Here is a 125,074-nt window from a genome sequence, read left to right as displayed (position 1 = left end):
GGAAAATAATCTGAAAAAGAGGGAGTTCCCATTGTAGCTCAGTGGTAATGAACCCAACCAGTATCCGTGAGGATGTGGGTTCCATCCTGGGCCTCGTTCAGTGGGTTAAGCATCCAGTGTTGCCATGAGCTGTGGTGTAGGTCACAGACACGGGCTTGGATCCTGCATTGCTGTGACTGTGGCCTACATAGGCCGGCAGCTGCAGACCCTAGCCTGGGAACTTCCATATGCCACACCTGAGGTCCTGAAAGGAAAAAAAAAAAAAAAGAATCACTTTGCTGAATCACTTTGCTGGACCCTGGAAACTAACACAACATTGGAAGTTAACTATATTTCAATGAAAAAATAGACAAAGATTTTTTGCATGTGCAGTGCTATTTGCAAAACAATGTTTTAGGACAATAAATGTTAGAAAGATTGGACTTGGGTTCATCTTAAGGTAAGGCAGTGGGGGGAGTTCCCATTGTGGTTTAAGAACCTGACTAGTATCCTTCGGGATGCAGGTTCAGTCCCTGGCTTTGCTCAGTGGGTTAAGGATCTCACTGTGGGGTTCCCGCTGTGGCACAATGGGATTGGCAGTGTCTCTGCAGTGCCAGGACTCAGGTTCCATCCCCAGCCCTGAACAGTGGCTTAAAAGATCTGGCATTGCTGCAGCTGTGGCAAAGTTTGCAACTGAAGCTGGGATCTGATCCCTGGCCCAGGAACTCCATTGCCATGGGGCAGCCAAAATAGAAAAGGAAAAAAAAGGAAAACTTCCAAGATACCAATCTTAGTCCCACTCAACTTTATTTCCTTGATCTGCTAACTGATGGGTGGCAGGAAATGTGTCTCTATTATATTCATACCATACAAAAATAAATAACATGAAGAAAACCTGTAAAAAAGCGCTCCCCCAGACTTGATTTTTTTTTCTTGCTTTTAGGGCTGCACCTGCGGCATATGGAGATTTAAGATTCCCAGGCTAGGTGTCGAGACCAAGCTGTAGCCATCAGCTTACCCTACCGCCACAGCAATATGAGATCCGAGCTGAGTCTGAGATCTACACCGCAGCTCATGGCAATGCCAGATCCTTAACCCACTGAGCAAGGCCAGGGATCATACCTGCAACCTCATGGTTCCTAGTCGGATTTGCTTTCGCTCTGCCACAACAGGAACTCCAAAAAAATTTTTTTTAACTTTAGAGCACAAATTTCTGAAGACTAAATACTCTGATTGATAATAGAGAGGAAGATTGATTTAGGAGTTCCCATGGTAGCTCAGCAGAAACAAACCTGACTAGTATCCATGAGGATGCAGGTTCTATCCTTGACCCAGCTCACCGGGTTAAGGATGTGGCTGTTGAGGTGAGTTGTGGCATAGGTCACTGATGCAGCTCGGATCCTGTGTTGCTGTGACTGTGGAGTAGGCTAGGCTGGCAGCTTAGCTCTGATTTGACCCCTAGCCTGGGAACTTCATATGCCACAAGTGGGGTCCTAAAAAAAAAACCAAAAAATAAAAAACAAAAACCAAAAATAATGCTCTGTAAAGCGCTGTCTGATTGACTGCATGCTTCTCTCAGAGACACCTCTATATCAATTTTTTTTTCTTTATAGGGCCCCACGCATGGCATATGGCGGTTCCCAGGCTAGGGGTCAAATTGGAGCTAAGCTGCCAGCCTACAGCACAGCCACAGCAACGCCAGATCCAGTTGACAGCTGTGATCTACACCACAGCTCACGGCAACGACCTATCCTTAACCCACTGAGTTGGGCCAGGGATGGAACCCACATCTTCACAGATACTGCTTGGGTTTGTTACTGCTGAGGCATCATATTAGTCTAGAAGTGCCTTTTCAAATGTTCAGAGGCACAGATCCCTCATGCTACAAGAAACAGACAACTTGCTAATTTATTTATTTGTGATAAGAATATAATTGCCAAGAAAATTGCAACAGCTGGAAAATCAAGCGGTAACTAGAGAATTGTTTGGTAAACATGGATTTAGGCCAGGATACTTTGGTCATCCGGTCAGCAAAAGCTTTCTCTCTTCACTCTTATTTTCAGAAAGCTCCTAACTGTGTGGGACAAAGACTGACTGTTTTTTATACTCTTGACTCCTCTTTTTTTTTTTTACACTTAATTCTATTAATATAGTCATTAGAATCAATTGGCTACAACTAAGTAAATCTTAGGACCTAGGTTTTGTTTTTTTGGTTTTTTGGGGGGAATTTTCTTTTTGCTTTTTAGGGCACCCACAGCATAGGAAGATTCCCAGGCTAGGGCTCCAGTAGGAGCTACTGCTGCTGGCCCACATCACAACCACAGCAACACCAGATCGGAGTCACGTCTTCGACCTACACCACGGCTCACGGCAACACCGGATCCCCAACCCCCTGAGCGAGGCCAGGGATCAAACCCGCAACGTCATGATTCCTAGTCGGATTCATTTCCGCTGCGCCACAATGGGAGCTCCAGGACCTAGTTTTTGAACAACTCAAAGAAGTACTTTCAAGCAATCAGCAATAATCAAGAGATCATTCTAATCTTAAGCCTCTTAAAAACCTTTTATTAATGCTACGTTTTTATTTTTTAGTGCTATATATTTTTTGAATTTTGAACACTCAATTTATAAAAATCTCAGAGGTCCACAGAAAAGTTGCAAATACAGTGCAAAAAATTTCTTTTCCTGACTAAACCATTGGGGAATAAGTTGCCAACCTCTTACAAGTACATTCCCCTATGAACCCACACTGCAACCATCAAAACCAGGAATTTTAGCATTGATACTTTATTGCCATCTAATCCTCACACTCTTTCACTTGAGTTTAATCCCTTGTCACAATGATGCCCTTTATAGCAAATGGATCCAGTCCAGAATCATGTTGCACTGAATTGCCTTATCTCCTGATACCTCAATCCATGTCAGATAAAATTTTCTTTCATTTAAAAAAATTTTTTTAAATTTTATTTATTTATTTATCTGCTTTTTAGGGCCACTCCCACGGCATATGGAGGTTCCCAGGCTAGGGGTCCAATCGGAGCTGTAGCCTCTGGCCTATACCACGGCCACAGCAATGCAGGATCCGAGCCACGTCTGCAACCTACACCACAGCTCATGGCAACGCCACATCCTTAACCCACTGATCGAGACCAGGAATCGAACCCTCCACCTCCTGGTTCCTAGTCGGGTTCGTTAACCACTGTGCCACGACGAGAACTCCCTTTTTTTTTTTAAGAAAAATTTTCTTGGATTTCCCTTTGTGGCTCAGTGGGTTAAGACCCCAACATAGTGTCATTGAGGACTCCGGTTTGATCCCTGTTCTTGCTCCCCCATTGCCACAAACTGAAGCATAAGTGGGAAATGTAGCTCAGATCTGGCTGTGGCTGTGGCGTAGGTGTAGCTGCAGCTCTGATTTGACCCTTAACCAGGGGACATCCGTATGCCACAGGTATAGCCATGAAAAGGGAAACAAAACAAAACAAAACAAAAGGTGGTGAGAGAAAATAAATTTTTTTAAAGAAAAAAAAATAAACCTTTCTTAATATTCTCTTCGATTCCATTCTGTTTCCCATTAGTGCTCTTGAGTTTCTCCTGCAAACTCCTGTTCCCTGCTCCGTGTAGCCCTCCCAATACCCAGCTTCCTCTTTCCCACAAGCCTCTTCAATTTCTTCCAATTCTTTATTACAGAAGCTTGGAAGCCAGGTTGAAGACAAGCTGCAGGTAAGGGGGTAAAGGCAAAATTCCCCTTCTTTGGTGGTTTGGGAGCATAAGGTCCAAGGCTGAGAAGATATGCAATATACTTATTTTGTCAGTTTTTCCTGAGTTGACCTCAATGCCTCTTCGAGTACTTTCCAGTTTTGCTGAGATATCATTGACATTCAGCACTGATGAGTTTTCAGATGTACAGCATCATGCTTTGACTTACATAGGATGTGATTACCACAAGTTTAGTGAACATCCATCATCTCAGATACAACATTAAATAGAAAAAAACATTTTTGTCCTTGTGATTAGAATTCTTAAGATTTACCCTTTTAGGGAGTTCCTGTCGTCGCTCAGTGGTTAATGAATCCGACTAGGAACCATGAGGTTGCAGGTTCGATCCCTGGCCTTGCTCAATGGGTTAAGGCTCTAGTGTTGCCGTGAGTTGTGGTGTAGGTTGCAGATGTGGCTCGGATCCCGAGTTGCTGTGGCTCTGGTGTAGGCCTGTGGCTATAGCTCCGATTGGACCCCTAGCCTAGGAACCGCCATATGCCGCAGGAACGGTCCACGAAATGACAAAAAAAAAAAAAAAAACAAGATTTACCCTTTTAACTTTTATCTATAACTTATAGCAGTGTGAATTATATTTATCATGTTAGACATTCCATCCTAGTACTTATTTTTAACTCGAAGTTAAAGGTAACTTGATTTATTCAGGATGTTAAAGATATTATAATATTTTTAATACGCATTTACATTTTTTTTTTTTTTGGCCACACCTGTGGCATGCGTAACTTCCTGGGTGAGGGATTGAACCCATACCATGGCAGTGACAATGATGGATTCTTAACCTATTGAGCCATCAGGAAACTCCAATATCTGTTTACATTTTTTACACAGGTCAATTGCACCTTGAGTCTCCCTTGTTTTCCTGTCATCTGGTATCCTTCAGAATATCTTCAGTGGTAATTTGCAGAACACTCAAACTGCCTTTAATGGTAAAGATCATTCATTGGCTAACAATTGAAATGTCTTTAGGGTTAGTTTGATCTGAAGGTCAGACTTCCCAATCTCTTTGCCATTTATGCCCTTACCTTAGTTTAAGGCTGCTTAACCTTTGAAGGTGTGGAAGGACCCCTCCCTGGGCCTGTCTCAATAGTACCTTTGTGCTTATCTCCTAGAGGCACTCAGAAGATCCACTTGGCCCCAAACAGGTCACATGCTCATCTCTGAACCAGTAATTGTGGCCAGGAGGTGGGATTATGCAGATTACTGTCCAAGGATCCGAAGCCAGAGATGGAATTAGCTTTTCCCCAAGGGCATCAGCCGAGTAGGAGAAGTGTGTATACCAGAATAACAACAGTGATGGTTATCAAGAGAAGGCAAAGTAATATTGAGGAGAAAATGACATCTTCCTAATAATCTATATGGGAAAGAAATCTGAGAAGGAATGAATAGATGTATAACAGAATCACTTTGCTGTACACCTGAAACTAACACAACACTTTAAGTCAATTTTACTCCAAACAAATTTAATTTAAAAAAAAAACCCAGGAGTTCCCGTCGTGGCGCAGTGGTTAACGAATCCGACTAGAAACCATGAGGTTGCGGGTTCGGTCCCTGCCCTTGCTCAGTGGGTTAAGGATCCGGCGTTGCCGTGAGCTGTGGTGTAGGTTGCAGACGCGGCTCGGATCCTGCGTTGCTGTGGCTCTGGCGTAGGCCGGTGGCTACAGCTCCAATTCGACCCCTAGCCCGGGAACCTCCATATGCAGCGGGAGCGGCCCAAGAAATAGCAACAACAACAACAACAACAAAAGACAAAAAAAAAAGGCAAAAAAAAAAAAAACAAAACTCAGCAGGTTACTCTGATTAGACCCCCTAACCTGGGAACATCCATATGCTGCGGGTGGGGCCTTAGAAAAGGCAAAAAGACCAAAAACAAAAACAAACAAACAAAAAAAAACTCAACAGGTTAAGAACCCAACGTAGTGTCCATGACGATGCGGGTTTGATCCCTGGCCTCACTCAGTGGGTTAAGGATCTAGGCGTTGCCACAAGCTGCAGTGTAGGTCATTGAAGTGGCTCAGATCCAGTTGTTGTGGCTGTGGCACAGGCAGCTGCAGCTCCAATTCCACCTCTAGAACTTCCTTATGCCAAGTTTCAGCCCTAAAAACAAAAACAAAAAACAAATCAAACGAACAATACAGTATGTCTTCCGCTTTTTCTCCATGCACTGAGTAAAAAAGCACTTAACTTAGGAGACTTGGCTAAATATTTTAACTTTGGAAACATGTCGAAGCTACGTTTCTATAAGTTGACAATGTAGACACCTTCCTCACAGGACTCATGTGAAGGCTATAAAATACGACCAGGTAAAACACACATTTGTGGGAGTTCTTTGGTTAACAAATCTGACTAGGAACCATGAGGTTTCGGGTTCGATCCCTGCCCTTGCTCAGTGGGTTAAGGATCCGGCGTTGCCGTGAGCTGTGGTGTAGGTTGCAGAGGTGGCTCGGATCCCGCGTTGCTGTGGCTGTGGTGTAGGCCGGCGGCTACAACTCCGATTGGACCCCTAGCCTGGGAACCTCCATATGCTGCGGGAGCGGCCCTAGAAAAGGCGAAAAGACAAAACAAAAATAAAAACAAAAACCAAAAAACACACATTTATTTACAAAATGCTTAAAGAATACAAAGTATGGGTCTGGCTCTGTGCTAGGTGCTGGAATCATAATAAGAATGGGACCTAGGAATTTCCTTCATAGCCCAGTTTGGTGGGGGTGAATACACACCAACCAGCAGGAATTTATATTATAATACATTGAGTGCAATGAGAAGAAGCACAGAGACCTACGACCCAATCCAGCTACAGGTAAAGTGGAAGGAAGAAGCTATCAGGAAACGTTTCTTGAACAAGATGAACCCTGAGCTGGTCTGAAGGGTTTTCTTGGCTGGGCCACAGGCGCTTCTCTCCTTTCCAAAACTCCATCAAAATTACAATTCAGGAGTTTAAAGCTAGATTAGGAACAAGTGCAACGATAGAGACAACAAAATAGAACACTAGAGGAATTCCCTAGTGGCTTAGTGGGTTGAGGATCTGGTGTTGTCACAGCTATGGCTCGGTTACTGCTGTGCACAGGTTCTATCCCTGGCCCGGGAATGTCTATGTGTCATAGCACAGCCAAAAACCAAAACCAAACAAACAAGGAAAGAGCACGAGAGTTCCACAAACTATTGGAAGCTGGAAAGTAGATGGAAGAGTACTAATTGCTTGAGCCAGTTGCAGAGAGTTACATCCTAAACGGAGAGAAGGAACCATTCAGAACTGGCTTGAAGAATCCCAAGAAACTCAGAGAAAGGGAACCCAGTTAAATCCTTTAAAAGAATTTAGTCACTCAAAAAAAAAAACCTTGCAACCCTTGTTCTGACGTTCCTTTCCTTTTCCTATTTCCTGCATTATTTTCTCCGCAGCATTTAGCCCCGCCTTACCACCTACTTTAATTATCCTTTTTTTTTTAATTTTTTTTTTAGGGCTGCACCCATGGCATATGGAGATTCCCAAGCTAGAGGTTGAATTGGAGCTACACCTGCTGGCCTACACCACAGCCGCACCAACACCAGATCCTTAACCCACTGAGTGAGGCCAGGGATCGAACCTGTGTTCTCATGAGTACTAGTCAGATTCGTTTTGGCTGAGCCACGATGGGAACTCCTATCTATCATTTTTATTATTTCTCTTCCGACTAGAATATAAATTCTGAAAGAATGGGGATTTTGTCCGTTTTGCTTACAGCTGCTTTGTTCATAGCTGGCGTGTATCAGGTACTCATTAGTATTTATGGGATGGATGGTTGGATGGACGACCAGCACAGCACTGTGACAGTGGGGTATACTGTTAAAAGGGGACATCTGTTAAGAGTTAGATTATTTTTGGTCCATTGTCCTATTTCATGCATTTACTTAACCCCTCCCTGTTGCTTCCGTGAACCTGGGTGGTCCAGAGAAAAAGACTTCCATCTATTAACATCAGGAAATTCCCCCATGAAAATCTCCTGATCATCCTACAGCAGATCCCACTAATGAGCCCCAATGATGCTAGAAATCATCAAAGATCAGCTGTAACAAATTTTTTTTTTTTTTTGTCTATTTGCCTTTTCTAGGGCCACTCCTGCGGCATATGAAGTTCCCAGGCTAGGGGTTTAATCGGAGCTGTAGCCACCAGCCTATGCCAGAGCCACAGCAATGCGGGATCCAAGCCGTATCTGCAACCTACACGCCAGCTCACCGCAACGCCAGATCCTTAACCCACTGAGCAAGGCCAGGGATCGAACCCGCAACCTCATGGTTCCTAGTTGGATTCATTCACCACTGCACCACGACGGGACCTCTGGCTTTAACAATTTTTTAAACAACTTCATTGAGTAGAACTGATTTGCAATAAACTGCATGTATTAGAGTAGCCAATGTGATGAACTTTTTCATGACCATCGTCATAACCAAGATAGCAAGTATTTCCATCATTGCCCAAAGTTTGCATATAATCCATTGCTTGATAATCCATCTCTTCTTCAACCCCAGAATCCAAACAAGAACCATCTGCTTCCTGTCCTTAGAGATAAATATGCATTATCTCAAATTTTTAAATCAATGGAATCATACAATATGTACTCTTTTTTTTTTTCTTTTTAGGTCTGCACCTTTGGCATATGGACGTTCCCAGACTAGGGGTCCAATTGGAGGTATATTTGCTGGGCTACACTGCAGCCACAGCAACAGCACCTTGGGATCCAAGCCGAGTCTCTGACCTACACCACAGCTCATGGCAATGCCAGATCCCAGACCCACTGAGTGAAGCCAGGGATCGAACCTGCATCCTCATGGATTTGAGTCAGATTCCTTTCTGCTGCGCCACGACGGGATCTCCCTGTACTCTTTTTCCATCTGGCTTCTTTTACTCAGCAGAGGGATTCTGAGGTGCATCCATGTCATTTTGTGTAGTAATACACCATTTTTACTGCTGAGTAGCAGTATTCCATGGTATGGATATAGCACAATGTGTTTATTAATTTATCCCTTGATGGGTTGTTCTTAGTTTTTTACTATTACAAATAAAGCTGCTATGAACATTTGTGTCCGAGTCTTTTTTTTTTTTTTTTTTTTTTTAGGGCTGCACCCTTGGCATATGGATGTTTCCAGGCTAGGGGTTGAATTGGAGCTGTAGCCATAGGCCTACACCACAGCCACAGGAACCCCAGATCTGAGTTGCATCTGAGACCTACGCCACAGCTTGCAGCGACGCTGGGTCCTTCAACCCACTGAGGGAGGCCAGGAATACTAATCGGGTTCTTAACCTGCTGAGCCACAATGGGAACTCCCCTAACACATTTTGCTTTATTTATCACAGCATGAAGTGGCTTGATGTGGGATCTCAGCTCCCAGATCAAGGATGGAACCCAGGTCGCAGGGGTGAAAGCGCCAAATCCTAACCACTAGACCACCAGTGACCCTAACACATTTAAATGCTGTTATTTGGAAGAATGAAAAGCACTAGAGACATACCCTATAATCCAGCAATTACATGTGTTCAAGGAAACAAGAATTTTCATTGACTCATGGATAACAGAAAAGAGAACTTCAATTGTCCTTACTAAGGAAATGGATCTATAAAATGTGCATAGTTGATCCTGCTGAATAGCACTGGGAACTATGTCTGGTCATTTATGGAGCATGATAATGTGAGAAAAAAGAATGTATGCTTGTATGTGTAACTGGGTCACCTTGCTGTACAGTAGAAAATTGACGGAACACTGTAAACCAGCTATAATGGAAAAAATAAAAATCATTATAAAATAAAACGTGCATCATTGGGTCAAATGCTCAGGTATGAAAGGGAATGAATCAGGCCTGCATGTATCATGGATTGACAGCTTTGGAAAACTGAAGAATGAAAAAAAGTAAATTGCTAAGTGATGTTTACATTGTTACTCTTTTTTTTTCCCCCAGTAGTGTGCAGGGACTTGCTGTGGGATCTTAGTTCCCAGACCAGGGATGGAACTAGGGCCAAAGCAGTAAAAGCACCTAATCCCAACCATTAGACCATCAGGAACGCCCCTATATTGCTAACTTTCATGTAAAGGAAGACAAAATGAAAGGCTTTTCTATGGATACATATACGTCCGTAAAAGTATTAATAAAGGCTGCAGTGGTATCCACGGAATGGGTGATATTGGCTACCCTTTAGAGTGAAGAGACTGAGTTTTGGGGTGGAAATCAAGGACACTTTCAGATTTTTTTCTGTAATTTTCTAATTGATTTTTCCTCCTTTTCCTCCTCCCTGCTCTTGCTCCTCCTTTTTCTCATTCTCCTCTCCCTCCTTCTTGAGTGGTTGGTGTTCCCATACCCAGTGGGTTATTAAAAAAACAAACCATAACAACAAAAGAGTTTATATTTAGTGCAATCTCCCTAAAAACCACATCCAAGGCAAATAATTTTCAAAGGAAAAGTAACTACCATTTATTTCATCGGAAAAATTTGTACCCTTCATGTTGTCCAGACATAAACCATACACACAGACAATAATGTGAACAGTTAAAATCAGTTTGCATAACCCGACCTAACAAGGTGGCTTCCCGTTAATATTTGATAGGTACATTTACCTGTTTTGTTTCAGCCCTTACATATCCTGCAGATAAAACTATGGACTCAAAGAAAATAAACATACTCTTGTATATTGCAAGTTTAATGTAAAAAAGCAAAGTAAGGCAAATTCATGAAAACAATGAAAATGACGTATGAGATTATCATCACTACAAACTAGCAAACTACAGGTACCCTGCGACAGCTGGAACACACGCCAGCCAGCTGAGGCCATGAACTTGGGCTCCTGGCTTCTTGCTAGGACGAAATCCATGGGAAAAAATGCCTCCTGAGCTCAATTAGGGGTAAAGGTCAATTCTCGGACCCCTAGTAGGTAGCGAGGTAGGTCGCTTGCCAAAGTAACATTTTAAGTCGTGTGGAAGGAGTGTAATCAACAGCTATTCCCTTTCCTGTATTTTTCGAATTTACACTTAAATGGGACTAGTCTAGGTCGTCAAAAGTCTAGGGTTTTAATTCTGCCACCAACGGACTTTAGTCAAATCACATTCTCATCCGTGAAACTGGGGTGAGGAGTTTGAATCTCCAAAATCTCCGTTACTTTTACTTGTTTTTCAGCCGAACAGGTGGAATATGGACGTTTCGGGGCCAGGGATGGAATCCCAGCCGCAGCTGAGACGTACCCCACATACTCTGTATTTTGCAGCTACGGCCAGGCGAGATCCTTAGCCTATTGCGCCCGACAGGGGGATCGAACCGCTACTCATCAGCGACCAGAGCGGTTGCGGAAAACAACGATCCCAGCTACGTTTAGAGCCAAAGGAACAATCCCGCCTCCGGCAGTTTCGCCTAAGAACCATTTTGGCCTTCTCGGCTCACCGTCCGCGCAGCCTCCGGAAGCGATCTAAGCTCCGCCCCCTGCGCTCCGGACGGCGCGAAAACCCAATTGACAAGAATTCCCTGGGAAGCCCGCGGGTTGGGTCTACGTTTGGCCTGGTTTTCCCTCCGAGGTCCTGGGCCCGACGTCGGAATTGGAGTGTGCTCGTCGGAGGTACCCCCCACCGACCGCGCTACAGGGTCCTCTTCGCGCTTTCTCACCACCTCTTCCCGCGTTCGAGTCAGCTGAGCTCTCGGCCCAGCCTTTGCGACCACCCGGGGCGGTGGACGCGGGGGGTTCCAGGCAGACCCCGCGGCCCAGCTTCTTGCTCCCGTTGGAGCAGGCTGCCTCCATGGCCTCCAGACAGGTCGGACCGGGCTGCGTAAGGTCCTAGGAGCTGGGATTCCGGGAAGCAGGGAGCATGGTGGGGGTCCTGGCCATGGCGGCTGCAGCTGCCACCCCTCCGGTGAGGGATTACGAGATTGAGGTGAGCTTGAGTATCTCTATTTGTTGGAGGTGGGTGAAAGAGGGTTCTGATCTAGCATCTATGAGGGGAAAGAAGGGACCTGGTGAGGCCCCTTTGTTGTGTCTTTGGGTGGAACAGTCGCTGGAGTGTGTCCTAAAGCCGCGGTAGGTACCCATAAACATTAGGATTGAGGATGTTGAGGGGCCTAGTTAAGGACCAGTTTATAGATCCTGAAATGTTCCTGAAACTTGATAATTTGGACTAGTGAAATGTCATGGAGTATTCCAGGGTCAAGTCTGGATAAGGAATCACAGAACTTTAGCGTTGAAAAGAATCTTTTTGTCCACCCACCTGTGCTAGGAATAGCACTTGGTGTGTCACTACAGGAATCAAACAAGATACATAATTTAAAAATCACTTTCTCATTGCTCTAGAACTTAAGATACTGCAGGAAGAAGTCTCAGCTTGGTATGCTGTTTATTCTTATGTGTTCTAGTTTCAGTGAAATGCACTAAAGAGATTCTAATGTCATAAAGTAGTGGAGTATCATCAAGCAGACCATTTTGCTATATTTTCACACCTTTTCATCCCAAGCTAGCCTTGTAACTGACATATGCATACTGGTGTTATTGAAGTGAGCCAAGACATAGGTTCACTCACTGAACTGGGACTCTTTCTTACTTTTTAGTATTGAGTACTTTTGGGAATTCCTATTGTGGCTCAGTGGTAATGAACCTGTCTAGTGTCCATGTGGTTGCAGGTTCAATTCCTGGCCTTGCTCAGTGGGTTAAGGATCTGGCATGGCTGTGGCTGTGGTGTAGGCTGGCAGCTGCAGCTCCAGTTTGACCCCTGGCCCGGGAACTTTCATTTGCTGTAGGTGCGGCCCTAAAAAGCAAAAATAAATAAATAGAATTGAGTACTTTTTGCCTTCTTGTTAATATTTGTTATGCAGATGCTTGTTTGCTGGATCAAGGCAGTTGCTGGGTTTGTCTTGGGTGTGAAGAATTTTTGATAACTTGAATTACGCAATTCTTGCTTTTTGTTTGGTCAGTTTCTGAATCTTTTTGTTACAATTTCTTCTTTTGGTGCCCTGCTTAGAGTACTATTTCAGGGTAATGATACTTATTGTTTAGTATTGTGACAGTAAAGGCCTTATACACATTATTTTACCTAATAGCAATCCTGTGTTGAGGTGTTATTATCTGTATTCTAAAGATGAGAGAAAGTTAAGAATTAAAAGTTGAATTAAGGTAGAAAAATAAATTAGAAAATTAAAAGTAATTTGCTTAGGGTCCCATGCTGGTAGCTTTCAGAGCCAGCACTCAAACTTAGATCTGCTTGACTCCAGAGCCTCTGGTACCATCTCAGGATAATAATAATACTAACAACTCATTAGCATTTCTTCTAATACATTTACCATTTCATTTTAAGATGTAAAGTTTTAATCTGTCTCTCTTTTGCCTCATGTTTATCCAAATGGTTAGAAATTTGCCCCAATGCTATGTATTAACTTCTTTGCCCACTAACTTGAGTGTAACTATTGTTACATTTATATATACCAAAGTCTTAAATATACATGTATCCTTTTCTAGTTTTTGTGTCCATTCTGTTAAGTTGCCTGCCTATTCATGTCACACATTCTTTCTTTTTCTTTTTTTTTTTTTTTTTTTGGTCTTTTTAGGACTACCCACGGGATATGGGGGTTCCCAGGCTAGGGACTGAATCAGAGCTGTAGTCACTGGCCTACACCACAGCCACAGCAATGCCAGATCTGAGCCATATCTGTGATCTACACCACAGCTCACAGCAACACTGGATCCTTAACCCACTGAGCAAGGCCAGGAATTGAACCTGCATCCTCATGGATACTAGTCGGGTTCATTGTCACTGAGCCACAATGGGAACTCCTAAAGCTCTTTTTCCCCCTAGTATATCATGTATATCAACTAAGGGAAGCTTCCTTTTTTTGTCCCATTACATAAAATAATAGATCCATGTTTAACATTTATGTTTTGAACTCCATATGCCACGGGGTGCCTAAAAAAGAAAAAAATACAATAGAATAAAATAAAATTTATGTTTTGTAGTATTTTGCTTGAAATAAGTGCTTTTTCCTTCTTTTAAATTGATAGGCATGCAAGAAGCGAAGGAAAGATGATGACAGAACTTCTTGTAAAACAATTACAAAATATTTATCACCAGTCAGGAAAACTGGAGACAGGGTTTTCTCTCCACCAAAATCCAGTAACATTCTGGATTATTTTAGAAAGACTTCACCCACAAATGAGAAGACCCAGACAGCAAAAAAGTACAAGATAAAGTCATCCACACCATTGCCTGCTGACCGTGGCAAAGCCTGTAAAACACCTTTGGAAATGTCCTCAAATACAGAGTGTAAGAAGAGAGGAAAGAGGCTTAATTTATCTCCTCAACTAAATAGTATGAAACCTGAAAATGAATCTCCAGTTGAAATTAATAGCAATGATAGCAAAGAAGACGCCAGTTTAAATAACGATTTTGTAGAAAGTCGTAGTTCTGCTTTACTCTATAAGAAACATGTAAAGGTACTTGAAGAAAGAATTCAAGATCTCCAAAAACAATCAAGCACTTTTACCTCCAAAAAAAGTTGTAGGAAAGTGAATCCTGAACAAAAGCCCTCAAAAAATGATTGCAGAAAATTGAGAAAAAGGAAGCACAGAGATGTAATCGATCTATACGAAAGTTTACCCTTGGCAGAGGAACGAAATCTCCTTAAAAGCGACGGTAGAGGTAGTAAACAGGTGATGCCTTCTCTAACCAATGAAATCCAAAGTACTGCAAATGATGTGGCCTCCAGAGACAATATAACTAAAACAGCCCAGTTAAATGATAGTATAATAACTGTTTCGTACGAGGAATTTTTAAAAAGTCACGAGGAAAATCAAGTGGAACAGACACCAGACTGTACAGTGTCAATGTGTGTTCCTTCTGAAGCTGCTGAAGGTATCATCACAAGTGGTATGAGTGACACAGAAACCTATGAAATTTCCCAACAGATAGGCTGTAAGACAGTCACTGTTCTTGCGCAAGTCCACCCCATTCCCCCCAAAAAGTCAGGGAAAATACCCTCAATTTTCTTGAAACAAAAGCAGGTGGAAGTGGAAAGTAGTCTGTCTGATCCAGAGAATGAACAGACAATTCAGAAAAGAAAATCGAATGTTGTTATCCATGAGGAAGAATTGGAATTGGCAGTGTTGGAACCTGGAAGTTCTGAGGCCGCGAAACCAAAATGCACTCTAGAAGAAAGACAACAGTTTATGAAAGCATTTAGGCAGCCCGAATCAGATGCACTGAAAAATGGAGTCAAAAAGTCTGATAAGCAGAAAGAAATCAATGAAAAATCCTTAAGTGAGGAAGGAAGAGACAGTAATTCTAGAAAAATCATGGAAAATCCGAATATCCAAATGGTTTCAGATAATGGCAGTTCACACACTGGGAAGGGACGTTCTCCTAAGGAGAAAAGTAAAAAGTCAAAGAAAAAGAATAAAAAAACATTAGCTACCGGCGCTGTTCCAGGTGAAAATAGAGAGGGAAATACTCAACAGAAAGAAACAACTTTTTCCTTTAAAGAGAAGCCAAGTCAAAACAGGCTTAGAATGAGTTTAAGACAGAAGAAAACAGAAGTTTGCAAAAACGGCATATTATTTAACAGTGGAAGCCTTGTTTGTGAAGATGCAGTAAATGATGACCCTTTGAAGATTTCCTCTCCATATGATAGTAAGTCTTCAAAGAAAACCAGCCTGCCAGTTAAGGATAAGGTGATACACTCTAAAGCTGAAACCGAAGATAGCTTGGTAGATGTTTCCACACCCAAATCAACCAGAAGATCTGTAAGAAGTAGCAGCACGCCTCCTACAATAATCATTAGAGGGACTGATTCCAAAGAGTCCCAGGATGATAGTCTAGTAAAAGCTTCTACTCCCAAAGCAGCCAACTTATCAGAAAAGCATAGCTTATATACAGCGGAGTTAATAACAATACCCTCTGATTCAGAGAGCCCTATAAGGTAAAGTTTTGTTTTGTTCTGAAGTTCTAAATATTCTGTGTATATTATTAGATGCAAAGGAAAATGCTTCAAGGGCCAGAGAGTTTTTTGGTTTTTTTTTTTTTTTTCCTGGAAATTTACAAGAGAAAAAGAAAACAGGATTTCAAAAATGCTGCTTTCCATATTTAATACTAAGTCATTCTCGATTTCAGAAGAATGCTGGATGTGTTTTAGATGAGTTTTAAACTCGTATCACGATTGCTAATTTCTGGAGAAATATCCTTCAAATATGAATTCTTTCCATTTAACAAACATTAAAAATAAATCACAGGAGGAGTTCCCAGGGTGGCTCAGTGGTTAATGAACCTGACTAGTATACATGAGGACATGGGTTCAATCCCTGGCCTTGCTCAGTGGGTTAAGGATCTTGCTGAGAGCTGTGGTGTAGGTTGCAGACGTGAATGTGGCATTGCTGTAGCTGTGGCATAGGCCAGCAGCTGCACCGCTGATTCAACCCCTAGCCCAGGAACTTCCGTATGCCACGGATGTGGCCATGTAAAAAAACAAGAAAGAAAGAAAAATAAATCATAGAACTTTATTTAGGTAAACTGAGCCATATTATACTGTGAAGTATTCACTTGCATGCTGGTTCTGGCTAATATAAGAGGGATCTTAGAGGCTAATTTTCTGTAAAGCTTATGGTTTATAAAAGGAAATTTTGCAGAGTTCTCATCGTGGTGGAGTGGAAATGAATCCGACTAGGAACCATGAGGTTGCGGGTTCAATCCCTGGCCTTGCTCTGTGGGTTAAGGATCCGGCGTTGCTGTGAGCTGTGGTGTAGGTTGCAGATGCGGCTCGGATCCCGCGTTGCTGTGGCTCTGGTGTAGGCTGGCAGCTACAGCTCTGATTGGACCCCTAGCCTGGGAACTTCCATATGCCATGGGTACGTCTCTAAAAGGACAAAAGACAAAGAAAAAAAAGGGATATTTTATAGGAGTTCCCCTGGTGATGCAATGGGTTAAGGAACTGGCATTGTCACTGCTGTAGCTCGGGTTGCTGCTGTGACACGGGTTCAATCCCTGGCTCTAGGAACTTCCACATGCTGCTGTTGCCACAAAAAAGAAACAAAAAAGGAAACTATGTTTTCTCTTGAGTTTAGCTTACTTTTGAATCAGTAGTTTGAAACTAATTGGGGCGGGTGTTTTTGGTTTTGTTTTCGATTTCAGAACTGTCTAGAAATTGGAGCCCTGGTTGGTTATTTGCTATAGTTATTTGAAATTCTTCCACATTATAACCATGAAAGTGTTTGAGTATCTTTTTGCTTTTTGTTTTTTGTTTTTTCTTTTTCAGAATGAAATTCACCAGAATTAGTACTCCCAAAAAATCTAAGAAAAAATCTAAGAAAAGATCTAAGAAATCTGAAGCAGCTGATGAAGATTTTATGACTCAGCCTAGAAAGGTAATTGAAATACTAGGAAGTTCTGTAACTGATATTCTTTTTTCTAATACTACTACTATTGGAAGGAAGAGGTCAAAAGAAGATTCACATATTTCATAGGCTGGTTATGTATTGGTTCTCACTGTTATTTCATTCCTCTAGTTGGCTTATTAAGAGATCAGCATATCTTACCGTGAGATGAAAGCAATTGATAGACAGTGTAGGTTACTTAGAAAAAGTTTTCTTTTTCTTTTCTTTTTTTTTTTTTTTTTTGTCTTTTTGCTATTTCTTGGGCCGCTCCCGCCGCATATGGAGGTTCCCAGGCTAGGGGTCCAATCAGAGCTGTAGTTGCCAGCCTACACCAGAGCCACAGCAACGCGGGATCCGAGCCGCACCTGCAACCTACACCACAGCTCACGGCAACGCCAGACCCTTAACCCACTGAGCAAGGCCAGGGATCAAACCCACAACCTCATGGTTCCTAGTCGGATTCGTTAACCACTGCGCCACGACGGGAACTCCCCAGAAAAAGTTTTCTTAGAGATACGGTCCAGTTAGTTTCCTTAAGGCTGCTTATTAAAACAAGCATGATTGAATTTTTGGTTAATTTCTATAGATGAGAGGCTGAAAAATGGGAGTCTTTCCACCTTGGTACTGTTATCATTATAAACTGGTTAATTTTTTTGTTGTGGGGATGGTCTTGTGCATTATAGGATGTTTACCAGTGACTCTGGGTTCTACTCACGAGATACCAGTAGCACTCCAACTCCCCCAGCTATGACAACCCAAAATATCGCCAGACATTGCTAAATATCCCCTGGAGGGAAAAATCACCCTGAGTTGAAAGCTACTATCCTAAGGGAAAAGGTAGGATATATAAGAATAGTTTAGCTGCTTTTGCAGGGTAAGCTGCTTAGACCCTCCTTGAGAAAACTGACTAGATTCTCTCCAGGGCGGGAGTAGGTACAAGTGTATGTGTTTTGAAAACGCCTCCAAGGTGATTCTGATAGAATCCTTGGGTGAAAGCCACTGCCACAAAAAGTTGGTATCTCTTGTTTTTATTTAACAGCTGTCTTTTTTTTTTTTTTTTTGACCACTTACAGCCTTTAGGTACTATGCTTATTACTCTGATGATACAATAATGATATTTGACCTTATTTTGAAGGACATTGTCTCCAAGGGAGGTCAAAACATTTTTAAGCATTGTTGCCATGATATATGGTGGAATTTAAGCTGAGAGTAGGGGGAAGGCTGATAAGTAGGGAGAGAGTAGGGAGCTGTGAGATGGGCGTGCCTGATGGAGTCAGGAGTAACCAAGTAAGACCTGGAAGGGTGGGCAGCTAGTTGAGAAAGGAGGGGGTTGGAAATGACTATTTTTCGAGGTGTTAGGATTATGGTTGATGTTAATTTTCTTGATGTTTCTGTTTTCTGTTTTTCATAAATATGAACTTTAAAAAACTTATCAGAAAAATAACTATTAGGAGTTCCTGTTGTAGCTCAGCGGAAATGAATCTGACTAGCATCCATGAGGATGCGGGTTCCATCCCTGGCCTCACTCAGTGGGTTAAGGATCTGGTGTTGCTGTGAGCTGTGGTATAGGTTGCAGATGTGGCTCCGATTTGGAGTTGCTGTGGCTGTGGTGTAGGCCAGCAGCTACAGCTCTCATTTGACCCCTAGCCTGGGAACCTCCATATGCCATGGGTGCAGCCCTAAAAAGACAGATAAAAAAAAAGAAAAATAACTACTAGCAAAAACTTTTTTTCTTTATTTTAAAATTATAGTTGATTTTCAGTGTTGTGCCAATTTCTGCTGAATGAAAAACAGATTTCAAATAATAGCAGAACTACTTGCCAAAGTGCATGTATTTTTTTTCACACATTCACTAAAATCTATCTCTTTGTTAACTGTTTCAATAACTGAGGTGGCTAATTTAGGTGGATCATTTTGAATACTAATTTATCTTAAAGTTCATCAGCCTGTCAAAAATTTTGCTAGCAAAACAGCAGAATCTGTCACACTGATAGTATAAAGCAAATCTTTAATATTCCTAACCTTCTTTATGTTTTGAATATCTATGCCTATTCTTTTTAATGTTTTTTAAAGACGTCATAAAAGTTTTAAAAAACAGTAAATATTTGTTTCAAGAAAAGAGTTGTTTATAAATTCAAAGGGAAAATTCTTTCATTTTCTTTCTCCTCTCTAGTGGTGACCCACTTTTTTGTCTGTATTTGTTTGTTTATTTTTCTTTTTTCTTTTTTTGGGCTGCACCATGGCACATGGAGCTCCCTGGCCAGGGATCAGATCTGAGCCGCAGCAGTGAACCAAGCTGCAATAGTGCTGGATCCACTGTGCCAGGCCAGGGATTGAACCTGTGTCCTAGCACTACCCAAGTTGCTGTTGATCTTGTTGCACCACAGTGGAAGCTCCTGTTTATTTTTATTTTTAATTTAGTTTTTATTTATTTATTTTTAATTTTTTTTTTTTTGTCTTTTTGTCTTTTGTTGTTGTTGTTGTTGTTGTTGTTGTTGTTGCTATTTCTTGGGCCGCTCCCGCGGCATATGGAGGTTCCCAGGCTAGGGGTTGAATCGGAGCTGTAGCCACCGGCCTACGCCAGAGCCACAGCAACGCAGGATCCGAGCCGCGTCTGCGACCTACACCACAGCTCACGGCAATGCCGGATCGTTAACCCACTGAGCAAGGGCAGGGACCGAACCCGCAACCTCATGGTTCCTAGTCGGATTCGTTAACCACTGCGCCACGATGGGAACTCCTTAATTTAGTTTTTTATGGTGTAGTATAGTTGATTTACAATGTTATTTTCAGATGTGCAGCAAAGTGATTGATTTATACATACATATATATCTGTTTTTTTTCATATTGTTTTCCCTTATAGGTTATTACAAAATATTGAGTAGCATTCCCTATGCTATACAGTAGATCCTTGGTTATGTATTTTATATATAGTAGTGTGTATATGTTAATCTTAAACTCCTAATTTATCCCCCTCCACCACCCTCTTTCCCCCTTGTTAACCAGAAATTTATTTTCTGTATCTGTGGGTCTGCTTATGTTTTGTATGTAAATTTCATCTGTAGCATTTTTTTTTTTTTTTAGATTCCGCAAATAAGTGATATCATGGTATTTGTCTTTCTCTCTCTGAGTTACTTCTCTTAGGATGAAAATCTTTGGGTCTATCTATGTTGCTGCAAATGGCATTATTTCATTCTTTTTATGGCTGAGTATTCCACTCTGTGTGTGTCTATGTATGTGTGTATATATGTGTGTGTGTGTGTGTGTGTGTGTGTACAATCACATCTTTTTCATCTGTTCATCTGTTGATGGACATTTAGTTTGCTTCCATGTCTTGGCAATTGTAAATAGTACTGGTGTGAACATAGGGGTGCATGTTGTCTTTTTTTTTTTGCTTTTTAGGGCCACACTTGTGTCATATGGAAGTTCCCGGGCTGGGAGTCAAATTGGAGCTGCAGCTGCTGGCCATAGCACAGCCACAGCAATGCTGGGTCTGAGCCACTTCTGTGACCTTCGCCACAGCTCATGGCAACAGTGGATCTTTAACCACTGAGTGAGGCCATGGATTGAACCCAGATCCTCATGGATACTGGTTGGATTTGTTTTCCCTGAGCCACAGGGGGAACTCCATGTTGTCCTTTTTTTTTTTTTTTTTTTTTTTTTTTTTTTGTCTTTTTGCTATTTCTTTGGGCCGCTCCTGCGGCATATGGAGGTTCCCAGGCTAGGGGTCCAATCGGAGCTATAGCTGCCAGCCTACACCGGAGCCACAGCAACGTGGGATCCGAGCCGTGTCTGCAACCTACACCACAGCTCACGGCAACGCTGGATCATTAACCCACTGAGCAAGCGCAGGGATTGAACCCGCAACCTCATGGTTCCTAGTCGGATTCGTTAACCACTGCGCCACGACGGGAACTCCCATGTTGTCCTTTTAAATTATGGTTTTCTCTGGATGTGCTCTGTCAGTGGACATTTAGATTATTTCTGGCAATCTTCTTTTTCCCCCTCTTTTTTTTTTTTTTTTTAAACCACATCCTTAGCATATGGAAGTTCCCAGGCCAGGGATTGAATCTGAGCTGCAGGTGTGACCTGAGCCAGATCCTTAACTCACTGCACTATAGACGGAACTCCGCTTGCTTTGTGTTCTTTTTTTTTTTTTTTTTTTTTGTCTTTTGTCTTTTTGTTGTTGTTGTTATTGTTGCTATTTCTTGGGCCGCTCCCGCGGCATATGGAGGTTCCCAGGCTAGGGGTTGAATCGGAGCTATAGCCACCGGCCTATGCCAGAGCCACAGCAACTCGGGATCCGAGCCGCGTCTGCAACCTACACCACAGCTCACGGCAACGCCGGATCGTTAACCCACTGAGCAAGGGCAGGGATCGAACCCGCAACCTCATGGTTCCTAGTCGGATTCGTTAACCACTGCGCCACGACGGGAACTTGCTTTGTGTTCTTAATCCAAATGTAAAAATCTGTAGAACTCAGAATATGCAAAACACATTATCTGGAAGATAATATTTAAATATACAGATCACTTAGTGCATCAATGGCAGTGCTAAACCTGGAGGCCGGACTTCTTTTTGGCTTTTCTTTCTTTTTTTTTTTTTTTGGTCTTTTTGCTATTTCTTGGGCCGCTCTAGCAGCATATGGAGGTTCCCGGGCTAGGGGTCTCATCGGAGCTGTAGCCACTGGCCTACGCCAGAGCCACCGCCACGCAAATCCAAGCCATGTCTGAGACCTACACTACAGCTCACAGCAACACCGGATCCTTACCCTACTGAGCAAGGCTGGGTATTGAACCCAAAACCTCATGGTTCCTAGTCGGATTCATTAACCACTGAGCCACGACAGGAACTCCTTTTTTTTGGCTTGTTGTCTTTTGTTTTTGTTTTTAGGGCCGCACCCATGGCCTATGGAGGTTCCCAGGCTAGGGGTCTAATCTGAGCGGTAGCCGCTGATCTACGCCAGAGCCACAGCAACACCGGATCCGAGCTGTGTCTGCGACCTACACCACAGCTCACAGCAATGCTGGATCCTTAACCCACGGATCAAGGCCAGGGATCAAACCCACAACCTCATGGTTCTTGGATTAATTTCCGCCACGCCATGAGGAGAACTCATGGAGGTCAGAATTTATTGTTATCTAGTGCTCTTTGTGCTACCTTTCAACCTCTCTCCAAAGGATTCAGCCTAAAAGTGAATGAAGTCAAAGAATAGATGCCATGAAAATGATGGGGAAATAACCAGTAATTCTCATGTATGCAGACTTCTACTACAGTCATCTTTCTGAGTGTTTTTCACAAATATAATTCTATTTATCTGAAGAGATTTCAAGTATGAAAGGAAAATCAAGATAACTAGACACATTTTAATTTCATCTCCTTGCCAAGAGCCTTGAATAACCATTTTGGGTGGTCTTTTATTTAGTGTTACCTGTGGCTATATTTTTCTGTTATATTTAATGGACTTTTTTTTCTTCTTCTGACTTTCTGTTTCTTTAGGGCCCCACCCATGGCATATGGAGGTTCCCAAGCTAGGGGTCGAATTGGAGCTATAGCTGCTGGTCACACACAGCCACAGCAGCGCACAATCTGAGCTGCGTCTTCAACCTACACCATAGCTCACAGCAACGCCAGATCCTTAACCCACTGACTGAGGCCAGGGATTGAATCCAAGTCCTCGTGGATGCTAGCTGTGTTTGTTAACCGCTGAGCCACGATGGGAACTCCAGACTTCATTTTTTAGAGCAGTTTTAGGTTCACGACAAAATTGAGCAGAAGGAGTTCCTGTCGTGGCGCAGTGGTTAACAAATCTGACTAGGAACCATGAGGTTGTGGGTTCGATCCCTGGCCTTGCTCAGTGGGTTAAGGATCCGGCATTGCCGTGAGCTGTGGTGTAGGTTGCAGACGCAGCTCGGATCCCATGTGGCTGTGGCTCTGGCTTAGGCTGGTGGCTACAGCTCCTATTAGACCCCTAACCTGGGAACCTCCATATGCTGTGGGAAGCGGCCCTAGAAAAAGCAAAAAAAAACCCCAAAAAAACAAAAAACAAAATTGAGCAGAAGGTAGAGATTTCCCATGTAGCCCCTGCTGACACATAGCATAGGCCCCCCACTATCAATATCAGAATAGTACATTTGTTTTCATTGATAAACTTAAATTAACACATCATTAACACGCAGTGTCCATAGTTTAAATTAAGGTTCACTCTTGGAGTTCTCATTATTGGCTTAGCAGTAATGAACTTGACTAGTAACCATGAGGATGCAAGTTCGATCCCTGGTCTTGCTCAGTGGGTTAAGGGCACCGGGGTTGCTGTGGCTGTGGTGTGGGCCTGCAGCTACAGTTCCAATTCAACCCTAGCCTGGGAACTTCCATATTCTGTGGGTGCAGCCCTAAAAAGACAAAAAAAGAAAAAAATTAAGGTTCACTCTCGGTGTTGTACATTTTGTGGGTTTAGACAAGTGTATGATGACATGTATCCACCATTGTAGTACCATATAGAGTAGTTTCACTGCCTTAAAAATCCTCTGTGCTCTGCTTGTTCATCCCTTCCTTTCCCTTAAATTGTGGCAGCCACTGATCTTTTTACTGTCTTTAAAGTTTTGCCTTTTGTCTTTTTCTGTTATTAAATATAAAATGTTTGCCAGTAACCTTAATTATTATTTCACATTTGTGTTTAGGTAAGCAGTGCTTCAAAAAATGTATCAAAAGCAAAACAATTGATTGAAAAAGCAAAAGCTTTACGCATTAGTAGGTCAAAAGCTACTGAAGAAATGGTGACACCTTTAAGACGTTCATCTAGACATCAGACGCTTCCTGAAAGGTCAGAAACAGAGGTAAGTATTACATATGCTTATTGACATAATTCTGATCTCTTCTGCTGTTTGAAATGGGAGAAGGAAACCATTATCAAATTATAAGGTAGAGGAGTTCCCGTCGTGGCGCAGTGGTTAACGAATCCGACTAGGAACCATGAGGTTGCAGGTTCGGTCCCTGCTCTTGCTCAGTGGGTTAAGGATCCGGCGTTGCCGTGAGCTGTGGTGTAGGTTGCAGACGTGGCTCGGATCCCTCGTTGCTTGTGGCTCTTGGATAGGCTGGTGGCTACAGCTCCGATTCGACCCCTAGCCTGGGAACCTCCATATGCCGAGGGAGTGGCCCAAGAAATAGCAAAAAAAGACCAAAAAAAAAAAAAAAAATTATAAGGTAGAAAGAATGTACTTTTCATGGCCACACTCGCAGCTTATGGAAGTTCCTAGGTTGGGGGTTGAATCAGAGCTGCAGCGGAGGCCTATGCCACAGGCATGGCAACACCGGATCTTAGCTGCATCCGAAAACTGTGCCAATCTTGCAGCAATGCCAGATGCTTATCCCACTGAGCGAGGCCAGGGGTTGAACTGCATCCTCACAGAGACAACATCATGTCCTTAACCTGCTGAGCCACAACAGGAACTCCTAGTTGCTTCTTTAAGAAAGAAAACCCATGGGGAGTTCCTTGGTGGCTCAGTGGATTGAGGATTCGGTATTGTCATTGCTGTGGCACAGGTTTGATCCCTGGCCTGGGAACTTCTACGTGCCACAAGTGCAGCAAAAAAAGAAAGAAAAGAAAAAAAAATCCCATGGTCATCATAAATCCGCTCTTCGAAAATGTGAACTTGTATGATAACAAGCACAGACTACTGCCATTCATATCATACATATATTGTTTTTTAGGGCTGCCCCTGAGGCACATGGAAGTTCCCTGGCTAGGGGTCAAATTGGAGCTAGAGCTGCCGGCCTGTACCACAGCTCATGGCAACGCCATATTCTTAATCCACTGAGTGAGGCCAGGGATTGAACCAGCATCCTCATGGATTCCAGTCAGGCTCCTTACCGCTGAGCCACAATGGGAACTTCCCAGATCATGTATTTTGTATATCAGATAGTTTGTGACAGGGATATATTTATGGAGTTGCTAATGTAATTATCTTCTTGGTAGCTTCTAGCACTGTAATCCTTTTGAAATTTTAGTAACCCTAATTGTATGTTGTTAAAAATTTTTTTTGTTCTTATTCTTAGGACTCTATAATAATAATAGATTCAAGTCCTACTTCTTTAAAGCATCCTGAGAAAAATCAGAAGAAACTTCAGTGTCTGAATGATGTGCTAGGAAAGAAACTTAACAAGACTTCTAAAAAAGTCCCTGGTAATCAGATTTGATAACGTTGTTGATGCACATTAGAATGTTGGGAGGGATTATATTGTTCTGAATTTTAATTTAATATCCTTTTAATTTCATCTCATCTTTAGAAAATATAACCTTTTAATTATATTAAATATTTCTGTTTTAATGAGTAAAGTTATATAATATAGTGAAGAGTTTTACCATGGGTAACTGAGTGTATTTTAAGTTATTGCATTTCTTTGTATCTATTTAGCCTCAGTTAACTTGGTGGGTCCCAAACCTTACTGATCATCCAAGTCATCTGGGTAAATTTAAAAACTTTTTAAATCTTTAGGTTCTTCCCTGGACATACTGACTAAGAATCTCCAGAGGTGGGAATCAATAGTGTAGTTTTTAAAACTCTTCAGGAGATTCTGATACTGATATCGCCAGGTTGAGAGACCAGCTCATTATATGGAAAATTTTTGGAAAAATTTTTAATTAAAATAGTTTCTAAAGAGTTCAGAAAGTAGTTGGAGGTAAGTGGGGATGATAAACCTTGAAACTAACCTAAGTATTTGTTTTTCTAAGGAAAAATGAAAGTCGCACCTTTGTTTCTTACTAGAAAGACTCAAAAAGCAGCTGATCCTGTCCTTGGTTTTGATGAAAGCAGGTCAGTCTGATAAATATTTTAAAATGCCAAAAGTATTTTATGGAATGTATTTTTTACTTATTCATTTACTTTGATGAGAAAGCATGTAAGTTATCACTTGAAGCTTTAATAAATCCATTTTAGAGGTGACAGTATTGACCACATACAGCTGCAGTTTGAAGATCTTGGTCTTTTGCAAATATTTTATGACCATCTCTAGACAAAATGTGAAAAAACAAGCAAATACAAAACACCAAAGAGCTGATTTATGAACTTAGTAAATATTTAAATACCTACTGTGGACCAGGCACTATTTTTGATTCCAGGAATATTGTGGAGAATGACACGTTCCCTGTCCTCATGAGGCTTACACTCTGGAGGAAAGGCAATCTATGATTAAACATTAATTGGGCCAACTAATGAAAAATTGCAGTTGTGTTAAGGAGAGGTACAAAGGTCTAATAAAAGTTGATATTAAGTAGATTTCGTCTGGTCAGGAAAGGATTTGCTGAGGAAATGACATCTGAACAGAAGGATGAGCAGGAGTTCATCATGGGCAGGAGCAGTGTTCCAGCCACAGGGGCCAGTCCACACAGTCCCTATGGCAGGAAGGGGCGTGGTAAATCCAGGATGTTGAGGGAATGCCCCTGTGACCTGAGGATGGAAAGCAGGAGTGAAAGGGATGTGGGATTAAGCTGGAGAGGTGGCTGCCAGCCCACGTAGGTGGGGCCTTCAGCCCGTAAGAATTTTGTTGTTATACCAAGATCAGTGAGAGGCAGTCAGAGGGCTTTAAACCTGAGCATGGACATAAACATTTGGATTTTGAAAGTTCAGTATGACTGCTGGCTTAATTTGGCTATTGTACAAAGGATGGGATGGTGGAGGGATTAGCGTGGACGCAAGAGTCTGGGTGTGAGATGGTGGAGGTGTGGACTCAGGTGTTGGAGACGATGTATGAAAAGATTTTAGGAGATAAATTCCTTTTTTCTTTTTTTAATAATGATTTTTATTTTTTCCATTATAACTGGTTTGCAGTGTTCTGTCAATTTTCTACAGCAAGGTGACCCAGTCACACATACTTGTATACATATTTCTCATATTATCATGCTCTATCGTAAGTGACTAGATGTAGTTCCCAGTGCTATACTGCAGGATCTCATTGCTTATCCACTCCAAAGGCAATGGTTTGCATCTGTTAACCCCAAATTCCTAGTCCATCCCATTCCTTCCTCCTCTCCCTCCCCCTTGGCAACCGCAAGTCTGTTCTCCATGTCCATGATTTTCTTTTCTGTGGAAAGGTTCATTTGTGCCGTATATTAGATTCCAGATGTAGGTGAAATCATATGGTATTTGTCTTTCACTTTGACTTACTTCACATAGCATGAGAGTCTCTAGTTCCATCCATGTTGCTGCAAATGACATTGTTTTTTCTTTTTTATAGCCGAGTAGTATTCCATTGTGTTTGTGTATACACACACACACACACACACACACACCCACTCACCCAATCACATCTTCTTAATCCAGTCATCTGTTGATGGACATTTAGGTTGTTTCCATGTCTTGGCTATTGTGAATGGTGCTGCAATGAACACGTAGGTGCATGTGTCTTTTTTAAGGAAAGTTACCTCCAGACATATGCCCGAGAGTGGGATTGCTGAATCATATGGTAGTTCTAAGTGTAGTTTTCTAAGGTACTTCCATACTGTTCTCCATGATTGTACCAACTTACATTCCCACCAGCAGTGCAGGAGGGCTCCCTTTTCTCCACACCCCCTCCAGCATTTGTTGTTTGTGGACTTATTGATGATGGCCATTCTGACTGGTGTGAGGTGGTACCTCATGGTAGTTTTGATTTGCATTTCTCTAATAATCAGTGCTGTTGAACATTTTCTCATGTGCTTGTCGGCCATCTGTGTATCTTCCTTGGAGAAATGTCTGTTCAGGTCTTTTGCCCATTTTTCAATTGGGTTGTTGGCTTTTTTGCTGTTGAGTTATATACGTTGTTTGTATATTTTAGAGATTAAGCTCTTGTCTGTTGCATTATTTGAAGCTGTTTTCTCCCATTATGTAAGTTGTCTTTTTGGTTTTTTTTTTTTTATGGTTTCCTTTGCTGTGCAAAAGCTTGTCAGTTTGATTAGGCCCCACTGGTTTATTTTTGCTTTTATTTCTGTTCCTTTGGGAGACTGACCTGAGAAAACATTTGTAAGGTTGATGTCAGAGAATGTTGTGCCTGTGTTCTCTTCCAAGAGTTTGATGGTGTCTTGTCTTACATTTAAGTCTTTCAGCCATTTTGAGTTTATTTTTGTGCATGGTGTGAGGGTGTGTTCTAGTTTCATTGCTTTGCATGCAGCTCTCCAGTTTTCCCAGCACCACTTCCTGAAAAGACTGTCTTTTTCCCATTTATATTCTTGCTTCCTTTGTCAAAGATTAATTGACCGTAGGTGTCTGGGTTTATTTCTGGGTTCTCTATTCTGTTCCATTGATCTGTGTATCTATTTTGGTACCAGTACCATGCTGTCTTTGTTACTGTGGCTTTGTGATATTGCCTGAAATCTGGGAGAGTTATGCCTCCTGCTTGCTTCTTGTTCCTCAGGAATGCTTTGGCAATTCTGGGTCTTTTTTGTTTGCATATACATTTTTGGATTGTTTGTCCTAGTTCTTTGAAAAATGTCATGGGTAATTTTGATAGGAATTGCATTGAATCTGTAGATTGCCTTGGGTAGTATGGCTATTTTTATAATATTAATTTTTCCAACCCAGGAGCAGGGAATATCTTTCCATTTCTTTGAATCCTCTTTAATTTCCTTGATGAATGTTTCGTAGTTCTCAGCATATAAGTCTTTCACCTCCTTGGTCAGGTTTATTCCCAGGTATTTGATTTTTTTGGGTTGCAATTTTAAAAGGTATTTTTTTATTCATTTTCTAATATTTCATTGTTAGTGTACAGAAATGTGACTGATTTCTAGATGTTAATCTTACATCCTACTACTTTACTGAATTTGCTCATCAGTTTGAGGAGTTTTTGGGTTGAGTCCTTAGGGTTTTCTATATATAGTATCATGTCATCTGCATACGGTGACAATTTTACCTCTTCCAATTTGGATACCTTTTATTTATTTATTTATTTATTTTTTTGTCTTTTTGCCATTTCTTGGGCCGCTCCCGAGGCATATGGAGGTTCCCAGGCTAGGGGTTGAATCGGAGCTGTAGGCACTGGCCTACACCAGAGCCACAGCAACGTGGGATCTAAGCCGCGTCTGCAACCTACACCACAGCTCATGGCAACGCCGGATCCTTAACCCACTGAGCAAGGGCAGGGACCGAACCCGCAACCTCATGGTTCCTAGTCGGATTCGTTAACCACTGCGCCAGGAAGGGAACTCCCTTTGGATACCTTTTATTTCTTTTGTTTGTCTGATTGCTGTGGCTAGGATTTCCAATACTATGTTGAATAACAGTGCTGAGAGTGGGTATCCTTGTCTTGTTTCAGATTTTAGTGGGAAGGCTTTCAGCTTTTCTCCATTGAGTATTATATTTGCTGTAGGTTTGTCATAAATGGCTTTTATTATGTTAAGATATGTTCCCTCTCTACCCACTTTGTGAGAGTTTTTATCATGAATGGATGTTGAACTTTGTCAAATGCTTTCTCTGCATCTATTGAGATGATCATGTGGTTTTTGACTTGTCTTTTGTTAATGTGGTGTATGACGTTGATTGATTTGTATTATGTTGAACCATCTTTGTGAACCTGGGATGAATCCCACTTGGTCGATGATGTATGAGCTTATTTATGTGTTGTTGGATTCAGTTGGCTAAAATTTTGTTGAGAATTTTTGCATCTATATTCGTCAAAGATATTGACCTATAGTTTTTTTTTGTTTTGTTTTTGTCTTTTTGCCATTTCTTGGGCCTCTCCTGCGGCTTACGGAGATTCCCAGGCTAGGGGTCTAATTGGGGCTGTAGCCACCAGCCTACGCCAGAGCCACAGCAACACGGGATCCAAGCCGCGTCTGCAACCTATACCACAGCTCGTGGCAACGCCGGATCCTTAACCCACTGAGCAAGGCCAGGGATCAAACCCACAACTTCATGGTTCCTAGTCGGATTCGTTAACCACTGGGCCACAACGGGAACTCCTATAGTTTTCTTTTTTGTGCTATTTTTGTCTGGTTTTGGAATTAGGATGTTAGTGGCATCATGGAATGTGTTTGGGAGAGTTCCTTCTTCTTCAACCTTTTGGAAAAGTTTAAGGAGGATGGGTGTAAGTTCCTCTTTACATGTTTGGTAAATTTGCCCGTGAAGCCATCTGGTCCTGGACTTTTATTTGTAGGGAGTGTTTTTATGACATATTCAGTTTCATTTCTAGTGATAGGTCTGTTCAGTTGATCAGTTTCTTCTTGATTCAGTTTTGACAGAGTGTAAGTCTCTAGAAAGTGTCCATTTCTTCTAGGTTGTCAAATCTGTTGGCATACAGTTATTTATAGTATTCTCTCACGGTTGTTTGTATTTCCGCAGTGTCTGTTGTGATTAGGAGATAAATTTAAAAGCCCTGATGATTAATTGGACATGGGGGGTGGGGGCGGAGGGAAGGGGAAGGTGAAAAGGAAGGCACACAGATTCTGGGCTCTGCCAGTGGATGGCACGATGGAGGAAGACCAGGTTTAGGGACATCATGAATTCAGTTTTTATTTATTTATTTTTCCTGTTTCAATTTTATTGAGGTATAATTACATATTATTAAATGCACAAATCTTAAGCATACAGTATTTTATTTTATTTTTTTTATTAGGGCTGCACCTGTGGCATATGGAGGTTCCCAGGCTAGGGGTCAAATCAGAGCTGCACCTGCCGGCCTACACCACAGCCACAGCAATGCGGGATCCAAGCCACATCTTCCACCTGTGCCGCAGCTCGCAGCAACACTGGATCCTTAACCCACTGAGTGAGGACAGGAATTAAACCCACCTCCTCATAGATCCTTGTTGTATTCTTAGCCTCCTGAGCCACAACAGGAGCTCCAAGTATACAGTTTTGATAAACACACTATGTCAAGTTTGTGGCGCAACAGGATCAGTACTTCAGTGGCATGGGTGATGTCTTGGGAGCAGTGGGACCTGGGTTTGATCCCCAGCCTGGCCCAATGGGTTAAGGATCCAGCATTTCTGCAGATGCGGCTTAGGCCTCCACTGTGCCTTGGATCTGATCCCTGGCCTGGAAACTCCATGTGCTGTGAGATGGCCAAAAAAGGAAAAAAAAAAGATACCACATCTTTCTTTTACTCCTAAACAACGGTCACTGACTCTGTATCCCCACCAGCACCACCACAACAAAAGGACACCACTGTTCAGATTTCTCTTACATTGATTAGTTTGATTTCCATTGCCATTGTTAGTCCTGTCTCTTTAGAACTGCCCATAAACTTTCTATGTATATATTTTTGTGTCTAACTGCTTTTGCTTAGTACATAAAAAACATCCATTTAAAATAATTCAGAAAATCAACTTTATTCAGGTATAATATGCAATCAGTTATATTCACCCATATTAAGTAAACAGTTTGAGGTTTAGCAAATGTACACAGCTATGTAATTGTCACCGCAATGAAGATGGAGAACATTTCATCACTCAGAATTTCCCTTGAGCCTCTTTGCAGTTAATCTCTGCCTTCCACTGCCGAAGCTATGCAACGTCCGATCTGCTTTCTGTTCATGGGATTTGCCTTTTCTAGAATTTCATAGCAACAGGAAATCATACAGGAGGTACACTTCTTCCAGTCGAAGAAATATTGCAGTATCAGTAGAAGTCTGTTCTTCTTACTGCCAAATAGTATACCACCATTTGTGTGTTCTTTTATTAATGACCATTTTATGATGGATTGTTTCCAGTATTTGGCTATTGTTAATAAGGCTGCTATGAACATTCCTATACACATGTGTGGACAAGTGTTCTTATTTGTCTTGCGTAGATTCTTAGACGTGGAATTACCCTATCGTAAGGTAGGTGCGTGTTTCACATAAGAAGCTGCCCAGCTGTATTCCCCGGAGGTTGGTCATCTTACATTCCCACCAGCAGTATGTGAAAATGGCAGTTGCCGCACATTCTTGCCAGCACTCGGCGTTACCAGACTTTTTAATTTTAGCCATTCTCCTAGGTTTCTAATGATTGTGGGTTTTTCTTTTTTTAATCAAATTTTATATTTTATCGAGGTTTAATTTATATACAGTCAACTATATTTAAGGCATACAATTTAGGGAGTTTTGTCAGTTGTATACACAGTGAAAATCACCACAACTACCGTAAAGACACTGATTTATTTCTCTTCCCCTCCCACATTCTCCTCATGCTCCTTTGCAGTCCACTCCTCTTTCTAGTCCCAGCTTCAGACAAACACCAGTCTCTTTTCTGTATATTAATTTGTATTTTCCAGAATTCTATGTTAGTGAAATCGTAGATATACACTCTTTTTTCTTTGGCTTCCTTCACTCAGTATGATGGTTTTGAGATTTATTCATGTCAAATATATGTATTTCATTGTTTTATTTTTGCTAAGTAGTATTCTGTTATATGGATATACCACTTTTTACCTGTGGAGTAGATATTTGGTTTGTTGGTTTTAAGCTACTGTGAATAAAGCTGTTATGAACATTCATGTAGAAGTCTGCTGGGATTTTGATGATGGTTTCTTTAAATTTTTAAATTATTCGGAGGTAATTGATACCCTAACCATACTGAGTTGTCTGATCCAAGAACATGGTATATATCTCTAAGTTTTTAATTTCTTTTATTAGCGTTCTTTGGTTTTTCAGTATAAAGTATAGAGATTTTGTACATGTTGTGTTAAATTTATCTCTTAAGTATTTCAGGTATTTAATATTACTGTAATGATATTTTAATTTCCTCTTGTTGATTTCTAGTTTTTAGAAATATGATTTTTTTTTTTAATCTTGCATCCCACAGTCTGCCATTTCACTTAATGCTCTCATCTAATATGCATTTGCTTTACCCAGCAGAATGGTTTTAAGGAATAAAGTTCCAAATTTTGGGTCATTTATACTTAGATTTCTTGGAGTTATTCTTATGTTTCTAAATTTGAGTACCATGAAAGAATTTTAAAAATAATTTATGTTGAAATAATTTTAAGAAAAGTTGCCAGAACATGACAGAGAACCCCCATGTCCCTTTCTTCAAGATTTCCCACATCCCTGACCATTTTTATTAAAGAATGCAGACCTTACATGCTGTAGGATGGATGACCCCCAGCCTGGGTCTGTCTGGTGTTTCCCTGTGATGGGACTTAGGTCATACAGTCTTGTCAGGATCCCACAAAAACAGTGCCCTGCTCTTTGTTGTTATGCTTCATGTAAAGAGGCAAGTATGACCTTGACCCATTTCGCCCCAGAAGATGCCAACCTTGATCACCTGGATGTGTTGGTATCTGCCAACTCTCCACCTTAGATTCACCCTTTCCGTTGGAAATTGATTAATATTTTGTGGGAAGGTATCCTAAGATAACGCCAATATCTTGTTCCTCATCAAACCTCCTGTTATTAGCCTTGACACCGATGCCTTCCACCTGAATTAGCCATGCTACTGTCATTGTCAAATGGTAGTTCTCTCTTGCAGTCATTCTGCCTCTATTTGTGAGCTGACTTCTATCAGGAAGTGCTTTTGTATCTCCTCTCATTTATCTATTTACTCATTTACTCATGGATTCCTATTTTATTCTGAGTTTTAATTCATTAATATTATTTATTTTATTGCTCAAATTGTTTCTCATTTGGCCATTCAGCTTGGTTTCTCTGACCCCTTGATGCATACCCATTTATTGAGCATTTCTTACTTTCTTGAGCAGGAAGATGTTCCAGGCTCATCTTTGATTTTCCTTGCTCCAGGACTGTCATGGGACTTTTAGCCAAGGAGCCCTGGTTCCATTTAGTGGAGGTGCTTATGTTACATTGCTCCTGAGGTATCAGGGCTTCTAGGCTTTCTCTGTAGATAAAGCTAGGAAATACACACATACGCACATCCAAAAGTATATCTACCTGTGTTTACAATATATACTGTGTAACATATATAAAGCATGTATATTTTTTATTCGTACTTTATACCCCCTTCGTAAAGTTTACCTACTTCTGTAGGCACACACTAAGATAGCTACTTCACCCTTCTTTTAGTCCTTCCCTCCAATTAATAGTCAGAAATGGACATCTCTTTTCTGGGATTAATCTCTCAAGTCTGGCTTTTGATCTCATCTTCTTCATTTCCCTCAAACAGAAAAGAGACGTTTTGGTAGCCTATTTTAAATTGCCAACCCAAGTTTCTGCTTGTAGAGAATATTCCAGTTCTCACTCTCTATTTGGCAGGCTAGGGTTTTATAAGCTGTCCTATACCAGCACTAGGCTCTCCCCTCCACCGCGCCATCATCCCCCTTCCACTGAAGTCAAGATTCTTTTGCTTTGCAATGCAAGATAAGCCGAGTAAAACTGAGACATCAATGCTGAGGGCCCTAGGGTTCCTGCTATTATATTGGAAACAATATTACTTTAGAAGTTCTCATGTTAACTTTTAGAAATATGGCACTGATTTTGTTTTCTGATTGTATTATAAATGTATGTTTTAAAACAAAAAAGGAAAAAAACCCGCACTCAAAGACAGCCTCTGTTAACATTTTGGTGGATGTCCTTCAAGTCATTTTTTCCTGTGTATACTTATTTTTATTTAATTTTTTAAGATCGATAGACTTTTTATTAAGTATTTATAACCTTACCTCTCCTTTTCTTCACATCATTTTCTTAAAAGTCAAGATGTGTCTGAAAAGTCTCAGGCCTGCGATGTGCAGTTTAAAGCAAAGCGTGACTTTCTCATGAGCGGTTTGCCAGATTTGTTGAAACGACAAATTGCAAAGAAAGCTGCTGCATTAGGTGTGTACAATGCAGTGAGTACCAGTTTCCAGAGAGTCATTCATGTTCAGCAAAAAGATGATGGTGAGTTTATTACTATCGAATACTGTTAAATGCTAGAAGTAACATGAAATTATGTAAGTTGGTTTAAGGTGAGGCAAAGGTTTAAGCTTAATTCTTCTGGGGATGCTAGTGGGAATTTAAAGCAGTGATTCATCCTCTCCAGCCTTGGACTGAGGAAGGAGGTGGGTCAGGAAAGCTGAAGGCATCCTGAGCCTTCACCCCTGATGCCAGGTGAGGTCAGGCTCGTGTGTGGGACCTCAAGTGAACAATGTTGTCCAGACAGACGCTGTGCCCTAAGTCACAGTCTGTGTGTGGAGAGATCATCTTTAAGACTTTTCTCAGAGGAGCTCCAGCCCTGTCTTTGGCCACTCCTGTTTTTGTTTGTTTTTTGCTTTTTAGGGCTGCACCCGTCGCATATGGAAGTTCCCAGGCTAGGGGCTGAATCGGATCTACAGCTGCCAGCCTACACCACAGCCACAGCAGTGCGGGATCTGATCCACCTCTGCGGTCCACACCACAGCTCATGGCAATGCCAGATCCTTTAACCCACTGAGCGAGGCCAGGAATTGAACCCGCATCCTCATGGATATTAGTTGGATTCATAACCCGTGAACCACGACAGGAACTCCCATGTCCACTCTGCTTTTGAATATTTGAAGGAAGTCTGTTTGCTTTTGCTGTTTAGTACCACAGAAGTATCTTCTGGAATATCTCCTGGGATGGGTAACAAGGAGCAGTGCCTCATTCCTCTGGTTCACTCTCCTCAGGTGCCTCGTGCACGGGAGCGCGCTGTTTGCATAAACCTCATAGGGTGTACCAGCTTGATCCTAATCTAATTCTCTTTGGAGTCAAGTGCTGTGGCAACCACAGTCTTTCTTTACTTATATAGTTTTTAATTACTGATAATGTACAAAGCCTTATAGTTTTGCTTTGTCATGGTTCCTACCTAGAGGGGTTTTTTTGTGTGCGTGTGTGTTTTTTTTCCTGTCAACACAAAAAGTTATAGTCTTCTTAGCTGTGTTTGTGGTTTGGTTTGGTGCACTCCCTTCACTCATGAATTGTTCACTTTGTTCTGTTTCTTTTCTTGTGTTTCTAACCTTGATAGCTTGTGAGTTTTATTTAGTGCCCTGTGGGCTCTTTTGTATGGGGGACTTCCCAGTCAGTCTTTCTAATAATATTCCATTTTTACATTTTCCCAGTTCTGCTACTGGCCATTCAGTTGATGAAGGCTCTCTTGTTACTTTTACTAGTTCAGTTTTATATAGCATTTTCTTACAGTTTAGTTAGTTATGATTTTGATGAATACATTTTCACAGGAGAACTACTGTAAAGCCCAGCAAATCTGTTTGTAGATGGGCAGACAAGGCAAGCACAGAGGACTTCTCTCTTAGAACCTTAAAAATTGTTGAACATCGATTATTGTTTGGCTTTTTTTTTTTTTTTTTATACTTTTTAGGGCCGTACCTATGGCATATGGAGCTTCCCAGGCTAGGGGTCGAATCGGAGCTATAGCTGCCGGCCTACACCACAGCCATGGCAATGCGGGATCTGAGCTGCATCTGTGACCTACACCACAGCTCACGGCAACGCCAGATCCTTAACCCACTGGGTGAGGCCAGGGATTGAACACACAACCTCATGGTTCCAAGTTGGATTCATTTGCGCTGCACCACCAGGGGAACTCCTTGTTTGGCATTCTTATGAGCACTTCATGTGCATATTTAGTTTAATCCCCATAACATTTCTAGGAAGTTGAGTATTTTGCTTGTCACCCCCCAGTTTACAGGTGAAGAAACTAAGGTTTAGGATCATGCTGATGCTCGCCTAGCTAGTAAGTGACAGAGTCTGGATTTCATGATGCTAACCACCCCTGAAAACTTTTTTTTTTTTTTTTTTTTTTTTGTCTTTTTTGTTGTTATTGTTGTTGTTGTTGTTGCTATTTCTTGGGCCACTCCCGCGGCATATGGAGGTTCCCAGGCTAGGGGTCGAATCAGAGCTGTAGCCACTGGCCTACGCCAGAGCCACAGCAACGCGGGATCCGAGCCGCGTCTGCAACCTACACCACAGCTCACGGCAACGCCGGATCGTTAACCCACTGAGCAAGGGCAGGGACCGAACCCGCAACCTCATGGTTCCTAGTCGGATTCGTTAACCACTGTGCCACAACGGGAACTCCAACCCCTGAAAACTTTTAACCGGAGTAGCAAGATTGATTTCAGAGGAAAAGAGAATGTGCTAATATTTGCTTATTTTTAATAATTGGAAGGGAAGACCAGGTAATTTTTATTAATTGTAGTTGTTGGAGGTGAGGATTTTGTTTCCCGTGTACTCATTTGAGTTTGGTATTTTTTGGTTAACTAGGTAGTTGTCTAGTCTTTTCATGTTTATTTACTTGGCATTTGATAAATGGATAAGGATGTGAATGAAGGTAATTAACATCCTTTTTCTGGTTTTCTTTAGGGTGCCATTTGTGGCATTTGAAACCACCCACTTGTCCTCTCTTAACTAAACTTAAGGACCTGAATACTCAAGTAATAGATCTCTCAAGATGTGCTATGGCTCTTGGTGAATTTTCAACATTGAACTCAAATTCAAAAAGTAATAATTCTGCTGTTATGGTACGTTTTAGAGGGGTCATCCATTATAGGTTGTTTCCTTCACGTATTTCAGAGGGAAAAAAGTTTTGGATATCTGTTGTAGCCTAAAGTTCATCTTTTCCTAGAATCCAGTTTATGAAGGTAAATCCCAATTGAAGTACACATCTCTTTAAAATACTCCTAGCATTTTAAAAGCATATTAGGAATTAATGATGGCCAGTTTCAAAAGAATATTAGATTATATAGCACATTTGGATACTTTGTAAGTCAGCATTATAATCTAATATATATATATAAAATACAACTAGTTGAAAAGAACGAACAATAAAAATATGAACTAAGCCCTTCTAAAGCTATGCAAATGCTGCTTTGCCATTGACATTGTTTTTAGGGGCTAAAGCTAATCCTACATTGACATAGACTTACTATAGACAAAAAATAGTTGGTGGTGTTGTGATTAATAGGTGATGCAGGTCTAATTGAGCATTTTATTTTTTATTACAGTTTATGGGGAGAAGGAAAGATTTGACTGAAGAAGTAAGAAATCTTTTGCTGGAGGAAATTAGGTGGTCAAATCCCGAATTTTCTTTGAGGAAATACTTCCCTTTACTTCTAAAAAAACGAACTGAGCACCAGGTACTTTCTGAGTGTCATCCTAAACAAGGTTAGTGATAATTATCATTTCCATGAACACTTTCGTGTTGAAAACATGGAGCTTAGCCATTGATTCTTGTAAGTGTTCACCATGGAGAGAAGGTTGCTTTTGATTGACAGAGAGAGTTATTAAACTGAAGTAAAGCATCTTGTGCGATGCACTGTTAGCCTCTGACAGCTTCTAGAGTTGCCAACCCAAAGACAGCTTTAATTATGTTAAAATTTTAATAATTTATTTAAGGAAAACCTTAGATGAGCCAGTTTATATAGCTGGTACAAAAGGCAGTCTAAATAACAAGATATCCAGCTTGCTTTCAGTGTATCACATTTGATTCTTACCTTTTCATTTTGTAGTAATAAGACTATTGGATATTTCGAAGTGGTACTAAGATTATTGGGTATTAAAATTTGTTTTGTGTTGATTAGTAAGCACATGCATTTCTATAATTCCCCAAATAGAAAGCCCACAACTAGAGCTCAGTGCCAGTCGAAAAGAAACCAAAAGGAAACGAGTGGAAACGGAAAATCATAAATCCAAAAGAAAGAAACCAAATGAGTATTCAGGAAGTCCATTAAAGACAATTGGGGAACCAGAAGAGCTTGGCAAAAGAAACAACTCCAGTGGGATAAAGCTAGATTCTTCCAAAGGTTTATTTTCTAAAACATCCAGGAAGAAACAAACTGCTTTGAGTACAAGGTGTAAAGTGGAAGCAGAAGCAGTAGAAGATTCTGATATTTTGATAATAGATGATGGCAAAGAGTCTGCCTCAGAAGTGTCTTCTATTCCAGGTAAGTTAGATTTTCTCTCCTTGGTCCTAGAATTCTTAAAAAAAAAAATTTTTTTTTTAAACTCTCTTTTCTCCCCTCTCTCTTAGTGTGCCTGTTGCATCATTCAAACAATATAAAATGATCAATGGAAGCCTCACTGATCAGAGTCTTAGAGATACCCACATTTAACAGATGGGTACTTGGTCTTTGACTTTTCTGTGCTTCCTTAAATACACATGCTTTTTCAGAAACCTGGGATCATACTATACCTATTACTTTACACCTGTTTCACATTAATCTGACATATTCTCATTTGGTTATCTGTCTTTTCCAAAGTAGTCTATTGAGTTAAGTCATCCTTTATGTAACTTTAGAATATGGGTTTTTTCTGTTTTGTTTTTTTTTTCTCATTTTTGGCCACTCTGCAACATAGGGAGTTTCCTAAGCGAGGGATCAGATCCAAGCCGTAGGTGCAGCTGCGACAACACCATTTCCTTTAACCCACTGGGCCGGGAATTGGACTTTTGTCCTGGCGCTGCAGAGACGCCGCCAAGTCCATTGTGCCTCAGTGGGAGCTCCTTGGATTATGTTTCATTTGTGCCACAAATCTTTTTTTTTTTTTTTTTTTTTTTGTCTTTTTGCCATTTCTTGGGCTGCTCCTGCAGCGTATGGAGATTCATATGGAGATTCCCAGTCTAGGGGTCGAATGGGAGCTGTAGCTGCCGGCCTACGCCAGAGCCACAGCAACTCGGGATCCAAGCCTTGTCTGCAACCTATGCCACGGCTCACAGCAACGCGGGATCGTTAACCCACTGAGCAAGGGCAGGGACCGAACCCGCAACCTCATGGTTCCTAGTCGGATTCGTTAACCACTGTGCCACGACGGGAACTCCCGGTTATTAAAATTTTTAATTTATACTTTTAAATCTTAATATCATGAGACTTTAGCTTTTTTTTTTTTTGTCTTTTGTCTTTTTTGTTGTTGTTTTGTTGTTGTTGTTGTTGCTATTTCTTGGGCTGCTCCCACGGCATATGGAGGTTCCCAGGCTAGGGGTTGAATTGGAGCTGTAGCTACCGGCCTGCGCCAGAACCACAGCAACGCGGGATCCAAGCCACATCTGCAACCTACACCACAGCTCACGGCAACGCCGGATCATTAACCCACTGAGCAAGGGCAGGGACCGAACCCGCAACCTCATGGTTCCTAGTCGGATTCGTTAACCACTGCGCCACGATGGGAACTCCGAGACTTTAGCTTTTAAGGGGGAAAGTTTTTTGCTTTGTTTTGTTTTATTTGGCCACACTCGTGACATGTGTAAGTTCCTGGGCTGGAGGTTGAATCTTCATCACAACAGTGACACAAACCCCAGCAGTGATATCACCTGGTCCTTAACCCACTGAGGCACCAGGGACCTCCCAAGGAGGAAGGGTTTTGATGTGAAGAATCTTCAGTGTAATGTTAAGTTTTGAAAATGCCTTTTTAGCAATTTGTAAATGTAAATATTTGTACAGATACTTACTGTTCCATGAAACACTCGTGTAAATGCCTGAGAATATAAGTTTATGTCAAGGAATAAAATACTTTAATACTTATTTTTTGCTTTAGATTCTGGAACCGAAGACATGCTTTGGACAGAAAAGTATCAACCTCAGAACTCCAGTGAACTCATAGGCAATGAACTAGCTATAAAAAAGCTACATAGGTTGGTAACATTTGTAAATGAATTGAGAAATAGTTTGTGAATCTGGTTTTACTATTTCATTTATTTTATCTGTACCAAAATCTAGAAATTATAAAGTAATATGTCACCTGGTAAAATATTTATTTAAAAAAAAAAAAAGAATTTTGAGCGGAAAGTAAAACGTGCCTCTTTTCTCCTCCCTGGACGTCCATGACTTTCAAAGTTTTCTTGTAAAACCTTCCAGAAAAATTTTTATGCTTGTATTAATTCCTTCCTTCTAACAAAATGAATCATTTTAGTGCTAATTCAGATCATAATCCTTGCTCTACAATTCCCACCTCCAAAAAGTTCTGGAAAGTTAAAAGCTTATTACATTGAACATTGAAAGTTTATTGTCGTCTCTATCAATCCCACTTAGTAGGAGTTCATATATTTTTAACGAGGAATATTAAATGATTACAGATGTACTGCCACTGACCCACTAGAGGTCTTATGTTATATGTGGCGAATGTGCTAAATGAATAGCCTAAAAATCCTGACTTCTAAAACTCACCTGGCCCAAAGGATTTCATACAAGGAATTGGGTCCCGTAATAATAAACACTTTGAGATGGGCGCTGTTCGAAATACTTGACAGTTCTTGGCTCATTGAATCCTTAGAACAATTCTGTGAGGGTAAATTCCATTGCTCATGAGGAATGAGGCCGAGAGATGTTGAGTTATTTGTCCAAGGTCACACATCTCGAAAGTAAGGGAGCTGGAATTTCCCCTTAGCCAGTTGAGCTCCAGACCAGAACGTAATCGCTCTCCGTGTACGTGGCAGCATTGCATCTTAGATGTCTTTCATGCCATCACACAGTCTGCCTCAGTTCTTCACAGTTTCTCTGTGCTGGTTTCTTAGGGGAGCCCACCATAAGGTATCTTTCCCCTACTGATGTACTTTTAGGTTTTTCTTTTGGAGGCTAATGAAAACAGTGTTGCAGTGAAGATCCTTGTGCATATCGTCTGGTATATTTAGGCAAAATTTACTTCATTTTAAAATATTCACACCCATGTAAAATTATTTTACTTCAGGTGACTCTGAAGCACTATGGCGTTGTTAAAAACTAACAGTATACCCTAACCTCCACCAACAGTCAGTTCAACCTGTTGTCTAAGAGAGATCTATGTTCTGTGAATTATTTTTATTAACATACATTTTCTTATGGTAGTTGGTTGAAGGACTGGAAAAGAAGAGCTGAATTGGAAGAAAGACAAAATTTGAAGGGGAAAAGAGATGAGAAACAGGAAGGTATTTTGAGTCTTTTTTTTTTTTTCCCATCACACTGAACATTTTTTGGAGTTAGATTAGCTAAATTTTTTATAAAGCTTCTTAACTAGTTTCTTTTTCTTTTTTTTTTAGGGCCACATCTGTGGCATATGGTAGTTCCCAGGCTAGGGGTCATAGCAGAACTGTAGCTGCCAGCCTATGCCACAGCTACAGCAACAGGGGATCCGAGCCACGTCTGCAACCTACACCACAGCTCATGGCAACACTGGATTCTTAGATTCTTAACCCACTGCAGCTCATGGCAACACCGGATCCTTAACCCACTGATCGAGGCCAGAGATCAAACCCGCATCCTCATGGATACTAGTTGGGTGCTTAACCCACTGAGCCATAATGGACTCCCTTTCATTTGTATTTTATATTTAGTTTTGTAGTTTTTACACATTAAATTTCCAACATTGATTGGCAAGAAGTTGTGGGATTGGGTCACTGGGTTTGGTGAAGTCAAATTGCTGCCTAAGCAATTATTTTATGTGCGTTTGTATGATTTTTCAGATCCATTGGATAGCATAGATTTCAAAGGCAGTTCTGATGATGAGGAAGAGACTCGCCTTTGCAATACTGTTCTTATAACAGGGCCAACAGGAATGGGGAAAACTGCTGCAGTGTATGCGTGCGCTCAGGAGCTGGGATTTAAGGTTGGTAATGACTGTGGCACACGGATGTTAATGTAGTAATTACTCTTGAAACAAGAAACATAAACCATTCTGCTTTTTTTTTTTTTCATGTGGTGTCCTTTTAGATATTTGAAGTGAATGCCTCTTCTCAGCGCAGTGGGAGACAAATTCTGTCTCAACTGAAGGAAGCTACTCAGTCCCATCAAGTAGACAAACAAGGTGTAAACTCACAAAAACCTTGTTTTTTTAATAGTTACAACATAGGCAAGTCACCAAGTAAGTAAATTGTTTTTAAGTCATAACCTTTAAAAAAATTAAAACCTAAGAAAATAATTTTCACAATTAGCATTTTGCCATTCCTTTTTAAAATCTTTTCCTACATATTCACATGCCTTTTTTTCTTAGACTTTATGTTTTAAAACAAGTCTAAAGACAATCACTTAATTTTACCCATGTGTATGTACTTCAATACGTAGCTTAAGTGCTAGACTTTTTAAAAAGCTTAAGCGCCCCAAAGAAAGAGCAGGGGGGAGGTCCCCATTGTGGCTCAGTGGAAGTGAATCTGACTAGTGACAATGAGCTTGTGGGTTTAGTCCCTGGCCTTGCTTGGTGGGTTGGGGATCCTGCGTTGCTGTGGCTGTGGTGTAGGCCGACAGTTGTAGCTCTGATTCGACCCCTAGCCTGGGAACCTCCATGTGCCACAAGTGCAGCCCTAAGGAAAAAAATTGCCTAACCACAATATTGTAGTCAGACCTAGCAAAAATTAACTACAAAAGTTAACTAATTTCAGTATTCTCTTGTTGTAAATGGTTTGTTCAAATCGGAATTCAGGGTCACGTCTTACAGTTGATTAATGTCTCAAGTTTCTTTTAATCTAACAACTCCCTCCCCCTTTCTTTTCATGTCATTGGTTGAATAACGTGGGTCATTTGTCTTAAAATTTCCCGCATTCTGGATATGGCTGATTATATCTTCATGGCATCAGTTCACGTACTCCTCTCCTTGTAATTTATAAACTGGCAGTTAGATCTGTGGGCTTGATTAGACTCATTTACATGTTTTTTTTGTTTGTTTGTTTTTGGTCTTTTTGCCTTTTCTAGGGCTGCACCCTCAGCATATGGAGTTTCCCAGGCTAGGGGTCAAATTGGAGCTGTGGCCGCAGGCCTACATCAGAGCCACAGCAACACCGGATCTGAGCCATGTCTGCAACCCACGCCACAGCTCACAGCAATGCTGGATCCTTAACCCACTGAGCAAGGCCAGGGATCAAACCTGCAACCTCATGGTTCCTAGTCGGATTCATTAACCACTGAGCCATGACAGGAGCTCCAAGATTTATTTACATTTTGAAGCCAGAATACATGCAGGGGCTTGGCTGTGTGCTTCCTGTGGTATCAGCAAAAGATACATAAAAACTTGTTATCCTACTTTTTTTTTTTTTTTTTGTCTTTTTAGGACCACACCCACAGCGTATGGAGGTTCCCAGGCTAGGGGTCGAATCAGCTGCAGCTGCTGGCCTACAGCACAGCCACAGCAATGCCGGATCTGAGCCACATCTGTGACCTACACCACAGCTCGTGGCAATGCCAGATCCTTAACCCACTGAGCAAGGCCAGGGATTGAACCTGCATCCTCATGGATGCTAGTCAGATTCTTTTCCAGTGATCCACGATGGGAATTCCCCTCCTACTTTTAATGATCTTAAATTTTTTTTTTTTTGTCTTTTGTCTTTTTGGGACCACACCTGCAGCATATGGATGTTCCCAGGCTAGGGGTCTAATTGGAGCTCTTGCTGCTGGCCTATGTACGCCACGTCTGCAACCTACACCTCAGCTCATGGCAACGCCGGATTCTTAACCCACTGAGCAAGGTCAGGGACCAAACCTGAAACCTCATGGTTCCTAGTCAGATTCGTTTCTGCTGCGCCACAAGAGGAACTCCTATTTTAAGATTATACCTTTCTCCTGGTGGTAAAATCCCTTATTTATTTATTTATTTATTTTTGGCCACACTCACAGCATATGGAATTTCTTGGGCCAAGGATCAAATCCACACCACCACAGCCACCCAAGCTGCCGCAGTGATGATTCTGGATGCTTAACCTATTGTGCCACAAGAGAACTCCAAAATGCCTTATTTTAATGACATGATAGTGATGTCTATGTAGTTTTTTCAAGCTCAAAATTTTCGCAAATTTTTTGAACACCTCTGATGTGCTAAGATATGTGGTAAAGCCTCTGGAGATGAGGGTAAAGAAAAAGAATGGGGAGTTCCCGTCGTGGCACAGTGGTTAACGAATCCGACTAGGAACCATGAGGTTGCTGGTTCGGTCCCTGCCCTTGCTCAGTGGGTTAACGGTCCGGTGTTGCCGTGAGCTGTGGTGTAGGTTGCAGACAAGGCTCGGATCCCGCGTTGCTGTGGCTCTGGCGTAGGCCGGTGGCTACAGCTCCGATTCAACCCCTAGCCTGGGAACCTCCATATGCTGCGGGAGCGGCCCAAGAAATAGCAACAACAACAACAACAACAAAAGAGAGACAAAAGACAAAAAGACAAAAAAAAAAAAAAAAAAAGAAAAAGAATGGGACACGGTCATGAGTTTGTGTGCTTTTGGTGTACATAGAGAAGATCCCACTATGAGTCTGTATGATAACTAGGACGTTAAACACTAAGTAAGGGGGAGTTCCCGTCGTGGCTCAGTGGTTAACGAATCCGACTAGGAACCATGAGTTTGGGGGTTCCATCCCTGGCCTCGCTCAGTGGGTTAAGGATCCAGTGTTGCCGTGAGCTGTGGTGTAGCTTACAGTCGCAGCTTGGATCCCGAGTTGCTGTGGCTTTGGCGTAAGCCGGCGGCTGCAGCTCCAATTAGACCCCTAATATGCTGCGGGAGTGGCCCTAGAAATGGTGAAAAGTCAAAAAAAAAGACTAAGTAAGGGTACTTTGAGGGAAGCAAGGGGAGTGCTCTGGGGTAAATTCCAGGCTGCTATGGAGCTTCTGAAGAGTAGACCTTGGCCATGTTTTGTTTTGTTTCCTTTTTATGGCTGCATGTGTAGCATACGGAAGTTCCCAGGCTAGGGGTTGAATTGGAGCTGCCACTGTAGGCCTACACCACAGCCAGAGCAATGCCAGATCCAAAGGGCACCTGTAACCTGTGCCACAGCTTGCGGCAACACTGGATCCTTAACCCAGTGAGCGAGGCCGGGGATCGAACCCACATCCTCAGAGACACTGTGTTGAGTTCTTAACTCGCTGAGCCACAGTGGGAACTCCCGGCCATTTATTTTTAACTTTGTCTCCATCTTTCACAGCATATCTAGAAAAAGATTATCAGTTGCTTGCAGTATCAATGTACTGCAGGCTAAAGTGAAGTTGGCTGAGAAGATGCGTAATGTGCTCAGCATGCACTGTTATCGCTTTTCCTCCAGCCTCTTCTGACCTCAAGCAGATGTAGACAGAGTGAATGGGAGGATTATGAACAGTATTTGCTTCAAGAATGTATGTTTCTTTAGAAAAGACTCTCTTTTCCAAATGACTGGTTTTACCTTCTCTACTGGTAGAATAACAATACAATGACTTTTGAGTGTACAGAGTATTTCAATGTAAGAATGAAAAAATTTTCATATCTTTGATTTTAACTGGCAAGAGTAGAAATATAGACTGTGGATAACTCAATCTTGCCATCTGTTTAATTTTTAGAATATTTGTCTTTAAGTACAATTTGTTTTTGGCAGAAAAATTAAGCTCCCCCAGGAAGGTTGTTGTTACATCACCAAGAAAGCTTCCTCCACCATCACCACAAAGTAGTGGACCAAAGCGAGCACTTCCTCCTAGAACTTTAGCAAATTATTTTAAAGTGTCTTCTAAGCCAAAAAATAATGAGGAAATAGGAGCATTTCTGGAAAACAATAAAGGTAAGACATTAAATTGACCAAGACCCTGCTAGATAAAAATATGATCATATTTCATGACTTCCTATTGCTGTTTATTAAACCTCAGCTATGCTGAAGTTCCTGTCTATGGCAGTCTTGATATTTTGTTTCAGTTTTGATAGTAGATTTCAGTTTGCGCTTATTCTGTGGAAATATCCAATGTTCTCTTTTAAGTTGATTTTTTGTAAAATGTTAATATTTTATTTATGCAGGAATCAAAAATTCTTTTGAACAGAAACAAATCATTCCGACTAAATCTACAAACACAGGAACTTCAAATGTCAAAGAGTTTGGGGCTGAGGAACCCAACAGGAAAAATGCAACATCTCTTATTCTTTTTGAGGAGGTAGGCTAATGGCGTTATACCTTTGGGATAAACTCCTGGTAAAAACCTAATTACTCTATGTTTTACCATAAAGGACTGTACAGTTGCCTAGGAAGGAGTAATTGTATCTGTCTGAAATTAAAGTGAATGAAACTGTCAACAATAGAAGAATTTTTCAGGAATACGGTTAATGTAATTCAATACTTTAGGTGTTTATAGAAATCATTCTAACCCATACTTATTTAGTTATAGGTGACTGCATTTCTTTGATTTTTAGTGTTTGATTTTTTTTCTTTTTAACTCCTATAATAACACATTTTGGTTTTCCACAGGGTTGAATTCACACTGGTTCACAAATTCATAAACATGGTCTCTAATAGACATAGTGTATCTACTGTGTATCCATAACTGATATCCAATAAGTATTATTACTCAGTACATTAATATTCTAATAAATGGTTCTTAGGTTGATGTCATTTTTGAAGAAGATGCTGGATTTTTGAATGCAGTCAAAACGTTTATGGCAACAACGAAAAGACCTGTAATCCTTACTACAAGTGGTAAGAAACCAGTGATTTTACAATTAATTACTTTCGGTTAAGATATTCTGGGATAGCTTCTTAAAATTTTAGTTAGACACATGTTCCTTCATAAATCTGCTGGTAAATTCTTTTTTTCTTAAAGTGAGAAGGATTCTAGATCATTTTCAAACTGAGAATTATTGCAATCAATTTGCAGCTTTGAGGATTTTTTTTTTCCTTTTTTTCCTTTTTGTCTTTTTCGGGCTGTACCCACGGCATGTTAAGTTCCCAGGCTAGGAGCTGAATCAGAGCTGCAGCTGCAGCCTATGCCACAGCTACAGCAATGAGGAATCCAAGCCATGTCTTCAACCTACACCACTTACAGCAATGCCAGATCCTTAACCTACTGAGCAAGGCCAGGGATTGAACCCACATCCTCATGGATGTTAGTAGGGTTCAGTAACCACGTAGCCACAACGGAACTCCCCCCTCTTTTCTGAGTAATTATAAAATGAATATATTAACTTGCAGGTAAGCAATGACTTTATTTTTGCTTTTTAGGGCCACACCTGCGGCATATGGAAGTTCCCAGGCTAGGGGTGGGTCGAATCAGAGCTGCAGCTGCTGGCCTATGTCACAGCCACAGCAACTCCAGATCTGAGCTGCATCTGCCACCTACACCATAGCTCACAGCAACGCCAGATCCTTAACCCACTGAGTAAGGCCAGGGATTAAACCTGTGACCTCATTGTCACGAGTTGGATTCGTTTCCACTGTGCCACAACGGGAGCTCCAGAAACTCCTCCTTAATGATTTATAATTGACATGGTATTTTGTTTTCATTACTGATGAAATATAGATACTTTATAGAAAAAAATATGACTAGAAAAGTGGACTTAATGTTTACAGATGTATTTTTTGCCTATAGATCCAACATTTAGTTTAATGTTTGATGGCTGCTTTGAAGAAATTAATTTTAATACTCCTTCACTGGTAAGTTTTTAATTTTGATAATCAAAAATTATATATCACAATTACATGAAAAGTGGTTTGTTATAATATTTAGTTATAACTTTAAAATGTGGTGACTAAGGGATATGTTAAATTTTGGAGTTTTAGGAGACTTTTTTTTTTTTCTTTTTATCTTTTTAGGGCCACATGCGCATCATATGGAGGTTCCCAGGCTAGGGATCTAGTCGGAGCTGTTGCTGCCAGCCTACACCACAGCCACAGCCACGCCAGATCCAAGCTGTGTTTTCGACCTATACCACAGCTCATGGCAACGCCAGATCTTTAACCCACTGAGCGAGGCCAGGGGTCGAACCTGCAACCTCATGGTTCCTAATCAGATTCATTTCCACTGCGCCATGACAGGGACTCCTAGGAGACTTCGGATTATCATTTTTTTTACTTTAAATATTGTCAAAATTCAAATATTCAGATTTTTTACTAGGCTCCAAATTCATTAGGTCATTAGTAAATAGAGCTTTATTGAGGGCAAATTCACATACTTAAGTATACAACTTGAGAAGTATGAACAGAGTAAACATCCCTGTAACCATCACCCAGATCAAAATACAGAACTTTTCCAGCACCTCCCAAAGTTCCCTTGGGCTCTTTTTATCAGTACTGCCCTCCACACCAGAGATAACTATTCTAATGTTTTTGAGATTTGTTTTTATCTATTCTGAAATTTTAAAAATAATAGGAAATATTGTGTCCTGAATCTGGTTTCATTCACTTCACATTATGTTTTTTTAGATTTTTCCATGTTAAATCTATCAGTAGAATTGTTGAATCAAATGCTTTTTGTTATTTATTATTTATTTAGCTTTTTAAGAATCTGCCAATAGATTTCTGCTGTATGAGAATTCCGGCAACTATTGTCAGTCTTTTTAATTTTGGGCATGGTAGTCGTATCTGTTGTGTATGTGTGTGTTTGTTTGTGGGGTTTTTTTTTTTTTTTGGCCTTGGCATGTGGAAGTCCCCAGGCCATGGGTCGAATTCTTGCTATAGCTGTGACCTGAGACACAGCAGTGACTATGCCGGCTCCCCAACCTACTGAGCCACCAGGGAACTCCTGTGTGTGTTTGCCTTTTGTTAATTAACTTTTTTTTTTTTTTTTTGGCTGCACTCACGGCATATGGAAGTTCCCAGGCTAGGGGTTGAATCAGAGCTACCGCTGCCAGCCTACACCGCAGCCACAGCAGCACTAGATCTGAGCTGCATCTGTGACCTACACCACAGCTCGTGGCAATGCCAGATCCTTAACCCACTGAGTGAGGCCAGGGATTGAATCCTCCTCGTCATGGATATTAGTCAGGTTCATTTCTTCTGCACCACAATGGGAACTCCTCCTTTCCAGTTTTTTCTGTTTGTACTTCTGATCCGGTCATTTATATTGATTTGTCTTCAAGTTTATTGAGGTTTTTTCCTGCTACCTCCTGTTTACCTCCAAGTTTATTAAGGTTTTTTCCTGCTACCTCCTGTCTTCCCTGAGGCCCACCTGCTGTAGTATCCTAATACTACAGTTTCTAGTTTTCAATTTCTATTTGCTTCTTTTTTATAGTTTCTATTTTTCTGCTGAGATTGACTATCGGTTTGTTCATTATGAATATGTTTCCCTTAGGCATGGTTTTACTGACTGTTTTTAAACCCTCTTTTGCTAACTCCAACTCTATAAAAAATGCTAGAGGTCTTATAAAGTCTGTGAAATGTAAATACAGTAGCACTGTGAGTTTCTACCCGAGCTTTAGCCACCATTGCTTTAGCCTGAACTTAGTCAAAAATTAATTTTAAAAGGTGTAGTAGAGATTCATCCAGGGCAGTTTCATTTGTCCGAGTGTTAATTTCCCTTCTGTTTTTTTCTGCCTTGGGTTACTCTCTTGTCCATTTAGGTAATTGGCTTTTTATTTTTATTTCTTGTAGTCGATTATAGAATTTATAGTTATTGTCGATAGCAAGGTTGGTCTGATAGCAGGTAGTTCTTTGTTATTGAAAACAGAATTCCCAGTCTTTGGGAAGCCTAAGTCCCAGATGCATGCAAGAATAATGTGTGTGTGTAGAATAAAATCAAAGATATAGGGAAACCATGTTTTTAATTGTCTTGTTTACTATAAGAAATGCTAGAGGTCTTATAAAATCTGTGAAATGTGAATACAGTTTTTCACATTTTATCTTTTCAAGGTAAGAAGTTTTTGATAAACAGAAATGGGAAGAGAATTGTACATATTTTGTGGTTTTACAAAAAATAGAGCAATATTAGAGTTCCCACTGTGGCATAGTGGATTAATGACCTCTCTTGTCTCTGGAGGTGCCAGTTTGATCCCAGCCTGGTGTAGTGGCTTAAGTCAGGACCTGCTGTTGCTACAGCCTGTGGTGTAGGTTGCAGCTCCGGCTCAGATTCAACCCCAGGCCCAAGAAATTTATGCCGCGGGTATAGCTGGAAAAAAAAAAAAAAAAAAGGAGCAATATTAATTGAACACTAAATGAAATGAAAAAATGTACTTGGCTCATTTACCCCCATGGTTTACATTTTTTCCTTGTATTTCTTTTTTTTTTTTTTTTTGTCTTTTGTCTTTTTGTCTTTTTTTTGTTGTTGTTGCTATTTTTTGGGCCGCTCCCGCGGCATATGGAGGTTCCCAGGCTAGGGGTCAAATCGGAGCTGTAGCCACCAGCCTACGCCAGAGCCACAGCAACGCGGGATCCGAGCCGCGTCTGCAACCTACACCACAGCTCAGGGCAACGCCGGATCCGTAACCCACTGAGCAAGGGCAGGGATCAAACCCGCAACCTCATGGTTCCTAGTCGGATTCGTTAACCACTGCGCCACGACAGGAACTCCTTGTATTTCTTATTTACATACATTTATTATTTTATAATTACATTGATATAATTTTCTAACAATGGTTTTTAAAAGTTATGTAATAAGTATTTTTATTTTTCAATACTACTGTAGTATTCACATTTATAATTTTAATGGCTGTAATATATTCCACCAAGTTGTATCATTATTTAATACTAAGGAACTTTCTTAAGGCTTAATAAAATTGCTTCCAGGGTTCAGGTTGGAAAATCTTCTATAAAATTTTCCCTGGTGCCTCAGACTGTATAAATTAATAAAAGAAGTATGTGTGAATGCTTTTAATTTGGTAGCATATTCCTTTACATTTTTCTAGTACAGTCATTCTCAATAAGAGCTTAAGCTGTTATGAATTTTAGCAAAATTGACTTTTTGATATCTCTGATTGATGTGTTTCTGTTAAGTCTGCAATTGACCATGTTTCTTTCTTTCTCTTCCTCCCTCCCTCTCTCCCTACCCTCTCTCTCTCTCAGCTAAATGTTGCCAGCTATCTACAGACAATCTGCTTGACTGAGAATTTTAGAACTGATATAAAAGATTTTGTAACATTGTTAACTGCAAATACTTGTGATGTCAGAAAAAGTATCCTTTACTTACAATTCTGGATTAGAAGTGGAGGTGGATTTTTAGAAGAAAGGCCATTATCCTTTTGTCGTAAGTTGATTTGTTATGGAGATTTCTGTAAGGGGATGCTTATTAAAATATATGCTGTACTGAAATATTTGAGAGATTATAAAAAGTTTGAGTATTGAGGTATCATGTTAATTTTAAAATAAGGATACATACATCACCTATGTTGATGGAGACTTTCGTAAGTGTTAATAAATGTGGGTAAAACCAAACTGAACCTGAAACAAACTGTTACTTATACATTTATAAACAAATAGAATTATATTATTTAGCAACTTTTTGATGTATTAAAAAATCATATTGGTGATTTTTCCATATGTAAATTATTTTTATATGACTGCATTGTCACTTCCCCTTAGCTCCTTTAATAGTCTGTAATTCTGTCTTTCCTGAGAACTTCATTTCAGAAATGCTTCATTTAATTTCTTATCAGTCTTCCATCATCGTTACCTAATTCAAGTCACAGACATTGACTGAGGACTTTCTCCATGCCAGGTCCTGTGTTTGTAGGAATAAGACATGCTTCCTTCCCTGAAGAAGTTCATAGTTTGTGGTTTCCATGCTCCATAGTCACAGATCTGTAGTTACAGATCCTGCTCTGGGAAATGTACAAATATGTAAATGTTAAAAAGGTGAAGTTCTGTAATATTAATCCCTTCTCGGTTTCTTGATTAGTTCGAATTTTAATATTTTATTCTTTTTCAAAGTATTTAATTCAGTCTAAGCTGGTAGTTAAGCTTTAACTGTTTCTTAGAAGTAAAAATGATTAAGACATGGAAAATGCCCTGTTATAAATAAATTAGTTAATAATTGTCACCTTATTACTGGTTATAAAATGCTCTACCAAGAACTTTAGAAAACAAAAACTTAGTATAGCATTATCTCTTTTCTTGAAGATCTTTTTTTTTTTTTTTTTTTTTTTTTTTTTCTTTGTCTTTTTGCTATTTCTTTGGTCCGCTCCCGCAGCATATGGAGGTTCCCAGGCTAGGGGTCTAATCGGAGCTGCAGCCACCAGCCTACACCAGAGCCATAGCAATGTGGGATCCGAGCCGCATCTGCAACCTACACCACGGCTCATGGCAACGCCGGATCGTTAACCCACTGAGCAAGGGCAGGGACCGAACCCGCAACCTCATGGTTCCTAGTCGGATTCGTTAACCGCTGCGCCACGACGGGAACTCCTCTTGAAGATCTTAAAAGCATTTCATTCCTGTATTTAAAAAGAAAAATACATAAACAGGAGTTTTTGTTGTGGCTTGGCAGGTTAAGGATCCAGGGTTGCTGAAAGCTGCAGCATAGGTCACAGATGCAAGCTTGGATCTGGTGTTGCTTTGGCTGTGGTGTAGGCCGGAAGCTTCAGCTCAGACTCAGACTCAGACTCGCTGAAAATTAAAATAGTACGGAAGTATGTAATGTAAAACGTAAAAGAGCTTCCCCACTTTTTAAAGGATAGCTACTGTTAAAATTTTATCTATGCACATATACAAATATTGCTACCTACTTATTTAGCAAAATTAACTAATACTATATATATAGTTAAATAATTTGTTTTTTTTTACCTGACAATTTATTGTCTGTACCTTTGGTTCTGGTCCCCTTTTTCATAGCTGTGTGCTATTCCATAACATAAAGTGGACATAGCATAATTTAACCATTACCTGTGGGACATTTAAATCATCTTTAGTTTGTCATTAAATTATGCACCAAATGTCTTTTATGTATGTAATCTTGAGCATGTCTGTGAGTACTTTATCGGAGGATTCTAGAAGTATGATTGCTAAGCCAAAGGCTTTATACGTTTTATATTTTGATAGGTGTTACCAGATTGCCCTCCAAAGATAATTGTACACATTTATGCTTCCTTGAATATATAATGCTCTTTTATATGTACCTCTGACAAGGCTACGTTATCACTTATTTTAATTTTGCCAATTTAAAACTGAAGGGAATCTTATTTTCATTTCCATTTCCATGATCACTGGTGAAATTGCACATCTTTTTATGAGTTTGTTAGATTTTGTATTTCTTCTGTGCCTTGCCTGTTCAGTCCTTGCACTTTTTTCTGTTGGGTTGTTTTATAAGTCCGTCTCCACTTAACCTACTAGAAATAATGTTTGCATCATACTCCTTATGAGTTAGATACGTATGTGGAGAATAACAAAAGGAGAGTTAGGCGCAGAAGATCTTAGGTTTTAAATAATTGTTTGCTATCATTTGTTAAAAAATATGGATAGCTAAGATTTTCTATTACTAATTTTATAGGAGGAAATAGCAGAAATGTACAACTTGTTTGCTCTGAAGATGACCCTGATTCCAAAAATAACCCTAAAAATACTAAAAGGAATCCACCAGACCTTCCCAAATGTGACACTGGCTGTGCTGAGACCTTGTTTGGCCTTAAGAACATTTTCTCCCCATCTGAAGACTTATTTTCATTTTTGAAGGTATTTTCAACATCTAGTTTGGAATGTCAAATTTAAGTTTTCATCTTCCCAACATGTACTTCTTAAGGTTAACTTAAATTTACCAATAATTTTTATAGACTTCAGATTTCTGATTTTAACACATAGTAGCACTTTGACAAATGATGCATTTAGAGCATTGCTCTAAATGTATATTGTTTACATTTAGGATTTAGAATAGAATTGAGAAATATTTCAAATTAAAAACAATTTCAGAAATTAGTTTTTAAGCATGAGCTTCTAATTATCGAAGTGAGGTGTATAGTAAATATTAGAAAATTTAATTCTTCAAATTACTTTTCTAAATGTATTTTTTAGGCTCATTATACTATTTAAATGTTCTAAGGAAGTATAGTTAATAAAATTATTAACTTTGAAGATATATAGGAATGACACTGTATCCAGACTATATCCTGTTGTAACATTTCTTTACTCAAAATTGTTTTTCAGCACAAAATCAGAACAAAGGAAGCATGGCATAAGCTCATCCAGCTTCTTACAGAATTCCAAATGCGGAATATAGATTTCTTATATAGTAATCTTGAGTTCATTCTCCCATTACCTGTTGATATCATTCCCGAAACAGAAAACTTTGGTGGTCCATCTGTAAGTGTGGACACCAGTGAAGCAACACAAAATATGAAATGTCTTGCTAGGAAACATTCTGAAGGAGAGAAGCCATTGAAAAAGTCCCAAAAAAAGAAACATAAGAAAAAGATGGTAATTCTAGATGATAGTGACTTATTTGACACCGAACTCATCTTTTCGGATGAATTTATTAACCTTTCCCCTGCATCTTCTTCAAATCCAGAAGAAAGCAAAGCCAGAGATAAAGAAAGCAACCCAGAGACAAAGAAACTAAACAACTGTCTAGAGTCAAATGCTGAGTCTATTCCTCGCCCTAAAACACCCGCGGAAAAGGAATGTTCTGCCCTTGTTTCTCACTGTCTCAGTTCTCTCACGGAGTTCGTGGACAACATGTCCTTCTTAGATGCCCTTGTAACTGGCGTAAAGGACCAAAAGGAACGTGGTGAAAGTGATTTTGGTTGGACAAGTGGAAAGCTCAAGAGTGGACTTTGCGATGAGTTTAGTCTTGAGAGTAGAGATGGATGGACTCCTCAGAGCTCTGGAGAATTAAAGGCAGCTGTAGAAGCCCTCAGCTTCACCAAGTGTTCTTCTACTATTTCAAAAGCATTGGAAACCTCCCTGAATTCTTGTAGGAAATTAGGAAGCGATCCTACAAAAGAGCTTACTTTTTATGTTTCACAAAAGCGCGGTAACGAACGCTTTAGTCAGTCAGCAGTTAATTTAGAGTAAGTTTTACCTCCTTTTATTTTTCAATAGTAAGTGGTAAAGGGGGAATTATTAGTTTCTTTCTTCTTACTAATTTTGAAATTCTGGGCTTTTGTTGATGGTAGGCCCTTAAAGTTAATTAATAATGTGGCTTCTTTTTTTTGTCTTTGGTCTTTTCAGGGCCGCACCCGTGGCATATGGAGGTTCCCAGGCTAGGGGTCGAATTGGAGCTATAGCCGCCAGCCTATGCCAGAACCACAGCAACGCTAGATCCAAGCCTCGTCTTCGACCTACACCACAGCTCAAGGCAACACCAGATCCTTAATCCACTGAGGGAGGCCAGGGATCGAACCCGCAACCTCATGGTTCCTAGTCAGATTCGTTTCCGCTGCACCACGACGGGAACTCCAATAATGTAGTTTCTAATGAGACAGTTAAGGAGACCAGCCTGATTGTTGGGAAGAGAAATAATGAGAAATTGGGGCAGGGGTGGGGAGTGTTGGTTAGATTTGGGATACTCGGATAACAGGGAAAGGGGTTTGGATTTGCTGTGCAGACAGCAGGTAGCCATTAGTCTTTTCAGTATGGAAGTGATGTGTTGAAAATGATACAGGAAGTTAATCTGAATTACAGTTAGTCTAGTCTAGCCCAGAAGCAGGGAGAAAGAGACCAGAAGCTGGTTGTGTTTGGGATTGTTGCATTTTTATTGGGCATTAAAAATAAAAAGTAATGATTATTTTTAAATTACAGCAGTGCTTGGAAGAGGATGGCAGTCATCAAAAGTGTATTTTCTAGCCGATCTCTCCTGAACTTGGGTAATAGACAAGCTGGTATAACCGAATATTTGCCAACTCTTCGAAACATCTGTAGGACTGAGAAGCTAAAAGAACAAGGGAAAAGCAAAAGAAGGTAAAGGTTCTGTAAAAAGAACATTTTAATAGCTACTTCAAGATTGCCAGATACTCTCATCTGATATGGATGATTAATATTAAATTTATTTCCTTGTAATTTTGACAGATTCCTGCACTACCTTGAAGGAATTCATCTTAACATTTCAAAAGAGACTATGAACACTTTGGCAGCTGGCTTCCCTTAATATTCTGCACTAACCATGCCTTGTACAGATTCCTATGTGTGGCCCTTAGGATACATTTTTATATTGAGTTTCATGGGAGAGTTTATTTCTCTTAATGTACATTTTAAAAAGACTGTATATTTTTTATTGGTATGTAAATATTTAAAATGGAAAAAATCGTGTGACACATTGTATTTATGATAATTGTGGTAGTTACTTCTTTTCTGAACTTTTTGTATTATTGGATTTAGCTTTGTTGGACTCTTTATATGTATGTGAGCTGTTTCTAGAAGATAGAGTTCACTAAATATTTCTAAAGATGTTTCAAGGCTAAACTTAGCCATAATTTTTCCCTTTCCTGTTACCCTTCATCCAGCTCTTTGAAATAAGTTGACACAACACAAAATACAAAATAGCAAATATAATCCATAAGAAAACTTCCTAGAAAAGAAATTATTCATCATTTTTCAAAAAGTAAGAGCTTCCTGACAAATTTATTTTTAGTATACTCATCCAGCATATTTTACCATGTGAATCACTGAACACTGACAAGGTGAAATCAAGATTATGAATTGTAGTTTCCATAAATCTTTTTTAGCAGCCATACAGATGTGATAACTTGTATATTTTGACAACTCCAATCATTTGTCTTGTACATTTTCCTTGTATTTTTATATCACTGATGTTTTATTTCATAAAGATATTAATGATGTTAATATAAGTATTTTGGACAAAACTGCTTTTCATTAAAACTGTAACAAAGAAGGATTCTACGATGGGATTTCTACATGAGAGCCCTTTCCACTTAAAGGTATATTTTTGGTGAAAGTATACTTTTTAATTATAGGATTAAAAAATACATTTCAGAGTTCCTGTTGTGGCTTAGTGGGTTAAGAATCCGACTAGTATCCATGAGGATGCAGGTTCGATCCCTTGCCTTGCTTGGTGAGTTAAGGATCTGGCATTGCTGTGGCATAGGTTGCAGATGCTGCTCAAATCCCTTGTGGCTGTGGTGTAGGCTGGCAGCTGCAGCTCCGATTAGACTGTTAGCCTGGGAACTTCCATATGCCATACCTGCAGCCCTACAAAAGACCACAAAAACATATTTCACTTAAAATCATTTTTGCAAAAAGGTAATCAGATGTATGTATCTGAAAAGTTCCTATTTCAAGTGTTTATAGTCTATATTAGCTTACTATTCAGTTGTATTATCTGGTGAATTATATTTTCACCTTAAGAGGTAAGTATCCTAATGTACAACTGAAAAATGTAGATGCGTGTGTGTTTACAATATTTAAATGGGAGTTCCAAATGTAATCATCTAGGAAAATATGGATATTGTAGGCTTGAACATAGGCTATATCTTCTAGATTCTGTCCCTATACAGAAGAGAGAACAAGATCTAAGGCTTTTGTTTTTTAAGTTATGTGGATTTATTTATTTATTTTACTGAATGCAAGAGTTCACAAGCTATGGAACTTTTACCTGTTGATTTGGTCTTATTAATTGAGGAACCAAAGTAAAATAACCCCCTGGAATTGTATTCAAATGGTCAAAAATCAAGAAATAATGGGAATAGGAGTTCCTGTCATGGTGTATCTTTTTTCAAAAGATAGTTTTGTTTGTTTTTTACCTTTTAAAGCCGCACCCTCGGCATATGGAGGTTCCCAGGCTAAGGGTCGAATCAGCGCTATAGCTGCCAGCCTGCACCACAACCATAGTGACACCAGATCCGAGCTGAATCTTCGACTCACAGCAACACCGGATCCTTAACCCTCTGAGCAAGGCCAGGGATCAAACCTGTGTCCTCGTGAATACCAGTCAGATTAGTTTCCGCTGAGCCACAACTTGAACTTGGAAAACTGCCTTTTGGAGGCAGTGCATCAAACCACATTATACTCAGAGATGATGATTCCACAACTGTGTTAAAACAGTAATACTTAGTTTTATTCCCATAATGAGCACCATCCAGAAAATCCATTATTCCCTGTTTTAACAACATGATTATAATGCAGTTCTTCTAGTATAGATGGCATTTGCTTTTCAAGGAAGGTAACTGTTTGTTTCGGAGATTTAGGGGGCATCTTTTTTTTTTTTCTTTTTTGCCTTTTCTAGGGCTGCTCCTGTGGCATATGGAGGGTCCCAGGCTAGGGGTCTAATCGGAGCTGTAGCCGCCAGCCTATGCCACAGCCACAGCAACATGGGATCCGAGCCACGTCTGCGACCTACACCACAGCTCACGGCAACGCCGGATCCTTAACCCACTGAGCAAGGCCAGGGATCAAACCCACAACCTCATGGTTCCTAATTGAATTCGTTAACCACTGTGCCACAACGGGAACTCCGCATCTTATTTTTTAACACTTAAACCTAAAAGGCACAGAATCTCATTGATTGATTTAGCCTTGGTTTATTATTATGTAAACCATTCAAAAGCCGAAAGTCTGACTTTCAACACTAAATACACAAACTTAAGTTTTCTTCTCCATTCACATGGATGTTCAAACAGTTGGCTTTACAACTGCGGAGCTAATAAATATATTTGAAAATGTAACATACAAACCTCAGAATTTTAAGATTCAGTTTTAAAAACTGCTAATTCATAGAAGGCTATCGCTTGTAGTAATGAATCATACAACTCTTCTACTCTCTTTTGCTCAGTAGATGAAAAGAGCTGTCTGTAGCGGACGATCTTGTCCGGTGGGAAGAACACCCGAGGCTCTTCTTTCAGCACCGACTCTGAGAGGAGCTGCTTCACTACCTCTTTCCCACTAGTCCGTGTATCACCAATCATCAGTTCAAAGTGCTTCCCCACTGCATTTCGATTCATGCTCAGCACCTGGTGATGGCCATCCTGGGCAAACGTTTTATTCAGTAAGGCAAACAGCATGGCTTCCATGATATGAAAATGTAACAGGATAGGAAACAGAGATGAGTTCTGAAATGACGGTCCTGTTTTTTCCAGAACATAGAGGTCAGCTTTAGGCATCTTTGAAATGACAGAAGAAATCTTTGAGGAGGAAAAAAATGAGCAGAAATAATTCATTAAGTTTTATTGTTTGAGCCCTCCTCTACCTCAGTTTTTTTTTTTTTTTTTTTTTTTTTTTTTGCTTTTTAGGGCCACACCCACGGCATGCGGAAGTTCCCAGGCTAGGGGTCAAATTGGAACTACAGCTGCCAGCCTACACCACAGCCACAGCAATGCAGGACCCTTAACCCACTGAGTAAGGCTGGGATCAGACACACATCCTCCTGGATACTAGTTGGATTTGTTTCCGCTGCACCACAATGGGAACTCCTCTCTGTTCCACTTCTGTTTTTAAAGTATAATTATATAACTTAAGTTATATTGCTGTGGACAAGTAATTGAAAAAGCATTTTATGGAGGAGTCAGGACAGCCAAGTTCTGGTCATGGTTTTAACAGGAACAAGCTAAGCTAAAAGAAGTCAGTGTTTACCTCCTAATTACCAGATTCTTCTCTGTACAATGAGCTTCATAATTTCTAAAATCTTCATTGGCTTTAAAACTAGACAAAACTGTTTTATTTACCTTTTAGAAAATTCTAGCATCGGAGTTCTCGTCGTGGCTCAGTGGTTAACAAATCCAACTCGGAACCATGAGGTTGCTGGTTCGATCCCTGGCCTTGCTCAGTGGGTTAAGGATCTGGTGTTGCCATGAGCTGTGGTGTAGGTCACAGATGCAGCTCAGATACTGTGTGGCTGTGGCTGTGGCCGTGGCCGGCAGCTGTAGCTCCGATTAGACCCCTAGCCTGGGAAGCTCCATATGCCGCGCGCGGGTGCAGCCCTAAGAAGCAAAATAAATAAATAAAATTAAAAAAAAAAAGAAAATTCTAGGATGGAGCATAGGGTTGGAATAACTAGCCTAGAATCAATCTCCTCTGCAACTGACTAATCACAACACAGATGCTTGATGTAACCAGTTTTCATAGGTAGAATCATAATCAGGATTATCATTACTGCCCATCTCACAAGGTTTTGAAGACTCAAATGAGGCAGTTTGAAGAATAAGTTTTATAAATACAGTGATAAAAATTCTTAACATTTAGGAGTTCCCGTCGTGGTGCAGTGGTTAACGAATCCGACTAGGAACCATGAGGTTGCGGGTTCGATCCCTGCCCTTGTTCAGTGAGTTAACGATCCGGTGTTGCCGTGAGCTGTGGTGTAGGTTGCAGACGTGACTCGGATCCCGCGTTGCTGTGGCTCTGGCGTAGGCTGGTGGCTATAGCTCCGCTTTGACCCCTAGCCTGGGAACCTCCATATGCCGTGAGAGCGGCCCAAGAAGAAATGGCTAAAAAAAGACAAAAAAAAAAAAAAAAAAAAACACTTAACATTTAGATGCAAACTATAGCCTTCGGAATGGATAAGCAATGAGATCCTGCTGTATAGCACTGGGAACTATATCTAGTCACTTATCATGGAGCATGATCATATGTATGTGTGACTAGGTCACCTATATAGTAGAAAGTTGACAGAACACTATAAATCAGCTATAATGGAGATAAATAAATAAATATGAAATTCTAAAAAAAACCATTTAGAACAATATGCTTGACAACTGATTTTCTCAGTATCTGCCTTTGATTGATTGACTGATTTTGCTCTTTAGGGCCACACCCGCGGCATATGGAGGTTCCCAGGCTAAAGGTCTAATCAGAGCTAGAGCTACTGGCCACAGCCACAGCTACACCAGATCCGAGCTGCATCTGCAATCTACACCACAGCTCATGGCAATGCCAGATTCTTAACCAATCGACCGAGTGAGGCCCAGGATCAAACCTGCAACCCCACGGTTCTTAACTGGATTGTTTCTGCTGCGCCACAGGGGAACTCCTATGAGGCATTTCTTGAAATAAATGATTCAATTTTAAAAAATCATGAAGTGATGGGAAACATAACAGGAACTGGTGAGTAATAAATACTGAAAGAAAATCCTTCCTTACTATTGCGTTACATTCCTTTTAGACCTAGAAGATGACCCAGGAGCTCTAGCAGGGTAGGAATTTGGAGGTGCAATGGCCTTACCTCTTCTAAATAAACAGATGATAGGTACGTTCCTTTCACCAATCGGCAACATTCACTTTGCTGCCAGTCCAGCACTGCCAGTTTACGATCCAGGTGAGCCCATGCAATTCTTCGAGTACCAGAAACAATGGATACGATACTCTTAACTGCCTAAAACAAAAAAGGGCTGGTTTAGTTACAAGTGTGAACTTTTTGTTGTTTTTTGACCACTGCAGCTTACGGAGTTCCCAGGCCAGGGGGTAGATCCAAGCCCCAGTGGAAGCCTGAGCCACAGCTGAGGCAAAGCCAGTTCCTCTGACACCAGGCTGGGGGTCAAACCCCCATCCCAGTGCTCCCAAGACGCTGCTGATCCCGGTGCACCATAGTGGGAGCTCCTGGTTCTTTTCCTTAGCTCAATGATTCTCAAGTTTTAGTGTGCCTAAGAATTGCTGAACCAGACTGCACGCAGTACTTCATGGGCAAGATTTTTTCCAAGGACTTTACTGCACAGATTTCTACATACGAACTGACTTTAGAACCTAGCCCTCTAAATAAGATACAACTCCAAAATAACCTGATTACAGTTTTAGCCATATATTTGAGTGAAAATCCAAACTCTGAAAAAATGGTTCATACATGCTCCAGACATATTTATATGTGTGACTGATTCATTTTCTGTACACTTGAAACTAATGCAACGCTGCAGGAGTTCCTGTCATGGCTCAGCAGTAATGAACCCGACTAGTATTCATGAGGATGTGGGTTTGATCCCTGACCCTTCTCAGTGGGTTAAGGATCAGCCGTTGCTGTAAGCTGTGGTGAAGGTCAAGGATAAGGCTTGGATCTGGCGTTGCTGTGGCTGTGGTGTAGTCTGGCAGCTACAGCTCCGATTCAACCCCTAGCCTGGGAACCTCCACATGCTGCAAGTGCTGCCCTAAAAAGCAAATAAAATAAAATAAAATAAAAAAATAGGGAGTTCCCGTCGTGGCGCAGTGGTTAACGAATCCGACTAGGAACCATGAGGTTGCGGGTTCGGTCCCTGCCCTTGCTCAGTGGGTTAATGATCCGGCGTTGCCGTGAGCTGTGGAGTAGGTTGCAGACGCGGCTCGGATCCCGTGTTGCTGTGGCTCTGGTGTAGGCCAGTGGCTACAGCTCCGATTAGACCCCTAGCCTGGGAACCTCCATATGCCGTGGGAGCGGCCCAAAGAAATAGCAAAAAGACAAAAAAAATAAATAAATAAAATAAATAAAATAAAAAAATAAAAACTATGTTCCAGATCAACAACAGCAGGAGTCTATGAGTAAACTTAACAAAATCTGCAAGTCCTCTGAAAATATATATAATATCCTCTGTATATGTATTATTTATTTTTTCTGAAAAGAGGGTCTATTGCTTTTATCAGATTTTCAAAAAGTTTCTGTAATCCCCCCAAAACGGAAAATTACTGGTCAAAAAAAAGGTAATTATTATGGGATAAGAGAACATCAAGTAATGTTTCATAGGACCTAAGTTCCATTTCTCCAAGGTTTAATGTTTGAAATGCCAAGTAGTTTTATTTTTATTTTTATTTTTTGTCTTTTTGCCATTTCTTGGGCTGCTCCTGCGGCATATGGAGGTTCCCAGGCTAAGGGTCCAATCGGCGCTGTAGCCGCCAGCCTACGCCAGAGCCACAGCAATGCGGGATCTGAGCCGCGTCTGCGACCTACACCATAGCTCACGGCAACGCTGGATCATTCACCCACTGAGCAAGGGCAGGGACCAAACCCGCAACCTCATGGTTCCTAGTCGGATTCGTTAACCACTGCGCCACAACGGGAACTCCATGCCAAGTAATTTTAATATTTACTTTTTAAGATAAACTGAAAAAGGCTTGCTTTTAGAATGCTTTTTAAAAGAGCGATGGGGAGACAGAAAATAACTTTAAATCCTGATAAAGACTGCTATAATGTTCTAGTTGTTCCTCGGCTGCAACTCATCTTTTTTTTTTTTTTTGTCTTTTTGCCATTTCTTGGGCCGTTCCCGCAGCATATGAAGGTTCCCAGGCTAGGGGTCCAATCGGAGCTGTAGCCACCAGCCTACACCACAGCTCACGGCAATGCCAGATCCTTAACCCACTGAGCAAGGCCAGGGATCAAACCTGCAACCTCATGGTTCCTAGTCGGATTCGTTAACCACTGCGCCACGATGGAACTCCTACAACTCATCTTTGAATCTTCATTTCTCACTACTCCCAACATAGCCCTCAGACCAGGCAGATATCTCCTCCACATTCCTCTTCAACAAGTCCTGCACAGACCTATTTCTCTACATTAACTGTTCTTTCTTTCTAGAATGCCTTCCTCTTCCTGCTAGCCTACTTCTCTCTCCGTGGTCGAGGATGAGTTCTTCTAGTAAATGTTCCCCCGAAGTCACAACCCACAATTCTCTCCTCTAAATTGCTCATTTGCTACCTGTGCATCTCATTCTTTGAGAATAACCATATAACAAATTACCTGTTTACATGTGTTATCACTGGGCCCACCAACTAAACTATAGTCTGCCTGAAGAACCGTGTCTTAGTGCCCAGAATCGTGTTTTGCAAAGCAGGTTCTCAAATATTAAGGCCCAGAATCGTGTTTTGCAAAGCAGGTTCTCAAATATTAAGGCAGTATAAGAAAAAGGGTATACCTGAAGTCTCTCTCTTCCTATTTCTGGTTTGATGAGCTTTCTCAAGAGCCGGTTTTCCTGTGACTTTTTCTTCCCTCCAGTCTGTGGATTAAGAATGGAGTTACAAACTTGAACGGTGGTTTTATACTGGAACAAGGGCACATGCATTAAACTCTCCAAGTTCTGAAATGGCCCAAACTTTTCTCTGTGCTCTACAATATTGATGGATTTTCTTCCACGAAGCAATCTGAAAGCTTCAAGTTCTTTATTAGATGCTGTGTTCAACACGTGCAAGATGGAAGCCTGCTGTTCTGAAGAGAAGAGTTTGTCAAGTGCCTTTTCAGATTCCTTTGTATTTTCATCAAAAAAATCGACATAGGGAATAATTTTCTTTGGTGCAGTGGATTTTTTCCGACAGCAAGAATTATGTAGGGCCTGGAAAAAGAATGACCCTAATGGAACTGGACAACATCTCCACCTCCCTAAAAGGAAAATTGAGCAAAATGTAAGTTGAGACATCTTACTTACTTTTAAGTAAGTTGTAGCCTAACCAGAGCCTTTGCAAAGCGACACTGACTTTCCCATAATTTAAAAACTAATGGAGAGAATTCCCATTATGTCTTGTCATGGCTCAGTGGTAATGAACTCGACTAGTATCCATGAGGACATAGGTTCCATCCCTGGCCCCTCTCAGTGGGTTAAGGATCTGGCATTGCTGTGGCTGTGGTGTAGGCTGGCAGCTACAGCTGATTTGACTCCTCGTCTGGGAACTACCATATGCCATGGGAACAGCCCTAAAAAGAAAAAAGGAAAAAGTACTAGTGGAAAATCTCTTGTGGCACGCAGCTGGTTAAGGATCCTGGGTTGTCACTGCTGTGGCATGGGTTGGACACCCGGTCAGAGAACTTCCACATGCCCATAGTGCAGCCAAAAAAAAAAAAAAGGGGGAACTATTAGATCTTATTCAAAAGAAATATATTCTATTTTTGTGGATAACACCTAAGTTTTACTACCTAGAAATCTTACTTTATGTCCACATGAAGAATGTATTTATTTATGGGTTTTATTTGTTTTTTTGGGTTTTGTCTTTTTAGGGCCGCACCCATGGCATACGGTGATTCCCAGGCTAGGGATTGAATCGGAGCTACAGCTGCCCACCTAAGCCACAACCACAGCAACACAAGATCCAAGCCACCTCTGCAACCTACACCACAGTTCACGGCAATGCCAGATCCTTAATCCACCAAGGCAGGCCAGGGATGGAACCCACAATCTCATCGTTCCTAGTCAGATTCTTTTCCACTGCACCACGACAGGAACTCCTCATGTAGGTATTTTTAAGTGCTTTCATTTTTGGCCACCTTGCGGCATATTCCTGGCCAGGGACAGATCTAAGCCATATTTTCGGCAACTGCCGGATCCTTAACTCACCGTGCAGGCCTGGGGATTAAACCCGCCTCCCAGGGTTCCCAAGAGGCCACCACTCATGGCCATCCCTGTGCGCCACAGCGGGAGCTCAAAGAAGCATGTTTTTAAAACAATGACTTGGGAAGTTCCCCTCCTGGCTCAACCAAACGAATAGGCTAGTATCCATGAGGATGCGGGTTGAATCGCTGGCCCGGCTCAATGAGTTAAGGATCCAGCTTTGCCTTGAGCTGTGGTGTAGGTCGCAGACAAGGCTGGGATCCCATGTGACTGTGGTCGGCAGCTGTAGCTCCGATTGGACCCCTAGCCTGGGAACTTCCATATGACGTGGGTGCCGCCCTAAAAAGCAAAATAAAATAAAACAATGACTTCAACTGTTTAACATTTTTTGAAATTTTAACCTTCAAGAAATCTTTTTAACAATATTTATCTTCACTAGTTTCTCATCCAGTGGAACCAAATGAAACTGAATTTCATAGGTTTATAAGAAATATTTTAGCTGTTAAATTTACAGACGGTTTTTATTTTCTTCTGTAACACGTTTTAACATTTCTACTATGTCTCTATTTCCACAAAGAAAAACCTTATAAGAAGCAACTTTGTAAAACTAACGTAAAGTTTTACATTATGGCCACAGAAAAATAAGGCAGCCAGAAGAAAACAAGCAGCCTTTAGAATCTGACCCCTCTGCCCTTGGCCCAGTCCGAGGAGTCCCTCGAGGACCCCCTACCCCACAATCGCTCCGAGGATCGGCGAAAAGAACAGCCCTGTCAACACAGCAGGAACTCCAACAGTGAGTCCTGGACACATAATCTGAGGAGGGCAAAAAGCTTCAAGACCAGAGGCTAAGGGCAGACGGGAAATTCACCCAGTATTCCAAGCACCCTACCTCCCGCCAAGAGGAGACTAGGGACGTTCATCTTCCACGTTACAGCAGTAGGTTCCCACGCTCGCGTCTTCCGCCACTGACTTCCGGTTACTGCGTGCTTCGCCCAAAAGGGCCCGGCCTTTCAGCGGAAAGGTTCCGGCAGGAGCGACGTTCCGCCCGGGCCGAGGTACTTCCGGGTGGGCTGTGGGTTGCAGCTCCGCTGCGCCTCCTGGCAGACGCTGTCAGGGCCTGTGCCGGGATCCCAGACCCTGGGTGCGCCGTAGGCACCATTCCACTGAGTCCGGGAAACAGTCTCGCCCCCACCTGCCCCTAAGGGCAGCTGTGCCGAATCTCTGGGAAGAGAACGGGGAGGCGGGGTAGCCCGTGTTTGGCTAAAACGCTACGTGGGGGAGACTCCCTAGAGAGTACATCTAGGCATATAGATTGATGAGCTTCTAGTGGGGTCCTGCCTGGGGCGGGAGGAAGAGAGTCTGGCGGGGGAGTGTAGGAAGGAGCATACGTAACCATATCACCCAAATGGAAAAACTGGGACAGATACCAGTTTCAGAAGCTCAAGGAAACTGCCGTGAAGACAGGCCGTCAGAGAAGTATCCTATTTGGAAGGGATGGAAGGAGATGAGGCCAGCACTAAATTTGGTTGGGCCCCAAATGCAGAATGGAGTAGCTGAATAGTTCCACCACGTAACTGGAAGTCAGAGGACTTTGTAGAGTCTGACTTGAGATGTGTTTCTCAAAAATTGGCCTTACCACGTCAAAGTGTGAGGCTGGATTAAGATGAAGAGCCTGGAGGCAAACAGCCTGGCAGCAAAGAGACGAATCTGGAAGCTGTCGTATCTGCTCAAGGGACAGGCAACTGTAAGGAATTAAACCTGGGAAGTTCTATGATCAGGCTGCACAAGATGGCTGTTCTCTTTCTTGTTGGCCAGGGGTGGGGTAGGGGTGGGATGCACCCAGAAGTTTGTGGGCCAGGGATCGACCTGAGTCATAGCAGCAGCTCCAGCCGCTGCATCCTTAACCTGCTGCTCTACAAGGGAACGCCAAGATGGCTATTCTCTTACTGTCTGTAGGTGTGCTGCTCTACCAGTCTCTGCTTGCCGACACCCTGCTCAAGTGGCCGACCTTCCTCCTAATCATAGAGCCTAATCAGTAAAAGTAAGTGCCTGCATGCTTTTCCCCTTCCTCAGCTAGTGATTGTTTTAATCTATAGATAAGGGCAGTGAGGGGCAAGGCGAGCTCCTCTGCTGGTTTCTCTGGTAACCTCTGAGCCACCTGAAGTTATTTTCTTTTGTAAGTGGTAACTTGTCCCTGCCACACACCCAGTGAAGACTGCTGCCATGTCCTGCCCTCCTTGGTGGGGTGCTGTTCCAGAACCTTATGCTTCAGATGTGTAAGACACCTTGTCCATTAAACCCACTGATGTCTCTGTTGCCGACCCTGGGCTCTTTCGTGAAAGGTGGAGTGATTTTAGCTAATTTTGTGAAAAACAGGGAAGCCAGGAGGGAGGTGGATTTTGGAGGGAAAGGTAGTGGGTTTGCCTTTTTATGAGGCAGCAGTGTCTTTGAGGACACTAAATATTTCTAAACTCCAGGGCTTATTCTGCTTAATCAGGTGTTAATGAGTTGAAGGTTATCCCTCAAAAAAGATAGTTAAAGTCTTACTCTCAGTACAACAGAATGTGACCTATTTGGAAAGAGGGTCATTGCAAACTGAGTTAAAATTAAGATGAGGTTACACGAAGTTCATTTTGTGGCTTAGCAGGTTAAGAACCAGGCTAATATCCATGAGAATGTGGGTTCCATCCCTGACCTCACTCAGTGGGTTAAGGATCCAGCGTTGCGCTGAGCTGTGGTGTAGGTTGCAGATGCAGCTTGGATCCCATGTTGCTGTGGCTGTGCCGTAGGCCGGAGGCTACAGCTCCGATTCGACCCCTAGCCTGGGAACCTCCATATGCTGCAGACATGGCCCTCAAAAGCAAATAAATAAAGAAAGAAATAAAATTACACTACGGTGGGTGGAGGGCAGCTAACTCAGTATGACTGGTGTCCTTATAAGAAGACAACCCTGTGAATGCATGTGAAAATGGAGGCCGAGAATGGAATAATGCGTCTCAAGTCAAGGCCCAGGATCACCAGCAGGTCACACACACCGCAACCTGGGAGACAGCCATGGAACAGATTTCCCTGCAGAATGAACCAAGCCTGCTTGCACCTTGATTTCAGGCTTCTAGCCTCCTCACTGTGAGAGTGATACTGGAATCCAGGTTCTCGTTCACGGCCGTCGAAGAATGAGCTCCGCGAACACACATGCAGCAAGCAAGCAAATCTTTATTAAAGGAAAGCAAATAGCTCCCAGGGCTGCAGGAGGGGGGAGAAGAGCCCCCTTTCTCTACTGTCCTATAAGGGTTCTTATTCCTTAAAGATGGGGGCGGGGTACCAACATGGGATCCAGAAAGATGTGGTTTTCTCCCATTGGCCTTGTTTAATTACTTCTATCAGTCCTTATCAGTAGGGTCTTAGGGGTGGAAATGTCCTGTAAGTCTCATAGTTTCTTTGCCCTTTTCTTCCCATAGACTGGGTCTCAGGGGATTAGGGATTAAAGTCCATCTGGGCGTAGGTACACTCCCTGTAGTCAACAGGGCCTGTGGAGTTGTTACTCCCTGGAGCTCTTACACCACAAATGTTAATCAATGGCCAGATCAAAGAATGCATCGGAGCCCACGCTCCTACACTGACTACCTGAGTTACTTATTATTCTTCCTCAAGAGGATAAACTTCTATGTTTTCAGCCACCCAATTTGTGGTGCTTTGTAACAGCAGCCCTCGAAAAACCCTGGTGATCGATGCTTTCAGAGACGACGTGGTTCACGGGTAATGTGCAGCAAATAAATGACTTGCTACCCGCACAGCCTTAAGACAGTTTCTCATCCTCTCTCAACCTCAGCTTCCTCCCTTGTGAAATGGAGATAATGGTACCGGCTTCACACTGCTTAAGAAATCCCGCTTAGAGGATTTCTCCATAGAAACTGGATGCAGAGAACTAGGCATGTTACTTCCCCTGTTACCTCTTTGGAGCTAATTATTACTGACCTTGAGGGTAAACGCCCTCATTCCTCACAGCAGTCACTCAGAATTACTTTGACAGGAGTCTGGAAGTCGGAAGAGGCAACCGCTAGGCACGACTTACTGTCAATCACAGCGTCAGTGGGTTCAAAATGAAAGTCGTCGCCTTCCCCAGAAACCGGCTCCTCACTTCCCTGTTCTGTGGCCCAGATGCAGACGCCCCCGGCTCCTCCCACTCCAATGTCTAGCCCATTATCTAGTTTCTGTGTTTTGACCATGACCCAGGACACATTGATGTGCGTGTGAAACAAAACCTTTCTTTAAAATTACTTGTATTTTGGAGTTCCCATCGTGGCTCAGTGGTTAATGAATCCGACTAGGAACCATGAGGTTGCGGGTTCAATCCCTGGCCTTGCTAAGTGGGTTAACGATCTGGCGTGGCTGTGAGCTGTGGTGTAGGCTGCAGATGCGGCTCAGATCCTGCGTTGCTGTGGCTCTGGTGTAGACTGGTGGCTACAGCTCCGATTCGACCCCTAGCCTGGGAGCCTCCAATATGCCGCAGGATGGCCCTAGAAATGGCAAAAAGACAAAAAATAAATAAGTAAAAATAAAACCTTTATTTCAAGTTTTTTTGAGGGGGCTACATACAGAGTTTCCTAGCCGCAGCTGAGATGCTGCCAATCCCATTGTGCCCCAGTGGGAACTCATATTTCAAGGTTTTTAAAAAGTTGATCTGCTTTTAAACCTGCAGGACATTGGCAGAGATGTCTAGTGGATGGTTAGATGTGAAAGGGAGAGGACTGTGCCATGCCATAAACAGATGGCTCTTTATCCCGTGAGAAGGCATGGGCTGGGCCAAGGGGAGGGGCAGCGAGAAGAAAGCTCAAGAGTCCTGGAGAGGACCCTGGGAGCACCAGCATTGGGGATGAGGAGAGGATTCAGATTCCCCATAAGATGGAGAAGCAATGTTCAGAGATTTAAAAGGAAACAGGACGAAGTCAAGTTAAAAAAAAGGCAAAGGGGAGTTCCCATCGTGGCTCAGCAATAACGAACCCAACTAGTATCCAGGTGGATGCAGGTTCAATCCCTGGCCTCACTCAGTGGGTTAAGGATCTGGTGTGGCTGTGAGCAGTGGCCTAGGTCGCAGATGCAGCTCGGATGCAGTGTTGCTGTGGCTGTGGCGTAGGCTGGCGGCTATAGCTCCGATTCAACCCCTAGCCTGGGAACTTCCATATGCCTTGAGTGCATCTCTAAAAATACAAGAAAGGAAGGAAGGAAAGAAAGAAAAGACAAAGGAGATATAATTTTGAGAAGGGAAATCGTCTTTTTTAAAAAACAAGGTTAGGAATTCCTGCTGTGGCGCAACAGGATCAGTGGCATCTCTCAAGTGCAGGGACTCAGGTTTGATTCTCAGCTAGCACAGTGGGTTAAGGATCCAGCATTGCTGAATCTGTGGCATAGGTTGCAACTGCGTTTCAGATGCCATCCCTGGCACAGGGGCTCTGTATGTCACAGGATGGCAAAAAGGTGGGGGGTGTTAATTGAACCACTAAATTGATACTAATCTCATGATTCACTCCGTGTGGTATCTTGCAGTTTAAAACACATGAAATTCTTGGAGTCCCTGTGTGGCTCAGCGAACACGACTAGTATCCATGAGGATTCAGGTTCAATCCCTCCCCTCCCACAGTGGGTTAAGGATCTGGCAGTGCTATGAGCTGTGATGTAGGTGGAAGACGCAGCTTGGATCCAGCGTTGCCGTGGCTGTGGTGCAGGCCAGCAGCTGTAGCTCTGATTGACCCCTAACCCGGAAACCTCCACATGCTGCAGGTTTGGCCTTAAAAAGCAAAACAAAAATAAAACAAAACAAACCACATGAAGTTCTGGACTTCTCTTGTGACCCAGCAGTTCAAGTATCCAGTGTTGTCACTACAGTGGCTTGGGTCACTGCTGTGACACAGGTTCCATCCCTGGCCCGGGAACTTCTACATCCCGTGGGCACAAAAAACCCCTTCAAAACCAACAACAACAAAAAAACCCAAACCCAAAAAAAAGACATGAAATTCTATCAGCCTTACCTGCAAAATGTCTTTTTTTCCCCTCTTCCTTGCTATGGCCACTCAGGCTATCAGAGCCTCTTTGTCTCCACCTGGGCTCTTGCAATCACTTAATTTCCCCCCCCCATCTAATTTCCCAGCTTTCTGTCAGCCTAATCGCCTCCCTGTCCTTCAGACACCCCCTCCCCATCCTGGCTCCCTTGCTGACTAAGCCTCCATCTCCCACCCTGTGGAGGGACCCCACCCTCCTCTCCCAGCTCTTCCTCTCTGCTCACCGCCAGGCACTTTAGTGGCACTGACACCCACATGCTGCCTCTTCTCCTTCCTGATAGATGCTGGTTGGGCAGCTGGCGGTGTCCAGGGAAGGTGAACCAGCTCTGCTGATCCCATTTCCCTGTGCTAGCAATTAAGATAACAGTGGGGCTGCTTCCGCTTGAGGCCTCAGAGGGGAAGATTTTAAACCCTGATAAAGGGTGGGAGTGTCTGCGGGAGGGGAGGGAAGCAGCCACCTCCCCTTTCTTGTGACTCTGATGGTGGGAGGATGAGCTCAGAGGAAAGGCCGTCTCTCCACGGACCAGCAAGAAGTACAGACCCTGACAAAATTGTTTAGCTGCCAGACCAACTCTGAACCCACCTGCCTGCAGACTTGGGTTCAGGGAGGGAATAACTGACATTGTTTAAGCCATTCCTAGAACAGTATTCTGTTATTGGGAGCTCATAAACTTCCTGGTACTCTCACCTCTGCCTGTGGGTCCCTGTCCCTAGGATGCTCGCTCCCCAAATTCTGCTCATCTGTTTAAGGGCCAACGAGGGTGCCGGGAGCCTCCCCATCTCTGGAGCCAGACTTATGACTTCTCTCTCCCTCACAGTACTTACAGACCTGTTTTTTTTTTTTTTTTTTTTTTTTTTTGTCTTATTGCTATTTCTTGGGCTGCTCCCGTGGCATATGGAGATTTCCCAGGCTAGGGGTCTAATCGGAGCTGTAGCCACCAGCCTACGCCAGAGCAACAGCAACGCAGGATCCGAGCCGCATCTGTGACCTACACCACAGCTCACGGCAACGCCGGATCGTTAACCCACTGAGCAAGGACAGGGACCGAACCCGCAACCGCATGGTTCCTAGTCAGATTCGTTAACCACTGCGCCATGACGGGAACTCCTGACCGTGTGTTTTGGTCTCATTTTTCCCCCCATTTTTTAAAGCTGTACTGAAGTCAAGTTGATTTACAAGGTCGTGATCATTTCTGCTGCACAACGTGACGCAGGTATCCATGGACACACATCCATTCGCTCTCAGATTCTTTGCCCACATAGATTATTGAAGAACATCGGGTAGAGGAGTTCCCTTCATGGCTCAGCGGTTAACAAGCTCATCTAGGATGCATGAGGCTGCAGGTTCCAGCCCTAGCCTTGCTCAGTGGGTTTACTATCTGGCGTTGTCATGACCTGTGGTGTAGGTCGCAGATGCAGCTCCATTTCGACCCCTAGCCTGGGACTCTCCTTGTGCCATGGGTGTGGTCCTGAAATGCAAAAAAACCAAAAAAATGTATCGGGTAGAATTTTGTGCTATCCAGCAGGTCCCTGTTGGCCAATCACTGCACATACCTGAGTGCGCATGTGCCAATCCCAAACCCCGAGTCCATCCCTCCCCACCACCTGTCCCTTGTCTCCTTATTTGCTTCTGTGTTTTTCTAAGGTGATCTGGAAGCTCCCAACTAGAAGACATCAACAATCCATTCGTAGTGGCTCAACATCCCTCCCGGAGACAGGGGGACTTAATGATTAGGCTCAAACTCGGAATCAGCCAGTCCTATTTTTTAACCCGGGAAACCAGCAGTGTGAACTAGGGCAAGTGACGTCACCTCTCTGAGCCTCCTCGGATCCCTCAGGAGTGTGTGATTCCAGCCATAATTATATCCCTTCTAATGCCCAGCATGTTGCCTGGCACATATGGGGATTCATTGACTTTAAAAAGTTAATGAAGAGTTCTCATCGTGGCTCAGTGGTTAACCAACCCAGCTTGCATCCATGAGGACTCAGGTTTGATCCCTGGCCTTGCTCAGTGGGTTAAGGATCTGGCGTTGCTGTGAGCTGTGGTGTAGGTCGAAGACCCGGCTCGGATCCCACCTTGCTGTGGCTGTGGCTTAGGCTGGCGGCTACAACTGCAATTTGACCCCTACCCTGGGAAACTCCATGTTTAGCCCAGCAGCTGCATCTCTCATTGGACTCCTAGCCTGGGAACTTCCATGTGCCTCAGGTGCAGCCCTAGAAAGCAAAATAAATAAATAAAAAGAATGAAATAATGCCATTTGTAGCAACATTGAAGGACCTAGAGATTATCATATTCTAGGTATGATAATAAGCCAGAGAAAGACAAATATCATCTGATATCACCCACATGTGGAATCTCTTTTTTCTTTTCTTTTTTTTTTTTTTTTTTTTTTTTTTGTCTTTTTGCCATTTCTAGGGCTGCTTCTGTGGCATATGGAGGTTCCCAGCTAGGGGTCTAATCGGAGCTGTAGCTGCTGGCCTACGCCACAGCCACAGCAACTCAGGATCCAAGCCGAGTCTGCAACCTACACCACAGCTCACGGCAATGCCAGATCCTTAACCCACTGAGCAAGGCCAGGGATTGAACCTGCATCCTCACAGTTCCTAGTCAGATTCGTTAACCACTGAGCTATGACGGGAACTCCAACTTGTGGAATCTTAAAAAAGGAGGGGGGGGATACAAATGAACTTACGAAACAGAACAGGAGTTCCCGTTGTGGCTCAGTGGTTAATGAATCCTGCTAGGAACCATGAGGTTGCGGGTTCCATCCTTGGCCTTGCTCAGTGGGTTAAGGATCCGGCGTTGCTGTGAGCTGTGGTGTAGGTTGAAGACTCAGCTCACATCCCACATTGCTGTGGCTGTGGCGTAGGCCAGCAGCTACACCTCCAATTCAACCCCTAGCCTGGGAACCTCCACATGCCATGGGTGTGGCCCAAAAAAGCAAAGATAAAAAGAAAAAACAGAATAGACCCACAGACATAGAAAACTCATGAAGGAATTCCCTTGTGGCACAGTGGGTTGAGGATCCAGTCTGTTGTCCCTGCAGGGGCTCGGGTTGCTGCTGTGGTGCAGGTTCGATCCCTGGCTCAGGAACTTGTGCATGCCAAGGGAGCAGCCAAAAAAGAAAAAAAGAAGTAAACTGAGATATGTATATATAATATGTTTCAGTGTTGGAGCAGGAGTCCATGTATTCTGATTATAGGTTTCAGTTTGTAATATTTTAATCATTTGCCTAATTTAATTGTGTGTAATATTGGAAAAAAAAGTTACATAAAAAAAAAAAATCCAGGGAGTTTCAGTTGTATCCCAGTGGAAACGAATCCAACTAATATCCATGAGAGTGTGGGTTCAATTCCTGGCCTTGATCAGTAGGTTAAGGATCTGGCATTGCCATGAGCTGTGGTGTAGGTTGTAGATGTGGCTAGGATCTGGCCTTCATGTGGCTGTGGGTTAGGCCAGTGGCTATAGCCCTGATTGGACCCATAGCCTGGGAACCTCCATATGATGAGGGTGTGGCCCTGAGAAGACAAAAAAAAAGTACAATTTAGTGACATTTAGAACATTTAAAAAGTTGTGCAACCATCAGCACTATCTGGTTCCAGAACATTTCCAACACCCTAAAAAATAAAAATAAAAAAATAAAAAACCTTGGAGTTCCTGTCGTGGTGCAGTGGTTAACAAATCCGACTAGGAACCATGAGGTTGCGGGTTCGGTCCCTGCCCTTGCTCAGTAGGTTAAGGATCCGGCGTTGCCGTGAGCCGTGGTGTAGGTTGCAGACGCAGCTCGGATCCCTCGTTGCTGTGGCTCTGGCGTAGGCCGGTGGCTACAGCTCCAATTCGACCCCTAGCCTGGGAACCTCCATATGCGGAGGGAAGCAGCTCAAGAAATGGCAAAAAGACAAAATAAAAAAAAAACCTTATATCCTTTTTAACAGTCACTCTTAGTACTCCCTCCCCCAGCCCCTGGCAACCACGAGTCTGCTTCCTGTCTGTACGGATTCGCCTGTCTTGCACATTTCACATAAAAGAATCAACCACCATTTTTCAGGCTCAGCACTTGCGACATGCCAAGGGTACAATGATGAAGATGACAATCTGCTCTTAAGGGATAACTTCCTCATGGGATTAAACAGCAAGAAATCATAGTTTTTTGGTTTTGTTTTTTTTTTTTTTTTTTTGTCCTTTTAGGGCCACACCTGGGGCACATGGAGCTTCCCAGGCTAGGGGTCAAATTGGAGTTGTAGCCGCCAGCCTACACCACAGCCACAGCCACAGCAATGCCAGATCCGAGGAGCATCTGTGACCTACACCACAGCTCATGGCAATGCTGGATCCTTAACCCACTGATCGAGGCCAGGGATTGAACATGTGTCCTCATGGATACTAGCTAAGATTTGTTTCTGCTGAGCCACAAGAAGAAGGCCAAGAAGTCATAGTTTATCAAATAGTGATGTGACGATTACTGTAATAAAAATGTGAACACTGAGAGAAAACTGATGCGGGAGAGAAGGGGTGCTGCAAGAAGTAAGGTGGAATTTGAGCATGGAGGCAGGAGCTTCGTGGACAATGAGGGCCAGAGTAAGACATGGAGAGTGTGAGCAAGGCACATCAGCAGACTTAGACAAAGCACATCCCAAGCATGTTACCACCCCAGGGCCTTTGCACTTGGTGTTAACCCCTGAGCCACGATGGGAACTCCTCAGATCTTTATTTTTTAACTTTCAAATCTTTGCTTCAATGTCACCTCCTCAGAGAGGGCATCCTTGACTTCCTTATCAAAATAGCATCTTCCAGGAGTTCCTATCGTGGCTTCTTGGAAACGAATCCAACTAGGAACCAATGAGGTTGCAGGTTGGATCCCTGGCCTTGCCCAATGGGTTAAGGAGCCAGTGTTGCTGTGAACTGTGGTGTAGGTCGCAGATGTGGCCCAGATGTGGTTTGCCCTGTTACGTTGCTGTGGCTGTGGCATAGGCTGGCAGCTGTAGCTCTGATTTGACCCCTAGCCTGGGAACTTCCATATGCCGTGGGTGCAGCCCTGAAAAAGACAAAAGACAATAAATAAATAAATAGCATCTTCCATTCCTCTCAATCCCCTTACTCTGGTTATTTTCCTTGATAGCATTTTCTGTGTCCTCCACTTGATGGGAAGCTGCCCCAAGGCAGAACCCTTTGCTTTGTTTATAGCTATATCCTCAGTACCCATAACGGAACCTGGCATGCAGTCTGTGCCCCATCAATATTTAATGAATACATGAGCAAATGCTTTGGCAGTGTGGCAGTGGGGAATCCCTCCGGGCTTTGAGTTGCTTCCTGGTGAAGACAAAGTGATATTGAATAGACAAATAAATGGGTTAAATCCATCAGCTGCTTCTGCACGACTCTTTGGCTTGCCCTGTTACATATGCCTGCCTGTCATTTCTTTCCTTCAGAAAGGAAAATGATTTTGTCATCTCAATTTCTCTCACTTTATTGCTTATTATTTTTTAGCCATACTCATTTCTTCATTTATTTCACAAGTATTTCTTGAATCCCTGTTCTGTGGCAGGCAGGTGCCAAGGATGCAACAGAGGACACACTGACCTGACTCTGTCTTTGTTGTTGTTGTTTGCTTGTTTGTTTTTTAGAATTTCTGACCTGACGCTGTTTTCACAAAGCTTCGATAAGTGAGTGAGACCAGTGAGCAACTACAGTTAGAATGTGCTCCTTGAAAATGTAGTGTTGGAGTTCCCGCTGTGGTGCAGTAGGCTAAGAATCTGACTGCAGTAGCTTAGATTGCTCTGGAGTCCCAGTTTTGAGCCCCAGCTGGGTGCAGTGGGTTAAAGGATCTGGTGTTGCCACAGCTGCAGGCTCGGTCACAGCTGTGGCTCAGATTCAGTCCCTAGCCTGGGAACTTCCATATGCCACAAGTGCAGTCCTAAAACAAAACAAAGCAAAACAAAGTGAAGTTCCTGTGGTGGCTCAGCAGTAATGAACCCAACAAAGTATCCATGAGGAAGCAGGTTCAATCTCTGGCCCTGCTCAGTGGTATAAGGACCCAGAGTTTCTGTGAGCTGTGGTGTGGGTCGCAGACATGGCTTGGATCTGGCGTTGCAGTGGCTGTGGTGTAGGCTAGCAGCTGCAGCTCCAATTTGACCCCTAGCCTAGGAACTTCCATATGCTGCCAGTGCGACCCTAAAAATCAAAAAAAGAAAAAAAAAAAAAAGTCTGTAAACTCTGTACCAGAGTTCCTTCTGTGGCGCAACAGGATCTGTGGTGTCTCGGTGCTGCAGGTTTGATCCCTAGCCTGGCACAGTGGGTTCAAGGATCTGGGGTTGCCACAGGTAGCAACTGCTGCTTGATCCAATCCCTGGCCTGGGAATTTCATATGCTGTGGAGTAGCAAAAAAAAAAAAAAAAAAAAAAGTCTGTACCTCAGGGTTGTACTGAAGCCTAAGTAAAATAATGCCTGTAAGTGGTCTGACAGTACAGAAATCAGCGAATAAATGGTGGCCATAATTTAGGTGGTATTTTCTTTCTTCTTTCTTGTATTTTTCAAGTTTCCTATCACTATCATTTTGAAAAATCTGTAACTAATAAGCATAAGTCTTTAACATTTCCAAGGGGCTGTGGTCTCTTTTGAGGGGAACTTGAGTCCGTTTCCGGGCTGGGGTTGTGGTTGCAGGCTTTCTTCCAGCCACGCTGCGGTTGGGTTCAGCTGGACAGACAGTGATCCTGGGAGCAGGGCTGATGTTTGCGCTCTGCGGGACTCTGCAAGCTTTATTTACAGAAGACACTCTATCCAGCAGCTGCTGTACTCACTGAGCCCAGGAGGGAGGCGGCTTGCCCCTGATCCCAGTACTTTGGCGCCTGTTGGTCACGACAGCCTTTGGCACAGAGTTTTCTTTAGGAGCAGCTTCTGGTTCCCCAGCCCAGAGCGGAGCCCGACTTTGATCATGTCTAGTTCCCACGGGGAGCAATGCTGTCTCTTCTAGTGGTGGAAAGGTTTGGAAATCCCGGTGACAATTGCACAACACTGTGACTGTAATGAATGCCGTTGATTTGGACTCTTTATAAAATGATTTCAATGGCCAATTTTATGGATATTTTGCCACATTTTTTTTCCTTTTTTTGGCCACTCTGCAGCATGTGGGGTTCCCAGGCCAGGGGTCAGTCAGCCCTGGCCAGGGTTCAGACCCAAGCTGCAGGTGCATGCACTTGCTGCAATGCCTGGTCAGTCACCCACTGTGCCAGGCAGGAGGTGGAACCTGCATCCCAGCACTACACAGGCAGCAGTAGATCCCCTTGTGCCGCAGCGGCAACTCCTGCCACCATTTTTTCGAAAGTGAAAACAAACAAACAAACAAATCCAAGGAGGCTAAAGGGAGACCAGGCATGCCCTGCGGGGTTTCCTGAAATAACATGGGACTGGCAGACCTTGCAGTTGACCCCTGGTCCCACCCTTGCTTGGCTGTACGACCTTGGGTACCTAAACCTCTCATCCTGAATGAGGATAACATGCCGCCCTCAGGGGACTGTCACGGAGCTTAAATGTGATCCAATGGTGCGGACACTCCCTGCAAACCACTCGATACTTGTTCGTCAGCACCATCCTGCTCTCCCTCCCCTCTCCGCAAAGAAAGAAGGCAAGACCTCCATCAGCAACAAAATATAACAGTACTTTTTTCTTCTTGCCTTGAGGCTTACAATTCTGTTAAATGGAAACCTCCGGCAGTTAGGACGGGAAGAGAGGAAATGAAAGGACCCTCTCAGTCTCTGGCTTCTTGCTGTGAAGGAGATGCTGTTTATTCTCTTGGGTTGGCTTTTGTGGGACCTCCAGGGAGGGGATGCTGAGACTCAAGATGGCAAAGGAGAGCCGCTTGGTGGGACAAAGGCGCCCAAGAACCATCCCAGCATCACAGGGCTCCTGGCATGGGCAGCGGAGAAACAATGTCCCTGGCCCGTCCCTTCTTCTCCGCTCTAGGCCCCCTCGCCTTGCCTTCATACCTTAGGTTGCCTTTCCCATCTTTCTCCTGGGAGATTTATTTCTGTCCCTTTTTTTCATCTGAAGCAGCGGAAATGAATCATCTTTCGGTCTGTTTTGGTAAACAGCCCCACGGCCTCTGACCCCTCTCTGGGCTCTCTCACTGGTTCTTCTGAAGATGTTCCTAGGCTAGGCCTCACCTCCCACAGTCAAGACCCTCCTGGCTGATTATTCTTGGTAATGTCCCCCTCCCCTGGGACCTGGAGGCTTGACCCCCTCCACCCAGGGGAAGATGGGAGGTGACACACAGCATTCCAAGGGATGATCCCATGAGCTGACCAGAGGCGCAGGAGAAGCAAGGGAGCCAGTGTGTTTTGAGGGCTTTGTGTGACATGTACTGGCTCATCTTAATGACCTGATTAGGTGATCGCTCCACCTTCATTCTACAGAAGAGTCCAAGGCTCGGGGAAGTGAAGGAACTTGCCCAAGGCCACACAGCTGGGAAGTACGGAGCCAAGTTTCAAAGTCTGGATCCCTGGACTTACGCTATCATACCATGCTGCCAGATGTGTTCACATGTGTGTATGCCTGTGTGTTGAACTGGAGATGCTGGCAGGTCAGTTAGAAGATCGGCAGCCCATCAGGATGGAAACTCAAGATCCGTGTGCATTAAGCCTTAGGCAAATGACAGATGGGTGCTTGCCTGCAGAGGGTCTGGCAAGTGTGCACAGTGCGTGTCTTACCAGGAGCCTGTGGGTCACTGACGATGATGTCAAAGAGGGACAGGGATGGGGACCAGGATGGGGATTCATGAAATGCCCAGATTCAAGACCACCTAAGCCCTGCCCCCACCTCCTACTGATGGAATTTCACAGATAAAAGTGCCCAGTGGTGTCCCTGTTGGTGAAACCATTCTTCCTGGGGAACACAGTCATGCACTTATTTATTGGACTTCTAAAAATGTGCAGGTGCTGTTTCTAGGAGCTTTGTGAGATACGGAAATAAAGCTTCTGACATCAAACTAGTGTGTGTGTGTGTGTGTGTGTGTGTGTGTGTTGGGGGGTGGGGGAGGGATTAACATAAATATATAAGTAACTGTGATGCAACGTAGTAGGTAGAAAGTGCTCAGAGCCAAAGGGGTAAATGGATCATATATCAGTCGATATCCTAGCAGGACTGGAAGCTGGGAAGATTACTCCAGGCTAGGTATCAAGGAGGGCTTCCTGAGGAGGTGGCATTTGAATGTCTCTGAGTAGATGTAGGATCTATATCAGGAGAACGCTTGGACAGAAGTTAGATCCTGATTCATTTTCCAAGAACATATGCCCTATGCTCCTTTTATAGAGGTGGAAACTGAGGCCCAGAGAGGTTGGCCGGGTTGTCCATAGTCACGAAACTAGCCAGTGGTGGACCAGAATTTGATCTCGGGCTAGGGCGAGCGACTCCGAGCGCCGCGCGCGCGCTGGGGTGGCTCCCGGCCGGGTGTTTGCCTTAGGCAGGAGCGCAGTCCCCGCTAAGCAGCACGCGCCAGGGGCGGGGCGGTAAGTCCAGGAGGGGCGGGGCTTAAAGTCCGGGGGGGCGGAGCTGACGGCGCCGGCGGGCTGGCGGCACTCGGACTGCGTCCAGCTCCACCTGCGGGCCGGCGCGCAGGCCATGGGCCGCCTCAGGCCGAGGGACCAGCGGGCTGAGCCCTGCTGAGCCCGCCGGGCCGGCCATGGGCGACCGCGAGCGCAACAAGAAGCGGCTACTGGAGCTGCTGCAGGCGGCAGGCACCGGCAACGCGCACTGCGCGGACTGCGGGGCGGCGGGTAAGGGCGCGACGGCGCGTGCAGACCGGAACTCTGAGCCGAACCCCAGCCCGCCCGCCCCCTCCCCTCCCTCCAGACCCGGGTCGGTCCCCGACCCCCGCTTGCCTCGCGCGCATCATCCTTATGACACCTTCGTATCCAAGCCCGCGACCGCTCTTTCCTTGTCCCATGCGGCGCCCACTTGAACCCAGGCCCCCTGACCTCCCCACTCTGGACCTCGACACTCGATCTGACCATTCTGCTCACCTCCCCCACCAGACCCCTTGCCCACCCGGACCTCGGTGCTTGACATCTCTTTTCCGGACCCAGCCACTTCTCACACTCTAGGACCCACACATCCCACACTCCGGGGGTCCCAGACTCCGGGTCCTCTCCCCCGCCCCGGACGCTCCCGGCGTCCTCCCGCGTTCCTGCTCCACGGCGCCCCGACCGTTTGGGCGCGGAGGCACCCTGACTCGAACCTCCTCACCTGCAGTTCCCCAGCCAGGCGCCTCGGTGCGGGTCCCTCCCTCCACGCTCTCCTCTCGGTTCCTCAGAGTCTTGTCACTTCCACATCGCGCCCACCTCAGCCGCTCGCCCCCATCCCCGGGACTCTCCAAGATCTTCATCCTGGCCGCCGTCGCGCCAGGGCCAGTGGGCTGTTGCCAGAGGGTTTCATGCTGGTATCTTAGTTCACCTACGTCAGGGAGACCAGGAGAGAAAGCATGCAGTGAGCTGGACGCCACCCCGGGCTAACCGCCAAGCCCTGCCCCTCCCAGCTCCCCCGGGCCCAGCGCTGGTTTCCTCACCCAGCTCTCCATCCAGCTCCCCTCCTGCCCTATCGCCCCGCAGATCCCGACTGGGCCTCTTACAAGCTGGGCATCTTCATCTGTCTGAACTGCTCCGGAGTCCACCGCAACTTCCCAGACATCAGCAAAGTGAAATCCGTGAGACTTGACTTCTGGGACGACAGTATTGTGGAGGTAGCAAGGGGCGCTCGTGGAGAGCCTTGGAACAGCAGATCTGGGGTGAAGGTGGTGGGCAGGGCACTTCCATTCTGTGGGGAAGGAAACTGAAGCTTGGAGAGGGGCAATAGGAAGTCAATTAGAGTTGCCTTAAACACAGGCCCTGAGTTCAAACGCTAGCTCCATTGCTTGTTTGCTTACAAGCTGTGAGGCCGGGAGCCTGCTGCTTAATGTTAGTTGTGGACCCTCGGTTTCCACATCTGTGCTGGAAAGATAGCACTTCACCTTCACAGGGCCGCCGTAAGAATTAAATGTAGGCTCAATGCAGGTGCAGAGTCAGTAGTCAGTGAACACCTGCCTTTCTCATTGGCTGAAGTCCTGGACTGGAACAGAAGTGACCTGATTCGTGGTCCATAGTCTCCCTCCAGTCCCCCTGGCCACGGAGGGGACCACTTTGCTTTCCTGACCCACAGAGATGGCAAACATCTGCAGGCTAGATGATGGTTTCATTCCGGCCAGAAGACTTTCAGAGAACAGGCAGCTCTAAACAGTGCTGGCTTGCTGAGGGTTTCGAGGACTCTTAAGGAAGCAGACTCATGTTTACTGAGTGCCCATGTGTGCCAGGCACTGTGCCAGACCACTGGGCTAGATGCCTTACTCAGTGCCTTCAAGACGTTTACTACTGTAAGCCTAGCCTACCTCTGCGGGGCCTTAGGAGAGAGCAGTGAACAAGATAAAGTCTCTGCCCACATGAAGCGTACCTTCTAGTACAGGAGAAAGACAGGAAACCAGCACATACACCTGAAGGTCATTTCTTTGCGCCTCACTCCCCCCGCCGCCCACATCGTTTTCATTGGCAGGTGACATTCCTGAAGCTCGGGGGCGGGGGGGGGGTTAGGTATTGCCCATGGGTCACTCAGTGAATAAATGGCACAGTTGGAACGTGAACCCTGTTCTGTTGGGATCCAAAGACCATGCAAGTCCTGCACCACAGACCAGCAGCCCCTGGAGAAGGGGAGGATTGAGCTCATTTTATCCAAAGGACATAGATTAAAACCTAATTTTTTTTCCCCACACGTGTCCTCACCCCAGATATGCCACTGCTATTACTGAGTGCTCACTGTTGGTCAGGGCTGCTCCTGGCACATCTGCCTCTGGGTCTCTCGGGTGCCAAAAGGCCCTATGATCTTCCTCACCTGTGTACTCTATGGGGTGAGCACTGAACCTCTTCCATCCTCCAGCTCCATCTGTCTCTTGAGGACTTTCAGGGACTCTACTGCCCATGGGCCCGGCCACCTGTGGAGGGGGTGGGAGAAAGAACATGAGCTTTGGAGTTAGGTCTGGGTTCAAATCCCAGCTCTCCACTTACTAGCTGTGTCATCTGAGGTAAGTCACCCAACCTCTCTGAGCCTCAGTGTCCTCGCCTTTAGTTATTTTCTTGTTTTATTTTGTTTTTTAATAATTAAAAAATATTTTATTATAGTCAATTTTCAATGTTCTGTCAGTTTCCACTGCACAGCAAAGTGACCCAGCTGTACATCCATATACATTCTTTTTTTTCTGCATTCTCCTCCGTCGCAAGTGGTCAGATGTAGGAGTTCCCATCGTGGCTCAGCATAAACGAATCTGACTAGGAACCATGAGGTTTCAGGTTCAATCCCTGGCCCCGCTCAGTGGGTTCAAGATCCAGCGTTGCCATGAGCCATGGTGTAGGTTGCAGATGTGGCTCAGATCTGGCATTGCTGTGGCTGTGGCGTAGGCTGGCAGCTGTAGCTTCAATTAGACCCCTAGCCTGGGAACCTCCACATGCCATGGGTGCAGCCCTAAAAAGCAAACAAAACAAAACAAGTGATGCGATATAGTTCCCTGTGCTATACAGTGGAATCTAGCGTCCTTGCCTGTAAATTGGGGACAGCATCACCTTAGTTAGGAGGAGCAAATGAACAAAGGGTTGAGAGCTGTAAAGTACTCTGCCTGCATGGGGCATGGTTGTTACAGCACCTCGTTGTGCCAAGCTGGGGCTTCCCAGCCTCTCGGGGGGGTGGGGGGAACATGTCAGACTCCAGAGGGAGTGTCTCCTGACTCAGCCTCAGAGCCATTGAGAACAATAGCCTTCTGGTTAGACCATGGTTTCATTTCACCATTTTTCAAGTTCTAACGTTACCCCAAATTGCTGTTGTCTTGCAGTTTATGACTCGCAATGGGAACCTCCGAGTGAAGGCCAAGTATGAAGCCAGAGTCCCTGCTTTCTACTATGTCCCCCAGGCCAACGACTGCTTGTGAGTGCGTGATTTCCTGGCCTCTCACCCTCCCCCCCTCTCCCCCTTCTCAGGCGCCTTTGCCTGTCTCTCCCAAGGACCTGCCCAGCAGGTGGAGCCAGGAAAGCCTTGGTTCTGTCCTGGAGGACACACCCAGACCCGGCGTAAGCCCCTCTCTGTCTTCACAGCTAGGGTTGTCATGTCCCCTCTCGGACTCAGTTTCCACAGCTGTGAAATGGGATATTTTCTTTAGGATCTGTCCCTTGGCCTTGATGTTCTCATAGCCTACAGGTGATGACTAACTTAACTGAGAAGAGGAAAGCTGGTATTTTAGCTGAACAAAGGTGTTCTAGCTTCTTTCTACGGTGTCTCGTGCCTAGGCTGTCCCGCCTGAGCTGCTCCAAGGCAGCTTCTTAGGCTCCACATCCCAAAACACTGAACATAAAAATAATAGTAGCTACTAGTATTTATTGAGCTTTGCCTACGTCCCAGGCCCTGTGCTAAATGCTTGTGTGCGTTAATTTTGCTCTCAACAACCTTATGAGATAAATACTGCCATTACACCCCTGGTGTAGGTGAAAATCCTGAGGCTTGTAGAGGCAGAGCTGGGACTAGGCCATCTGACACCAGGGCCTGCGTGGCTGCACCACAGCACCGGGAAAATCCAACATGCTGGGAGTGCAGGCCATGGACCTGCAGGAGGGTTCAGATCCCTAGGCAGTGAGGGGTCAAGGTGACACTGGTATCTAGTGAGCCCAGACCTCTGCAAGACTGACTGCCTGAGTCTGAGCCTCCCTCCTGGGGACTCAGCCTCACTGCCAAGGCTACGAGAGACAGAGCCTTGTATGAATGGGGAGAAGGTCACCCTCTGGGCAGACACACCCTCCTGGGGGCGTGGCTTGTGGGAAGCTGGCTGCATTTCTAGCCTCAGCAGGATGCTTTGGGGGCAGTGCACAAACTATACCAGCATACCTGGTGTCCTGCAATTTCCCAGTATTTAAACCACCCAGGGGCCACTGATGCAGCATGGAGTGGCAGGGCAGGCACAGCTTGCAAATCAGGAGACCCCAGTGTGGCTTCCCGACTCTACCACTCTCAAGCTGTGAAAAGGTAGACAAGTGAGCACATCTTTCTGCATTGCGGCATCTTCATCTTTGAACTGCAGATAGTGAGTGATGCCTATAGCGTAGCACGGTGGTGGAGATTAAGTGAGATAACTTACGTGTAAAACCTCTCACAGGACACCCCTCAAGCCAGTTTTAATCCATTTCTGTGTCTGCTTTGGGATACCGGCTGGTCCCAGTTGAAGGATGTACCAGGCTTCATTTGAGATGGCCTGGCTCCTTTTGCCTCACCGCTGTCACTCAGCCCTTTGCTCTGAGGGGAAAGGGACAGGCAGGTGGTGAGCCCCCACTAAGCTCTAGGCCCTCTGCCCGCGCTACATAGACCCTCCTTGTCCTGACTCCAACAGCCGTGTACTTTAACCCCTTTTGGCTGAGCACTACTGGCCTCCATCCCCAATTCTAAAAGTCCCCTGAATTCTCCACTTCCAGGACCTCTGCCTCCAGTCCCTCTCTCAGCTCTGATCCTGTGGCTCAGGGTTCCCTGGTGTCCCGGGGGCGAGAGTCGTGCATTCGGAAAGGCTCTTGACTGTACACAACAGAAACCTCGTTTAAACGCGCTTAGGCAAAAGGAGATGTTTCTGGGGTCTGGGGATCAGACCACAGGAAGGGCAGAGGTAGAGCCATGCTCGGGAAGGTCAGGGCCGGGGCTCCCGCACTGTCAAGTCTCTCCGGCTCCCATTCCTGCCTCTTTCAGCCAGGCTGCCTTCGTGGAGCTGGGAGCAAGGTCACGTCCAAGTTCCCAGCTCCAGCTCCCAGCTCGACTCCAAAGAGGGCTTCCAATCCATCTCTTTTAGTTTTGCTCTTTTTGTTTCTCACAGCCCAGGGCAGACTCTGATTGATGGGTCTGGGCCAGGTCTTCCATTCTAGGTCATTCCCTGTGGCTGTGGGATGAAGTCAAATAAACCTTAGAACATTTGCCTGGAAAAGGCAACTGGGAACCAGACAATTGAAATGGAGTCCACTCTGGGCTGCATGGGTTTTCTGTGGGGGGTCGTGAATGACAATATCTGGTTGGGCTAAGATCAAACACCTACTGTGTGTTCAGCATGGTTCTAGGCCCTTCGTATTCATTTAAACCTCTCAACAACCTCAAGGGGTAGGTAGGTAAAATATTTGGCGTAATCCCCGAGATCAGAGGAGTTAAGTAACTGGCTCTTGATCACACAGTGGATAAATGGTAGCATGCGGCTGGGTCCCAGGTGGTCAGACCCAAGACCACTGCTCTGTCCAGTGTAGCATGCCCAGATCTCACGGGTGGGCTACAGGAGGAGGCTCAGGTACTCTCCTGGCTTAAGCTCATGAAAATGCAGGAGGGTGTGGCAGAGCAGATGGCAAGGGAGCTGGTATCAGTCTCATTGCCCTAGAGGCTGAGGCCGAGGTTGGAATAGCACAGTGGTTTGCCTATTGCCCGCTGGGGGAGATAGTTGCCCCTGGAGAGACCATGTCTGAAGACATTTGTGGTTGGCACAACTTGGGAGGGGAGAGATGCATCTGGGGCAGAGACCAGAGCTACTGCTAAAATCCTACACAGCACAGGACAGCCCCCCAACACAAAGAATTACCCGGTCCAAAATGTTAATGGTACCCAAGCAGAGAAACCCTGGCCAGCCTGAGCAGGCAGAGAGGCAGCCGCCACGAGGCTCCCATCCTCAGCTGCCGGTTCTCAGAAAGTTGCGGTGGGAAGACAATGCATCAGACCCAGCCGACTAATGATGCTTTCTTTTTAGGGTCTTAAAGGAACAATGGATTCGAGCTAAGTATGAGAGACAGGAATTTATGGCTGATGGGAAAATCATCTCGCCCCCAGGTAAAGTTATTTTCATCGTCTTTTGAGGTCTAGTTTTGATGAGATCTAGAAAACAAAGTGCCTGAGTATCAGGAACAAGCTCAGCAGAGAGATACCTACCACCCTTGCTCTGGCCACAGAGGCCAAGATGTGGGTTCTTCTCCCTCTGAAATAGCAACATGTCAGCTGGTGGGGTTTTATGGTCTGAGTGGCCGAGAAGTGTATTTGTCTCAGGTCCTTGCAGGGCCATAGGGTGTATAGAGTCTGAGTAGAAATTTCAAAAAGACACCCACTGGGCAGGCTAGGTAGCAATAGACACCCCACTTCTGGCTAATGCAGCCCCTGCTGTGGCACAAGTCTTGGAAAGGTACATGGGCTGGATTTTGCCTCCCTTCCCACCTTGGGACAGGGCGCAACATCATCAGTGGCCCTGGACCTGTGGTAGTTTCTGGCTGCTTCTCTGAATCCAAGTTGGCACTGACCTTGAGAACAAAGTGTACAAAGCTGCTCTTTGAGGACCAGAGGCAGCCAGTGCTTAACTCTTTTATTTTTTGGCTGTTCCCAGGGCATTTGGAAGTTGCTAGGCCAGGGGTCGCACTCGCACCACAGCAGTGACCCAAGCCACAGTGGTGATAAAGCTGGATCCTTTACCCCTGGACGCCAGGGAACTCCAGTGGTTAACCTTTTATCTGCCAGGAGCACAGAGTATTCCTGTATCAGCAGAAGCCTGGAGCTTGTTCATTATTCCCACAGTCTGCAGAGTTTTGCCTCTTTCAGGACCAGTCCAGTTTCTCAGTACTTAGCCTCGTTAAGGGTCTCCTATGTCTTCTTAGGAAACAGCCAAGAAAGAAAGTTGGGGGGAGCCCACCTGAAATTGTGCAGCATTTCAGATTCAGCCCCTGATGGGATCCCCGTGTCCTGCAGCTGAAATAGCTAAGTTAGAGTTGAGACGTTTCAGACGCAGGTGGAAGTTTCATTCCACCCCTGAGGTGCAGGGCTCGTGAGTTGCTTATCCGTCTTAAAGCCTTGGATGTTCACTCTTTCTCACCTTTGGTGGAAGGTAACCGAGAAGGGTTCCTGTGGAAGCGGGGCAGGGACAACGCACAGTTCCTGCGAAGGAGGTTTGTCCTCCTGGCAAGAGAAGGCCTCCTGAAGTACTATACTAAAGAAGAGGTAAGAGGCCCAGTCGTGAGGGGTCCCCTCCCCAAGCGCTGGCTGTCACCCCACTGAGCTCTACATAGTGATCCAAGGTGCCTGGACTGTGGATGTTCTCAGCCACTGAGACTTGGGTACCACACTCGGCTACTTTTCCTTATTACACAGTCCATCCAGTCCACTAAAAACCACATGTCCTCTTCACCTAGATGGGTTCACACTGGTCCATGATTAAGCCTATGGCAATCACTTGATTTTACTCCCTTTTTCCCCCCCTTTTTGGTCTTTTTAGGGTCACACCCATGGTATATGGAATTTCCCAGAGCAGGAGTCAAATTGGAGCTGTAGCCGCTGGCCTATACCATAGCACAGCAATGCCAGATCCAAGCCACGACGGCGACCTATGCTGAGGCTTGCAGCAATGCCAGATCCTTAACCCACTGATGGGGCCAGGGATCGAACCTGCACCCTCATGGGTACTCAGTGGGTTCTTAATGCACTGAGCCACAACGGGAACTCAGATTTTAGTCCATTTATTCATGCACTCAAGAAATATGTATTAATAGAGTTCCTGATGGCTCACTGGGTTAAGGATCCTGATGTTGTGACTGCTTGGTGTGGGTTCTATCCCTAGCCCTGGAATGCCTGCATGCTGAGGGCACAGCAAAAAAAAAGTTTGTTGAGCACCTACTATGCTAGACCTTATTCCAGGCATTGGACACAGCAGTGAACTAAGCTCCTGTTCTCATGGAGCATCCATTCTAGTGGATAAAGAGTGGTGGTGACCAAAACATCCATCCATCCATAGTCTATCCAGTGGCAATAAGTTCTATGAAATAAAATATAAGAAAAAAAAAATGGAGTTCCTAGCCTCGCTCAGTGGGTTAAGGATCCAGCATTGCCATGAGCTGTGTTGTAAGTTGCAGATGAGGCTTCAATCCTGTGTGGCTGTGGCTGTGGTGTAGGCCAGCAGCTATAGCTCCGATTAGACCCCTAGCCTGGGAACCTCCATATGTCACGGTGTAGCCCTAAAAAAGCAAATACATAAATAAATAAAAGAGGGTGAAGGGTTTGAACATGATGGGAGCCTGGGGGTGGGGAGGCGCTACCTCAAGTGGTCAGGGGAGGCCTCTCTGATGACATTTGAGCAGAGGACTAGGTGAATGTGAGTGAGTTATGTGGCTACACGGGGGAGGGGTCAAAGAAGCAGAGGGAACGGTATGTGCAGAAGCCCTGAGCAGGTCATGGGTGCTGATTAGAAAAGACAACCCGGAGTTTCTGTCATGGCTCAGCAGGTAGAGAGCTTGACACAGCATCCACGAGGATGTGGGTGTGACCCCCGGCTTTGCTCAGTGGGTTAAGGATCTGGCATTACCGAAAGCGGCTGCCTAGGTCACAGATGTGCAGATGTGGCTCAGGTCTTTCATTGCTGTGGCTGCGATGTAGGCTGGCAACTGCAGCTCCAATTCAGCCCTTCCATATGCCGCAGGTTCGGCCCTAAAAAGAAGGAAAAAAAAAAAAAAATAGAAGATAACCCTTCCAAGAAGGTACACTCCTGGTCCCTATCTAGGCAAGCAGAAGAAGCCTGTGAAACTGTACTCCCTCTCAGGAGGGATTCGAACCCAGCCAACACTCAGATCGGGACTCACACCCGCAGTCTGGGACTTGAACCCACCTGCACCTCAGACTGGGACTTGAACTCACACCTGACTAAGGAGGGGACTTGAACACACTGTCTTCTACTTAAAACCACTCGCCTGGTGTCAGAACTTAGAGGTACACGCTGTCAGGACTCAGGTTCTTTTGCCTTGTGGCGGAAAGAATTCAGCGGGAGGCAAAGTGACAGGCAAAGGGCGAGCTGATTCATGTAGGACACGTGTGAGAAACACAAGCAGGCTGGCACAGGAAGGCGGCAGCGCTGAGAACAGAGGGCCACATTTTTATCATCAGAGAAGAAGGGGGCAGGGAGAAGACCACCCTCTTCCTCATTTTTGGGTGGACGTCAAGGTCCGCATCAGTAGTTCCTCTTTGATCCTACGCAGTTTAACCAGGACCGTCGTGTCGCTATTTATGTCGGAGGTGTATTAGCAGAAGGGCAGTGACATACACTCAAATACGGTCATTCATCTCAGTTTTAGTATAATGTCCCCTTTTACCTCGTTTTTCTCCATTCCACCTGTATTTCTGTCTTGCTACATGCAGCAATTCTACTCTTCAAGGACTGTTAACTCCCTGACTTCATGAAATAAGATTCAGACCCTGTATCTATTGTCTTGTGGGTTTTTTGTTTTTTGTGGTTTTCTTTTTTTTTTTTTTTTTTTTTTTGGTCTTTTTAAGGCTGGATCTTTAACTCGCTGAGCGAAGCCAGGGATCGAACCCGCAACCTCATGGTTTCTGGTTGGATTTGTTAACCACCGCACCATGATGGGAACTCCGAGAACATTTTCAATACCCCTCAGAAACGCCCCCACACGTGTCGGCACTAATCCTCCGGTCCACTCCCCTCCCCTCCCCCAGCCCTGGGCAACCATTCATCTCCTTCTGTCTATAGGTTCGCCTATTCTGGGCATTTCATCTAAATGGAAACGTGCACTACTTGGCCTTTTGTAACAGGCTCCCATTAGTTAGCATTATGCTCTTAAGGTCTGTTCAGTGGCAGCATGTCTAAGTGTTTCATTTCTTTTCATTTCCAAGTAATAGTCCGCTGAACAGATGTGCCACATTCAATGTATTCATTCATCAGTTGATGGGCAGTTGGGTTGCTTCCACTTTTTGGCTCGTGTGAATAATGCGACTGTGACCATTCATGTACAAGTTTTCGTGGGAATCGATGTTTCCCTTTTGCTTAGGCAATGCCACCTACGAGTGGAATTGCTGAATCATATGGGAACCCTAGGTTCAGTCTTTGACGAATTTTCCAAAGGGGCTGCACCCTTCTGCAATCTCCCCACGAACAATGAGGGTTCCAATTTCTCCACATCCTCACCAACATTTGCAATCTGCCTTTTCGTTTATAGCCATCTTAGTGGGTCTGAGGTGATATCTCATTGTGATTTCCCTTGGTATTTGCTCCGTGGCTAGTGATGCTGCAGGTCTTCTCAGGTACTTACTGGCCATTTGTACATCGTCTTTATGGAAACGTCTATTCGCATCCCCTCCCCGTATTTTAATTAGGTTATTTGTCTATTATTGAGGTGTCATAGTTCTTTATATAGTCTATATATAATTTCCTTACTGGATATGTTATTTACAAAAAATTTAGGCATTTGGATTTTACTCTGCTCTTGGAAAGCCACAGGAGGGTTTTAAGCAGAGAAGTGGTTATGCTTTGACTACAACTTTTTAAGAAGGGCACTCTGGCTGCTGCGGGGTTGAGGGTAGGGCAGGGAGGAGGCAAGAGTGGAAGCGGAGAAGCCAGTTAGGGAGCTACTGGGAGTTCCTGTTGTGGCTCAGTGGGTTAAGAACCTGGCTAGTATCCATGAGGATTCAGGTTTGATCCCTGACTTCTCTCAGTGGGTTAAGAATCCAGCATTGGAGTTCCCGTTGTGGCTCAGTGGTTAACAAACCCAACTAGCATCCATGAGGACAAGGGTTCATTCCTTGGCCTTGCTCGGGAGGTTAAGGATCCGGTGTTGCCGTGAGCTGTGGTGTGGGTAACAGATGCGGCTCGGATCTGGCATTGCTGTGGCTGTGGTGTAGGCCAGCAGCTACAGCTCTGATTCAACCCCTAGCCTGGGAAACTCCATATGTCTTGGGTGCAGCCCTTAAAAGACAAAAGGCAAAAAAAGAAAAGAAAAGAATCCACCACTGCCTCAAGCTGTGGCCTAGGTGGCAGATGAGGCCCAGATCTGGTCTTGCTGTAGCTGTGGCATAGGCTGTCAATGCAGCTCTGATTAGATCCCTAGCCCAGGAACTTCCGTATGCCGTGGGTGTGGCCCCCAAAATAAAGTTAAATAAATAAATACATAAATAAATAGGAAGCTGCTGCAATAATCCAGGCGAGGAGCAATGGGTTAGACCAGGATAATGGCGAAGGAGGTCAACTTAGAAGTGGTCAGATTTTGCATGTATTTTGGAAGGAGAGCCAAGGCGATCTACCAAGGGATTGGTCATGGGGTGTGAAAGAGAAATCAAGAATGGTTCCCAGGAGTTCCCGTTGTGGTGCAGCGGCAACAAATCCAACTAGGATCCATGAGGATGCAGGTTTGATCCCTGGCCTCGCTCAGTAGGTTAAGGATCCAGTGTTGCCATGAGCTGTGGTGTAGGTCACACACTTGCCTTGGATCTGGTGTGGCTGTGGCTGTGGTGTAGGCTGGCAGCTGCAGCTCTGTTGCTACCCCTAGCCTGGGAACTTCCATATGCTATGGGTGTGGCCCTAAGAAGGAAAAAAAAAAAAAAACCAGTTCCCAGATTTTTGGGTTTCACAACTGCTGGAAGGGTGGATTTGTCATTTGCTGAGATGGCAAAGTCTCAGCTCCCTAAGGGGATGATCAAGAGTCCTTTTTCATTTGAGATGCTCATTAGTCATCCAAGTAGAGACTGAGAAGGAAGTTGGATGTATGAGTCTAGGGGTCTGGGGCGAGTTTGGAGCTGGAGTCATCAGCATGTAGACTGGTTTAGCAACAGGACCGGCTGGAATCACATAGGCAGGGAGTGAGGGTGGATGAAAAAAGATGTCCCAGCACTGAGTATTGCAGTTTTCTGTTGCCAAATGACCCGCCACCCTAAAACGTAGTGGCTTAAAATGTCAGTTTCTCCTTTCTTACAATCCACGGGCCAGGAATTTGGGCAGGCCGTGGCTGCTCCAGTGTACTCCACGAGGCATCAGCTGGGCCACTCCCTCTGCCCCATTTTCCTGGCGGTCGGGCTGGGCTAGAGGGCCGGGGACGCCCTCACTCACACGTCTGGTGCGTTGACATCCTCCCTGTGGTGTCTCTCTCTCCACGCGGCTGTTGCACATTCAGGCGTCCAGCTCAAGCTTTCTTACCACATGGCGGCCGGCTTGCCCCCAGGCAAATGAGGATGCTGCCAGGGCTCTTCAAGGTGAGGCCAGGAACTGCCTTCTGTTGTCAAAGCAAGTCACACAGCCAGCCCCAGTTCAAGGGGAAGGGAAAATAGATGCCACCTCTTTGTGGGTAGACTGCCCTGTGCATACTAGGAGGGGAGGAACTGGAGAGAGCCACCTTTGGAGATTATCTACCACACTGAGCCCCGGGATATTCCAATATTTAGAAAACCGAGGAGTTTCTGTGGTGGCGAAGTGGTTAATGAATCCGACTAGGAACCATGAGGTTCCGGGTTCAATCCCTGCCCTTGTTCAGTGGGTTAAGGACCCGGTGTTGCTATGAGCTGTGGTGTAGGTCACAGATGTGGCTCGGATCCTGTGCTGCTGTGGCTCTGGCGTAGGGCAGCAGCTATAGCTGAGATTCGACCCCTAGCCTGGGAACCTCCATATGCCGAGGGAGTGGCCCAAGAAATGGCAAAAAGACAAAAAAAAAAAAAAAAGAAAAGAAAACCGATAGATGAGAAGTTTCCAGTAAAGAGAATATGAAGGAGCAGCCAGGAAGGACAAGCTCTGAGCACTCTAGCCTTCATCTCACTCCATTTCCTACATGTAGAAATTGCCATTTATTTCCCCTCTTGCTTTCCTGGATGGATCAGAGCCATCCCAGAAGATCCGTTCAGTGTGGCCACAGTCTGGGGCCAGGTGAAAATGATAGGGGGGTGTCCCCACTGTGGCTCACAGATGTATACCAGGGACACAGGCTGACTGCAGCAAAAAAAAAAAAAAAAAAAAAAAAAAATCAGAAATGACCTCAACATCTGTCCATAGGAAAATAGATTGATAACTTTTGGTGTAGTTATCAACAAGAGCCAAGTAGATTGGTCTATCTTGAAATGGATAGAACTAAAAAAACATAAGGTTGAGTGACCAAATCAAGATGTAGAGTGATCCCTATAATATGATACCCAACACCATTTACATATATAAATTAAAGCACATGAAACAATAGTGTGTATTGTTCATGGGTATGTGTATGTGTCTTTACTTTTTATTTTTTATTTTTGTCTTTTTGCCACTGCTTGGGCCGCTTTCGTGGCATATGGAGGTTCCCAGGCTAGGGATCCAATCGGAGCTGTAGCCACCGGCCTACGCCGGAGCCACAGCAACGCAGGATCCGAGCCGAGTCTGCGACCTACACCACAGCTCAGGGCAACGCCGGATCCTTAACCCACTGAGCAAGGCCAGGGATCGAACCCGCAACCTCATGGTTCCTAGTCGGATTCGTTAACCACTGTGCCATGACGGGAACTCCTCAGTTACTATTTTAAAAGGAGGTTCTTGGACTTCCCTAAGGGCTTAGTGGGTTAAGGATCTGATGTTGTCACAGCACCATCTTGGGTTGCTGCTACGGCACCAGTTTGATCCCTGGCCTAGTAACTTTCACACGCCTCAAGTGCAGCCAAAAAGAAAAAAAAGTGCTGGTGTAAATCTGTCCATACTTCCTATGTATGTTCAAATACACAACTCTCTACCTACCTACCGATCTATATACTCGCATAGTGTATGTACATTATACACGCTATATGCATATGTATGTGCATGTACCTTTTGCATTAATAGGCTCCTATTATACATCCTGTTCTGGGACTGGGTGTTCCTCGTACATGGGTATCGTGGACATTTTTTCACATTGGTAATATTTTGGTCTAAATTTTCCTATAAAAAATTTTTGGCAAATGACAAGGTCCTCCTGTATAGAACAGGAACTATATTCAATATCCTGTGACAAACCATAATGGAAAAGAAATGGCAAAGAATATAGGTATATGTCTACCTGAGCCACTTTTCTGTACAGCAGAAATTAACACAACCTTGTAAACCAACTACACTTCAATAAAATTTAGAAAAATTCTGTGGTATGATAGTGTGTGGATATGCCCTGATTTATCATTGATAGACAGTTACATAATTCCTCTTTTTTTTTTTTTTTTTTTTTTTTTTGTCTTTTTGCTATTTCTTTGGACCGCTCCCACGGCATATGGAGGTTCCCAGGCTAGGGGTCGAATCGGAGAAGTAGCCACCAGCCTACACCACAGCCACAGCAACGCAGGATCCGAGTCGCGTCTGCAACCTACACCCCAGCTCATGGCAACGCCAGATCGTTAACCCACTGAGCAAGGGCAGGGATCGAACCCGCAACCTCATGGTTCCTAGTCGGATTCGTTAACCACTGCACCACGATGGGAACTCCTTTTTTTTTTACTATTATAAGAAGCATGGCAGTAAATTTTTTTTTTTTTTTTTTTGTCTTTTTGCCTTTTCTAGGGCCGCTTCCTGCGGCATGTGGAGGTTCCCAGGCGAGGGGTCCAATCAGAGCTGTAGCCACCGCCTATGCCAGAGCCACAGCAACGCCAGATCCGAGCTGAGTCTGCGACTTACACCACAGCTCACGGCAAGGCCAGATCCTTAACCCACTGATCAAGGCCAGGGATCGAACACGCAACTTCATGGCTCCTAGTCGGATCGTTAAACACTGTGCCACGACGGGAACTCCCATATTTTTTGACATACTTGTTTGCATAATAATACAATTACTTTCTTGGACAGATTCTTAGATATCAAATTCTGGGTCAAAACAAAACATTCAACATTTGAAATATGACCAAGTTTCCCTTTAGAGAAGACTGTCCACTAGAACTTTCTTTTCTCTTTTTGCTTTTTAGGGCCTTACCCGAAGCATATGGAAGTTCCCAGACTAGGGTTCTAATAGGAGCTGCAGCTGCTGGCCTACACCACAGCCACAGCGCCACACAGGAATGCCTCCCTTTTCCTTCTTAGCATCAGTTGGTACTCAGAACATATCAGAACCCTGAGAACAGAGTGGAGTGGGGGAGGGAGTGCTTCAAGCCCAACACCTGTTTTTTTTTTTTTTTTTTTTGTCTTTTACCATTTCTTGGGCCGCTCCCACAGCATATGGAAGTTCCCAGGCTAGGGGTCAAATCAGAGCTGTAGCTGCTGGCCACACCAGAGCCACAGCAGTGCGGGATCCAAGCCGCGTCTGCGACCCCACACCACAACTCAGGGCAACGCCGGATCGTTAACCCACTGAGCAAGGGCAGGGATAGAACCTGCAACCTCATGGTTCCTAGTCGGATTTGTTAACCATTGAGCCACGACAGGAACTCCCCAACACCTGTTTTTAATCTGTTTGTTTTATCTGTTTTATTTGTTTGGCTTCCATGGACAATTTGCCTCAGAAAAAGTTCTACAGCTGGGAATTCCTGTCATGGCTCAGTGGAAATGAATCTAACTAGCATCCATGAGGATGTAGTTTCCATCCCTGCCCTCTCTCAGTGTGTTAAGGATCCGGTGTTGCTGTGAGCTCTGGTGTAGGTCCCACACGAAGCTTGGATCCTAAGTCTCTGCGGCTGTGGTGTAGGCTGGCAGCTACAGCTCCGACTGGACCCCTAGCCTGGGAACCTCCATGTGCTACAAGTGCAGCCCCAAAAAAGACAAAAAACAGAAAGAAAGGAAGGAAGAAAGGAAGGATGGAAGGAAGGAAGGAAGGAAGGAAGGAAGGAAGGAAGGAAGGAAGGAAGGAAAGAAAAGAAAAGGAAAAGAGAAAGAAAGAAAGAAAGAAAGGAAGGAAGGAAGAGTTCTACAGCTAAAAAGTTTGAGAATTTTTAAGTTGGGGTCTTTCCAAGCCCCTTTCCAGCTTTGAGAGGCCAATTTGATCAAGCAGGAGTGAATGGTGGGATGGCTGAATACATTAGAGCAGTAGAGCATCGGTGTATCTTTTTGGGGGGTGGGGGCAGTGCCCTTGGCATATGGAGGTTCCTGGGAAGGGGATCTGATCTGAGCTGCAATTTCGACCCAAGATGGTACAGTCTGATCCTTAACCCACTGTGCCACAGTGGGGAACTCCTATCTGTGCATCTTGATATTAGAGCGAGAACATTGAAAACTCATGCAGAATTCCACATTGGTAATTTGTTTGCATGAAGGCATTAAGATGCACTGGCAGAGGGGATGAGAAGCCACTCTGCTGACAGTCAGCATCTTGAGCATCTGCTTCCTCTTTTTCAGGGTAAAGACCCCAAAGCTGTCATCAGCATCAAGGACTTGAATGCCACCTTTCAGACGGAGAAGATAGGGAACCCCCACGGGCTGCAGATCACCTACCGGCGAGAAGGCCACGTCAGGAACCTGTTTGTGTATCACGAAAGTGGGAAGGTGAGAGGACAGTGTCACCATGCCAGCCTCCAGCTCAGCACCCCAGGACCCGGCAGGCCCTGCTCACTGACTCCCTTGCACAGCAGCCTCTTGAGATTTGCTGCTGCTGTTCGCTTTCACCTGTTGTCGCTTTCTGGTTGGAGATGGAGGTGTGGGTAAGGCAGAGCGAGAGCAGGAAGAGGAACCTGGCGGGTGCTATGGGTGTGTCTAGACAGTGCACAGCCATCAAGGAGCGTCCTGTTAGCAGAGGAGACAATGCCTGGGGCTGGCAAATCAGGTGGGGCTGCAATGCACTGAGGCTTTGCTCCTCAACATGTGGTTCAGCACCAACAGCCTTAGCATCACCTGTGAGCTTGTTAGAACTAGAGTCTCAGGCCCATCCTGGACCTACTGAATAAGCAACTGCTTTTTTGGAGTCCCCGTCATGGCGCAGCAGAAACGAATCCGACTAGGAACCATGAGGTTGCAGGTTCGATCCCTGGCCTTGCTCAGTGGGTTAAGGATCTGGCATTGGCGTGAGCTGTGGTGTAGGTCGCAGACCTGGCTCGGATCTGGTGTTGCTGTGGCTCTCGTGGAGGCTGGCAGCTGTAGCTCCGAGTAGACCCCTAGCCTGGGAACCTCCATAAGCCGTGGGTTAAGGATCTGGCATTGGCATGAGCTGTGGTGTAGGTCGCAGACCTGGCTCGGATCTGGTGTTGCTGTGGCTCTCGTGGAGGCTGGCAGCTGTAGCTCCGAGTAGACCCCTAGCCTGGGAACCTCCATATGCCGTGGGTGCAGACCTGAAAAGGGAAAAAAAACAAAAACTGAAGTTTGGAGTCAGAAGGTGGAGCCCTGGTGCTGCCATTCCTTCCCCGCAATTTACTTGTTTATGTTTGATAACACCCACCTTGCGGATTTGAAGGTCCGGTGACCATGAATGTGAAAGCATCTCATCATGGTGAAGTGCGCTGTAAACATTAGTTGCTACTGTTACTATTTGTTCAGGAGTGTGGCAGCTGCAGTAGACAAACCCTTGTGAGCAGTGTTACATCTGTATCACTTATGCATTCATGAATTCACTCTTTCACCAAATCCTTATAGCGCTCTTGCCTGCAGTGTGCACAGCACTGGAGTGTGTAGTGAAGGGGGCAGAGCCAGGAGTGGGCTTCTAAGATCTCACAGTCTCAGGAGGAAGACAGATGGGGAAATAGGCACTGACGATGCTGTGTGATGGGATGGAGGCCATGCTGGGGACAAACAGGAGACCCATGAGTGGGACAAACAGGAGACCCATGAGTTGCCTAGTCTACGGGGTGAGGGTGGAAGAGGGAAGTCAAAAAGGCTTTCCATGGGAGTTCCCATCATGGTTAGGCAGTAAGGAACCCGACTAGGATCCATGAGGACGCAGGTTCGATCCCTGGCCTCACTCAGTGGGTTAAGGATCTGGTGTTGCTGTGAGCTGTGGTGTGGGTCACAGATGCGGCTTGGATCTGGTGTGGCTGTGGCTGTAGTGGAGGCTGGTAGCTACAGCTCTGATTAGACCCCTAGCCTGGGAACTTCCATGTGCCACAGGAGCAGCCCTAAAAAGCAAAAAAAAAAAAAAAACAAACAAACAAAAAAAGGCTTTCCAGAGGAAGGATCTTCTATTTTAAGATTGTGTGAATATGCTCAAAAGGAGAACACTCAAACCAGCTTAAAGGGGACATGAATGGGAAAGATACAGGGCTATTTATTTCAAAGGCGAGAAGTATGGCTGGGCCTCCTGAGGGATTAGAATCGGGAACTGTGGTGTGGGGGCGGGGCGGGGAGAGAGGGAGAGGGAGAGAGACTATAAAATCAGAAGTGCAAGGGATGTCTCACTTTTTGGTTTCTCTAAATTTAAGAATCTCATTCCCCAAATTGCCACAAAATCTAGTATCAGCCATCTTTCTCCGCTCCCTCCCTTGGCTTTACCAGACTCTTGGGACTTGTGCAGTCCAGGAGACATGGAGACAATCCTTGGTTCTGTGGTGGGCTCACTGCTGGAGCCTAGGTCTAGTCTGGCTGGGTACCAGTGGTTGCCCCTCCATGCCCATCACTGCTCCAAGGACTTTTGCTGAGGTGCCCAAGTTTGGTCACTTATGATACCCGGCTCCCTCCTACTGACCCGGTTGTAGAGCATCTGACAATCTGGTTCTGGCCATTCTCTTTCCCTCAGTGCCCCAACATCAAGATGGGCATAAATGGGTATGTGTGTGTGTGTGTGTCTGTGTGTGTCTGTGTGTGTGTGTTGCAAACTCATTCCTGCATCAGCCAAGTAGGCAACTTAAAAGTGAAGTGAGCAGGAGTTCCTGTTGTGGTGCAGTGGAAACGAATCCCACCAGTATCCATGAGGATGCAGTTTCAGTCCCTGGCCTTGCTCAGTGGGTTAAGGATCTGACATTGCCGTGAGCTGCGGAGCTGTGGTGTAGGGTCACAGACACAGCTCTGATTTGAACCTTAGCCTGGGAACTTCCACATGCTGCAGGTAGTACCCTAAAAAGAAAAAAAAAAAAAAAAAGAGAGAGAAAAAAAAAAAAAAGAAGTAAAATGGGCAGCCTTAAGGCTGTGGCAAACAGGAAAACCTTTATAGAGGACTAAAACCAGCAAACCAAACTTCAGGAGCCAAATAAACATGAATACAGGTTGGATTTGGCCCCAGAGCCACCAATTTGTGACTGAATAGCCCTTCCAAAGTGAAGGCCTAGATGGGTCTTTCATGGGATGGTCCCATTCCCTAAAAGGTCCATGATGCCCACAAGAGAGCTCAGAACTCAGGCATCCTGGGTCAGCAAGCTTGACCTGAAGAGAGAGAGAGAGGGTAATGATGGTTTCATTCCTTTGAAACCAAATTCGAATGAATTTCTCAATCACCGTATTACATCTAAATGCAGCCCAGCACCTATTTTAACAAGTCTTTCAGTTTCCCGATTCCAAATTCCTGGGAGAAAGAATCTGATAAGCCCTGTCTGGCCTTAGTATTGGTCCAGCCCTGGTCCAGGTTTCTTTCTTTCTTTTTTTTTTTTTTTGCTGTGGCCAAGAGGGACTGAGATCAGAGCAGCAATTGTGGCTGCAACTGTGGGGGTGGTGGGTGGGGGAGACAGGGCGAGGCAGTTCTCATAGAATCAGGGCTTGGGTGGCGCAAAAATCTATTACGACATCTACAGTCAACCTTAGGAGAATGTTCTAGGTAAAAGCTATGTCGGAGGTGGAGGCAGAGAGGTGGGTGAGGCAGAATGTTCCTGCTTGCATTGAGGGAACAGCCTGCATTGAAGGAGTCTGCAAATGGTTTTGTATGGCAAGATCTCAGAGGGCAAAGAACTTAGACTGAGAGTTCCCTGGTGCCTCAGTGGGTTAAGGATCCGGCATTGTCACTGTCTTGGCACAGGTTTCATCCCTGGCCTGGGAACTTCTGCATGCCATGGGTGAAGCCACAACAAAATAAAATAAAACAAACAAAGCAAAAACTTAGACTCTTTTCCTGAGGGTAGTGGAAAAGACTCTAAGCTAGACTCCATTAGATTTGCAATTTAAAAATCACTCTGGGGAGTTCCCTGGTGGTCTAGTGGTTCATTGCTGTAGCCTGAGTTCAATCCCAGGTCTGGGAACTGAGATCACATATCAAGCCTCACCAAAAAAAATATGGTTTTTTTTTTGTCTTTTTCTGGGCTGCACCTGCGGCCTATGGAGGTTTCCAGGCTAGGAGTGGAATCAGAGCTGTAGCCGCTGGCCTGTGCCACAGCCACAGCAGCACAGGATCTGAACTTCATCTGTGACCTACACCACAGTTCACGGCAATGCCGGATCCTTCACCCACTGAGCGAGGCCAGAGGTTGAACCTAGTCCTCATGGATACTAGTCAGATTTGTTTCCACTTGTTCCATGGGAGCTCCCCCCCAAAATTTTTAAATGGCAGGGGGAGAAAGAAAAAAAATCACTCTGGCTGGTCATGGTGAGGACCAAGAGGAGAACAGCAGAGCAGAGGCAGAGCCAGCTAGATAAGCGGCTCAGCAGGCGAGGGACGCCGGCACACACTGCCCAGGGAGGCGTTCTCCCAGAGGGACGCACAAGGTCCCCGCCGGCTTCAGCCTAAGTTGCACCCCCACCATGAGCATCCCCACTGGAGGAGCATCCCGGGCTCTTCTGCCCCCACCTGAAAGCTGGTCTTTGATATCTGAGGACCGCTGCTCCTCAAGCTGTGTCCCACTGCCCAGCATCATGTCACCTGAGAGCTCCTCAGGAATGCACATCTCAGACCCCACCCCAAACCCACGGAATCCAAATCTGCATTTTTTTTTTTTTCTTTTTAGGGCCTCACTTGTGGCACATGGAAGTTCCCAGGCGAAGGGTCGAATTGGAGCTGCAGCTGCTGACCTACACCACAGCCACAGCAATGCCGACTCTTTAACCCACCGAGCGAGGCCAAGGGATCAAACCTGAATTCTCACCTCTATCTGGTTCTTAACCCAAATTTTTGGCATCCCTGTATGGGCTCCAACATATCTGCCTTTTAAGGAGATGCTGAGGTTATTCACACACACACACACACACACACACACACACACACACACACTGGCCCCTCCCATGTGCTTCCCCTGGGTCTGTTCCCATGGTTCTGGGGAGGTCCCTGTCCATGGCTTCCCACTCACTCAGGTGTCCAGGCTCTGGCATTGTCCTCCCAGATGCCCGCGATCAGCCCGCAGCCCCTGAATGGACTAAGGGTGTGCGCACGTGCCCAGACTTGGAGAGCCACTGGCTTCCTGCCACCAGCCTCAGTGCCCCCCACGCCCTCCTTTGTTGCCTTCACTGCCCATCTGTCCTTTGCATTTTTCTCTGCAGGAGATAGTGGACTGGTTCAATGCCCTCCGTGCAGCCCGTCTTCAGTACCTAAAAATGGCCTTTCCTGAGCTCCCAGAGTCTGAGGTGAGCTAAATGGGGGCTCCCGACTTGCACGTCGCCTCTCTGCCGTCTCCTCCGCTCCTTGGCTGCTGTTCTCAGAGACACTCAGGGGCTCCTTGAGACTTGGGGTTTGGGGTCTCAGAGGAAGCCACAAGCTTTCTCCTGGGGAGGCTGGGGGTTATGGGCTCACGTGTGGCCAGGGGGCCTCCAAAAAGCAGGGCAGGCTCTTCCCCATTGGGCTGCATGACCACCACCCAGTGTCAAGGGGCTAGGATTTGAGCATCTCTTTCTGACTCCTTCTCCCTCTAAAATGTATGAATGGCTCCCCACTTACTTCTTACAAAGTACTTTTGAGCCCTTTCATCTAGTAATCCCTTGTAGCCAGCGGTTGTAGTCCCATCTCACTGATGAAAAACTGAGTCCTGGAGTCCTGGGAAGGTCAGGGAAATGACCGGAGGTGCTCTTCCCGCTCGAACATGCCCCTTTGCCCTCTCCCATGCTGGTCTTGGGGAGGCTGTGGGGTCTTTCCCACTATACACCTGCCAGGAGCAAACAGTCTGCCTTTTGTGGACAAGGTGATGGTGAGCCTGAGAACTTCATTTTGATTGTCCTCAGACATCTGGGGCCTCCATCTCTGTCTCTCAGGCTGGGTTGGAGGAGCTGTAGAGTGTGGTCCAGAAGATGCTGTCCTGAGCCAGGAGGCCTGGGCTCTCCTGGATGCTCGGCTGCTAACTTGCTGTGTGACCACTTCCAGTTGAGTCACCTCTCTGAGCATCTGTTTCCACAGCCGTGAGATGGTACTTGGTCTGGGTCTTCTTTAGGATCCCCTACCCCCTGAGGTGCTGTGCTCTGGCCCCTGTTTTCGGTCTAAGAGGAGTTTGTAAGGGATGGGGGTAGAGAGACCTTGTTAATCCTGGGACTTTCATTTTTTTCTTTACTTTTTAGGGCCGCTTCTGCGGCATATGGAAGTTCCCAGGCAAGGGGTCAAATCAGAGCTGCAGCTGGAGCCTCCACCACAGCCACAGCAGCTCGAGTCTGTGACCTACACCACAGCTCACGGCGATGCCGGATTCCTAACCCATTGAGCGAGGCCAGGGATTCAACCCGAATCCTTATGGATACTAGTTGGGTTTGTCACCACTGAGCCACAACAGGAACTCCCCTGGGACTTTCTTATTCCCAACTATTAGACTGTCCTTGGAAGCCTAAATGCTCCCTAATTCCCAGGTTTGCAGGGAGCAAAGCGCCTGGAACAGGGGTCTGCTTTAGCCCCAGTGATGCACCGAGATGGCAGTTCTGTAGGATCTGTTCTGCCCAGGCCTGGCACAGGGCCTGCTCAGCCTGCAGAGTCAGCCCCCGGAGCTGGTGAGGGCCAGTTCCCATGGGCAGGGCACTGGGAAGCTGCCTGCTGCCTGGAGAGGATGGAGGGGAGGACGGCCTGACGCTCTGTCTGGCTTGACGCTCCAACCGTGCTGAGCCCTGCAGAAGAAACGGGCCTCGGGCCAACATCCTCCATGTCCTCTTGGCTCCCTCATTCCCCCGTGTTACCCTTCATCCACTGCCAGTTTCCTCTCCCCCCATCTTTCCTCCTCATGTCCATCCATGTGTGGTGTGAGCTTCTGGGCAGTCAGTGAAGCCCGGCTCAAGCTCAGGACCCAGAGGCCAGAAACCCAAGGAGCCCCACTGGGGCTAAGGTCCTGTAATAATAAAACACATGGACCTGAAGTCAGAGAAGCTGATGTGTTATACAGGGCAAGTCGCCTCACCTCTCTGAGCCCCAGTTTACTGATTTGTCACCGTGGGGACAGGACCTGCCTCTCAGGGCTGCGGTGGGTCCGGTGGGCCAAGGTGTCTAAGTTTCCATGAGTGGAACCCATCCACGCGGGATCCCTTCTTCTTCCTATCACTTCCTGAGGCCTGGACTCCCCCCTGCTCTGGCTCCAGTTCAGGCATGGAGCTGTTAGGACTCCAACTTCTCGCCAAATGAAGGAATGAACGCCTGCAGAATGCATTTTAAGCGAAGGGGAGTGGTGTCTTTTTTTTTTTTTTTTTTTTTTTCTTTTTTAGGGCAGCACCCTCGGCATGTGGAGGTTCCCAGGCTAGGGATCTAATCGGAGTTGCCGGCCTATGCCACAGCCACAGCAACGCCGGATCCTTAACCTGACAAGCGAGGCCAGGGATCGAACCTGCATCCTCATGGATACTAGTCAGGTTCATTACCGCTGAGCCATGATGGGAACTCCAGGGGAATGATGTCCTTTATGTTTTCCTTTCTGGCTCACAACTTTCCCCCTTTCAGATCTTCCATGCCTATTCCCAGACTCGCATCCCCTTTGCCCCTGCCCTGAGTCCTGGCTCTGGAGAACCCCTCTGTGGCCCCAAGCCCAGGCTGTTTCACTTGAAGCTCTTCACTTGCCAGTTAGACCCCCCTGGAGCACAGAAGGCCAGCATCAACCCCTGGAAGCATCTCTGAGCATAAGGTTGGAAGGGGTCCTGAAGGTCACATAATCCAGTGTTCTTATTACACGGAGGGACACTGGCCCAGAGAGGCATAAGATCTTACGAAGGTAACACAGCTGGTTGAGGTCAGACCTGGAGCTAGAACTCTGATCTCCTGACTCCTAGTCCAGAGCTTTCTCTACTTGGCCACTCTGCCATCACGTTAGGGCCCTGAGTCAGACTGCCCACCCATGACCAGGTCTTGGCAAGGGACCTGATCAGAGGGCATGTTGAGACTTTAGCATCATATGGTAGTGGCAGGGGTACCACCTGTGTCTGTCCAGCTCTCAGTGTGAAAGCTCTTCATCCTACCGGTGCCAGGACTTTGGGAAAATCCCCAACCACTTCTCGGAGGCCTGGTTTCTTCATATCCACGAGGATGATAATATCCACCCCCAAGGGTGGTTGAGAGGTACACGCAGAGCCCGACACAGGGCAGAGCCTCAGAATATGCCCCCCTGTCAGCAGGAGGTCGCCTCAGAGCCTTGCCTGTGTCCTCCTCCTGGGGTTGCTGAAGGAATCCTTCAACTAGTCTTTAAACCAAGACTCGGCCGTGCTGGGAAGTGCTGCAAACATCTGGGGTGCTGCTGTCTGGCTCTGTTGAAATAATAACATTGCATCCATACCATGTTCCAAATATAACCCCGTGAACTTTGTTCACACATCCTTCCCCATTCCCAACTTCCCCTTTGACGGGGGGCCGAGTTCGGTGGGGAACCTCGGGCTCCTGGGGGGTGAGGCAGGGGGTCAGTGGGTGTCTCTCTTCCCCCAGCTCGTGCCCCTCATCACCAGGAACTACCTCAAACAAGGCTTCATGGAAAAGACGGGTCCAAAGGTATGTCCTATGCACCCCCACCCCTGGGCAAGGGGGCTTGCACAGCCCTTGTCCCAGTGGACAGCAGAGCTGATTTGGGAGGCGGGAAAATGGGGAAGCAGGGGGGAGGGAGGAGGGAAGAAGGGGAAGGAAATAGATGTTGTGAGTTCTGGGGGGAAGGGCCGAGTGGAGACGGGTGGCTGGAGTGTGGTCCAGCACTGCCGCAGGTGCTTCTCCCTCTAACCGGGCATCCTCCTCTTTATCGACATCTGGCCTCTTTTTTTTTTTTTTTTTTTTTTTAAGTTTTATTGAGGTGTAATTAATTTGGTTGTGAACATTTCTGCTGTACAACAAAGCAACCCATTCATACATATACACATATCCATTCTCTCTCAGATTCTTTCCCACATAGCTTATCACACAATACTGGGTAGAATTCTCTGTGCTATAGAGCCGGTCCCCATTGGACAATCATTCCGTATACCTCAGTGTTCAGCTTCTATCTTTTTTTTTTTTTTTTTTTTTTTGGTTTTTAGGGCTGTACCCGCGGCATATAGGTTCCCAGGCTAGGGGTCTAATCGGAGCCGTAGCTGCTGGCCTACACCACAGCTCACGGCAACGCTGGATCCTTAGCCCACTGAGCAAGGCCAGGGATCGAAGCTGGGACCTCATGTATACTAGTCAGATTTATTCACCACTGAGCCATGATGGCAACTCCAGCTTCTATCTTCTTGCCACCATCTAACTGACCCTCCAGGTGGGAAAACATAACTGAAAAGGGACTCCAGGGGGACAGCTTTTGGCTTTCCAGAACCCTGGTGTGCTCCATGCTGGGGCCCTACAAAGACAATCCAAGTGAGACGGCATCTCAGAAAATGCACCTACATACCTGTGCTTGGTGCTAGTGAGGCTCCCATGGGCAGGCCCATCCCTCAGACTCAGCCTCTGCCCTCCTTTGCTAAACATGCCCCCACCCCCACCCCGTGGCTGCTCACTCCCACTCATCTGTGAAGGAATGGAAACCTGGCTGCTCTGCGTCTCCGGTAGGTGGGGCGGGGGGGGAGTGTCCAGAGGGGCCAGGCTCCCTCGGTCTCAGGACATCTCAGACCCAGCCTGGATGCTGGTGGGGCAAGGCTCAGTCAGAAATCTGACTGGAGGAGTTCCCATTGGGCTCAGCAAGTTAAGAATCCAACTAGTATCTATGAGGATGCGGGTTCGATCCCTGGCTTCGCTCAGTGGGTTAAGGATCTGGTGTTGCCACAGGCTGCAGATGCAGCTCAGATCTCACGTGGCTGTGGCTGTGGGGTAGGCCAGCAGCTGCAGCTTGGATTCAGCCCCTAACCTGGGAGCTTCCATGTGCTGCAGGCGTGGCCCTTAAAAAGGGAAAAAAATAAAGAAAAGAAAGAAATCTGTCTGGAGATGGTCAGGGGTTGTGAGGGGCAAAAGCAGAGGAGCTCCTCCCCCCAAAAAAAGGCCCCAAACAACAGCATATTGATGCTTTTTTTTTTTTTTTTTGAAGGTGTAAGGTGCTGACAGGATGGTTGTTAAGCTGACGGTGAAAGGTGTTAGGCAGTCAGTGTAAAGAAAGCCTCGGGCAGCTGGAAAACTAGTAAAAGGCTTGCTGGTTTCCTTTCTTCCCCAGCTGGTGGCACCGCCCTCTGCATGGTTCTTGTGGGGCTTTCCTTCCTCTGACCCAGGTTAGGATTTGGCCAAGGCCAGCCTTTCAGCAGCGCTCAGCAGTAGCCACTTCTGATTTCCCAGCTTCCTTTTTCTGAGACTTCTTGTCCACAGCTTGAGAAAAAGGAAAATGCCTCTTCCAGCCCACCCAGGCAGCACCTGGAGGCCACAGGTCATAGAGGCCGGTGGAGGGGTGGGGTGAGAATGGGGTCCTCCAGGCCTGGAGAGGAGTGCTGGGGTGTCTGATGTGGAGCTGGGACCAGCCAGCTCCCTCCGCCTGGCCCAGGCTGGCCCTCAGGCCTCTGTGCCTCTGCCTTGGCTGAGCCTGGTACGAGGTTCCCTCTTTTGCAGCAGAGAGAACCTTTCAAGAAAAGGTGGTTTGCCCTGGACCCCCAGGAGCGGAGGCTGCTCTATTACAAGAACCCACTGGTAAGAGCCACTGTCCGCCACTCTGCTCCCGCAGCCCCAGATGTTGCTCGGGACCATGGGGAAACCATGGTCTTGACAGAGAGACCCAGCAAGGGACACACCTCCACCTTCGCTGTCTCAAAGTCATTCTTGGGCCCGAAGCTAGGCTCTCCCTCGCCTTCAGGAAGTCCTTTCTGTGTGTCCCAGCTGCTGCAAATGTAGCCAAATAGGTGTTTCAGGTTTTCTGGTCTCCAGGGCTCCCTCCTAACCAGGAGGCTGTGGAGCCTAGAGGTTGGAAGGGAGGCTCTAGAACTCGGCTGTCTGGGCTCTGGCTCCAGCCCTGCTGCCTTTAGGGGTGTGCCCTGGGCAGAGCACTTAGCTCTCAGAGCCCCGGTTTTCTCCTCCGCAAATAGGCTTAATAATAAATAGCACTGCCTTCCTCCGAGGCTGCCTCGAGGATTATTCTATGCGCTCCTACACGTAAAGCACGTGGACTTCCTGGGGGCAGAATTGGCTCTCCGTGAACACTAAGCATCCTTTCCACAGATGCGTTGCGCGATTTCTTTTAAGGTTTGAGCTTTTTCAATGCTGGGCCCACTTAGCCGCATCCTCCAGCAGAGCGCATCCCCGCCCCGCCCACGCCCTTTCCGAAAACCGAGCCGAGGGCTCCCGGGCTCCCAGGAGGCCCTCCGCCCCACGTGTGGCCTCTGATGCCCCGTGCCCTGTATTTGCAGGACGCCTTTGAGCAGGGCCAGGTATTTCTCGGGAGCAGCGAGCAGGGGTACCAGGTGTACGAAGACCTGCCCAAGGGCGTCCGGGGCAATCGCTGGAAAGCCGGCCTCACCATGGTCACCCCCCAGCGAAGGTTCGTCTTCACCTGCCCCAGCGAGAAGGAGCAGCGCGAATGGCTGGAGAGTTTTCGGGACGTCCTCTCCCGGCCCCTGACGCCCCTCAACCTCCTCCGTAAGAGGCCGGACCTGGGGGTTGTCCTTCTGGCCGAGGGTGGTGGGCGGAAAGGGGCTTCCGCACCTGGGTTCAGCCGGGAGCCCTGAAACCGGGCTCATGGCTCCGGACTGCCCTCTTTCCCTTTTCTTCTCTTCCTGCCAAAGAAAAGTTCAGACGGCGCACGTTACTGCCAGAAAACCCTCTCTGTCCCCGCCAGGTCCCTCGGCCTTTCCCCGTTAGCAGCTGGAGGAGTTTGGCCCCGGCGGCACGGGCGGTTAGCGCCCCTTTCCCACCCTGCTCCGTGCAGGAGCCGGCAGCCTCTCTGTGCCGCCGCCCCCTGTCCCTGAGTCCCTGTTCTCGTGAGAAAACCCTGGCCTGTTGTTAAGGTCACCCCCGCTGGGCAGCTCCTGGGATTTCGGATTCCTCCCCACGGAGGGAAGGCTATTTTTAGGGCCCTTTTTTCTCTGGGTCTCCCCTCCCCCACCCTGCTCCTCCCTTCACCCCAGCTGTGTCACGAGCAGGCTTCCCCATCTGCAGACGCCCCACGAAAGGAGGGGGGATGTTCGGAGCCAGAGCAGGAAGCTTCTGGCCTGGGTCTGGCTTCTGGGACGCTCGGAAGAAGTTCTGTGTCTGGAAAAGTACAGCCTGAGCAGGTGGCCCCACACGGCTCCTTGGGAGAAACCCTTGTGCCCTCTGAGTCTGACCTGTATAAACACAAACTGGCTTCATTTTCCAAAATCCCAAAGCCCAGGAGCCTCAGCAATGGCCTCGTGGTTGGTGGTGAGGCATGTCAGCTGGCGTTTTCTTTTCCCTGGGGGCCTGTGCGGCTGCATCTCTTGTCTGTTTTTCTCTGTTTGCTGCATCTCTTTGCTTTTCTCTCCTTCTCTAGTGTGTGTCCCCTCTATTACCTTTCCAGTCCGGTTTTTATTTTGTCATTGTTCCCTTGTCCCCCGCTGTCCCTTCCCTCCAGTGGGACTTCGTTGGCAGGGCCACACCTCAATCCTCTTCTTGTTCCCCTTGCAGCTGCATCAACAGAGAGTGGCTGCAGCAGGTGACCCACTGGCCACCCGGTGTACCCGGTGGGAAGGAGTTCTCCCCTCGGCTCTGGGTGCCCAGTAGGAGCGCCCCACAGTTGGCAGCTGTCATGGGCAGTGAACTCTACCAAGACCAGAGCTTTGGCCTTTATCTGCCAGCTCCTTGGGCCTCCCCACTGCCCGGCTCTGGGAACCTGGTAAATGTCCTCAAGGCCCAGGACATCTCAAATGAAGGCATTGCCATAGAAAGAACCACAGCATCAGACAAGTGGCATTCTTGCTGGAAAAAAAACAGCAAAAAAAGTTTACTATGAATCTAACCATGAACAGAGTTCCTGTTATGGCTCAGTGGTTAAGAACCTGACGTAGTGTCTGTGAGGATGTGGATTCGATCCCTGGCCTCGCTCAGTGTGTTAAGCATCCAGTGTTGCCACACCCAGCAGTGTAGGTTGCAGCTGCAGCTTGCATCCAGTGTTTTGACTATGGTGTGGGACTTGGCTGCAGCTCCAATTCACCCCCTAGCCCTGGAACTTCCATATGTCGCAGGTGTGACTGTAAAAAGAAAAGGGGAAGAAAAAAAAAAAAAGAATTTAACCATGAGGAAAGAATCAGACAAATCCACAGTAGAGAAATTCTGCAGAACAGCCGGCTGAACTCTTCAAGAATGTCAGTATCTCGAAAGATCAAGTACTCTGGAAACTGCTCTAGGTTAGGGGAGACTAAAGAGACATGGCAACAAAATGCAATTCATTGTTCTTGATTGGATCCTGGATTGAAAAAGAAACAGTTTTAGGAGTTCTCATGTGGCTCAGAAGGTTAAGGACCTGGTGGTGTCACTGCAGTGCCTTTGTCTACTGCCGTGGCATGGGTTCAGTCCTTGGCCCAGGGAACTTTTGTATGCTCTGGACGCAACCAAAAACAAACCAACCAACCAACAAACAAAAAAACAATTTGAGGGATGTGATTGAGAAAACTGGGGAAATTTAAAGAAGGATGTATATTAAGCAGTAGTTGTGAGATTGTGATGATGATGCCGTGTTTGTGTAGGAGAGTGCTCTTGTTCGTAGGGGATCCATGCTAGAGTGTTCAGGGGTAAAATGTACTCTTGTCTACAACTGACTCTTAAATGGTTCAGCAAAAGATAAGTCTTTGTATGGATGTGTGTAGAGAGTATATAGATACATAGATAGTGTGTGCGTCTATGTATGTGTGGAAGACAGGAAGCCTATGTTTACACACCGCACACACACACACACACACACGGGAGAAAGAAACTGTGCAAAATGTTAGCAACTGATGAATCTAGATGAAGTATAGCTGGATATTTACTGTCCAATTCATGCAAATTTTCTATAGGTTTTTTTTTTTGCCTCTTCTAGGGCTGCTCCCATAGCATATGGAGGTTCCCAGGCTAGGGGTCGAATTGGAGCTGTAGACGCTGGCCTACACCACAGCCACAGCAATGCAGGATCCGAGCCGCCTCTGCGACCTACACCACAGCTCATGGCAACGCCGGATCATTAACCCACTGAGCAAGGCCAGGGATCGAACCTGCAACGTCATGGTTCCTAGTCGGATTTGTTAACCACTGAGCCACGATGGGAACTCCCCTCTATAGGTTTTATAGTTTTCAAATTTAAAAGTCAGAGGGAAAAGTTCTTTTTTTAATCTTTTATTTTTTTTCATTAATCAATTAATTTATTACATCTGTAGTTGTATAATGATCATCACAATCCAGTTTCACAGGATTTCCATCCCACAACCCAAGCACATCAGAGGGAAAATTTCTTTAAAAATCTGCTTTTCATTCTTCAAAAGTTGTAGGTTTTCTACATGAATCAAAAATGTTCCTGGGAGGTGTTCCCATTATGGCTCAGCGATAATGAACCTGACTAGTATCCATGAGGACAAAGGTTCGATCCCTGGCCTCACTCAGTGGGTTAAGGATCCAGCATTGTCGTGAGCTGTGGTGTAGGTCACAGACGTGGCTTGGATCCCACAGCGTTGCTGTGGCTGCGGTGTAGGCCAACAACTGCAGCCCTGATTTGACCCCTAGCCTGGGAACTTCCAGATGCCATGGGTGCAGCCCTAAAAAGAAAAAAAAAGAAAAGAAAAGGTTCCTGAGAAAGTTCTACTACTTTTGTGCACATTTTAGAAAAATTCAAAGCCTAGGCAGTACCAACAAAACAGTGTCCTCATGGATCAGCCACTATCCCTAGAAAGAAAGAAGGAAGCTGAGAAGACAACTCAGCTGGACCCCAGGGTGGACAGCCCTCCAGCCCCGCTGCCAGGTCGGGCCTCACCACTAACGAAACTGCTGGAAAACTCACTTCTCCATCTCTGTGCCTTGGTTTTTCTCCTTCATATGAGGAAGTTGTGTATTAATTACTGAAATTCAATGGAAGCAACCAGTATTTTTGAGCACCTCCCAGGTACCAGGCTCTGGGAGCAGGCAGGAACCAGGTGATGCAGTCCCTGCCATCACAGATTTCAGAGGCTGGGAGGCAGGAGTGTTCAGAAAGAGGAGGTGCTGGCGGCTCTGATGCGGAGCACTAGGGTTCATCAGAGCTGAGGGAAGAGGGGCGCCTTCTTCCCCTCCAGGAAGTGACGAAGTGACATTGAACGGCTTAGAGGTTAGTCAAGGGAAGGGGGCCCGGAAAACACTGTCGGCTGAGGCAAGAAAACATTCAGAGGCTCCCAAATGGCAAAGAGGAGCGGGAAGATATCTCCTGTCTCAAGTGCCTGAAATGTCAGAGAAAGAGATCGCCCAGGTCTCTGCTCTGTGATCCTTTGTCTCTTCAAGGGACATGGAGAAAGACATTGACTGCTTTCATTTTATTGGAGCCCCTGAGGGGTGGGGTGTCTTTAAGAGAGTCTTTGCTTTTTAAGGGATTTTCTTTTGGATTCCCCAGTCACAGGACAAGCAACAGCATCTGGGTGTCTTGCCTGCAGCTTCCTGACTGCCCACATGGAGATGTGGGTGCTTCCTCTTCTGGCTCCTGAAGCACCTTGAAAATGTCTGTTTCACCACCTCCTGGGTTGTATATTAAGGCTCAATTTTACTCGATTCTCTTAATGCCTTCCCCCCCCCCTTTTTTTTAAATACCACCTGTGAACTCTCTTGGCTGTACTCTGCTAAGTTCTGAGGATGAGAAAACCAATAAAGGCACAGATACACCTTCAAGAACTTATGGTCCAGAGGGGACGAGAGAGAAGCAAACGGCGGTAACAGAGCTCCTTGGGGAGGGAAACTGGGATTCTGGGAGCCCCTTGGAGGACAGACATGAGAAATGACGTGCCAGTGAAATGGTTTCTGAGGCTGGCGGGATGGCTGTCTTTGAGTTCCCCAAGGACACCTCGGTACTCATATTAAATCCTCTTCTCCCTTTGACTTGTAAGTACAAGCAAATTTCTGTTGCTTGCATCAATCGGTCCTGATTGGAGTTTTCGTGGCTCAGTGGTGAACGAGCCTGACTAGGATCCATGAGGATGTGGGTTCAATCCCTGGCCTCACTCAGTGGATTAAGGATCTGCATTGCTATGAGCTGTGGCTTAGGCTGGCAGCTGCAACTCCAATTTGACCCCTAGCTTGGGAACATCCATATGCTGCAGTGTGGTCTTAAAATGCAAAACAAACAAACAAAAACATCCTGACTAACGAAGTTCTCCCCAGAAAGGTGATCTCTATGCTGAGTCCTGTAAAATGACTAGAAAATCCTTAGGATGGGGTTGGGAGGGAGGAAGAGAGTGTGTACAAAGGCCCGTAGACAAGAGAGCACATGGCCTGTTCTGGAAATTTCAAATAATTCAGTGTGTCTAGTGTAGAGATGGGTGGTGGTGGTGGGGAGATAAGAACAGCTTAGATTGGAGGGAAGGGTCTGCTTCCAAATTGGAGTAGCTCCAATCAGAACAGCCATTTCATACATAAGTATTAGAAACTCTGTACAGATTGTAATAAGTATAATCTGAAGACCTTGGGAAATAACCCAAAGCAGGCAGAAACCAGAGGGGAGAAGGCACTAGGAAGCAAGGAAGGCAGGGATGTATTTCTCACTTTTTAGCTTTTCACCTGCTGGTAGGCCCTGTGTCAATGCCTCAGGGGGGCTCTAAAATTCTGATGGAAACCTGCAGTCTTATTGATTAAAAAATAGAGGACCAAGGAGTTCCCATCGTGGTGCAGCAGAAATGAATCTGACTGGGAACCATGAGGTTGAGGGTTCAATCCCTGGCCTTGCTCAGTGGGTTAAGGAGCTGGTGTTGCTATGAGCTGTGGTGTAAGTCGCAGACTGGGCTTGGTCTGGCATTGCTGTGGCTGTGGTTTAGGCCAGCACGATTGGACCCTGAGACTGGGAACCTCCATATGCTGCGGATGTGGCCCTAAAAAGACAAAAGACCAAAAAAAGAAAAAAAAATAAAAGAAAGAAAAATAGAGGACTGAGTTTAAGGCTACCATCGTAGCTTAAAACTGAGAGAGGGAAGCCTGGGAGGAGACGTCTACAGAAGGGGAGCCCCGAATTTTATGTATTATCCGCCTGCTCTCTGGAGGAACAAAACAAAACCTAGAGGTTTGACAATGTGTCATTCATAATATCAGGATATAACCCTAAACTGGTAGACATGATGAAATAAAATATGAATTATACTCAGAAAAATCAATGGAGAATTAAAAAAGAAAAAAAGGCAAAATATTTCTGTATTGTCCACTTAAAAATGATTAAAATGGTAAACTTCTGTTTATATTTTACCACCATAAAAAATGGAAAAAGGCAGATTTTTGAAAAAAGACATACAAAAAACCATTTCCAGATTAAACAAATTATATGTTTCCAGCAGAACTGCCACATAAGGAATGCTAAAGAAAGTTCTTTGGGGTAAAAGGAAATGATACCAAACAGAAACTCGGATCTTTAGGAAGCAATAAAGTATAACAGAAATGGTAAAAGTGGAGTTCCCCTCATGGCGCAGGGGAAATAAATCTGACTAATATCCATGAGGACACAGGTTCGAACCCTGGGTGCACTAGAAAGCCAAAAAAAAAAAAAAAAAAAAAAAAGGTAAAGATTTAAGTGAATATGACTGCCTATTTAGAGCAGGAACTACGTGTTGAATTGTTTATAGCTTCTGTAGAGATGATGCTTATGACAACAAGAAGGCCTGGAGGAGGGAGTAAATGGAACTCTACACTTTCAAGCTTCTTATACTTGAAGTGGTACAAAACCAAGTACATTGTGAAAAGTCAAGGATGTATACTGTCATCCTTAAGGCAACCACTAAACAGAGAATGCAAAGAAGTATAATTACAAAACTAACAAAGAGAGTTCCCACTGTGGCTCAGGGGGTTAAGAACCCAATTAGTATCCATGAGGATGCATGTTCAATCCCTGGCCTCACTCTTAGTGAGTGAAATGATCCAGCATTTGCCGCAAGCTGTGGTGTAGGTCACAGACATGGCTCAGATCTGGCATTGCTGTGGCTATGGCTGGTGCAGGCCAGCAGCTGCAGCTCCAACTCAACAGCCAGCCCAGGCTGTTGTGGCCCTTAAAAAGAAGACAAAAAAAAAAAAAAAAAAAAAAAAGCTAACAAAGAAATTAAAATTGAATTTTATTTATTTAAAAAAAATTTTTTTGGTCTTTTTTAGGGGTGTACCCATGGCATATGGAAGTTCCCAGGCTAGAGGTTGAATCAGAGCTACAGTTGCCGGCCTACACCATAGCCATAGCAATGTGGGATTAGAGCCGCATCTGTGACCTACACCACAGCTCATGGCAATGCCAGATCCTTAACCCACTGAGCAAGGCTGGGATCAAACCCGTGTCCTCATGGATCCTGGTTGGGTTTGTTACCACTGAGCCATGATGAGAACTCCTAAAATGGAATTTTGTGGGGTTTTTTTTGTCTTTTGTCTTTTTAGGGCCACACCCATGGCATATGGAAGTTCCCAGGCTAGGGGTCTAATCGTAGCTGTAGCTGCCAGCCTACACCACAGCCATAGCCACAGCCACCCCAGATCTGAGCCAGGTCTATGACCTACACCACGGTTCATGGTAATGCCAGATCCTTAACCCACTGAACAAGGCCAGGGATCAAACCCGCAACCTCATGGTTCCTAGTTGGATTTGTTTCTCCTGCGCCATGACGGGAACTCCCTAAAATGGAATTTTAAAAAGCATTTGATTAACCCAGAAGAAGGCAGGAAAGGAAGGATAAAATGAGTAAGAAGTAGATAGGAAAGGCTGAAAATAAAGAGCAAAAGGGAGACCTCACCCTGTCTATAATTACATTATATATTAGTGTATTAAACATTGAAATTAAAATGCAAGATTGTCAGAATGGATAAGGAAGCATGACCCATTAATTGCATGCTGTTAAAAAGATTTTAAATTGGAGTTCCTGTTGTGGTTCAGTGGGTTAAAGATCCAGCATTGCCGTGAGCTGTGGTGTAGGTTGCAGATGTGGCTTGGATCCCACATTGCTGTGGCTGTGGTGTGAGCCAGCAGGTACAGCTCTGATTCGACCCCTAGCCTGGGAACTTCCGTATACCTTGGGTGTGGCCCTAAAAAGAAAATAAAGGGAAAAAAAAGATTTTAAATTTAAAAACAATTTGAAGTTATAAATATGGAAAAACATATATACCATGCAGACAGTAACCATAAGAATGCTGGACAAGCTATACCGAGATCTGATAAAGTATTTTTTTTTCAAGGCAAGGAATACCACCAGAGGTAAAGAGTGGTGTTTCATAACAATAAAAGGTGTAATTCATCAAAAGACATAACAGTCGTAGATGTGTATGTGCCTAATAATATAGCTCCAAAGTACATGAAGTAAAAAGGACAAAATTTAAGGGAGAAATAGACAACCATGCAGTTCCCTGGTGGCGCAGTGGGTTAAGAGTCTGGTATTGTCACTGCTGTGGCTTGGATCACTGCGGTGGCATGGGTTCAATCCCTGGCCTGGGAACTTGCACATGCCAAAAGCTCGGCCAAATAAATAAATAGAAATTAAAAAAAAAAAAGAAAGAAATAGACAACCATGCATTCAACAACAACAACAAAAAATCACATGGGAAATTAGAAAGATTTATAACAACAGAACTTGATGAAACATTGTAAATCAACTATACTTTTTAATAATGCTAAGAAGAAAGATTGTAACTGAATGGTTATAAATGTACAACATCAAAATTGAAATGATACAGATAAAGCATAATTAAAGGGAAAGGGATAAGGATCAATGAACTATGGTAACAATAGCCATATTGTCGCCATTGAGCACTGAAATGTGATTAATGCAACTGAGGAAATGGAATTCTAATTTCACTTCATTTTATCTAATTAAAAAAAAAATTTTTTTTTTGGTCTTTTTAGGGCCACATCTGTGGCATATGGAGGTTCCCAGGCTAGAGGTCGAATCAGAGCTACAGCTGCCAGCCTACACCACAGCTACAGCAAAGCAGGGTCTGAGCCTTGTCTGTGACCTACACTGCAGCTCACAGCAACACCAGATCCTAAACCCACTGAGGGAGGCCAGGGATCGAAACTGCATCCTCATGGATGCTAGTCAGATTCATTTCTGCTGAGCCTCAATGGGACTTCTTAATTTTAAATAATTTAAATTTAAAATTAACTGGAGCAGTGTAAAATATTTCTTCTTCAAGCGCAGCTGTTTTGGCAATGTTTATATTTTAACGGTTGCATCACATAAGATATTTATTTTATTAGCTGTGGGGAAAAAATTTTAATGATGAGGAAAAACTAAAAACTAAATTTTGTTAAAAATGAAGTATCTTTAGTTTAGCTGCCAATTACCTGTAGAATAAGAGATTTTAAAATAATGCCCAAATCAACCAATTCAAAGTTTGAAAAAAAATTCAAATGCTTTGAGTTGTGTGGTACAAAACTAACACTGAATTATTTGGGTAAATTTTGTTTCAAGGAACTTTTATGAGGAAATGTCAGTCCACTGCATATAAAATCAAACTCATAGTGTCGATATTTTTGAATCCTTTACATCTGCTAGAGAAGAATTGCAGGTAGGTATGAAAAACCCAATTTTTATTATAACAGATTGTTCTTTGGCTATGTTAGGTCAAAGACTGAAATTCTAAAATAAGATTGTATTGGAGTTCCCACTGTGGTGCCGTGGGTTAAGGATCTGGCATTGCTGAATTTATGGCATAGGTTGCATCTGCAACTTGAATTTGATCCTGGCTGGGAAACTTCCATATGCTGTGGGTGTGGCTACCCCCCCAAAAAAGTAAATATTTTTATGTTCAGTTTTCTGAAACAGACTATAAAAACTGTCATAGATACAACTGTTATAATTGTTCAGCTTGTATACGAAAATGCTATGAATTACTGCCAGTTTATAACTGTTGAAACATATGAAAGACCATTCAGTAATCTCATATTCTTTGCTAATGTTTTTGGTTGAGTTTTGGACAAGTATTTTGTTTTAACTCAAGATTTTCTTAAAACCAAAGTAGTACTTGCGAAATAGTCAGTAATCAAAGACATAAGGCAGTGTGATTCTGTTTTCTCACTGATATCACACTGCATATAAATGAGCTAATTTTGAAGCTCTGAGGAAAGGAAATGCTAATTTGTGACTTAGCTAAGCAGGTATAAGAATTCATGTTGAAATGAAAAATTCTATCATACAAATCACTAATAACAATTTTATACATTTTCTAACATGAATCAATATGCAGAAAATTTTAATTATATTCAGTAGTAATATGTAAATTGGCCACAAAAAGCTATTAGAAAAATCTGGGAGTTCCCGTCGTGGCGCAGTGGTTAACGAATCCGACTAGGAACCATGAGGTTGCGGGTTCGGTCCCTGCCCTTGCTCAGTGGGTTAACGATCCGGCGTTGCCGTGAGCTGTGGTGTAGGTTGCAGACGCGGCTCGGATCCTGCATTGCTGTGCCTCTGGCGTAGGCTGGTGGCTACAGCTCCAATTCAACCCCTAGCCTGGGAACCTCCATATGCCACGGGAGCGGCCCAAGAAATAGCAATAACAACAACAACAAAAGACAAAAAGACAAAAGACAAAAAAAAAAAAAAAGAAAAATCTGAAGGACACTTTATTAATATTGAAGTACTCTTAAATTTATGGACTATCCCTTTGAAATAATACTGAGTTCACACTAGAGTTCATGAATTTATTCAACCTGGAGAGAAGTTTTCAAACTAATATGGTTTTGCTTTAAAGTTAAATCAATTTTCCCCCAAAGATGAAACAGTTTTTAATTTTTTTTTTTTTTTTTTTTGCTTTTTAGGGCCATGCTTGTGGTATATGGAAGTTCCCAGGTTTGGGGTCAAACTGGAGCTATAGCTGTTGTCCTATACCACAGCCACAGCAACGCATAATCCAAGCCATGTCTTCAACCTACACCACAGCTCATGGCAATGCCAGATCCTTAACCCACTGAGCAAGGTCAGGGATCGAACCTGCAACCTCATGGTTCCTAGTCAGATTCATTTCCACTGCGCCATGACGGGAACTCCTGTTTTGTTTTTTAGTGTTGAGTTTTGAGGGTTCATATGCATTCTGGATACTAGACTTTGACAGATAAAAAATCTGCAAATATTTCCCTCTAATCTGTAGCTTTTCATTCTTTTTTTTTTTTTTTAAACTTTTTTTTTTTTTTTTTTTGTATTTTTGTCCTTTGTTGTTGTTGTTGTTGTTGCTATTTCTTGGGCCGCTCCCGCGGCATATGGAGGTTCCCAGGCTAGGGGTTGAATTGGAGCTATAGCCACCGGCCTACGCCAGAGGCACAGCAACGCAGGATCCGAGCCGCGTCTGCAAACTACACCACAGCTCACGGCAACGCCGGATCGTGAACCCACTGAGCAAGGGCAGGGACCGAACCCGCAATCTCATGGTTCCTAGTCGGATTCGTTAACCACTGCGACACGACGGGAACTCCTTTTTTTTTTTTTTTTTTTTTTTTTTTTTGTCTTTTTGTCTTTTTGCCATTTCTTGGGCCACTCCCATGGCATATGGAGGTTCCCAGGCTAGGGGTTTAATCAGAGCTCTAAGCTGCCAGCCTATGCCAGAGCCACAGCAACGCGAGATCCAAGCCATGTCGGCAACCTACACCACAGCTCAAGGCAATGCCGGATCCTTAACCCACTGAGCAAGGCCAGGATCGAACCTGTAACCTCATGGTTCCTAGTCGGATTCGTTAACCACTGAGCCACAACGGGAACTCCTAGCTTTTCATTCTTTTAACAGTGCCAGTGAAGCCTTTTAAAAATCAAGGCATTGAGATCATAATTTGTGACTTCATTTAATGCATATTTTTGTTGGTGAGAAAGTTTGGCATTAAAAATGGGGGTAGTTTGAAGACCACTGATTAACCCACTCTTTCAAAAAATGTGCATGTGTAATGGAGAAGAGAAGGAGGGGTGGCTAGAAAGAGGCTTATATCAAAGGAAATTTTATTTGTTAAAATGGATGATTGTTTATTTTTCAGAAAACACAGGCACAGAGAAGCTATGAGTTTACTGCAGATGAAGAGTTTCTAGAACAAAATCCAGGTAATCAGTCAGTCAGGATAGGCTAGGTTATGCTGCAGCAACAAGCACCCACTAAATCTCAGTAACCTTAACAATATCTCAGGTTTATTTCTGTCCTTTACTGCAGGTCCTAGTGTGGGCTGGCAGGGCCACCAGATTACAGCTTCATCTCCATAGTTAGGACAGCTAGCAGGAAGAGATGCAATGACTTACTAGCTTTTTAAGCAGATGGGAAGTTTAGGGTATTCCTTTTGTGTGTTTCAAGAGTGTCAAAGATGGAATTCTCATCGAGGCTTAGTGGAAACAAATCCGACTAGCATCCATGAGGACACAGGTTCGATCCCTGGTCCTCAGCGGGCTAAGGATCTAGTATGGCTGTGGCGTAGGCTGGCAAGCTATTGACTCCTAGCCTGGGAACCTCCATATGCCATGGGTGCGGCCCTTAAAAAGACAACAAAAACAAAAACACAACAAAAGAGTGTCAAAGAAGTGTAATCCTACCAAGTTAGAAAGAGAAAGAAAAGGAGTTCCCTTGGTGGCGCAGTGGTTAACGAATCTGACTAGGAACCATGAGCTTGCGGGTTCGATCCCTGGCCTTGCTCAGTGGGTTAAGGATCTGGCGTGGCTGTGAGCTGTGGTGTAGGTTGCAGACGCAGTGCAGATCCTGCATTGCTGTGGCTCTGGCGTAGGCCGGTGGCTACAGCTCCGATTGGACCCCTAGCCTGGGAACCTCCATATGCCGCAGGTGCAACCTTAAAAAGAAAAGGGGGGTGGGGTGGGGAGAAGAGCTGGAAAATTTGATTATCAGTGCTAAGGGCGACTTCCTGTCACTTCCAGAATTGAAAATAGACACAGATATGTATCATCTGGTACCTACTTTGAGACCAGGCAATATGGGGTAGAGTAAAATGTGTCATTTTTAGTTTATTTCAACAGACCAAGGAGAAACAGGCCTAGTCTCTGCCCTTCGGTTATTTCTATGTAAGCGTGTAAGTTCCTTTGTCTCTTGGGGACATGCACTTAGGATTGGAGGAAGAGGAGGAAGACAGCAAGCCCAAGGAGGACCAGGTGCACTACCTCAATAAACCAGATTCTAGTATTTTTGTCCTGAAGCCAGTATGGATAATGTGCTTTCAGCCAGCAGAGAGCAGTAAGGAGACAGTAACACAATTCTGTATTGTAATAGCGATTTTCAATGTCTAGGGGTCACTCAACTTTGGCTGCGCGTGAGAATCATTTGGAGGTTTGTGCTCCAGCTCTGGGCACCTCGTAGTCTCTAATCCTATTTGTTAGAGTGGCTGGATGACACCTAGTGGGCGAATTATCAGAAAAGCGTCTTGAAGCGAATCCTCTCCTTTTTCTTCTCCCAAGAGTTGTCGGGGTTGCATTTCATGGGGGGGCGGGGGGGAAACTCTAGCAAAGACAATCTTTAGGACCTTAGCGCGTTTCTAGCGGCTTGGAGAGAGCGGGTTTCCTAAAGCCAGAGGTTGCTCTGAGGGCTGCGCGTTGGAAGCTCTAGGCTTGCAACAGGACCAGAGAAAGAAAGCAAGAGAGGATCCCAGCTGCTGCAAAGGAGGAGGGGAGAGGGGGAGCGAGGGAGGAGCCGGAGGAGACGCAGCCACCGGCTGGCGGTCCCCTACGTGGCCCGGACTTCCGCGCGCCGGCGCGGGGGACAAGGGGCCTGGGGACCATGGCGGGCCCGGACGCCGGCCCGGCCATACCCGTGTGGCTGGCCGAGGACGACCTGGGCTGCATTATCTGTCACGAGCTGCTGGCCTGGCCGACCACGCTGCCCTGCGGCCACAGCTTCTGCCGTGACTGTCTGGTGGGCCTGTGGGAGGCGGGGCGCCGCCGGTCCTGCCCCACCTGCCGCGAGGGCGGCGCGCAGCCGCTGCAGCTGCGGAAGAACACGATGCTGCAGGACTTGGCGGACAAATACAGCCGGGCGGCACACGAGCTGAAGGACAGGGCCCCAGTGCCCGGCCCGGCCCCGCGCCCTGCGCCCGGGCCCCGGTGCCACACCGCGCAGCTGCGGGTAGGGAGGGGGACCCGCTGCTGCCCTCTGCCTTCTGGCCGCCCGCGCCGCCTGCTTCCTGGTTCTCCCTGCGCACTTCCTCTCTTCCTGGTCCTTTCTGCTCTCACATTGCTTTTCTCAGTCTAAACGTAGAAATCGTTCTTTGGAAAGCTCAGAAAAATATGAAGGAGAAAAAAAATTCAGCATCTGAGATCCTATCAACTACGTGCTATACACCCTGGCGTATTTCCACTTATTTCCTCTTTCTGTAGCCTATCCCTCTCTCTGATAATTTTTTATTGTGGTAAAATATGTTTATGTCACATAGCATAAAATTTGCCGTTTAGCCATTTTAAAATGTGCAGTTCAGTGGCAGTATATTTACAATACTCTGCAACTACCACCACTTTCTAGTTCCAAAACTTACATCACCACAAACAGAAACTCTGCCCCCATAAAGCAATAACTTCTCACTCTCTTTCCCTTCAGGCCCTGGTAACCTCTAATCTACAATCTGTGTCTATGAATTTGCCTACTCTAGGTATTTGGTACAAGTGGAATCGTGCCGTATTTGTCCCTTTGTTTCTGGCTTTGGCTTCTTTCACGTGCGGTTATGTTTTCAAGATTCATTTACGTCGTAGCATAGATCTGAACTTCGTTCCTTTTTGTGGCTGAAGAATAATTCCCTTGTATAATTATACCACATTTTAAAAAATCCACTCTGCATCAGTGGACATTCGGATTGTTTTTACCTTCAGGTTATTGTTGGTGATGTGGCAGTGAACATTGGTGCACAAGTATCCCAGTTCCTATTTTCAGTTCTTTTGGGTAGGAATGGAATTGCTAGGTCGTATGGTAATTCTATGTTTAACTTATTGGCGAACAGCCAAACTGCATCCCAGGCAACAACAGCAATTGGCATTCCCATTATCAAAGTGGGAGGATTCCAATTTTCCCTAACTTTTGCTCCTGGGACTAAGGTCTGCTTGCTCCTGGCCTGTTTGCTTCTAGGGCTTAGGTCTGTTGTCTGTTTCAGTCAAGTCTTTTGTCCCAGACACCTCCAAGTTTAGCTCAGCTTGCAGCACTTGAGGAATGCCCGCCCCCTTTCTGTCCCAGCTCCAAGTTAAGTAAAACAAAGGTGAGCACCCTGTGTCCTTGCTTCAGGTAGTCCCCAGCCAGGTTAGGACAAACCTACACAATGATGTGTGAATAAAATAAAAGTAGACTCTCCCGCTCTGAGAACCAGGACTGGGATTTCACTGAGAACTTTCATTGAACTAGGGACAGAGCACGGCAAAGGCGTGTCAAAACACTGCAAAGCGTTCCTCCTACCAGATTGCTCTTTGTTGGTTAAGTGTTTTCCAGAGTTCCAACAGAGTTGGTTCTGACAGTTTCTGCTTGTTTTGCAGTGTGTGTGTGTGTGTGTGTGTGTGTGTGTGTAGGGGGGTGGAGGAGTGGGGATTAGTGGGGAGTCAGGGTAAAAGAGCTTAGAGCTGCCCACTCCTCTTTTTCAAAAATTAATAGATGTTATTTTATTTATTTATTTGTCTTTTTTTTTTTTTTTGCTATCTCTTGGGCCGCTCCCACGGCATATGGAGGTTCCCAGACTAGGGGTCGAATTGGAGCTGTAGCCACCAGCCTACGCCAGAGCCACAGTAATGCCAGATCTGAGCCGAGTCTTTGACCTACACCACAGCTCATGGCAACGCCAGATCCTTAACCCCCTGAGCAAGGCCAGGGATCGAACCCACAACCTCGTGGTTCCTAGTCAGATTCGTTTCTGCTGTGCCATGACGGGAACACCTAGACTTTATTTTTTAAAGCAGTTCTAGGGATTTCCTGTTGTGTCGCAGTGGGAACAAATCTGACTAGTATCCAAGAAGATGCATGTTCAATCCCTGGTCTTGCTCAGTGGGTTAAGGATCCAGCATTGGCATGAGCTGTAGTGTTGGTTGTAGATGTGGTTCAGATCCCTGAAAGTTGCTGTGGCTGTGGAGCAGGCTGGCAGCTGTAGCTCCCGTTTGACTCCTAGCCTGGGAACTTCCATATGCCATGGCCTTAAAAAGCAAAAAAAAAAAAAAAAAAAAAAAAAGAGGCAGTTCTAGATTTTCAGAAAATTGAGCAGAAAGTCCCCTCATACTCCTGACATTTTCCCTTATTATTAATATTTTGCATTAGTTTGGTACATTCATTGAACAGGCCTATGGGGTTTGACTCAGTGCATGGAGTCATATA

The 125,074-nt window shown here is 44.8% G+C and overlaps 4 protein-coding genes across 35 annotated transcripts in view; 3 read left to right on the top strand and 1 right to left on the bottom strand.

The window, feature by feature from the left end:
* The first annotated feature begins 11,225 nt into the window (after positions 1 to 11,225).
* Positions 11,226 to 57,367, top strand: ATAD5 (ATPase family AAA domain containing 5). Of its 7 annotated transcripts, none has more exons than XM_084985185.1 (23): positions 11,226 to 11,636; positions 13,748 to 15,660; positions 16,990 to 17,098; positions 23,788 to 23,943; positions 25,163 to 25,289; positions 25,839 to 25,920; positions 34,701 to 34,822; positions 37,325 to 37,482; positions 37,966 to 38,125; positions 38,575 to 38,904; positions 40,490 to 40,586; positions 41,776 to 41,855; positions 42,390 to 42,532; positions 42,637 to 42,787; positions 46,240 to 46,419; positions 46,650 to 46,783; positions 47,229 to 47,322; positions 48,212 to 48,276; positions 51,619 to 51,799; positions 54,038 to 54,219; positions 54,688 to 55,550; positions 56,281 to 56,439; positions 56,548 to 57,367. In XM_084985185.1, exons 1-23 carry the CDS (start codon positions 11,571 to 11,573, stop codon positions 56,624 to 56,626), a joined length of 5,631 nt encoding a protein of 1,876 aa, XP_084841311.1. In that variant the 5' UTR covers positions 11,226 to 11,570; the 3' UTR covers positions 56,627 to 57,367. The 7 variants fall into 7 exon arrangements, with proteins under 7 accessions (XP_084841311.1, XP_084841310.1, XP_020923115.2 ...); XM_084985184.1 differs by having other exon boundaries at positions 34,701 to 34,885; positions 56,284 to 56,439; XM_021067456.2 differs by having other exon boundaries at positions 34,701 to 34,885.
* Positions 56,211 to 66,672, bottom strand: TEFM (transcription elongation factor, mitochondrial). 3 transcript variants are annotated; one of them, XR_014821422.1, is made up of 5 exons: positions 66,589 to 66,672; positions 64,296 to 64,756; positions 61,649 to 61,798; positions 58,881 to 59,615; positions 56,211 to 57,563 (listed from the first exon to the last, which is right to left on the bottom strand). XR_014821422.1 is itself a non-coding variant. In XM_005669064.4 (5 exons), exons 1-4 carry the CDS (start codon positions 66,617 to 66,619, stop codon positions 59,178 to 59,180), a joined length of 1,080 nt encoding a protein of 359 aa, XP_005669121.2. In that variant the 5' UTR covers positions 66,620 to 66,672; the 3' UTR covers positions 56,211 to 56,410; positions 59,169 to 59,177. The 3 variants fall into 3 exon arrangements, 2 of the variants coding, with proteins under 2 accessions (XP_005669121.2, XP_084841355.1); XM_005669064.4 differs by having other exon boundaries at positions 56,211 to 56,410; positions 59,169 to 59,615; XM_084985229.1 differs by lacking the exon at positions 56,211 to 57,563 and adding an exon at positions 58,239 to 58,525 and having other exon boundaries at positions 59,169 to 59,615.
* A 47-nt stretch (positions 66,673 to 66,719) lies between these two features.
* ADAP2 (ArfGAP with dual PH domains 2) lies at positions 66,720 to 113,699 on the top strand. 21 transcript variants are annotated; one of them, XR_014820194.1, is made up of 12 exons: positions 66,720 to 67,443; positions 67,656 to 67,740; positions 84,655 to 84,746; positions 87,577 to 87,656; positions 88,696 to 88,808; positions 97,882 to 98,028; positions 102,865 to 102,948; positions 106,196 to 106,258; positions 108,266 to 108,343; positions 109,057 to 109,285; positions 110,291 to 111,693; positions 112,358 to 113,699. XR_014820194.1 is itself a non-coding variant. In XM_005669057.4 (12 exons), exons 4-12 carry the CDS (start codon positions 84,658 to 84,660, stop codon positions 110,320 to 110,322), a joined length of 915 nt encoding a protein of 304 aa, XP_005669114.1. In that variant the 5' UTR covers positions 66,720 to 66,754; positions 67,656 to 67,740; positions 82,355 to 82,485; positions 84,655 to 84,657; the 3' UTR covers positions 110,323 to 113,485. The 21 variants fall into 21 exon arrangements, 17 of the variants coding, with proteins under 17 accessions (XP_005669114.1, XP_084838719.1, XP_084838718.1 ...); XM_005669057.4 differs by adding an exon at positions 82,355 to 82,485 and having other exon boundaries at positions 66,720 to 66,754; positions 110,291 to 113,485; XM_084982593.1 differs by adding an exon at positions 82,355 to 82,485 and having other exon boundaries at positions 66,720 to 66,840; positions 110,291 to 113,485.
* Positions 113,700 to 122,473: 8,774 nt separating this feature from the next.
* RNF135 (ring finger protein 135) overlaps positions 122,474 to 125,074 on the top strand; it is a 15,177-nt gene continuing 12,576 nt past the window's right edge. For all 4 annotated transcript variants that reach the window (XR_014821418.1, XR_014821419.1, XM_084985220.1 and 1 more), the window contains exon 1: positions 122,474 to 122,860. Coding sequence is in view for 2 of the 4 variants with exons in the window: in XM_084985220.1 (XP_084841346.1) it covers positions 122,516 to 122,860 (345 nt within the window). In the remaining 2 variants the exon portion in view is untranslated. The remainder of the gene's footprint in view (positions 122,861 to 125,074) is intronic.

The sequence above is a fragment of the Sus scrofa genome, chromosome 12 (assembly GCF_054392235.1).
Source record: "Sus scrofa isolate SSC_HxYL_T2T_F1_AM1 chromosome 12, Sscrofa_HxYL_maternal_Yorkshire_Landrace_v2.0, whole genome shotgun sequence".
Classification (NCBI taxonomy): Eukaryota; Metazoa; Chordata; class Mammalia; order Artiodactyla; family Suidae; genus Sus; species Sus scrofa.
Note: the sequence above shows the minus strand (reverse complement) of the source record. Positions and strands in the feature narration are given on the sequence as shown.

What these genes read in the sequence shown, in the direction of transcription:
- ATAD5 (XM_021067456.2), top strand. Translation starts at nt 11,571, where the DNA reads ATGGTGGGGGTCCTGGCCATGGCGGCTGCAGCTGCCACCCCTCCGGTG. An exon ending in CTGAAAGGTCAGAAACAGAG is followed by an intron (nt 23,944 to 25,162) that starts GTAAGTATTACA and finishes TCTTATTCTTAG; the next exon opens with GACTCTATAATAATAATAGA. An exon ending in CTCAGGAGCTGGGATTTAAG is followed by an intron (nt 42,533 to 42,636) that starts GTTGGTAATGAC and finishes GTGTCCTTTTAG; the next exon opens with ATATTTGAAGTGAATGCCTC.
- TEFM (XM_005669064.4), bottom strand. Translation starts at nt 66,619, where the DNA reads ATGAACGTCCCTAGTCTCCTCTTGGCGGGAG. An exon ending in TAGTCTCCTCTTGGCGGGAG is followed by an intron (nt 64,757 to 66,588) that starts GTAGGGTGCTTG and finishes TTTTCCTTTTAG; the next exon opens with GGAGGTGGAGATGTTGTCCA. An exon ending in TAGGAAGAGAGAGACTTCAG is followed by an intron (nt 61,799 to 64,295) that starts GTATACCCTTTT and finishes TTTTTGTTTTAG; the next exon opens with GCAGTTAAGAGTATCGTATC.
- ADAP2 (XM_021066053.2), top strand. Translation starts at nt 81,430, where the DNA reads ATGGGCGACCGCGAGCGCAACAAGAAGCGGCTACTGGAGCTGCTGCAG. An exon ending in GGGACGACAGTATTGTGGAG is followed by an intron (nt 82,486 to 84,654) that starts GTAGCAAGGGGC and finishes GTTGTCTTGCAG; the next exon opens with TTTATGACTCGCAATGGGAA. An exon ending in GAAAATCATCTCGCCCCCAG is followed by an intron (nt 87,657 to 88,695) that starts GTAAAGTTATTT and finishes CTTTGGTGGAAG; the next exon opens with GTAACCGAGAAGGGTTCCTG.